Source organism: Miniopterus natalensis, chromosome 12 (assembly GCF_054644295.1).
Source record: "Miniopterus natalensis isolate mMinNat1 chromosome 12, mMinNat1.hap1, whole genome shotgun sequence".
In the NCBI taxonomy this organism is placed as follows: Eukaryota; Metazoa; Chordata; class Mammalia; order Chiroptera; family Miniopteridae; genus Miniopterus; species Miniopterus natalensis.
In genome coordinates, this window is record NC_142092.1 from 19,695,171 (window position 1) to 19,839,349 (window position 144,179).

Genomic DNA, 144,179 nt, shown 5'->3' on the forward strand with positions numbered 1-144,179 from the left:
TATGTTAGGTCTTAATTATGCCCTTTTATTTTTTGCTTTGTGGTGGTTCTCTCTGCTTTTTGTTTTCTTTTTCCCATCTTCTTGTGGGTCATTTCAACATTTTCTAGAATTCCATTTGGACTTCTCTATAGTGTTGTTTTTTAATAGGAAAGGAATCTTTTTTATTTTTACATATATCTTTATTGATTTCAGAGAGAGGAAGGGAGAGGGAGAGAGAGAGAGAAACATCATCAATGATGTGAGAATCATTGATTGGCTGCCTCCCGCACGCCCCTGACTGGGGATTGAGCCTGCAACCCGCATGTGCCCTGACCGGGAATCAAACCCCGATCCCCTGGATCCTAGGTTGATGCTCAACCGCTGAGCCACACCAGCCGGGCTCTCTGTAGTGTTTTTGAGTATATATCTTTGTTCTGCTAGCAGTTGCTGTAGGTATTACATTTTGTATTCATAACCTACCACAATTTACCAGTGTTGTCATTTTACCTATTCAAGCAAAGTATAGAAACCTTAGCTTCTTTTTATCCTTTTGCGCTCTCCCATTTATAATATAATCGTATTAAATATTTTCTCATACTTTTAGGACTACATCAGTGTTATCATTTTTGTTGCAACCACTCAACATTATTTAGAACACTCAAAAGGAAAAGGAAAGTCTGTTGTGTTTACCCGTGTTCTTGCTTACAGTGCTATTTCTTCCTAATGTTCCAGGCGTCATTCTTTCATCACTTTCTGTTTAGAGAGCATCCTTTAGCCATTCTTTTAGAGAAGTTCTGCGGGCAACAAGCTCTTTTCATTTTCTTTCATCTGAGAACGTGTAGCTTTCCCCTCATCCATGAAGAATATTTTTGAGGGGTAAAGGATTCTGACAGGGGTTTTTTTCTTTCAGCACTTGAAAAAACAGTATGCCACTTCTTTCTAGCCTCCATGGTTTCTGATGAGAAATCCGCTGTCATTCAAATTGTTTTCTCCGATAAGTAAAGGTTGTTTTTGTCTGGCTGCTTTTAACATGAATATTAGGTCTTTTTTTAGTTCCCAATTCCCTTAGTCCCTGTTTGTTTTTCAAAAATATTTTTTCTCCATTGTTCAGATTAGGTAACTTCTATTGTTATATCTTCCATTTCACTGAGTCTTTCATCTACCCTCTCCATTCTGATTTTGAGTCCATCCACCGAGCTTTTTATTTTGGTTATTATACTTTTCAGTTCTAAATTTCTATTTAGCTCTTCTTTAGAGCTTGTATTACTTTGCTGAGACTTTCCATTTCTTTGCTAAGTCTTTTTTTTTTTTTTTTTTAGTTTCAAGTGAAATATTAATTGCTCATTGAAACCTTTTTATCATAGTTGCTTTAAAATTATTGCCAGATAATGTTAACATTTCCATCATCTCCATGTTTGCATCTATTTCTGTTCTTCATTCAGTTTGAGATCTTTCTCATTCTTGGTATGATGAGTGATTTTCTATCAAAACCTTGGCATCTTAGTATTAGGTTATACAACTCAGGATCTTATTTAAACCTTCTGTTTTAGCTGCCTTTCTCTGATACTGCTTTGGGGGGGCGGGGGGAATACTGCCTTATTTCTGCCAGGTGGAGATAGATGTCCATGTTGCCAAATTGACACCTAAGAGGAGACTCCTCTTTATTGATGATGGGAGTGGAAGTCCAGGCTCTCCCTGTTGTCTCCACTGACAACTGAGGTGGGGGGAGTCTCATTACTGGCAGCAGGGATGAAACTTCAACTCCCTGCTTGGCTTTCTGTGACACCACCTGGCAGGATTATTGGGAAATATCATTACAACCTCATAAGGGTGAAGTCTAGGTTTACATTCAACCTTTGCCTGTGTGGTTGGGCTGTGGGTTTTTCCCTGTTTGTTTTCCTGTGGTGTTTAGCTAGAGTAAAATGTATTATCTTAAATTTCTGTTTTGCTAAGCTGACCCTTTGCTGGTCCTCTGACTAGAAAAAGCAGGCTATCGTTGAGGATTTTTTGGTCTATGCTGTTGGCACTTGGAGTTGCTGGCTTCTTCAGCTCCAAGTCTTGGATGTATGAGGCAAAAAAGAAAACCCAGGGAACTCAACACCATGCCATTTTTCATGGTGAGTCTCTAGCCAGCCTGCCTTCTTTCCGCATTTCAGATGCCTGTTTTATATAAAACGTCCGGGGATTTTAGTTCTACTTAGGAGGAGGAGGGAAAGTATGCTTATTCCATATTCCTGGTAGCAGAATTCTATGGGAGCAGACTTTTATAACAAGCTAGTGGTCTCCCCAACGCCAAGGTCCAGCTGAGTGGCTGAGGGGGGTGCAGAGAGAAAGAGAAGAGCAGCAAGGACTGAGCCCCGGGGGACGCGCACGTCTGGAGGGGAGACGAGAGGAACTAGCCAGGAGGCTAGGACGGCACCACCTGTGAGGCGGGGGAAGAACGAGGGGGCAAGATGACTACTGTTAATTACCTTCCTAAAAGGATAGTTTAAGTGGGGACGTAATCCTGACTGGAGCAGGTTTAAGAAAGAATGGGAACAAAGTGAAAGAAGCAAGTTACCAATGTCACATACTGTGCGATTCCATTATATGAAATACCCAGAACAGGGCAACCTGTCGCGAAGCAGCAGGTCTGTGGTTGCCCAGGGCTCGGATGGCGTGGCAGTTTGGGGGACTGGGGATGGGAAATGGCTCCTAATGGGTGTGAGGTTTCTCTGTGAGGTGATGCAGGTCTTCTTTCGTTAGATTGTGGTGATTGTTGCACAACTCTGAGATTTTTTTTTTAATCCTCAACAGAGGATATGTGTATTGATTTTAGAGAGATAGGGAGGGAGAGAGAGAGAGAGAGAGAGAGAAACATTGATGTGAGAGACAAACATCAATCAGTTGCCTCCCCTACCCGCCCCAACTGGGGATCGAACCTGCAACCTAGGTATATGCCCTGACTGGGAATTGAACCCACAACCTTTTTGGTGTACAGGACGATGTTCCAGCTAACTGAGCCACCAGCCAGGGCACAACTCTGGGATTTTTAAAAAATTGAATTGTACACTTTAAATGGATAGATTTTATAGTATATGAATTATATTTTAATAAAGATGTTTAGGAAGGAAGGAAAAGAAAATGACATGCTGGCAAAATAGTGTGGAACTTTTATGCAGGACTCATTTCCTTTATTTAGATAGCGTTGACAACTCAACAACAACAAACATGGTAAAAAGTAAAACAGAAAAAAATATAAAAAGGTGCTTAATCCACAGTACTGGAGCTGTAAATATAACATTTATTTCACCTATCAGGCTGACAAAAATCCCAAAATTTGATAACATTTGGCAAGACTTAGGGAGACACGTACTCTCATACATTGCTAGTAGGAGACCAAATTGGAACCACTCCCCATGGAGAGCAATTTAGCAATACTTAGGGATCAAAATTACAAATGTCCCTTAGACCCGGCATTCCTACTCCCACATGGGACAGAAAGAAGATTGCCTTGAAATCGTGACTTGATCTGATTTAAAAAAACAAACAGGTTTATTCTTGCATTTTTCCTGTCATCTCCTTTCCTTCCTGCCCACCACCAATTATTTCATAAAATATATGCCAGAGCTTATTTTCCACAACTCTGCAGAAACATCCCTCAGTCCCTGACCTATGGGGTAAGAAATCCATTGTAATTCTTGCTCCTGAATAGTTACAGAAAAAATGCCAAGAAATTTTCCTAGCTTCATGTGTTTTTTTTAATTTAACTTCCTTTCCAAAACATAGTGTGGCATATTTTTAAATCATTTTTTTCCTACAAGTAGAAATTGCCCTTGAAATTTAGTTTTATGTGTGTCTAAAATGATCTTTTTTTTCCTTGTTTCCTTGACTTCGGCCAAGTATGAAGCAGCTTACTAAAAATGCACAAACACATTTCCTCCCTTGCTACTTCTCTTTCTGTCTGTATTTATACCTCCCTTTGCAAAATACCCCTTTTCTCAAATTTGAAAAACTCACCAGTGAGGGAAATTTTTACTTTTACTGATTGCTTCTGGGATTACTTTAACTTAATGTTATTGAACACAAAAATGTGCTCTGTTTAGTCAGGGTCCACGTGGTTGAGAGACTCTGCCTTAGCGTCCTGTTATGGGATGAATTGTTCCCCACCCCACCCCAATTCTTACATTAAAGTCCTAACCCCCAGTACTTCAGAATGTGACTGTATTTGGAGATGGGGCCTTTAAAATGAGGTTGTTAGGATGGGCCTTAATCCAATGTGACTGATGTCCTTATAAGAAGAGATTAGGACACAGAGATGCAGAGAAGAATGGCCAGGTGGAGACACAGAGAAGGTCTCCATCTGTAAGCCAAGAAGAGACCTCAGAAGAAACTGACCCTGCCGACATCTTGGTCTCAGACTTCTAGCTCCAAAATTGCGAGAAAATAAGTTTCTGCTATTTAGCTACCCAGTTTGAGGCATTTTGGTATGGGAGCCCTAGCAAATGAAAACAGGCCCCCACTCAAAGCCCCATTTTTTACCATGTCACATAACCTCCAAACCTGTGTACCCAACAGCCTATTGGATGTCTCCACTTGTATATCCCACAGACGCTTCACACTCAGTGTGTCAAAAACATCTCCCCATTTCCCCCACTCCCCGCTCCCGGCGACCACTATTCTAATCTGTTTCTATGAGTTCGGTTTTGTTTGTTTCTGAGACTCCACCTATAAGCAAGATCATACAGTTTGTTTGGCTTATTTCACTTAGCACGATGCCCTCAAGGTCTATCCATGTTGTGGCAAATGGCACAGTTTCTTCTTTTTTCTGGTTGAGTCATGTCCCATTGCTGTGTACACACTTTCTTTAGCCACTCCTCTGCTGATTGCACAAGTAGGTCGTTTCCATGTCCTGGCTACTGTGAGTAACGCCGCAGTGCACAGGAGGGGGCACATGTTTCTTCAAGGCCCTGTTAGTTCCCATGCTGATGGGATTACCTCCAGAATCACAGTCTTGTTGGGCTGGAGACAGTAATGAGACTGCTGCTGGGTCTACAGTGGGGCCCACGGTTGGTGGGCTTGTTATCAGGAGCTCGGGCCTCCTGGATGCTGTCTGGTCCCTGGTAGATGGAACTGCCTCCAGTACCTTGTTCAATAGGGCGGTGCCGGGACAAGAGTTTGCTTCAGGTTTCACAGCAGGGGCCTCCGACAGCGAGCCTCTTACCAGGTGCGTGGATGTAGGTAGTTCCCACCAGGTCGCTGGGAGGACTGGTAATTGGATGGGTCCCTGAGTGGGCAGGACTGGATCCGGACAATGGCTAAGGGCTGAAACCAAGGCCCAGGCCTGCTTTGGGTTTCACAGCTAACACTGAGGTCTGCAGATCTGGCTCTGGAGGCATGGATTCGAGTGTCTCCTGCGAGGTTCCGGGGCAGCCTGGACTGTTCCATATTATGGCTGGAGGGGCCTGTGCCACATATAGGGCCCTTTCAAGGTCTCTGGAGTGCAGACGGGAGTGTTTCCTGCTGAGTCCTTCTGTCAGCAGGATTGTTTGCAGACTGCACCTAGGATGGGCTGGAGCCCAGTCACATGGCAATTTCAAATTCTATAGTTTCACCAAGTTTGGCAGGCTTCCAGGGTACCTGGATCACAGCTGAGTGGCTGGAGCTGGTTCCTGGGCCACTCCAGGATCCACAGCCAGGACTGAGCTCTGTATGCCTATTACCCAATGCACAGGTGGGTGTGACTCCTGGATCCCCTAGCATATGGCACTGGTGACAGAACCAAAGCCAAATGGGGCTGTAGCAAGCCCTCAGGGGTATGGAGTTCTTTCTGAGTCTGTAGCCTCGAGCATGGTCGGTGAGTCAGCTTGAGTGCAGGGCTGCCTTGTCAAAACGGCTGTACTTGGTGTTGGACTGCAAAGGGGTTTCACAATCTACCTGGATCCCAAGTTCCCACGAGGGTACTTTCGTCCCTGGATGGATGCCAAGTTGTTGGGGGGGGGGGGGGGGCGGTAGATATGAGCAAGGGACATCTTAACCCGGCCATCTCGCTGACGTTACTACTTTGAGTATTCCTGTTACACAGTTTTGATCTCTATATAAATGTTGTATTTTTTAAAATTAGTTAAAAGGATTAAAAAGAAAGTACAACATTTTTACTATATAGTTGGCCCTCTGTGTTTGTGAGTTCTGCATTCATGAATTCAACTAACTGCAGATCAGAAATCTTTGGGAGACTGTTATGTTGTTGCTGACGTGCACTATTGTAGTTAGACCTACGACGGTTGCACCTGTACTGAACATGTACAGACTTTTTTTCTTCTCATTATTTCCTAAAAAATACAGTATAGCAACTATTTCCATAGCATTTACATTGCATTAGGTATTGTAAGAAATCTAGAGATGATTTAAAGTACAGGCACATATTGAGGCTGTTGTGGTTTTGGTTCCAGACCTCCACTCCACAATAAGGTGAACATCACTATAAAGTAAGTCACATGAAGTTTTGGGGTTCCCGGTGCGTATAAAAGTTATGTTTCCACTATCCCATAGTCTAATTGAGTGTGCAATAGTGTTATGTCTAAAAACACAACCTGTGTACCGTAAATTAAAAATATTTTATTGCTAAAAAATGCCAACCATTACTTGAGCCTTCGGCAAGCCCTAATCTCTTTGCTGATGGAGGTCTTGCCTCGATGTTGACGGCTGCTGGCTGATCAGGGCGGTGGTCGCTGAAGGCTGGGGCGGCTGTGGCAGTTCCTTAAAATGAGACAATAATGAAGTGTGCTGCACGGATGCACTCTTCTTTTCATGAACGATTTCTCTGTAGCATGTGATGCCGTTCGATAGCATTTTACCCACAGAACTTCTTTCAAAATCGGAGTCAGTGCTCTCAAACCCTGCCGCTGCTTTATCAACTAAGTTTATCAGTTCCAGCATCTTCACGGCATCTTCACCAGGAGTAGATCCCATCCCAAGAAACCACTTTCTTTGTTCACCCATAAGAAATAACTCCTCATTGTTAAAGTCTTACCATGAGATTGCAGGAACTCAGTCCCATATGCAGGCTCCACTTCTAACTCTAGTTCTCTTGCTATTTCCACCCCATCTGCACTTACTTCCTCCACTGAAGCTTGAACTCCTGAAAGGCATCAGTGAGGGCTGGAATCAGCTTCTCCTCAACTCCTGTTAGTGTTGATATTTGACCTCTTCCCGTGAGTCACAAGTGTTCTTAATGGCGCCTAGAAAGGTGAATCCTTTCCAGAAGGTTTTCCGCTTACTTTGCACAGATAACATCAGGGGAATCGCAACCTATGGGAACTATAGCCTTACAAAGTGTATTTCTTAAGTAATAAGACTTGAAAATTCAAATTACTCCTTCATCCATAGGGTGCATAACGGGTGCTGTGTTAGCAGGCGTGAAAAGGCAGATTTGTCCACATTGAAAATCTATTGTTGAGTGCAGCCACCTTCATTAGTTATCTTAGCTGGACCTTCGGGGTAGCTTGCTGCAGCTTCTCCATCAGCACCTGCTGCTTCACCAGCACTTCTATGTTTTGGAGACTCCTACTTTCCTTACACCTCATGAACCAACCTCTGCTGGCTTCAAACTTTTCTTCTGCAGCTTCCTCACCTCTCTAAGCCTTCAGAGAATTGAAGAGTATTAGGGCCTTGCTCTGGATTAGACTTTGTCTTAAGGGAATGCTGTGGCTGGTTTAATCTTCTATCCAGAACACCTTTCCTTATCAGCAATAAGGCTGTTTCACTATCTTATCATTTTTGTGTTCACTGGAGTAGCACTTTTAATTTCCTGAAAAACTTTTCCTTTGCAGTCACAGCTTGGCTGACTGGCTCTCAGCCTGTCTCAGCTTTGGACATCCCTTCCTTACTAAATCATTTCTAGCTTTTGATTTCAAGTGAGAGACATGCAACTCTTCCTCTCACTTGAACACTTAAAGACCATTGTAGGATTAGTAATTGGCCTAATTTCAATATTGTTGTGTCTCAGGGAATAGGGTGGCTCACATAGAGGGAGAGAAATGGGGGAAGGCTGGTCAGTGGAGCAGTCAGAACACACCCAACACTTATCAGTTAACTTTGCCATCTTATGTGGCCCAGTTTGTGGCATCCCAACATAATTGCAATAGTAACATCAGAGATCGTTGATCACAGATCATCATAACAAATATAATATGAAAAAGTTTGAAATATTGTAAGAATTATCAAAATGTAACGGAGCCACAAAGTGAGCAAATACTGTTAGGAAAAAAAGGCACCCATAGACTTACTGGATGCAGGGTTGCTACAAACCTTCAATTTGTAAAAAACAAAAAAAAGTCTATGAAGTGCAATGAAATAAGGTATGGCTGTATATGGAAGGATGCACATAGGTTATATGCAAATACCACTCCATTTTCTATAAGTGACTTGAGCATCTGCAGATTTCAGTTATCTGATGTGGATTCTGGAACCAAACCCTCATGGATACCAAGCAACAACTGTAAACAGAAGCAAATTAACCTAGCCGTATATATCAAATTGAAATATAATCAGATAAAAATTAATTTCAAGAAACTTTTTGATTCAGAATTCTGACTGCACATTCCTGGTGGGGGATATGGTCTAAGGTCTGCACAGAGATCTTAAAGTTTACCTACTATGTTTGCTAATTATAGTTCTATTAGTCTCATAATCCTGAAACTATTTTTATATATTGTAAGATATAGAGCAAATAAATCCATTGATGTCTTGGGAAGCATGAAAATGTGGGAAAAAATAAAAAAGAATCTTGTGGAGTTAAATTAGAATTGTAATATCAGTATGTACTCACTTAAAATATATATTTATTTATATTAGCTTGTCCAATATTAGAGCCTAATAGCAATGACACCCTAGAAACAATGAGCACATCTAACACCCACGTCTTTGTTTCCAAATACCATGCCCCACTCAATGGAAATAGAGTTCTTGAGAGAACTGGTTGATTCAGAATCTGGGGCGATATAAGAATAAAGTGAATCTAGAATATTTGTGTCAGAAAGAAACAAATGTCTCAGAGACCAATGGGTTTATGTCAAAATGACAAAGAGGTAACTTAAAGGTATCTTGAATCTAAATGTGAGGAAACCATCAGACAAATCCAGAATGTGGGCTATTCTACAAGACAGCTGACTTGGAATCTTAAAATCAGTGTCATAAGAAGTAAAGAAAACAAGGGTGGTAGTGCTGGGGGCAATTGCTCTCAATTAATAGAATCTAAAGAGACTTAACAGACAGTCCCTCAGTGATGCTCGCGTCCTGCCTCCCGGGTGGGAGAGCGTGAACGAGCTGTACGTTGATGACCTGGTCAAGGACAGAGGGGGCAAAATCAACGTGAGCCTGAACACCAGTTTACCCAATGTGCACTGTGAATTGGTCGGGCTCGACGTCCAGGGTGAGATGGGCAGGCATGAAGTGGGTCACATCGACAGCTCCATGAAGATCCTGTTGAACAAAGGGGCCGGCTGCCGCCTTGAGGGCCAGTTCAGCATCAACAAGGTCCTCGGCAACTTCCACGTGTCCACACACAGTGCCACAGCCCAGCCACAGAACCCCAACCCATGTCATCCACAGGCTCTCCTTTGGGGACACACTGCAGGTCCAGAACGTCCACGGAGCCTTCGATGCTCTCGAGGGAGCAGCAAGACTCACGTCCAACTGCTCGCCTCCCACAACTACATCCTAAAGATCATGCCCATGGTTTACGAAGACAAGAGTGGCAAGCAGCGGTACATGGTGGCCAGCAAGGAGTACATCGCCTACAGCCACACGGGCCGCATCATCCCTGCCATCTGCTTGCGATACGACCTCAGGCCCATCACCGTCGAGTACACTGAGAGATCGCAGCCTGTGTACAGGTTCATCGCCGCGATCTGGGCTGTCATCGGCGGGACCTTCACCATTGTCAGCATTCTGGATTCAAGCATCTTCACAGCCCCGGAGGCCTGGAAGAAGATTCAGTTGGGCAAGATGCACTGATGACCTGCCTGGTCCCCCACCCCCGGCGAAGGACTCAGGGAGACCCCTAACCCCCTCCTCCAGCGCCCTGGCTCCTCCTGCCCTCTGCCTGGCCCAGGATGTGGTTGCATCCTGAAGTTGGGGAGGGGGGGCTGGGGGCTGGGGGCAGCTTCCCATTTTGCAGCTACCTCTTTTCCCCATGTTTCATTTTAGACAAATTGCGCTGCCTGAAGGTGTGGTGCCCCTTCCCCTGGGGAGCCCCAAGACCAGAGTCAGACAAGGGGTACTAGGGGATGTTGGGGACCACTACTGGGAGGGCTAGAGTCCCTTCCCTCTTGCGGGACCAGCCCAGAATCCAGGCTTTGACAGTCTCTCAGCTGGGAAGCCATCCTCTGAGAACCAGACACGGTTTGTGCACTTTTGTCCAGACGGGGCGCATCTTTCTCAGCAACCCTAAAATAATCATGTCTCGGCCTCTTCCAGCTGGCCACCAGCAGTCCCAAGGTCTTAGGTGGGGGAGCAAAACAGACCCACCCTTCCCCGACCTGGATGTCCACCCTTCAGGCCCCCGAGGGTGCACAGCACAGGGTCCTCTCTGCAGCCCAGTCTTGGCTCCTTGCCACAGAGCTCCCTGTGGGCTGGCCACACACCAGCACATTCCTGGTCCCTGGGGCGGCCCCACTGTCCCCCCACTTGCTCCTAGGTGGGTCCCTACCTCTCTTCTCCCCCTCATCCTTCTACTTTAGTCCTGAAAGGGAGGGGCAATGGTCCAGGCCCGCTTCCACTCAGGGAATTTCAGGTATGCCCTGGTGTCCCAGGGAGGTAGCCACCTGCCTGTTTTCCATTTATATCAAGATTGTTGGCATACTTTTGTAATTAAGGGGCGTGCCCAGAGGAAGGAGTTTTAACCTATCTATATAGATAGCTCAAGTCCTGCCATTTGTAATGTTTGGCTCTGGATTCGAAGTAGAACAGCTTCCCCGCTTGCATATGAGTTGACTGGTGTGTGTAACTGCATTTGGTTATTTCTGGTGTCTATGGCCACCTAGATGTATTTTTTTTTTTACGTTCTGTCCCCCAGTTACAGAAAGGAGTCCCTTTAGAAAGGTGGGTGGGTAGGGTGGGGAAATGTGTGGGATGCACAGGCCTTGAAATTCCACTTTTATGCATTAAAAAAACCTCGAGGACATAGGGGTTGTCAGTTCCCTATAGAAGACACACCTCCGACCCATTATTCTTATAAACAAAATCTCAAGGGGAAAAATGTTTTAGTTCTTTCCCCACTTATTGAGTTCAAATAGATTAAAGGGCTGATAAAATAAATTTAAAAAAAAAAAAAATATATATATATATAATGAAGAGCTTAATAGTTAAATTCAATGCATGAACTTTTATTAGCTCCTGGATGGTGTGAGGACAGGGAAGGGAAAGCTAAAGAAGATATTAGGGAGTGATTGGTAAAATTTATATATGGTACCTAAATAAAATTAAGTTTCAGGTGTGATTATGATATTGAGGGTATGTGGCAGAATACCTTATCTTAGGAGATGCATGCTGAAGTGTTAAGAGGTGACATATCATGGTGTTTATAATTTACTTTCACACGGCTCAGAAAAAAATGTGTGTGTGTGATAAATAGAACTTTTTAACTAGTAGGAATTGCTGAGTCAGAAATGACACCTAGATTTCTATCTTGTCACAAGAGATGGGGAACTCTGAAGGAAGAGCAGGCATACAGAGAGTAATGAGAGACCAAATAGAAAATGGAGCCGAAATGCTAGCTCTTGTTTCTGTTTCTCAAAACTTTCCAGTGATTCTAAAACTTACCACCAAGATTACATACACAGGATACCTACTTTCAACATGGCTAGTTGATATTTTACCGGAAGGCTTAGCCAGAGCAGTTAGGCAAGAAAAATGAATAAAAGGTATTCAGATTGGAAAGGAAGTAAAACAACCTCTATTCACAGATGGCATGATTGCATATATGGAAAATCCCACAGAATCCATAAGAAAGCTATCAGAGCTAACAGCTACATTCAGCAATGTTTTGGAGAATAAGATGAACACACGAAAATCAGTTGTGTTTCTTTATACCAGCAGTGACTAAAAGTGAATTAAGAAAACAATCCAAAGAATAAAATACCTAAGGGAAAAATTAATCAAGGAGGTAAAACACTTGCACATTGAAAACCATAAAACATTGCTGAAATAAATTCAGACCTAAATAAATGGAATGATATCCCAATATCCCATGTTTATGAATTGGAAGACTTAACATTGTAAAGATGGCAGTGCTCTCCAAATTGACCTACAGATTAAATGTAATCCCTATAAAAATTCCAAGAGCATAATTTGCATAAATGGGCATAAAATTCAAATGGAATTACAAGGGATCTTAAGAGCTAAAACAATCTTGAAAAAGTAAAGAATAAAGTCAAGGCCTCACACTTACTCATTTTGAATTTATTACAAAGTTACAAATCAAAACTGGCATAAGGATAGAAACACAGACCATTGGAATAGAATTAAAAGTAAGTAAACTCATCCATCTATGGCCAATTTTCAACAAGGGTGCCAAAAATCAATCTATGAGGGAAGAATAGTCTCTTCAGCGGATAGTGGTGGGACAACTGGATATCTACCTGCAAAAGAATGGAATTGGACTCCCTACCTCACACCGTGTTAACAGATTAACTCACAATGGATCAACCACCATTTTGAACTGAAACCATAAAATTCTTGGAAGAAAACAGAGGGGTAAATAAGTCATCATAACTTTGAATTTGGCAATGCATTTGTCTCAGCTATGACACCAAAAGCATGATCAGCTGAAGAAAAAAATAGAGAAACTGACTTCATCAAAATTTAAAGCTATTGTTCATCAAAGGACATTATCAAGAAAGTAAAAAGACAGCTACAGAGTGGGAGAAAATATTTGCACATCATCTACCTAATAAGGGTATAGTATTCAGAATATATAAAGAACTCTTAAAACTCAACAACAAGACAAGCCAATTCAAAAATGGGTAAAGAGTCCTTGTGCACTGTGTTGGGATTATCAAATGGTGCAACTGCTATGGAAAAGTATGGAGGTTTCTAAAAAAATTAAAAATAGAACTACCATATGATCCAGCAATCCTGCTCCTGGGTATATATCCAAAAGAATTGAAAGCAGGGTCTTGAAGAGATATATGCATACCTATGTTTATAGCAGCAGCATTCACAATAGCTAAGAGTTGGAAGCATCCTAACTGTTCATCAGCAGATGAACAAACAAAATGTGGTATACAGATACAATGGTATATTATTCAGCCTGTCCAAGGACAAAAATCCTGTCACATGCTACAACATGGATGAACCCTGAGAACATTACACTAAGTGAAATAAGCCAATTACAAAAAGACAACTACTGTATGATTCCACTTATAGGAAGTATCTAAAGTAGTCACATTCATAGAAAGAGAAAGCAGAATGGTGGTTACCAGGGACTGGGAGAAGAGGGAAAAGGGAGTTGTTTAATGGGTACAGAGGTCTAGTTTTGCAAGATAAAAGAAGTTCTGGAGATCTGTTTCACAGCAGTGTGAATACGCTTAACATCACTGAACTATATACTTTAAAAATGGTTAAAATGACAAGTATGCATTAAAAAAGAAAAATAATAAAGAAACCAGAGCAAGAGTACTGGACTTTACTGTTTGCCTCACATTAACTCACCACCACTACTACTTCAATAAAAATAAACAGAGCTAAAAAAAAATGGGCAAAGGACTTGAATAGACATTTCTCCAGAGAAGACAAATGGCCAACAAGTACTTAAAAGGATGCTCAACATCATTAGGGAAATGCAAATCAAACCACAATGAGCCCAGCTGGCATGGCTCAGTGGTTGAGCATCACCCTATGAAACAGGAGGTCACAGATGGATTCCAGGTCAGGCCACATGCCCGGGTTTCGGGCTTGGGGCTTGATCCCCAGTAGGAGGCATTCAGGAGGCAGCCGATCAATGACTTTCTTTCTCTCCCTCCCTCTCTGAAATCAATGAAATAAAATAAAAACCACAATGAAGTACTACTTCACAATCAATAAGATGGCTATAATTTTTTTAAAAAGAAAGAGAATAAACTAACAAGTGTTGGCCAGGATGTGGAGAAATTTGAACACTCATACATTGCTGGTAGGAATGTAATATATTTCAGCTACTGTGAAAATAGTTAAGCAGTTCCTCCAGAAGTTAAACACAGAATTACCATAAGACTCAGCAATTCCACTCCTAGGTATATAACCCCAAAGAATTGAAAACAGGTACTCAAACATAACACTATTCACAATAGCCAAAATAGTTCAAGAGTCCGTCAATGGATAAATGGATAAAAAAAATTGTGGTCCAGAGCCCTAGCCGGTTTGGCTTTGGTTAGGGCATCGACCCACAGACTGAAGGGTCCCAGGTTTGACTCCGGCCAAGGGCACATACCTTGGTTGCAGGCTCAATCCCTTGGTTGGGGGCTCATGCAGGAGGCAACCAATTGATGTGTCTCTCTCACACTGATGTTTCTCTCTCCCTTCTACTCTCTCTGAAAAGCAATGGAAAAGTATCCTCAGGTGCGGATTTAGGAAACCAAAAAAATCGTGGTCCGTATACAGTGGATTTTACTCAGTCATAAAAAATAGTATTGATACATGCTACAACGTGGATGAACTTCAAAAACATTAGAAGCCAGACCTAAAGGTCACATGTTGAGTAATTCCACTTACATGAAATATACAGAATAAGTAAATCATAGAGACAGAACACAGATTGTGGTTGCCAGTGGCTGATGAAAGAGGGGAATGGGAAGCAGTTGCTTAACGGGTACAGGGTTTCCTTTGGGGATGAAAATGTTTTGGAACTAGACGGAAGGGGTGGTTGCACAACACTGTGAATATAATAAATGTCACTGAATTGTTCACTTTAAAGTAATTTTTATGTCAGTTTCACCTCAACAAAAAAAGTATATACACAGGTTTTCAACGCATCATTTACCAACATTCTTTATATTAACATCAGGTGATCTAACAGGATTTAGTAGAATCAACTTTGAATGTGACATTGGACTAAACACAAAACTTTGTGATATTTCAGTGGAAGATGGGATGTAATAATCTTAGAAAGTAAAAATTATTTTCATTAACTTGAAATGCAGGAGCTTTTTTCTTGAAGAAAATATGTAGTAGACAATCAAAGTTCCTTCCTTTCGGGAACAGATTCAGGGTGTGGGCTTCAGAGTTAGGTCACCTGGGCTCTCATTCTCGTTCTTCCAGCACCTTCAGGAGCACTATCAAATAAAACTGTCTTTCCCACATCTTTCTGCACTATTAAGAATTGCACCATTGCTGACTCAAGAGTTACTATAATACATTCACTTATTCTCCCCCTGATGGCTGGCTCCGTGCTATACCACTCTCAGACTAATACATATCAGAGCTAGGGTTATACTCGTTTAAAAATATTTACTGAGCCCTGGTCGGGTAGTTCAGTTGGTTAGAGCGTCATCCTGATAGGCCAAGGTTGAGGGTTTGATTCCCGGTCAGGGCACATACAAGAAGCAACCAATAAATGCATAAGTAAGTGGAACAACAAATTGATGTTTTTCTCTCTCAAATCAATTTTAAAAATTAAAAAAAAAAAAAATTTACTGAGCGCTTCTTATGTGCCATGCACTTTGCTGTGTCCTGGTATACAGACCGTGGTAAGCTTAGGACGTGAGCCGTGGCTTAATTTTTCATCTAGTAGAGGGGACAGACCACGACTCATTTATGTCTCATGATTAGGTCCTGTAAAGGACAGTGCTATACTAGAGAATGAGCGGGATAGTATTTGAGACAATGCGGTCAGGAAACGCTTCTCTTAGGAGGGACACCGAATCTGAAAGGCCTGCAGAGCATTAACCAAAGGCAATAGGTGAGTTTGGGACTGTGGAAAGCTTGTAATGCCAGGATGATAAGGAGTCTGAAAAGTATTTTTCTGTGAAAAACAAATGGTGTATTTCCAGCAAAGGAGTGATATAATTTGCTTTAAAAAGATCGCAGAGGCAGGACAGAAAGCAAGGGGACTCCTTGGGCACCGATGGCGGCCTGGACTTGGGGTAACTGTGATTAATGGCTAGCGCGACAGGGTCGCTAACAGTGTTCTGTGATAGAACCACCACGATTACAGAACTGCTGGCGGCCAAGCAGATGATCGAGTATTTAAGGGAAAAACAAATCGGGGCGGTCAGGGTGTCTCGCTGTGAACCGCCGGATTCTAGCGACGGAGTCCGCGGTACAGGAGAGCCCGAGGGCTGGACTCTGGCCCCCCTTCCTTTGGTAGCGTCAGGGGCAGGGCCCGAGACAGAGCCGGGGCCCCACCCTAGTCAAGGGTAACCGAGGAAGAGCAGGTTGGGGAGAGTCTGACCTTCAGGACTGAACTGGCCGCTACGCTAAAACTCCGCCACAGGTCCCGCTAGGCCCGGAGCGTGCACCGACAGACTGCTGCTTAGTCCCACCCCCGGAAGTGCCAACTAACCAGGGTCGCTTCCGCCATCCCTGTCTTTTGCACATCTCGCGAGAACTGGAAGCGACTATGTGATCTGGCCTAAGCGGAAGTCGGGCCTCTTTTTCGTGGCGCCTCGGAGGCGGTCGGCTGCTTCAGGATGAAGGTAGAGGAGGTGGCGGGGGTTGAGTTGGGCTTGGGGAGCGTGCATCGGGCCCCAGAACACGGCGTTGCCGCAGTCGTAGTTCTCCAAAACCCTGGTTCTAGGTAGAAAAGGGACTGAGGCAGGAGACCGCTCTCTCTCATGGGGCTGGAGCTCCTTGGGAGAGCGGATGGGGAACGATTGCCGCTGGAGCTGCGTCGGGCCGGGAGCGCCATAGTGGCGGCGTCCCCGGGCCTAGCCGGGACGGATATGGCCCTGCTGTAGGTTGGGCTCCTTTCTCCAGAGGGTGAACGGCTGCGGAGCACGCTTCGCCCTCGGAGTCGTTCCGCAGGGCCTGATAAACGATGCCCTATTTTTAGCGCGGCGCTTGTTACGCGCTATGCACACACGTGCTTTGTAGTTAAAGTCAAATCAAGTTTTCTGCTGGGGGGGGCGGGGAGGTTTTGATATGGAAGGCATTTTGCAGTGGAATACTTTCGTAGGTGGTTCTGCAGTTTTCATAAAGCTCTCCCCCCTCGTTTAATCCTTAGCTGAACATCTCTTTCCCAGCCACTGGCTGCCAGAAACTCATTGAAGTGGACGATGAACGCAAACTTCGTACCTTTTATGAGAAGCGTATGGCCACAGAAGTTGCTGCTGACGCTTTGGGTGAAGAATGGAAGGTAAGAGTTGACTGTCAAATTGTTGCTGCTCCTTGGGAGGCGGTAAACGCTGCTGGTAATCCGTATGTGTAATGGGTTTCAAACTCCGGGTCTTCCCGCTGACCTTGGGTTAGTTACTCCCAAACGTCATCCCATAAGGTGGAGCTATCACCTGGCAGGGTTTTGTAGCGCAAATGAGAAAATCTAAATACTAATTGCCCTGCAAGCTAATGGTCTCCAAAGGGTATTTTTAAAAGTGTCGAGAGGGGGTGTCTCTAGTTTATCTGTTGTTTGGTTTCTTAACGTAGTCTTCCCCTAGAACTGTTATTTCTGGTAAATCATAGGTTAGAAATATGGCTTGATTGAATTTGCTAATTGAACTTGGCCAATTGGAAATGTAGACATACCCGAGGAGTAAAGTTTAAGAAATTTCAAATTGTACTTAATGACCTGTACTTATACTAGAATTGAGAATGTGCTTGAGAGAGGCCACAGTCCTTTATAATGTATCATTGTGTTCTGCAGGGTTATGTGGTTCGAATCAGTGGTGGGAACGACAAACAAGGTTTCCCCATGAAGCAGGGTGTCTTGACCCATGGTCGTGTCCGCCTACTGCTGAGTAAGGGGCATTCCTGTTACAGACCAAGGAGGACTGGAGAGAGAAAGCGCAAATCTGTTCGGGGTTGCATTGTGGATGCCAACCTCAGTGTTCTCAACTTGGTCATTGTAAAAAAAGGTGAGGCTTATGTTCTTGAGTTCAGTTACTGTTGACACTGATTTCAAGTTGATTGTCCACATGTTTTCTCATTTGCCATATCCAGTTGGACCAGTGGGGTGGTTTTGTTTTTACCAATGTATGAGAAGTAACTTAGGGTTCTTTGTAAGGAAGTTGAATTAAAATGTCTTTGTTCACGTCTCTTAGGGGAAAAAGATATTCCTGGTCTCACTGATACTACTGTGCCTCGTCGCCTGGGGCCCAAAAGAGCTAGCAGAATCCGCAAACTTTTCAATCTCTCTAAAGAAGATGATGTCCGCCAATATGTTGTGAGAAAGCCCCTAAACAAAGAAGGTAGGGGAGATTATGCTATTTAATTTAGGGCTTGCTTAATTGCAGTAATCTGTCACTAGTGTTTTGAGTGTTCATTAGAAGAAAAAATCTGTGCCTGCAACTTGCCTGTCTGTAGTTTTTAGGAAAAGATTGAAGACGGTCAAGATTTGTAGTTGGTATTGATCCTTGTTACATCCACTGCCCTCTATTAGGGCGTTAAAATTTTTCTTAGAAATTTTCCTGGTAGTCATTGATGTATAAGCTTATCCAAAGATAACTTACCAGACATTAAGTTCATTGCTTTTGGGTTAAGAGTTGGAAGAATGCTGCTCCTTTCACATCAGAGGTTCTAATTTTTTGTTTACAAAAGAAATGCATGCTTTCATCAGCTGAACTTGCTTTAACTTCTGACCCTCATTTTCACCTGTGAGATATTAGGGAATGGGTGTTTGGGATTGGGGAGTTTTATATTTTAAGGTAAATTGTTAAGCAACATAACCCGTGACTAGTGTGGCCTGTGGCTGCAATGCTCTGTAACAGTAATATTTCTGTAGTGAGGTGTATGAACATTTACAGTAAATGGAATAAATATTTATGTGCCGGGTACTATTTTAAAAGTTGAGGATGTAGTATTAGTCTCCTGAAACTTAAACTTTAAAAAGTAATTGGCAAATACACAGGAGTTCCCCATAATCACACCTCAGTGTAGTGAGTGTGCTAGCTTGCAGGTGTTTTTAAGGTGGTCCTTGTGTCTTTATAGTAAGGGATCATTTATCTCACTTTGTCAACAGGAAATCAAAGTGATAGAAAAAAGTTTGGAATATGACTTCATTGTTAAGGGAATTAACCTAAATTTACATATGATTTTGAGCTTCACATCCAAATTAGGCATGACTTAATGTGCTGTCTAGTGAGGAACAAATGTGTTCATTAGGAAAACACTGGCAGCTAGAAGGTAAAGTTAGCCTGGTCACTTTTTAGAGGGACTTCAGTTTTCCTTATATTAAGTGTTCATAGCTACTACTAACTAAAGTTTGTTTCTGAAGTTTTTTAAATGTAGATGTGTATTGAGAAGTGGTTAAGTCATTGTCTAAATTTTTAGGTAAGAAACCTAGGACTAAAGCACCCAAGATTCAGCGTCTGGTTACTCCACGTGTCCTGCAACACAAACGTCGGCGTATTGCTCTGAAGAAACAGCGGACTAAGAAAAATAAGGAAGAGGCTGCAGAATACGCTAAACTTTTGGCCAAGAGAATGAAGGTCAGTCTAAAATGGTTAGGGTGGAGGGGTGAGGGATCAGGCCTCACTTTGGGTTTGCATTTTTAACACAGACAGGCTTTGGCTTTGACTGATGTTTTGTTTTGTTTAGGAGGCCAAAGAAAAACGCCAGGAACAGATTGCCAAGAGACGTAGGCTGTCCTCTCTGAGAGCTTCTACCTCTAAGTCTGAGTCCAGTCAAAAATGAGATTTTGTAAGAGTAACAAATAAATGAGCACAGACTTCAAATCTCCTCTACTGACTTTTCATTGATAAAGTTTAGATAAATGAGGGGACTGAAACTCGGGTCATAAGGGAGTACTGTGTACAGTAATCTAATGATAGAGAAAACCTGGAAGTGACATCCTTCAAATTCAGGGACATACTGTGATACAGTGGAAGAGATGTGCAAGGCAGGGCTTCTCTTGGAATCTGGATGGTCCAGGAAAAGATTCTCTTAGCATAAGGCATTTTCAGCAAGCATAGAACAATTCCAGGAAAATAAATGACCAGAACTAATCATTTATACACTTTTATTTTGAAGAATACCGTTTTTCTTAAACATCTATGCACAATACATGAAAAGTGCCCTTGTGAAGATGGACATTTGTCATATGTGATAAAAAAGGTAACTTGTTAAAAGCATAGTTAATGGATACCATTTTGCAAAAGTTCACAAAGCTTTTAAAACCAGTGCAAATTTACTACATTAACAGAAAGCTTTCAACTTCAGTGAATTGTTATTCATGCTTTTATTCTATTCCACACTCTGAAAAGGAGTTTACTATGTCTGTTTAAGATTAAGCACTTGCACCAATAAAGGATGCACAAAGAGAAAATAGTATACTTTTTCTAATGTGCCATATCTAAGCTCTGGTAATTAGTTAAAACCACCCTTTACACAGTAGAAGGGTCTTAAAAAGAAGGCACACTAGGCTTTAAGGGTAAAGGAAAGGGGTTCTGTACTTGCAGATAAGTTCCCAAGTGTGGCCAATAATGCCTGGACCATACTGTGAGAAGCAAGACAACCGTAAGAGATCCCCATTGCTCTTAATAACATAGTATTAGTTACATAATGTGAAAAGTTTTAATTGGCAATTGACAATGTATAAATTAAAAGTTGAATTTAAAAAGCAAAAGGGGAAATGCAGCATTTTTTAAAGATACCCAAAACAAAAAGGACATACTTGAGTCATCAGGGGTAACTTAAGGCCAAAAGGCAAGTCTGATGTGTAGCCCAAAATTCTGTCTTTACCAGTACATATGTGGTTGACCCTAATACACAAACCATGAACCATACTGCTTTCTGACTTTTAAAAGGATGTTAGGGAATATTTTAAGAGATAGTAAGATCACAAACGTGTTCTATCTTGTATTACTATTATGTATCAAAAATGAAGTAAAAGGGCAACAACTGGACATCCCAAAGTTGATGGGACACATGCTCATTAACCATGCAGGATGCAATTATCAATTTACAAAATGGAGCTAAAGTTAGACTATCAAAACCAAAAATAGTACAAGGTTTTAGGGTAAACAATCTGGACTAATTTGAAAGACTGCTTTCAGAAGTTACCAGGATGTTTCATACAGTGCTTCAACTCATTCTAGACATCACGTCCTAGAGATTATTCAAATGATCTGAGATGTTTTTGGTATAAGTTTTAGTGGTACCCTTTTTGTGGTAGGTGCTAGAAAAGGCCTTTAATTTTTAACAAATCAGTTTCTATTTCTGACTGCAGCAGGCTCAGATTTCCAATATGTAATAGCTGTACTTAGAGTGTTACAAAAAGTTACTAGAAAATTTATAATTAGGTATAATACAGCCAAAAATTCTTCATTGTGTAAGGAGATCATTACAGGTTCGTGGGGGTTTCTAGTGGGAAGTAATTTAGTTTAAGGCTACAGAGAAGAAATGGAAAAAAACAATACTGGAATTCTAAAGAACACAAAGGTTCTAATTGCATACATTTCAGGAAGCTTAAAAATGTAACAAACACAGCAAACAAGACTCCTTTCATTCAACTGCCATCTTTTTAAGTAATTACAAACTCTCTGTTGGGGCAGTAAGTGTAATATTAAAACTAGTACCAAGTCTTAAGTTGCAAAAATATATACTCTGAGATAGTGCAAAAGATCCATTTTTAAGGTAATGAGAACAGTACATAATTTCTGAAGTTCTTTCATTTAGCACTTTCACAATAAATTGAAACTAGAATTCTGCATAGGTCAGATTAACCCTGAAATGATGAAAGACTGGTACAGCAACAATATGTAAAAGATAACACCAGGTGGAAGGGAGATTTGTGCTGTTAACTACCAGTAAATTTTTTGTATCCACTGATTCAGTCATGTAGAATTACTATAAAACACAACTACTGGCATTTTACACCATGCAGAGAGTTAAGGCAATCTTACTGTTCCTAAGGGTTGTTTCTAAGAAGGCATGATAGTTGTCAGGCATGTGAGGTCATGATTTTCTTAAATCTACTGGCAACAAGCTCAATAGCTTTAAAGTATTAAGACAATTGATTCATCCAAAAAAAACAGTATTTACAAATGCACAAATAAGCATACAAATCTATATATTACACAAAACTGCAGTGCAAGTTTATCCCACAGGTTTTAAAAAAGTGACCAATAGCAACCATTTAATGTGCCTGAACAATTTCAGGTCCAAAGACAATATATACAAGCATTTTAAGCATGTTCCAATTTTGTGATTTATGAAGCCAATTTAATTTTATTTAAACAGACTGGCTCATTCCGATTTTAAAGCTGCTGCATATTAGCATGGTATTGGGAAGTAGATGGAAGAAAGTAACTGGATATTCAAGATACAATCCATTAAAGATGATAATACAAAATTTGAAGGGTGAAGATATATATTAAATTTAAAGTCGGAGGCAAGGCAGTTGTCATACTTTAAGATGATTTTGAGATTAATGACTACAGGTGAGTTTTGTAGTAGTCATTTACCCCTTTCAGAAAACAATATGCAATCTACAAATTTTAATAAATATAATATGGCTGTATATACACATACAGCCACACATATATACACACATACACAAAGAGTTGCTCTTATAATTGAAATATTTCATTTGTATTGGGGTTAGGCAAGTTTACACTAAATTGTCATTCTCCAAACCCAATTAGCTTCAAATATAAACAAAATGCCAAGGATGAATATGGTTTCTCATTATCAAACTACTACAAATATTGAGAAATCCTAACAGTTCTAAGCAGAGGCAGATACACCATTCAGAAGTTGGAAATTTTCAACATCAATAAACCCTGGGGCATTTTAATGGCTTGTTTCATTGCAAGATGATTCAGTATGAATTTACACTTCATTCTATATTGTCCCAAGAGTTACGTCATTTCAGTTTTCACCAATTCTTAGCATTTGGAACAAACCTTAAGTTTCCAGACTGAAACTATTCCCCCAGCACTGTGTGTCAGAAATGCAGTTTAAATGAGAGGCGTTCCAAAACACTTCCTGCACCATTCCACACTGACACTTGGTGGAGCATCAATTTTCTGCAACTTTTCAAGGATTTCTGAAGATAGACTATTATATGCAAGTCCATATTCATTATCAAAAGCCTCTGAAAAACAATTTTAAAAATGCAGTTGGGATTTGTTAAAGAAAATAAAACTTGTGCATTTAAAAATGGTAGTCAAATCGTGTGTGTGTGTGTATACACACTGCATATTCAAAAGTAGAAATCTTTCTAAAGGCAAGTAGAGTATTTACACGCATCAGTTACAATTTTTAAAATTACTTAAGGAAATAAAAGTACATTAGAAAATAAAATGTAAGAAAACAGAAAATAATTCCCTAATTAACCAACTTACCAATATCAATATTCTCTCTTCCAAGAGACACTAATGATAAGAAGAGGATTTCTCTGTATAAACTCCTATAAAACAAATATTTTTTAAGTTAATAGGCAACGAGTATAAAAATAAACATGTGAAGGTATTTTTAAATGGGTTAAAAAAAAAGAATTAAGTTCTGTGGTCTAATTAAGAGGAATGTACCTGTGTCGAGGTCCTGATTTTGATATGTACTACAGTTAGATGTCACCTTTGGGGGAAGCTGGGGAAAGGGTGCACTGAACTCTACTATTTTCGCAACTACTTCCAGTGACTATTTAAAGTTAAAAAGTTAAAAGTTAATGGGCATAAAGCTTCACACCAAAAACAAAAATGGTTTACGTTAACTTTCTTATAATTTTTTTAACAATGTCACTGTTCTAATTCCTAATTAAAATTTACAAAAGCAGGGTCTTTCTTATCTTTTGCCACTTGACAAAGTAACAGATTAATTTCTAAGTTAGGAATCTAAAAACCCTGGAAAGGTGGTATGGTCTCTTTACTATCTAATCCAACAATAAAAGAAGTCACCTTTATTTGGTTAGTGGATATAAAAATGTCACAAATGAAAACTTAAAAATAAGCTTCATGGCTCAGTTGTTAAAAATAACAGCATGGCTCAGTGGCTGAGCATCGACCTAGGATCCAGGAGATTGGGGTTCGATTCCTGGTCAGGGCACATGCCCGGGTTTCGGGCTCGATCTCCAGTGGGGGGGCGCACAGGAGGCAGCAGGTGGTCAATGACTCTCATCATTGATGTTTCTCTCTCTCTTTCTCTCTCTCTCCCCCCCGCCTTCCTCGCTCTGAAATGAATAAACATATATTTTTAAAAATTAAATTAATAAATAAAAATAAACAACTTAAGCCCTGACTGGTGTTGCTTAGTGGCTAGTGTTGGCCTGACACCTAAGGGTCGCAGGTTTGATTCCCAGTCCAGGGCATGTACCTGGGTTGCGGGTTCCCACCCTGCCTGGGTCGAGGTGCCCGTGGGAGGAAACCAGTGGATGTGTCTCACATGGATGTTTCTCTTCCCCAGCCCCCCGTCCCTCTGCACTCTCTCTGAAAAGCAATGGGAAAAATATCCTCAGGTGCGGACTAAAAAATAATTAAAAAATAAACAAGAAATAAGCTGGTTTGAATATTTACATAGAACAAAAAATTAGAGAGTGATGCTGATTCTGATGATGCTCCATGTAGCTTTTCTTTAGAAGCTTCAGAAGCCCTAACAGATAATTCCTAATATTTCTTCCCTGCCCTTACACTACAAATGCTTGAAACCAGACGCTCTTTAGACTGTGAAAGGGGTATCTCCACCTCAACAAGAGGATCCATCCATTTTCATTATCGATCCTTGTACTAAGCTTTTCTGAAACTTCCACTGCAGAAGTCACTTATGCTGACACCGGGTTGAGTTCTGATCCAAGCATGTTACCAAACAATAGTAAGGATCAGGAGAGCTCCATACCCTTTGTAATTCACTTCCATCACTCTCCTAAATTGTTTCTCCTCTGAAACCCCTTTTTCTTTAGGTCCCTCAAGTAAAGATAAGAAGTGTGGGTATGACAGGGCCTGAACAAGAACATGTAACATCAATGTTAACAAACAGAGGGTTTCTAGTGAATAGCATTAGTTTCCCGAAACATTCATGTTTTAACATGAGTGAATTACCTCCTAAAATTTAATCTGTTCTCCCCAGATATTTATTTTATTTGTGCTCAAGTATGAATGTATACATTTTGGGAGCACTTTTTAAAATAATCAGATGTTCTACATAGAGTATGTGTTTCTTTTACAACTGGAGTTATTTTAAAATGATTTTTAAAAACATGACATTATTTTGAGTGGCAAATGCTGAGTTATACCTTTGTCTTGTCTTGTCCGGCTTTATTTGCTGTGAAAGCAGGCTGATGGGTTTGAGAACATCATTACGCTGAATACTCTGCCTGATGGTTTCTACTAAAGTGCTGGTTGCTTGTTGTTCCTCTGACAGGAGAGGCGATTTCTTTTCAGAATCTAATAATAAAAACACAGTAATTAAGAATATAGTTACCCACTCTAGTTATTAAAGAAGTTTTTCTCCAGAGTTGTAGCATTTTTACTTTTCTATTCAACATCGCCGTCCCCCTTACTAGTAAAGTTATGTGGCAATGTGACTGGCTAAAAAATATTTTTGGTGCTTTCTGCACAGAGGAGAGACCTGTCCCTTTGGGCTTTCCCTGAACTTAGGGCTTCCTGTTTGAGGCTGGAGCTTGTACTCCAGCAGCCATCCTGTGACCATGAAGCAATCTTTACTGAAAAGCAGGCAACAGAAAGAGCCTGAGTCCCTGATGACAGAGCAGGTGCCCATCAGTCCTGGAGTGTCTACTTCTTAATTTCTTTATGTGAGAGAATCATCTTTAAGTGTAACAGACATTTATACAGACTTCATAGTTTACCAAAGTGCTTCAGTGGTATACTGAAATTGAATCATACTAATATGAAAAATATACAAAATCAACAGTGTGGCTGGCCCACAAAAAGGGAAAACTTGAATACTGCAAGTCATTCCAGAAGCCATACAATTTTATTTTCACACAATTAGTTGAGATGGGAATATGTACCCAATAACTCCCCAGTCTAGACTCATTCTAAGTGCCTGTCATAAACTAAGCTGTTGTATTTTTCATACAACACAACCCCTTAATAAAGACAACTAGTAATATTTCATTTGTGTTCAACCAAATAAATAGCAAAATTCTCTGTTACAATACAAGAGGAATTACTGGCTGCTGTCGGTTTTGATCCTAGGTCTTCTACCTGCTAAATGTTTCCTTGGAATAGATTTGGTTTTCATGCTGGGCTGTAATTTTAGAGCCTAACCCAAATATAATACGTAACTTCACTGTTTCTCCTTTAATTCAATTTTTAAAAGAACACCTTTACTGAAATATAATTCCCAAACCATTCAATTCACCCATTTAAACTGTACAAAACTGTTTTTTAATATATTCTGGTAGTTGAACCACCATCACAATCAACTTTAAAACATTTTTGTTACCACCAAAAGAAACCTCCTACCTATTAGTCACTCCTCTATCTTCCCAACCCCTCAGCCCTAGGTAACCATTACTTTTTGTCTCTACAGATTTGCCTATTCTAGATATTTCATATAAATGGTATCATACTTTCTGTTCTCTTTTGTGACTGGCTTCTTCTCTAATGTTTTTAAATTCATCCATGCTGTAGCATGTGTCAGTATTCAGCCAAATACTTCATTGTATGGATATACCAAACTTTATCCATTCATCGGCTGATAAGACATTTAGGTTGTTTCCATTGTTTGGCTATTAAGAAAAATGTTGGTAAGAACAGTGTATAAGTCTCTATGTGGACGTATGTTTTCACTTGGGTATATACTAAGAACAACTGCTGTGTCATATGGTAACTTTACTATTTTGAGGAACTGAAACTGTTTTCCAGAGCAGCTGCACAATTTTTTATTCTAATCAGCAGTGTGTGAGGGTTTAATTTCTTTCTATGCTCACCAACACTTGCATCTGTCCTTTTGATTACAGCCAATATGATGAGTGTAAAGTGGTACCTCTTTGTGGTTCTGATTCGCATGTCCTTGACATCTAGAGATATTGAACATCTTTTCATTTGCTTTTGGCCATCTTCTTTGGAGAGCTGCCAGATCCTGCTATGGTCTGAATGTGTCTCCCCAAAAGTGTATGTTGAAAACCTAATGCCCAATGTGATGGTATTAGGAGGTGAAGGCTTTGGGAAGAAATAAAGTCATGAGGGCCGTCTTCACGAATGGATTAGTGCCCCTTGTAAAAAAGCATTAAAGAGACCCCTTACCCCTTCTGTCACGTGAGGCTATAATGAGAGTCTGCAATCCAGAAGAGGGCCCTTAACTGACCATGCTAACACCCTCCTCACCTTGGACTTTCAGACTCCAAAACTGAGAAACAAACTTCAGTTTTTCATAAGCTACCCAGTCTGTGGTATTTTGTTACGACAGCCCAAATGGACTAAGACAGATCCTCTGCCCATTTTTTAAATGTTATTTGTCTTTTATTATTGAGTTGTAGGAGTTCTTTATATATTCTCTTAAAATATATTACTTGCAAATATCTTCCCTATTCTATTCTCTGGATTGACACTGCACTTTTTTGATGGTTTACTTTTCAGCAGTTTTTGACTCTAATGAAGTCCAATTTATCTATTTTTTCTTTTGTTTCTTTTGCTTTTGGTGGTGTATCTAAGAAGACCTTGCCCTACACAAGGCCATGAAGACTTACTCCTATGTTTTCTTCTAAGGGTGTTACAATTTTAGCTTTACATTTAGGTCTAGGATCCATTTTGAGTTCATTTTTATGTATGATTTGAGGAAGCAATCCAACCTTTTTTTTTTTTTTTTTTTGCATCTTGCTCCAGTTGTCCCAGTACCATTTGTCCCAGTTCTGTGGTCTTGGAATTCATGTTGGAAGGCAACTGACTCTACATGTAAGGGTTTATTTCTGGAAATTCAATTCTATTCCATTGACCTATACTGTCTATTCCTATGCAGTATTCTACTTCCTTGATTACTGTAGCTTTGTATTAAATTTTCAAATTGAGAAGTATGAGTCCTACAACTTTGTTCTTCATTTTCAAGATTGTTTGGCTCTTCTAGGTCCCCTGAATATCCATGTGATTTTTAGGATAGGCTTGTCAATTTCTGTAAAAAAGCCACCTGGAATTTTGATAGGGGTTTTGCTGAATCTGTAGAACTTGGAAGTAGTGCCATCTTAATATTAACTCTCCCGAGTATGGTATTTCTTCCCATTTACTTAGGTCTTCTTTAATTTCTTTCAACAATTATTTTAGTTTTTAGAATGTAAGTTTTCTACTTCTTTCAACAAGTTTATTCCTATGAATTTTATTTTTTTAATTGAACTTACTGAGGTGACACTGGTTAATAAAATTGTATAGGTTTCAGGTGTACAACTCTGTAATACATCATCTCTATAATGTACTGTGTGTTCACCACCCCAAGTCCAGTCTCCTTCCATCACCATTTATCCCCCCCTATACCCTCCTTCTACCTCTCCCCACCCCCCTTCCCCTCTGGTAATCACCATACTGTTGTGTCTATGAGTTGTTTTTCCTTAATCCCTTCACCTTTTTTACCCAGCCCCCTGAATTTTATTCTTTTTAATGCTACTATAGATGGAATTATTTTCCTAATTTCATTTTTTGATTATTTATTGAAAGTGTATAGAAATACAGATGATTTTTGTATACTTATATATCCTGCAACTCTGCTGAACTTATTACCATGTTTTGTGTTTGTGTGTGTATATTCCTTGGGATTTTCTATGTTAGGATCACATAATCTGCAAACAGAGATAGTTCTTCTTCTTCCTTTCCTTTTTGGATGACTTTTATTTTCTTGTCTAATTGCTCTAGCAAGAACCTCCAGTACAATGTTGAAAGAAATGATAAAAATAAGACAGCTTTGTCTTGTTCCTGTACTTAGGGGAAAGTATTGTCTTTCACCATTAAGAAAACTGGGTTTTCACAGATACTCACAATCAAATTGAGTAAGTTCCTCTCTATTTCTAGCTTAAGTGTTTTTAACAAAGGGTGATGGATTTCATCAAATGCTTTAGCTATGCCTATTAAGATGATCATGTAGGTTTTGTCCTTTATTATATTGATATGGTGTATTACTTAACTGGTTTTCAAATGTTAAACCAACATGGCATGCCTGGTATAAACTGTACCTGGTCAAGGCTGTACAATCCTTTTTCTATATTGTTGGATGTGGCTTGCTAGCATTTTGTTGAGAATTTTTATGTCCATATTCATAAGTAATACAGATTTTTAGTTTTCTTTTTTTATGGATGTTTTTGGTTTTTGTATCAGGGTAATACTGACCTTCTCACCTAAATCTCCGCTGTTTTCAAGAGTGTTCTCAGGCTTGAAATTCCCCATACTCTGTTCTAAATAGTCATTTCCTTTGCAGGGAATTTCAGAGCTCTCTGTTCTTATGACCTGCCTCTCCTCCTGAGCAAAATTTCTGGGCCACTGCTCTGAAGCTGAGGCTCAGAACAGTGGCCCTTCTCTTGAAATGACACTCCTGCTTTGTGAACAGGGTGTTGAGTAGGAGCAGTAGCCTGTGCCTTTTCAGCTTACCTCTCCTGGCATACAACTTCTGCCCTATAAGCAAGATGCAGTAAGAATAATTGGGACCCCCAGCCCTCTTGGCTTGCCAAAACCGAGACAGAATGGCTTGGCTACCCAATGAATGGAGGCTGGGTGGAGGAAATGAGCCTCTCTTCCCCCTGTAACTTCACCTCTGTGATAACAGAGCTGAGAGTAACAGGTAGCAGCTTCTTTCCCAGGGAGATGCTGAAGCCCTGACTGAGAGCTGGAGGGAAGCAGCAAGTTCAACTCAAGTGCCACAGAAACACACTGATTTTACTGAAATTTAGTATATTTTCTTGAATGAATGTTTGTTCATTTGCTCTACAGCCTTAGACTTTTTTCCCTTTAATTTCACCAATTATGCCCGGCCGGGCGTGGCTCAGTGGTTGAGCGTCGACCTAGGATCCAGGCGATCGGGGTTGGATTCCTGGTCAGGGCACATGCCTGGGTTGTGGGCTTGATCAATGACTCTCATCATTGATGTTTCTATCTCTCTCTCTCCCTCTCCTTTCCTCTCTCTGAAATCAATAAAGATATATTTAAAAAGAAAAACATAATAATAATTTCACCAATTATGGTTGTTTTGCTGAGGAGTGGGTGTCGGAGTTCCTCATACTACCATTCCAGAAGTCATCTCTCAGTTAATTCTTATATCTTTTAATCTTATTTATATGCCAATTCTTCATATAATACAGCCAGTTAGGTACAGAAACAAGGCCATTCTTGAGAGTTCTAACTTTCATCCCACCAAAAATTAGAGAACATTTTGAATCACTTGTCTATTTCAGGTTGTGAGGATAAACCTGAATTCATCTTAAAAAGCTGACTCCATTCTAAAACTAATCTGCCTGAACCCCTGTGCCCCTCCCCCAACCCCAGACTCTGGAATGTGCACAAAGGCTTGGGTTAATCACAACTATCATTAATCCTTCCTCCACCGTTTAGCCCTTCTTCCAGGGTAAGGTGTCCTCAGCATTTACCTATCTTTTAACTCCCCATGGCACCAGAGCCCCAGTATGCCGTTCCTTTTGTTTCCCTCAATCACCCGTACCATTCCTTTTGGAGTAAGTAGGTCCATGTCTTAGGGGAATATAAAACTGGTGGTCAAAGGATGAACGGTACAGGTATCCCTTTTCTGTCCTGCTGCAGCCCAGGACTGCTTTCTGTAAGTGAATTCCCTATTAAACCAAAAAGCTGGACCTGGCTGCATCATTTCTTGGCCACTTGGCTCCTTCAGCATTTGGGGGCCACTTTGCATAACAAGAGATCCAGGAAAACAAAGAAGTGACATCTCTAATTCTATTATTTTCTAGCATAAATTTCAAAGTTACTCTGCTACTGCCTAAAAACCATTCAAATATCAAAACTGGAACAACAAAAAGACAAGACAAACATATTTAGCCATAATTTTGTGACTGGCATTTTTCAAGGGAAAACACTGGATTTTTTTCTTCCAGTTTTAAGTTTAAAAAATTGCAAAGTAGTGACAGATTGTTGAAAAGTAAAAAATAGTAAACTTTTCCCTTTTTCTGCTGAGTAGCTTCTGTTAACAGTTTGGGATGTATAGTTTTATACCTTTTTCTATGTATATATTAAAAACACATACATATAATTTTTCAATTTTTTTTTCTACAGAAAGGAGAGAAGATCAAATACTGTTCCACAACCTGCCTTTTTTCATTGAATAGATAATGGGCACACATCCTTTCACACACACATATACAAATGACTCTCATTCTTTTTCTTGGCTGCCAACATTTTATAGTGTGGATTTTTCACAGTTCTCCCGTTAGGTATTTACTTAAAGTTTTTCATTACTATAAACAATTCTGCAGTAAGCTTCATTGTACAAACAGCTTTGAACACAGTATTTCTATAGAAGACAGTTGTCTTACAGTGATTACTGAGTTAAGGATATCCACAGGTTAAATCAAGATAATGTTTGCTACACTGTTCTCCAGAACTGTTTCATTTTACACTTCTAACAGTACATGAAAGCATTCTTTTCCTCCATATCCTCAATACTGGATGTTACTGTTAAATTTTTTTTGCCATCCTAATGTATCTAAGCTTTTTTCTAAATGTATTTTCTTTTTTTAAAAAAGGTGTATTACACTAAATAATGAGATTGAGCATTTTTTCGTATTTGTTATGGACTGAATTATGCTCCCCCCCATTCATATGTTGAAGCTCTAACCCCCCAATGTGACTATATGTGGAGACAGGGTCTTTAAGGAGGTAATTAAAGTTAAATGAGGTCATAAGCGTGGGGCCCTAATCCAATGTAACTGGTGTCCTTATAAGAAAAGAATACCAGGGAGATGCATGAGTGCACAGGGAAAAGGCCATCTGTAAGCAGGAAGAGGCCTCAGGAGAAACCCAAACCGCCAACACCCTGATCTTGGACTTCCAGTCTCCAGAACTGTAATTTCTGTTGTTTAAGCCACCCAGTCTGTGGTATTCTGTTAAGGTAGCCCTAGCAAACTAACATAGTTCATATAAGCCATTTAATGTTTCTTCCATGATCTGCCTGTTGGTATCATTTGCTCACGTATCTATTTGGTTGTTTTTGGTTTCTTATTGACTCACAGAGCTTCTGAACTGGATGATAACCTTTTAAACCCCTTGTAAAAATACATTCTAAATATAAAAAGACTAAAACTGAGCTAGAATCTTTGAGACTAGTATCCATATAACTGAAATTATGATCCTACACCAACACATCCAAATTACTTTTCCAGTATAATTTAGTCTCCAAACATCTAACCAAACTGGTACTGACAGAAAAATCACAAATCAATACTCGTCAACTCATGTGGAGACCTGACATAGTTAAACGGGTCAATAAAACATCAAATCAATTTGAATTAAAATAGAACCTTGAAGAGATACTAAAAACGAATAAAAATTTTTAAAACAACGCAAAAGAACCTGTCTCTCTCTTCACATTAATTCTAGTCCCCCCACTCCCAGTAAGCCATTCTTCTTTACTGCTAAATAGTCCTCTACTGTATGGATAGCGTGTTCCACAATTTGCTTATTCATTCATCTGTAGGTAGATAGATATTTGGGTTGTTTCCAGTTTGAGTCTTTTATGTCTTTAATTCTATTTTACTTACTAAAATTCCTCCATGAGACATACAGAGGTTCTCCTGGCTCCTGATGAAGGTTGATATTATCCCATAACAGCTGAATGTACACAAGTTTGCTATCCTGGGACAGAGATGATAGAGGAAGCTAAAAAAGATCAATAGAAAGTATTAGTGCCTCATCCATAATGAGGACTCAGCAAAGCTTGGTTATATAAAACAGATGAGTCCTTTCAAAACTCTGAACCTAAAATACTATGCAACAATTTTTATTTAGATCTGAAGATTTATACTCATTTTCTGAAGTGCAGGTTTCTCATTCTAAATTTCAAGGACTGGAATTACAATGTGGTAACTAGCACAGTGGCTACATGAAAGGTTAACTGCCATTAACTGCCAAGATTAACAAATTTTAAGGTAAGAGTAAGCGCAATAGTTCTTACTATCTTGTGGTACTACTACTTAAAATAAATGGGTCAAAATAGAGTTTGTGATACTTTAAAATTGTGTTGTGCCCCTAGTGTATGTTTGGGGTGTGGGTGCCTCTCAATATTCAATATCAAAATGAAAGAACTCTAGGAGCTCACACTTCCAGTGGGATTGGGATTCCCAGCACAAGTGAGTAGGAGCATTAGAGTCAGACACAGCCAGAGAGGGATCTTGGCTCCCCATCACGTATTAGGTATGTGACCTTGCAAAAATTACTTCTCTAACTTTTAGTTATATCATCTGAAAAATATGGGTATTTTTTTCTTCTTTCAATTGTATTTTGAATTCGTTTCAGATGTACAGAATACGAGTCTTTTAAAATAAGGTTGCTGTGAGAATTTCAGTTGGGAATATGATAGTTCAGAATAAAAGCTACCTTGTCTAGCCACTCTTGCAAGTAGAAATGACCATATAACTAAGATCACAGGACAAATGAATAAATATGGAAATATTATATGCAACTCCAGGAACTGGCCCTGAAGCGGAAAGACACACTCTTTTCCACCCATTTTTCTCCTGTTAACTGGAATGTGGATGTGACAGTTTAGAAGCAGAGTCAGCCATTCTGGTGCAGAACTTGGAAATGGAGGTCATATACAGCTGAGCAAAAAACAGGAGCACCTCAGGTCCCTAAGAGTACCAGCCCTAACCCACCTATCCAAACTTCTACGTGAGAGAAATTATCCGGTAACAGAGAAATAACCTGCACCTTGTTAAGCCACTATCGTTGTATACTTTGTTACTTTAAGTTAAGCCTCAACCTAACCACCACTACTGTAACACAAGTATAGAAGCTGATACCCTACCTGTATGCCTCCATTACAATGTTCAGATGTGAGGATAAGTCCTGGCAAGTTACTAGGAAGGTCCAAACGTCTGAAATACCAGACTAGGTTCCAGAAAATGATCGGGTGTTGATTGATGAAAGAGGACGTGTGGATGACGTGATCACCTTCATTCTCTAGCAAAGACTCAAGTTCTTTCCGAAGCACTAGAGGACTCAGGTAGGGCACAGAAAGAGGGGGAGGGTTGGGTCTTTTTCCTAAAGGATCCTTAAAAAAATAAAAATACAGAAAGATGTGGATATTACCTATTTAAGCATGGATGTTTAAGAGTACTTCTCAATGAGATTATGCTTCTCTACCTATCCTTTCAAAATCAGTTATTCCCGGGCCATTGCTACATGCAGTAGAACATCCTAATGAAAACCTATAAAAAAATACTTAATCATAATTATTTTTCAGTTAAATAAGATAAAACTGATAATCCATATAATAGACCCTATTTTAAACATGATGGAATTTTTCTGTCAAGCTGATAAGAGCAATGGCCTGTGTATGAACGATTTTTCCTTGGCAATTTTTAAAAATTAAGAAATGTTTACATTTCAGGTGTTTTATAATGGTGATACAAAAAATATGTGTGACTTTATCTTCCTCCTACAACTCTAAAGAGACAGGGCAATTTTTTTGTGTTAATATATTTTTTTCTTTTATTACTATATCTTTATTGATTTGAGAGAAAAGAAGGGAGAGGGGGAGAGAGACAGAAACATCAATGATGAGAGAGTCACTGATCAGCTTGCCTCCTGCACGCCCCATACTAGGGATCAAGCCCACAACCCAGGCACGTGCCCTGACCAGGAACTGAACCTTGATCTCCTGGATCACAGGCTGATGTTCAACCGCTGAGCCACGCCAGCTGGGCTATGCTAATAGTCTTTGACTCCTTTTAAAATTATATCTAAATCATTTTTACATTTGATTGCGACAAAACGAGCCATTTTATAAATCAAACAAAATAATGAGTGGGGGAAAAAAACCCACCTAGATTTTATAAGTTGTACATAATATAATCAGAATAAAATGTTTATGACCAACTCAGTAATAAGTACCCCTATAGTACCTATTCTGAGGTATCCAAATACCATTTCCCTCTAAAAGGAACCAGTGTTTCTTAGAGAAATGGCTGATTCTAGGTATGGAAAGCAAAATATATAACATGAGCATGAAACATCTTATCATATAAGAAAGCAAGAAAACATTTTTTAAAAATACTTTAAAAGACTGCCCTAGTTGGTTTGGCTCAGTGGTTAGAGCGTCAGCCCAAGGACTGAAGGGTCCCGAGTTTGATTCCAGCTAAGGGTACATACCTCAGTTGCTGGCTCAGTCCCTGGCCCCAGTCAGCACAGGAGTGGAAGGCAACTAATCAATGTCTCTCTCTCACACTGATATTTCTCTCTCTCTTTCTCTCTCTGGAAAAGCAATAGAAAAAATATCCTGAGGTGAGGGTTAAAAAAAAAATTTTTTTAAAGGCTACTAGAGTTGTGTCACAAGTAATAAGGTACCAACATGTACGGAGTTCTAGCTGAGCAAAGATGGGGTAATGTAATTAACATCAATAAGGATAATGACAGCAATGGATGCAAACATAGATGTTAAAAATCAATTCCCCCAAATCAAATGATCGTGTTAGAGAATGCTAGGAACCCAACTTGTTATTCTGAAAACTGGTTAATAAGGGTGGGGGGGGGAGAATCAAACATTTTTCCTGCCTTTCCAACATAAATTGCATCTTTAGAAAACCAAACAGAAGACCTGGGGGAAGTTCCTCTTCATAGATGTATTCCATATAATAAAGATAACAGAATTGGACTGTCATCAGATCAACCAATTGCAATGCATGGGTCTTCTTTAATCCTGATTCCTCAAACTACAAAACAGACATACTTGACATTTTTGAGACAATTAGAAATTTAAACAAAAACTGGCTAATTTGATATTATTTATTATTTTTAGTCTGATATTGGCATTGTGTTTTAAAAGAGTCCTTGTCTTTTAGAGATACATACTGAGATATTTACAAATGGAAGATATGATGTTTGAAATTTCCTTCAAAATAATCTGTAATGGAGGGTATACATGAAAGAAGGGGGCCTAACCTAAAGTTACTGAATCTTGACGATGGGTCAAAGGGACTCATTCACGTTACTCTTCTGTTTATTTTTGTACACATTTGAAATTTTAAAACATTCTCTGTTTATGAAAAATTCTTATCACTTTTCATGTTACTTAAATAAATCTTCTACAGAAGAATTATGTGCTGTTCTAATACATACTTACATGAATATACAGTATAATTATAATGCTGTTACGTACCACAACTTCCTGCAGACTGTTTGGAAGACTAACCGTTGAAATGCCATGAAATGGTCGCTGTGAAAAGTCAATATTTTGCAATGGACCTCCAACACTATGACTTCGAGTCAAAGATACATTCCGCTTTGATAAACTATTAGGCATAGGTGAAATTTCCACAGTTTGAACATCTCCACTGGCATTCTTCATTTCATCACTTAAAAAAAAATGGAGAAACACTTGTTCTATAAAATAATCTAAATCTATATAGCTAGAGTATTTTCTACAATGAATTTTGAGTCTACTGAATATATCTGAGAGGAGTCAGTACTGCCTTATAAGAATAAAACTTTTTTGCTCTGGCCAGTGTGGCTCAGTGGTTGAGCGTGGTCCCATGCACCAAGAGGCTGCCGGTTCGATTCCCAGTCAGGGAATATGCCCGGTTGTGGGCTCAGTCCCCAGTAGGGAGTGCGCAGGAGGCAGCTGATACTGTTTCTCTCTCTCTCTCTTCCTTTCCCCCCTCTGAAATCAATTTAAAAAATATTTTAAAACATAAAATTTTCTTCAGGCATTTTTGTAAAACTGGTGGGAAGAACAGGGTAGAGTGAAAGGCTCTGGTAAAGGGTGGGAAGAGGACATGTGGTAGGTAACAGGCTTCATTTAAAAAAAGAGTAAGTTCTTACTCAGTTGCTTTATTCAAACATTACTTCATCTTTATTACACAAAATTGACTAGAACTATGTTGCATGCAAATAAGTCATGGAGATTCATTAGCAAGTATTTAATCTCTACCATGCTATGATCCACCTATGAATAGAGACCAGAACTGCTTTTTTATTTTTAGTGTTTGGCTTAATGCTTAGCATACAATAGTCTCAATAAACACTTGATTCAATAAATACTTATGCCTACATGAGTCAGGCTATCGTTAAAGGTGGATTTTTTACAAGGATACCCAATTTATTATGAGGAGTTCTCTATACCCTACAGTACCTTGATTCAACTGCAGAACTTGTTTCTTCAGTTATAGTCTGGTTATGTTTTGGGGAATCTATTAAGTTGATCAAGTCAGGTTCTGCTGAACTGGATACAGGTTTGTGCTCCAAAGGTTCACTTGCCAATGGAATGCTGCCACTTTGTAAACTGTCACCAGAGGTACTTGGTTTCAGGAGAAAGCTAAAAAATATGGCAGTCCAAATACAAAAATCTTTAAAAATGCTAAAGTCCTCTAAATTTCATATTTAGAATCACTTTATGGTAAAAATCATTAATGAATTATATAACCCATAGAAATACTGCCTATTTCAAACACACACACACACACACACACACACACTCTCTCTCTCTCTCTCTCTCTCTCTACTTTCATTCTTTCCCTCCTGTCCTAAACTATTCAAATAAAAGGTCTACAGGAGGTCATTATAGTTCAATATAAGATCCCTTCTGTTTTTGAAAACCATTCAAGAAAGTTATGAAGGACCTGGCCAGGCACGGCTCAACAGTTGAGCATTGACCTAGGATCCAGGAGATCGCGGTTCGATTCCCGGTCAGGGAACATGCCCGGGTTGTGGGCTAGATCTCTAGTGGGGCCCTGCAGGAGGCAGCCGACCAATGACTCTCTCATCGTTGATGTTTCTATCTCTCTCTCTCCCTCTCCCTTCCTCTCTCTGAAATCAATAAAGACATATTAAAAAAAATTGCTTATTAAAAAAAGGGGGGCAAGGGATAAAAGCAATTCATAGAAAATGCTGGAATAACAAGTATAAGAAGAGATACTCAAACTCTCTAGTATTCAGAGAAATTCAAACAAAAATGAGATAGCACTAATACAATCCAAAAATCAGAAAAGTGGTAATACCAAATGCTGGTAAGGAGGTACAGAAATGAAAATTCTTAGACACTACTACTGGCAGTGTAGCCACCTGGGAAGCAATCTTTCAGTGTTTATTGAAATCATGTATAAACGACCCAATGGTCTCACTCCTAAGACGTACTCTGGGAGAAACTACTTCACAAATCCAGAAGTAAACATGTATTTTACATTGCACTGTTATCACTGCAGTGATATTTATAGCAACAAAGAACTAGAAGCAACTAAAGTATCCAACACTAGGATAATGGGTAAGTGAGGTATTAACTTCCTGCAGGAGAAATCAACTAGGTTTACATACAGCAACTCCGATGGATTTTAAACTTAGTGATTAAAAAAAAAGATTTTCAGCATTATTCTAATTACTTAAGTTAAAAATACATAATCCTGAAAAACAAGGTATTTTATAAGGCTATATATTCAAGGATATAGCACAAAACAGGACAACGTCTTTGTTGGATAAAGTAATGAGAATGAAAATGGGCGGGGGGGGGCGATAATAAAAGAGAGCCCTTGCACAAACTGTTGATACTACATTAGCAATTAGGGTTTGATTTCACTCAGCTCCACACTTGAAGCTAAAAGGAAAAATAGAGAGGAAGCCTCTATACAATTGGATATTTTTAAAAAGCAACTAAAAGTAGACAATATAAAGTTCATTTGCTCCATAAAATCAATAGAATATTAAGTATAATTACTTAGGTCAGCATAGTTACCAAAAACTCTCAATTACTTAATGTCTGATTACAGATCAGCTCGCCTCCTTCTCATTGCTTAGAATTTGGTCATTTCACTGTAGAAGACTACCAGTTAAGCATTCAAGCCCCCTCCCCCTCTGCCTTTTTACTTCTACATGACATAACTAAGGTCACAGAGACAGAAAGTTTATATTAATGACAAACAGTGGAGTTTTCAATTATCTATAAAGTTTAGCTGCAAGCATTAACTGCTGATAATTATATGTTAAATAAAATGGAAAACTAGTTCCCTACATTACTATTATTTTCTACTCAAATAGTGAAAGTGATGGAGAGAAAGGGACACCTGGAACATACCATGAATATTTTACTTTTCCCCCAGGAGTCATGCCACTGGGCACTTACCTCTTAAGGGAGCTTTTACAATACTAACCTTCCAGAGCCTCTGAAGTCTTTAAACTCTATATTGAGAAGAGGCAAGAAGTTGCTTTTACAGAATGGGCAAGTTGTATTCAAATTTGAATCATCTGCCGTCCACCCGGCCATAATTTCTTCATCATAAACTAAGGCTCCACAAGCTCTGCACTGCGAACAACTTGACATCAGAACCTAGGAGCAGAAATGTGCACATACTGAAAGGCTCCACAGTAACACCCTTTTGAGACACATAATTTTATTTCTTTTGTTGATCAAATTTGAAATTAACGGTTCAATTACTTTACAGGTAAAACTACCAGTTTATCTCCCTAGCAGGTTTTGCTCAGTGGTTAGAGCATCAGCTCGTGGACTGGAGAGTCCTGGGTTTGATTTTGGTCAAGGGCACGTACCTCGGCTGCAGGCTCCACCCTCAGCCCTGGCCCTGTCAGGGCACATGCGGGAGGCAACTAATGGATGTGTCTCCCTCACACGGATGTCTGTCTCTCTCCCTCCCTCCTACTCTCTCTGAAAAGCAATGGAAAAAACATCCTCAAGTGAGGATTAAAAACAACCAACCAACCAACCACCCGGGCAGCATGGCTCAGCGGTTGAGCATCAACCTATGTGATCCAGGAGATCAAGGTTCTATTCCCAATCAGGGCCATGCCCAGGTTGCGGGCTCGATCTGCAGCAGGGGGCGTGCAGGAGGCAGCCAATCAATGACTCTCTCATCGCTGATGTTTCTCTCTCTCTCCCTCTCCTTTCCTCTCTCTGAAATCAATAAAAACAAACAAAAACTATCAGTTTATTGCCTTGTTTACATAAAACATCAAACAAATTCAACAGAATGGCTTTTCTTATTCTGTTGACAAGAGTATCACAGGATTCTGTTAAACGTCATTCTGAAATTAAAAAAAATATGTTCACAGCCACTTTATCATGAGCAGAAACAGAACTTTTACCTCCATTGCACAATTCTGATAGATGCTAGACATGCTGGTGTTTTGAGAAGAACCATGATCTGATTTTTCAAAGTCCTGCCCTTTTATGCCTCTTGGAAATGGAAGTTCACCTAGAGAGAAGTAACCATCATAACCCATTATGTATGAGCATGTCCTTACTCTTTGGAAATGCATACTTAAGCATTTAGGGGGAAGTATATGAAGTCTGCTATTTATTTTCAAATGGCTCAGTATAAAAACATGTGTGTATGTGTGTGTGTATCAGGGTAACCTGGGGAATTTCCTTAAAAATGTATACAGATGTCCAAGCCCTAAAATTTTTGAGACACAGTCTGTGGGATCGGGCCTTAGAAATGTGTTTTTAACCAGCTCTCTCGGTGAATACCAGAGTCTGAAAGTCCCTGAGCTGTAACACTGAAATGTCTTAGTTCTGTTATTTTTTTAAATTATAATTCTACTTTACCCAGCTCTGTATTATGAAAAATTTCAAACGTCCTTGGGAAGTTGAATCATATAGTGAACAATCATATATTGTTCATACACACTGAAGTTCAAGAACAAATGATATAATCCACAAATACACACAACTAAAAATAAAATCATTAAGTAACTATAGTACCTGTAGATCATATAAAATAATAGTAATAGTACGGTGTGGCTATATTAAAAATCTATCATCTCATCTCAACAAATGAGGCTTATTGTATGTGTGGTGAGAGAGGGGAAAGTAAGGGCCTATAAATTAGGAGAGAGGACAGTCCTTCCCCATACCTGTTGGGTAATGTGATTTTCCTATATCTCCACTGCTGCTGCTACTGCCAAGGCTTGTGGTACTCTGGGTAAGTTCACTGGGGACCAACCCTGAGATACTTGTGTTAGGTGACACATTCTCCTCCAAAATATGGTCTTCAAGGCCAGCTGGGAAACTGTAATCTCTATTAGTTTCCTCCTTTAATTGAAAAAATAAAACCACACACACATAAATAATACCTTCATAAATAATGAGAATATATTTACTCCACCTTTTTCAAAATTAAACTCCTCTATAATCCTTAAATAAATCATAACCCACATATTTTTCAAAACGATGAACTTCTATTATTTGGAATTTCCCTTCCAAACTCTAATAACACATTCAAGCAATGACCTATATAATGTAGATTTTGTGGACCCCCGGTGTATGTGTTGGGGTATGGGTGCCTCTCAATATTCAATATCGAAATGAAGGAACTCTAGGAGCTCACATTTCCAATGGGATTGGGATTCCCAGCACAAGTGAGTAGGAGCATTAGAATCAGACACAGCCAGAGTGGGATCTTGGCTCCCCATCACGGACTAGGTATGTGACCGTGCAAAAATTACTTCTTTACCTTTTAATTATATCATCTGAAAAATATGGACAATATGAGTCCTTTAAAATAAGGTTGCTGTGATACTTTTAGCTGGAAATATGACTGTTCAGAATAACAACCATCAATAGTAGAGACATAAAGAATGAATAAAGTTCTGAACACTGTAGTTCTTGACCACTGTGATTGTTGATGCTTTAGTTTAAATAAAAAACATTTCAATAAGCAGTTCCCTTTTTAATTTTTGCTTTAAAAAATACTTGTGTCTTCTGTGTTATAAAACCACATCAAACAATAAAAAATTTCAAGTACAGATATACAAAACAGGAAATAAAAACACTTAAAATATCAACACCCAGAGTACAATCAAAATTTGATATATATCCTTCTAATCATTTTTAAATATGCATAATACATTTTTACAAAACAGGAAATGTTTTTAAACCTATTCTTCTCATGTAATTTATTTAAATAATGTAGAAGATTTAATGACATTATTTAAACCCCTCCAACCTAGTCCAATTTACTGATGTACTTAATAGGTATTTAGTAAATTCTCTATTGTTTAGTCACTCAGAATGCTTTCCATTTTATATAAGTTACACTGATGAATTCCCATAAAGTATTTTTACACATATCCCTAATTTTTCCCTAAATTAAATTCTGGTTAATAATTATAAACATTTTATAGACTTTTTATTCATTTCTTCCTTTGAAAATATTTATTAGATATATCTTATTTGCTTTTGCCAGGCACTGTATCAGAGATATAGCAATGAAAAGAAAGATTAAGGTCTGCTACCACTTGGAATTTACTATCATATATTCCAAGTCCAAATTACTCTGTATAAAGCTTTTTTTGAAGACTGTTAGATAAAATTTCAAATATAAAATGGCTCACTTTTCTTCTTTTTTAAATAATGCCAGGTTAAGATACTTTTGAAGCTAGCTTATTTTGTCTTTCTTTAACTGACCCTGTAAGCTCCTTAAATACAAAATACAATCTGTGTTATAATACTTAATATACTTGAAAGTTTGCCTATAAAATTTTCCTTCAAACAGTATACAAAGTCTTATTTGTCCAGTTTAATTTCCTGTCTCTACTTCCTCCTTAGAACTTTAGCATCCTGAAATTGATTATATTACCTTGAAAATGAATGACGCTTTAAGCCTCCATACTTTTCCCATTATTCTCTCAGATACACATACTGTCCTCTTAACACTCTGACTAACCCAAAACTTTCAGTTTCACTATCAAAAACCAATTTAGATATCATCTGCTTTGCTCTCTTTGGACAATCCCACAGGAACCTTTTCTAAGATACTGCTCCCCTCTTTGCTACTATAGTGGTTAAGAGCACGGACTCTAGAGCCAATCTCCCAGACTTCAAATTCTAGTTCTGACACTCACTAGGTTGTGTGACCTATGGATGTTAATTAACCTCTCTGAATCTCAGATACCTCTTCTATAAAATGTGGATAATGGTAGTACCAACCCATGGGATTGCTACAAAAATTAAATAAACATATATGTGTGTGTATATATATATACACACACATATATTCATGTATAAATATAGACACATAGCTTATGACAATACCTAGAACACAGTGCTATAGTAAAATAGTAAACATTTACAGATGTCTGTTTTTCTACTAAAGAACTATAATTCTTTAAACACAATAGTGAACTTTTAAAGTTTCCCTATAAAACAAGCAAAATTTCCCCACTTCTACTTTCATAAGATCTAAAGATATATTAAAAAGATAACAAAGGTAAAGGTTATTTAAAAAGTGAAGTGCTAGGGGAGCAGGGTGGAGGGGGTCAATGGAGAAAAACGGGGGGACATCTAATTCTTGCAACAATAAAAATAAGTTAAAAAATTTAAAATTGAAAAGTAAAAGGTGAAGTGCTATGCAAATATAACATGGCACCCTTATTAAATTAATGCATTAATCATTAGTGCTTTCAAAGAAATAAACTTAACGTGTTAGTTTAGACGGATCTGTCGAATTATAAAGTAGTCTTGATAGTCTATTTCTTCATTATTAATTTCCTTACGTGTAGTATGTTCGTCATTTCAAGAAATAGGATATGCATAAAGTTTTAAAATATAAAAACCAGTAACTAAAAATCTCTAAATAATAATTTATATACAAAAAATACTACAAACATTCCAGTAGCAGATAGACTACACACACAAAACATTCTTACCTCATCATCTGAGTAGCTGTAGGCAGACGCTACAGCTACCCACATCTTACTGGCTACTGTCGCTGCTTGTTTCATACCAGACTTTAGGACATCTATCTTGGGCCCCGAGAGTATATTATCCAGCTTTAGCCCTGACAGTGAATTTACCACAGAACCCAAGGAGCCATGTGGTGAAGAACGCACCAGTGCTGATAAAGAAGCTGAACGTTCTTTATGACCTCGGGAGGGAGTTTGCTGCTTGAAACGCCCAGTAAACGTTTTAGACCTAGACACTGCAGGGGAGCTCTTTTCACTTTCAGGATTTTCCTGCACTGGTGGATCATGATCTAAAGGTAGGCTTGATCTCCTCTCTAAAGAGTGAATAAAAGCAACGGTAGTTCCAGACTCTCTGTTTCCCTCACCGTGTAATTCCATACTAGAAGACTTGCTACCTAGGGGACTCTTTAGGTTCATATAGTTTTCGATTTCATCAGCCAGATTACGTGCAATAACTGGAGAAAATTTATCTTCAGGATCAGTTTTTTCTCCTATAAATTCAGTGGCTAACAGAGACAAAGGATCTAGTCCAGTTTCAACATCTTCCCTCTCAACGGCTTTAGCAACACCATATAAACTACTTCTTTTATTTATTAGGTCTTTGGATCCTGCTTTCAAGTCTCTGGACTGATTACTGTTACTATCATTTTGTAGGCAGTCATGTGTATCCTTTGTCATAGTAGTTGTAGCTACACTGTCATCAATCACAGGTTCCAGGAACTCTTGGCTTTCCTCAAGCATCTCTAACACTGAAGATCTATGCTCAGAATCCCAAGTGCTTTCAGGAAAACGCGTCCTAGTATCAGGTAGATGACAGCCAACACCCTCAAAGCTATGGGTTTTTGCAATATGAAGCGGAGAAGTCTTAGGACACGTTAATGCTGCTGTGAGAATCTTGGCATCTGCTCCCATCATGATAGCCACTTCACTTGAATTCAAATCCAAACTGCTCTTCTTTAGCAACATTCCTGCTCGACTTTCAGAACTAAAACTACAGCTCCTCTCTGGAAAATGCTTTTGTCTCTTTTCTCCTCTATCACCATTCTTGAGATTACTAACTTCACCAAAGACTGCATCTTCAACTGGATCTGGAGCAGAAAACAGCACATTTGATGTACTACCTGAAAGAGAAAGCACAATGTTAAAAATGAACGTTTTCTAAAGTGACTTTTATTAAAAAGTTTACTTTCTGATTTTTTTGAAAGGGACACATACTCTGTAAAAGATTCAAAAAGTTTAGAAGGGAGGAGGGAAGATGGCGGCACTGTGAGAAGCAGTAGAGTGGCCCTGCTCCCAGCCACGGACTTGATTTACTCCTAAAATACTACATAGCCAGCTTGGAGAAACCAGAGAAACATACCTGAGTGGACATATTGCAAGTAGGGAGCACTGGGGAAGCATCATCATAGTCTGGGGGGGGGGGGGAGGCGGAGAAAGGGGGAGCCCCCCTGAAGCCTGTGCTGGGCTCCAAGCCCTGAGGCTTGGAGGCTACAAAGCTCCCTCCCCTCGGGAGTGCGGACCAGCCTCCAAAAGTGGGGATCCCACACCCAGAGCGGACAAGAGAGGAAGGAGTGCCCCGCACGGAGGGCAGAGAGACCCAGGGGAGTGGGGTGCCCACGATGGGGCGGCGCCTTCCTAGGGAAACAAAACTTCTAATGGTGGCCACGCCCCGCGTGTTACACTCAGAGTGCTGACCACAGGAGAGGCAGTCCCTTTTATCTCCCAGTAGCTTCTCTATTTTTACATTTTAGTTTAGCTTATTATCTTCTAAATTTTCATGACTATTAACAACAATATACTTATCTCTTTTTTTTTAACTTTTATTTGCTTTAGAATTTGTGTTCTCCCTTCACTCTCCCAGTTCTATTTTCACTTGGGTTGTTTTCATTGTGATTGTCAAGATATTTTATAAGATACCCCTTGTTTCATGGAAGTTTAGTTGTGTATTGTCCTGCCTTGCCAGCACCCATACAACTTACACGATGTGGTTGGGGCTGAGATACACAGTTAGCCAACCTGAGAGGAGAGTCCTCCCAAGGACTGGTCAACAACAATCTAGACCCAATCACAACAGGAGAGACCAAACAACCCGCAAAAGGGAAACCCACAAAAGGGACATGCCCAGAGCTCATAAGTATAAGGAAAACACACCTCTGGGCTCCACTGAACTCACACTACAAAAATCCCTCCCCATAAGACTGGGAGACAGCAAATATATCTAATATATAGATACAAACACTAAGAGCCAACAAAATGGGGAGACAAAGAAACAACCCCAAACAGAAGAAAAGGAAAAATCGCCAGAAAAAGACTTCAATGAAATGTAGTTAAGCAAGTTATCAGAAATAGAGTTCAGAGTAATGGTTATGAGGATGCTCAAGGAAATTAATGAGAACAACAAGGCACTTAATGGTAAGGTCGAGGAACTTAGTGAAAACATGAAAAAAGAGATAGATATCATAAATGAGAATCAGGCAGAAATAAAGAATACTGTATCTGATATCAAGAATACACTGAAAGGAATTAAAAGCAGGCTCAATGAAGCAGAGGATAGAATAAGTTACTTAGAAGACAAAGTAGAAAAAAATCAATCAGAGCAACAAAAAGAAAAAAACACTTAAAAGCATGAGGACAGTCTAAGGGAGCTTTGGGAGAGCATGAAATGAAACAACATTTGCATTATAGGAAATCCGGGGGGGGGGGGGGGGAGCAAGGGATAGAGAGCTTGGTGGAGGAAATAATGACAGAAAACTCCTCTATGCTGGCAAGGGAGAAAGCCACACAAGTTAAGGAAGCACAGGGGGTTCCAAACAAGAGGGACCCAAAGAGACCCACTCCAAGATACACCATAATTAAAATGGCAAATGTCAAGGACAAAGAGAGAATATTAAGGGCTGCAAGAGAAAGACAAGCAGTGACCTACAAGGGAACCCCCATAAGGCTGACATCAGATCTCTCAACAGAAACTCTTCAGGCCAGAAGGGAGTGGCATGAAGTTCTCAAAGTAATGAAAAGCAAGAGCATGCAACCAAGATTGCTTTATCTGGCAAGGCTATCATTTAAAATTGAAGGTGAATTAAGAGCTTCCCAGACAAAAAAAGGCTAAAGAAGTTCAGTACCATGAGCATTGCAAGAAATGCTAAAAGGACTGCTCTAAGAAAAAGAAGGAATAGTGAAAGGTACATCAGCATAAAGGAGAAAAATGGCATGAAATAAGTATATATCAATAGTAACCTTAAATGTAAATGGAATAAATGGTCCAATCAAAAGACACAGAGTAGCTGAATGGATAAGAAAACAGGACCCGAATATATGTTGTCTACCAGAGACCCACCAGAGAGCAAAAAACTCACACAGGCTAAAAGTGAATGGATGGAATAAAATATTCCATGTAAATGGAAAGGAAAAAAAAGCTGGAGTAGCAATTCTTATTTCTGACAAAACAGCTTCAAAATAAAGACCATAACAAGAGACAAAGATGGTCACTACATAATACTAAAGGGATCAATCCAACAAGAGGAAATAACCCTTATAAACATATATGCACCCAATACAGGAGCACTTAAATATATAAAAAACTTCTTGGTGGACTTTAAGGGGGAGACTGAAAGCAACACAATCATAGTGGGGGACTTTAACACCCCACTGTCAGCACTGGACAGATCATCAAGACAAAAAATCAACAGGGCAACACAGACCTTAAATGACTCACTAGATTTAATGGATTTAATTGACAGTTACAGAACATTTCATCCCAAAGCAGCAGAATACACATTCTTTTCAAGTGCACATGGAACATTCTCAAAAACAGACCACATGTTGGGGCACAAGGCAAGTCTCTACAAATATAAGAAGACTGAAATCATATCAAGCATCTTCTCGGATCACAATGCCATGAAACTAGAAATCAACCACTATAAAAAAACTCAAAAATATTCAAACACATGGAGGCTAAACAGCATGTTATTAAACAATGAATGGGTTACCAATGAGGTCAAGGAAGAAATCAAACACTTCTTGGAAAAAACGAAAATGAACGGACAACAACCCAAAATCTATGGGACACGGTGAAAGTAGTCTTGAGAGAAAAGTTCACAGCATTACAGGCCTATCTCGAGAAACAAGAAAAAGCTCTAATGAACTATCTAACACAACAACTAAAAGAACTAGAATCAGAACAGCAAGAAAGGCCCCGAGGAAGTAAAAAGAAGGCAATAATAAAGATCAGAGCAGAAATTAATGACATAGAAATTAAAAAACAATACAAAAAATCAATGAAACCAAGAGCTGGTTATTTGAGAAGATAAATAAGTTGATGCACCTTTAGCCAGACTCACTAAGAAACAAAGAGAGAGGACCCAAATAAATAAAATCAGAAATGAAAGAGGTGATATAACAACCAACCCAACAGAATACAAAAGATTGTAAGAAAATACTACAAGCAACTATATGCCAACAAACTGGACAACATGGGTGAAATGGACAAATTCCTAGAAGCATACAACCTTCCAAAGCTGAATCAAGAAGAGGCAAAAAACCTGAATAGGCCAATAACAACTAATGAAATTGAAGCAGTAATCAAAAAACTCCCAGCAAACAAAAGTCCTGGGCCAGATGGATTTACAGGCGACTTTTACCAAACACTCAAAGAAGAATTAACACCTATTCTACTCAGACTATTCCAGAAAATTCAAGGGGACGGAAAACTCCCAAACTCTTTTTATGAGGCCAGCATCATCCTAGTCCCAAAAACAGATAAAGATACTACAAAGAAAGAAAATCACAGGCCAATATCCCTGATGAACATAGATGCTAAAATCCTCAACAAAATACTAGCAAACTGGATCCAGCAATAAATTAAAAAGATCATACACCACGACCAAGTGGGATCTACTCCAGGGATGCAAGGCTGGTATAACATCCATAGTCAATAAATGTGATATATCACATAAACAAAATGAAGGACAGAAACCATATGATCATATGAATAGATGCAGAAAAAGCATTTGACAAAATCGAGCACCCATTTCTGATAAAAACTCTTAGCAGAGTGGGAACAGAGGGATCATACCTCAACATTAATAAAGGCTATTTATGACAAATCTACCAGCCAACATCATACTAAACGGTAAAAAACTAAAACCATTTCCCTTAAAAAGAGGAACAAGACAGGGATGTCCACTTTCACCATCCTATTCAACATGGTACTGGAAGTCCTTGCCACAGCCATCAGGCAGGAAGAAAACATAAAAGGTATCCAAAACGGCAAGGAGGAAGTAAAACTGTCATCATTTGCACATGACATGATATAATACATAAAAAACCCTAACGACTCCATCAAAGTACTACTAGATTTGATAAACAAATTTGGCAAGGTAGCTGGATACACAATCAACATTCAGAAATCAATGGCATTCTTATACACGAACAGTGCACTTTCAGAGAGAGAAACTAAAAAAAAATACCGTTTACCATTGCAGCTAAAAAAAATAAGATACCTAGGTATAAACTTAACCAAGGATGTAAAAGACCTGTACTCGGAAAACTACGGGACACTGAAAAAAGAAATAGAAAAAGATAAAACAAGTGGAAGAATATACCATGCTCATGGATTGGAAGAATTAATATCATTAAAATGTCCATACTACCCAAAGCAATTTATAGATTCAATGCAATTCTTATTAAAATACCAACAGTATATTTCACAAATCTAGAATAAGCATTTCAAAAATTTATATGGAACCAAAAAAGACCCTGAATAGCTGCAGCCATCTTGAGAAAAAAGAATAAAGTGGGAGGGATCACTTTACCAGATATCAAACTGTACTACAAAGCCATTGTAACGAAAACAGGTTGGTACTCGTACAACAACAGACATATAGACCAATGGAAGAGAACAGAGACCCCAGAAATAGACCTAAGCCATTGTGATCAGTTAATATTTGACAAAGGAGGCAAGAACATACAATGGAGTAAAGACAGTCTCTGCAATAAGTGGTGCTAGGACAACTGAACAGTTACATGTAAAAAAATGAAACTAGACCACCAACTTTCTCCTTATATAAAAATAAACTCAAAATGTATAAAAGACTTAAATGTAAGTCATGAAACCATAAAAATCCTGGAAAAAAACATAGGCAGTAAAGTCACAGACATCCCACACAGTGTAATTTTCACTGATACGTCTCCTAGGGCAAAGAGAAACAAAAGAAAAAATAAACATATGGGACTACATCAAACTAAAAAGTTTCTGCAGAGCAAAAGAAAACAGCCTCAAAATACAAAGAACCCCCCGTCCCCCAGTCTGGAAAACATATTTACCAAGAATGTATCTAATAAGGGGCTAATTTCCAAAGTGTACAAAGAACTCATAGTACTCAGCAAGAGGAAGACAAACAACCCAATTAAGAAATGGGCAAAGGACCCAAACAGACACCTCTCCAAAGAGGACATACGGATGGCCAAGAGACACATGAGAAAATGCTCAACGTCGCTAATCATCAGAGAGATGCAAATTAAAACCACAATGAGGTATCACTTCACACCTGTAAGAATGGCTACCATCAACAAATCAACAAACAACATGTGCTGGCGAGGGTGTGGAGAAAGGGGAACCCTAGTGCACTGCTGGTGGGAATGCAGACTGGTGCAGCCACTATGGAAAATAGTAGGGAGGCTCCTCAAAAAATTAGAAACGGAGCTGCCTTTTGACCCAGTGATTCCACTTCTAGGAATATATCCTAAGAATCCTGAAACACGCATCAGAAAGAATATGCACCCCATGTTCATAGCAGCATAATTTACAATAGCTAAGATCTGGAAACAGCCCAAGTGCCGATCAGTAGATGAGTGGATAAAAAAGCTGTGGGACACTTACACCATGGAATGCTACGCAGCTGTAAAGAGGAAGGATCTCGTACCCTTTGTGACAGTACGGATGGACCTGGAGAATATTATGCTAAGTGAAATAAGCCAGGCAGAGAAAGACAAACATCACATAACCCTGCTTGTATGTGGAATCTAAAGAACTTAATAAACTGATGAACAGAAATGATTCAATGACATGGAAGCATGGATCAGACTGACCAATCTCAGAGGGATGGAGGAGGGCAGGTGGGTAGAAGGGGAAGAGATTAACCAAAGACCTTATATGCACATATGCACAACCCAAGGACACAGACAATGGTATGGAGAGCGACTGGGGAGGGGGGAAGGATGGGGTGGAATGGGTCACTGGGGAGAAAAGGGACATCTGTAATATTTTGAACAAGAAAAACAAACCAAAAAAAAAAAAAGCATAAAAAAAAAAAAGTTTAGAAGGTAAAAAGGAAGTATATAGAAAAAAAGTACAAACAAAACCAATTCAACCCTGCCTCCCAGAGATAACATTTTAATGTATAATCTGCCTTTCATCTTCTATGCATACACACATACACACTTTATTTATTTATTTTGTTAATCCTCACTCCAGGATATTTTTTCCATTGCTTTTCAGAGAGAATGGATAGGAGAAAGAGAGAAACACCAATGTGAGAGAGATACATCAATTGGTTGCCTCCCTCAAGCGCCCGGACCAGGGCTGGGGACTGGTAGGGGATTGAGCATTCAACTGAGGTATGTGCCCTTGGCAAGAACCAAACCCGGGACCCTTCAGTCCACGGGCTGACGCTCTAACCACTGAGCCAAACTGGCCACAGCAAGGATATTTTTTCCATTGATTTTTTTTTTTTAGAGAGAGGGAGGGAGGGAAGGGGAGAGAAAGAGAGAAGCTGTAAGAGAGACACATTGATTGGGTGCCTGCCAGACTGGGGCAGAGTTCCTGCAACCCAGGTACGTGCCCTTGACCGGTAACTGAATCCACAACCCCTTGGTCCACGGGCTGATGCTCTAACCACTTAGCCAAACAGGCCAGGGCTATAAACATACACTTTTAAAAAGATCATGTAATATATGCTGTATATACCTATACTGTTCACTAAAATATATCACATTTATCAATATATATACCTTATGCTATCTATAGATCTATGCTGTATACACCTATATTGTTCGCTGAAATATATCACATTTATCAATATAGATCTATACCTTACATTTTAAAGATTTTACATTTAATTTAATAAATACATTCTGCATCAAGTAACAGATCTAAAAAGAAAGAATCTCTTCTAGCTTAGCTTTCATGTATCTCATTCAACAAATATTTGCCTGGTCTACTCTGCACAAAGCAAATTCATAATCATGAAGGAATTATATATTTGCTATAGCTAAACTCTTCCTGTTTCAAAGTAAAATAACTACCCCCAAAATAAAGAATCTAGAAGAGAGTGCTTAGAATTGGCCAACTCCAAGAAGGATAATAAAATCTGAGTAGCTAAAAATTGTTCAGATATATTCATTCCTTCAGCAAATATCTGAATGTCTACTAGCATCCACTATGTGAGGTGCTAACAAGTAACACACACATGATCCCAGCCAGACCTCACAGATCAGTCTTGTCTCATCAGGTAGCACAAAATTATGTAGGGATATCCCTGCCCCCAAACTTTGGGGAAAGCAAGTAGTCTTTTACTCTTTGCTACCATGCAAATTTTTCTACTCCAAAACCGAAAGCTATTTCCTATTTGAATCATTACTCAAATTCAAGTCTATCCATTCATATTTAGGACTCTCATTTGTTTTTTAAAAAGCATAATGACCTGTGAGATTTGAAGGGAAAGTATTTGATAAGGTTTTCTTTCATCTTCCAAATTGATTTCAAGCTTCTTTTTAATCTTTCAAATTGGTACCAACTAATAATCAAAATCATACCAATTAAACTAATAATAAGTATTTAGATTTTTTTTTTTAAGCTTTTAGGGGAATCATATTAGCCTATTTTACAAATTTGTACCTGCTTTGAACACTTTTATCAATATTTGTGAAACACACCTTTGCAAATTTACTAGTTTTCATAGTATTTCCAGAAATTTAGTGACACATTTTATTCAATTTTAAAATGAATTTGACTGTTTGATGTATTGGCAAAAGCCCCATTACCAACCACCTCCTTTCTTAATAACATAAATCTTCCTAGATCAAGATATAAGATGGAAATATGATGAGTAAAAAAGGAAGAAAACACACCAGTCTCCAGACCACGTCCATTTCAGTATTTTAGTATCTGAGAAGATTCTAACCCTTTGATGAAGCAAACTCTGCCCTCCTTTTTAAAAAATCTACTATCAACAGGTTGGGAAAATGGGATATAGAACATATATCAATTATTAGTTCAAAAACCTTTAGCTTCACCTCTTGTGCAGTACCTCCCCCCCATAAAAAATGAACTGACTTGGTGTCACAGTAAATACAAAAAAAAAAAAGACTTTAAGAATAAGAAATATTTCTACATTGACTTAAAAAGCTGTGCAAATTAAGTTCTATAAAGTCATACAATAGATACACTTACAGACAAAATAAAGAAGTGGCTCAGGGGCTTAGAACAACTGGGCCAATATTAAAGGCCCACTGGCATTTTGCGTACAGAGGAAGTGATGTCAATCATTTTTTCCATTTTCCTTCAGTGACAGAAATTACCCTGTCACACATAAGCCCTTTGGAATTCGATCACATCACTCATCTCTGTTCTTGATGAGCATAAGAGGCCCTACAGGCACTTCTCATTATCTACTATGAGAAAGTGGGACCAAATTGAGAACAGGTAATAGAACAAGAAAAGGTATTCCAAATAACTACTAAACACTCTAAATACCCCTCCTTTTAAAAACTGAATGTAGCCCAGCCGGACGTGGCTCAGCGGTTGAGCGTTGGCCTAGGATTCAGGCGATCAGGGCTCGATTCCCAGTCAGGGCACATGCCAGGAGTTGCGGGCTCGATCCCCAACAGGGGGAGTGCAGGAGGCAGCTGATCAATGACATCATCATTGATGTTTCTATCTCTCTCTCCCTCTTCCTTCCTCTCTCTGAAATCAATGAAGATACATTAAAAAAAAAAAAATTTTAATTAAATGTATTTAAATACCTATTTTAACCTCTTCTTTAGCTCGTTTATAGGATTTAAACTTACTACTCCCTCTTCAGCATGTTCATTATAATTAAGTCAATAATTAAATGTCATTAAAGATACATATATATTTGTAGGAGTATATTTTAACTATTTAATAACCAACACGTAAAGACTCACCACTGCTACTTTTCCTGCCGTTGACATCAAATATACCAGATGCAACTTTCACAATACTGCCGCCCCACACAGGAGGCTCAGTTGGACTCTGTGACTCTCCACTAGCTTCTGAATGTTTTGCGACCACAGCAGAGACATCACACACCTCTGGGGAAAAAACATTAGAATGTTATCATTCCTACCTTTGCCAGTATTGAACAGAAACCATGTATTGATTTTAATACATACTATGTCGTTTTCCCCCTAAGTGGGGATGAATACATGACTATTTTATTACTGACTTATTATGTCTGATTTACTTTATGCCATAAATGTTGCCAGTATTGACTGAAATAAAAGCTTTATTTTAGCATTCAATAATCCTATCTTGAGCATTCATGAGTGAATAAATTAAAGCTTTGGCCTTCAGTTATATTCCTCATCACCTGTCAAGTAGGAGATGGCCTTGCTTCTGCATAACTGGAGCATAAAATAGGTGGCATCATTGAAGAAAGTATACTTTTTTTAAAAAAATTGATTCCAGAGAGAGGAATAAGGGGTAGGGGGTGGGGGGTGGGGGGAAAGAAACATCAATCTGTTACCTCCCAAGCACACCCTCATCAGGAATAGAACCCCACCACCTTTTAGTGTACGGAAGGATGCTCCAACTGAGCCACACTGGCCAGGGTAAAGAAAGTATACTTTTGTGTAAAAAAGATAGGACAAACATCTTGTTATCATAAAGTCAAAATATTCCTCCATATTTCCATAAAATGATTACTACAAATCATTTCTACCTCAGTGAGTCCCATTAAAAAAACCCAGGAAACTAAAAAGACTATATTTAAACCACCAATGAAAATTACCCACTTATTTGAAGGATTTACAGTGACAGAACATTTTAAAATAAAGGCGAGTTTTGCTCAGTGGTTAGAGCATCAGCCCAAGGACTGAAGGGTCCTGGGTTTGATTCCCACCAAGGGCACATACCTTGGTTGCAGGCTCGGTCCCAGGCCCTAGTTGGGGCATGTGCAGAAGGCAACCAGTTGATGTCTCTCTCTCACACTGATGTCTGTCTGTCTTTCTCTCCCTCCCTCCCTCCCTTCCAGTTTCTGAAAAGCAATGAAAAAAATATCCTCAGGTGAGGATTAAAAAATAAAAATAAAAAAATAAAGGGGACAATAGGATACAAGTTTGATGACTCAAAAGTTTAGTCTTGGTTCTGTCACAAAGTAGCTATATAATTTTGGCAAATAAATACTTTAATGGGTCACAGTTTCCTACAGAATTGAGGGCTGACCTACAGTATCTAAAGATCTCTTAAATTCTGAAATTCAGAGATTACCAAAATCTACCATATATAATGGTACACAGTATCTTATAAGCTCAGACCTTACATTTCTAAAAATTATCACCAAAATTATCAAATAACACTTTTAGTTAACAGGTATTTTTCTAAATAAAGCTAGAAAATATTAGTACTTAACCTTCTGTTTGCACTTTCATTTTAGTTATCAACTCTCCTGCCACCTGTTCTTCAGGCACATGGGTTTCTGCATCATCCTTTAGAAGCTCATCCTTAGACCCATAGCCTTGGTCGGACTGACCACCTGTGAAAAACAATGCAGGCTTACAGAGAAAAGTTTTCATATATTTACAGTCCAGCTACAAATTTTCAAAAGAAAATTCCAGTGATCTACAGAATTAAACTTAGAGAAAAGGAAGACAAGAAAGCTTACAAAGCACACAGAACATTTTAAAACAATAAGCAGCAAAGAACAGTAGGAACAGGAACATCAAAGGCTAAAAACCATTACACATTTGAAAGCACTGAATCTTAATTTCCTGATCTGTAAATTAATAGATTTGGACAAGATGTCTTGAAAAGTTTCTTTTGGAGTATGTCTACAGATTGCTACTTTTTGTGTAAGAGGGGGAAATAAGACAAACATGTATCTGCTTACTTTTGCAAGAAGAAATGAAGGACAATAAACCAGAAAACAAAACTGGTTACCTACAAGGTGTGGGCAAAATAGGGTGGAAGAGATAGAGAGGAAACTTCTCTAAATATGGCTTGTTACATTGTTTTTAGTTTTGGAAATGCATTAACTTCTACAAAGTCAAAAAATTAAATCAATAAAATGGGGTGAGGAGTCACTAAACTTGAGTGAAAGCAGAAACAATGAATCCAAGTGTACTTCACATGAATAACATAACCACAGTGATGGGGGGCTCACTCAAGTGACTTCGGAACACATATTCTGAGGATGCATTCTAGGCCTGGGGATGGGCAACAGCCAAACCCCGAACTCCTAACGGGGTTTGTTTTTTGCAGGGGAGAGGGTGTAGTGATTCTGAAATTATTTCCGGTGTACTGTAGGACTTAGACTTAGCAAATGAGTAAATGTGATGATGTTTTTGGGAGCCATGATTCTTAGTGTGGAAGAGAGATTTAAAAAAAAACACACAAAAAACAGAATGAAGGAAGGCAAAGAAAAACCTGTGGGGTTGATTGGAATTATAAGTATTTCTACTATATATACATATTTTCTAGCTCTGCTGAAAAAGTCTAGAAGCAGTAACACCTTGGTAGTGGTAAACACACTTAGAGCTCAGATCTTGGTTTCTAAAATCTATTGCCCATTAAGAGGAACCTAGGATCCTTGAAGAAGTGGCTGATTCCAGAGCTCAGGCAGGGCAAGTACAAAAATAAGTCAGGAACATTTTACTGTGCAAGAAAGGAGGTGCTTAAAAACCTGATGGAGGCATGCCTAAAGGACATACAATAGAATACCATCTTACAAATGTGGAGGGAGGGTAAAGTTGGCAAAACCACCACTTTATAACCATCACAGTGAAGACTGGTTCAGGCAAGAATCAGCAGCAGATGCTAAATTTAAAAGAGAAAGTGTGATAAGAAAGGGTATTATTGCATAGTCTCACAGCGTCTCCTCACATATAGCTTATTATCTGCAAGGGGGAGAATAGAAACTAAGAGAAACAAAACACTGAGACCAGTGATCAAAATTAACATCACCAATGAGGGGCAGACAGACACTGTGTGCCTCTGGAACAGTGTGCCTCTGCCATGCGAAAATCTGAGGAGGATACAATATCACTTTTGTAACATAGCCGTGGGTGCATAACCTAATCTAATCACACGGAATACCAGGCAGGCTCAAACTGAGGAGCATTCCACAAAACAACTGGACTGAATTCTCCAAAAGGTTCAAGGTCATGAAAGGCAAAGAAAGAGTGAAGAACTGTGCCAGGTTAAAGATGACTAAAGAGGGGGAGTTAAAGTACCACAAAGGACATCACAATAATTGACAAAATTGGAACACAGACTCTATAGATTAAAGCAGTTTATCAATGTTTTGCTGAATTTGGTAACTATACTGTGGTTATGTAAAAGAAGGCACCTCTGAAGAATTAAGAGGTAACAGGGCAAGATATATGCGACCTGCTCTCATATGATTTAAAAAAATAATAATAATAATATGTATATGTGTATAGAAAAAAAATAAAGCAAATGTGGCAAACTAAAAGTGAGTAAATCTAAATAAGAGTCATTCAAAAGTTCTCTATTCTTGCAACATTTCTACAAGTTTGAAACTATTTCAAAATGAATTTTTTTTTAAAGTCTATTTTGGCTTTAAATTTAAATCATTTAAAATCAAACTAAGACCAGTTACTAGATAATCCTTTTATAAAGGACATCAATGAAAAATACATAAAATAGAAAATACAGTGTCTTATACTTTCTACTACCATTTGTTACACTGCCACTCGAATGCTGGGTTTGCCATATATACAGTAAAACAAAAGAACTAAACTTCTTTAAATGCTGCTATTAGAATGACTAACTTCAGTCATGTTTTTATTGCCCCCCTCAGGAAGGTAGGTAAGGCATTGTGGTGCAATGAAAGGACACTAGACTGGAAACTGAGTAAACTGATCAATCCCAGATATGTTCCCCAACATGCTAAGTGACTCAGTGTCAGGTACCAAGTGGAAAGATTCTACAAGATAATCCTTAATAAAAAGAGTAACTTAAGCATCTGTGCTACAAGTCTCCAAAAGTATCAAATGACATCACCAGAAACTCTACAGAGATATATAATCACTGTAAATTCAGCACCAGGGCTTCAGCCATTTGAAATTCAGTTAAAAAGAAATATATGGAAAAGGGAAATTTCTTCCCTAACTACTAGAATCTTTATGCCAATTATCCAGGATTTCTAGACCATTTTTTCTATTAAAGGAGACAAGTTTAAAAATCTAGAGTGATAAGGAGAGTATTTATTATTACTATTATTTTTATTCGTGGTGAAATGATTTCATACCATGAAATGATTTTCTTGGTATTTCATAAGTAAAATCCATTTCATTTATAAGTATTAGAAAAAAATACAGGAGGTAATAAAATAAAGTGGCTTTAAAATGAAAGTCTCCTAACAATTCCTACTTGATAAAGTTAATTTACAAACAGGATTCTAACTTAGCCTTATGTTAAGTTTCAATAATTTATACATGCTTCTGTAGTTATGGGGTAGTTTTAACATAAGAATTCAGATCAGTTTTAGCAAACAAAAACCATCTCAATAGCTGGAACACTGAAATCTTTAACGCCTATAAAACTATTGGACACAATAATGCTATAAACCAACCTCAAAATAAGAATTATAGTGAGGCATAGTATATTTTCAAATAAGATAACATATATGCTTGCAAACTGATTATCAAATGTTAGTTGAATATTTTCAGTAGTATATATGATTATATTTATTTGAAGGAGAAAAAGCCAAGAAAATGAAAACTGTTTTCCACTGGTAACAAGATTTAAGATACAACAAAAGGTCTCTCCCTCACCCTTGCATGCCAGCAAAATTTAACCTAATAAATGGGAAATTACCTGAAGTGGTTAACACTCAAGGGTAGAATTAACGCACACATGTATCCATAGCGTCATGTCATACAAGTTTGTCTGCACCCCCACACCATGACAGCCAAAGACAAATGCAGCACCAAGAAACAAAACAGAGCAAAAAACAGAGCAACAGAGAGCAGAGAAAAGGAAACTTCAGTCATTGAGATGAGATCATCAGATGAAGCACAGGAACCAGCCTTAGAATTCTTTTTAAAGAAAAGTCTGAGATATCAACAACAAAGAAAAACAAGCAAGAAGGGCGTGCAACACACACATATCTGCTCAATGTGCTCCTTTAATTACGCTGAATTCTACTTTCAGGGGACAGAAGTTATGCCCAGAGCTTTGAATGTAAAAGCAGCTTTAGTAGTTTCTCAGATTTTTTAAAGTGTCATTTAAGGTAATGAGTATGCAAGAGAATACTTTTTCTCATGGTGTGAACTTATTTTCTTCCCTCTTTAATATTCATAATCTCAAATTTTTACAATTTCCCACTTAATGAAAAAAAAGATTTGCAAGTTTTGTCAGTAATATTCAAGCTCCTCATCGCACATCCCCTAACAATTATATCGTATACTTTCGCAAATCAATGATGAACAAATACAAAGAAGTTCCATGCTAGAGCCTTCTGCACAGCACTCCAAAGTTAACTACAGGAAATAAAGAGAAGTGAGCGGCAATCAAAGGTGTAATTTCTTCCTTTATTTATATTCAGTATTTTTAAAGTACTCATATTGCACAAACTCAAGAGGGGTATAAAAGCTTCTTAAAAAAGGAAGACTTAATATAAGAGTAAGTGAAGGGTTAGTAAAATTCAGATTTAGTACCTGTGCTAGAGTGATTATCAATGGAATCAAGACTGATTAAATCTCTGACGAAGACTGTGTGCTCCCCATTGTTAGCATCATTAGAACTATCCACGCTACCGTGGCTCACCGTGTCCCCATCACTTCCACCTGTGGCATTCTGAGGAGCTAAAGATAAGGACAATAGCAGTTCAATAATTCATGCACTGACAATCTCTGAAACTAAACATCCATGACCCATAGTTCATTTAAAGTTGCAGAACACTTTCTAAATATGTGGTGGGGGGAAAAGGGATTTTGGATTAAGGTAATATCTGTCTTTAGTTGTATATAAAATACCACCCGGAATTTGATTTAAGTTCTCTACGTCATATAATTAAAATTCATATACCTATAAAGCTTATGGTTCAGCAAGAAAGTATCTTCCCAATCACATGTATTACCTGATATTGAGGAGACCTGTGACTTTTGCACAGTCTTTTTAAGCGGCTGCCTAAATTGTGCCAAGCCATGTACCACATTCCGTACCTTCGTCCATAAGAAGATACCACTGCGGGTACTGCTAGGCCACGGGCTCTCCAAAACTACCTAAAGGTAAAACAAAGGTAAAACTAATGATTATTAGAAATATTTGATTTTTTAAAATATACACACATATATAATACATATATAAAAATTATACCCCAAAACATCTAAAAGAAGGTATAAAAAATTATTAGTCTTAATAAGCAGCATATATTGCCCAATGTGAATCCTACTTACCTTATTATAATAACCGTAAGTAATAGCATTTGGCTTTATGTTAGCAGTTTTCATTTCAAATAAGACTCTCACTGCTAAAACAGGATGACCCCAAAGTCCACAAAGCTGCATTACTACTCGATAGCACACCTAACAAAAATAACATCAAAGCATTAGTAGTTAGCACACAGTCCATCTGTGACTTGTAGAGATTTTTAAACGATCTACCCAATTCTTCTTCTCAAAGTTATTAAGCACTATTTTCTCCTTTGTTGTGGTTTGAGAGTCTCGGTAAATTGTTTGTAAAACCTATTCATTAATGGAAGTACCAGCATTACTAACTGTTGAATGTAAGACCTAAGGGCATGTGTTCCATTTGTTTCAGAAACTAAGTTTACACAAAGAGAATGACTATTATTCTCCATCATTTGAGAAGAAATTCATTTTTCAAATCAAGTATGAGTAAAATAGCTCTCCTAAGTCATGTTTTATATTCTATGTCAAGGAATTAAAGACAGCATTCTCCAGGATGCCGAAAAGAATTCTGTAAAACCATGTCTCTAAAAAGTATGGGGAAAAAGTAAAACACCCTGTAATACAATTAGCAAAGGCTTTTCTGAGGATATGTGTTCACCAAGATTTGATCAGAAGAGAACAAGTCAATTGGGTACTGCCACACGTTAGAATCTCACCTACTAGAAGATGATGGTAGAAAGCACAAAGAATGAAACAGGAATCAAGTGACTAAGAGATGAGCCAGTTTATAGAAACAGTGGCAGGGCAGCCACAGACTTATTTATAATAAATAAATAGTTTATTCTGAGAATAAAGCATGCTCGGTTCAGCAGCACAAATACTAAAATTAAAAGGATCCTGTGAAGACTAGCATGGCCCTGTGCAAGGATGACACGCAAGTTCATGGAGAGAATAAAGAAACATATAGGTAGAAGATACTCTTCCTGAGATTCCTAAAATGTTTGTGACCCAGCTGCTTAACAACTGAGTATCATAAAGCCAAATTGCTCTTTCTACTAATGGGAACAATAAAAAGATCTGAAGAAGGAAATTATATTCAAGAGAACAGCAGAAATGAAATGTGAAGAGATGTGAAGAGGCAGAGGATCATAAAGATGAGTACTCTGAAGCTCTAAGTGCAGAGTGTAACTCAGGAGCAGAAGGGGGTCAGAAGCTGTTGGAGGAACTGTATAAATGACCAGGTTAAAGATGTTTTATGAAACTCCACAAATTAGGAACAACTGAAGGAACTGGGTAAGATGTATGGAAGAAAGAAGAATGAGACACAAGAGGGTACTTCAAATATCTGGAGCTGTCACATAAAAGAGGGAATAAACAGTGTGTGCAATTCCAAAAAGCCACAGGGAGGTGGAACTGAGCTCATATAAAACACACCCTTTATAACATTAGGGCCAATTCAAACATAGGCAAGATTCCATATGTTACAAACTTTCTAGAGCATCTCAGTTTTAAGTTATACTAAAATATCTTAAAGTCCTATTCATCTCTAAGAAAATTGCTTTCTACATCAAATTGGGATTAACCTGAATTTTCTAAAATGATTCTACATGATGAATTTATTCTGAAGTCTGCTGAGTGTTCCCCCAACCTTCCAGGTTTACTTGTATAAGAGAGAGGCACCAAACTAAATAAATAGTAACACCACCAGATATAATTTGCCCAATGCAGTATTTTGTTGTCTGGAACATGGCATCTTTTGGATGTCTGTGGCAGATAAAAGACGCTACTCCTCTCACAGAAAGGTCTATGTCCCTCTCCTTGAAGTGAGAAAGGCTCCATTCTGCTGCATGACCAACAGAATTTGGCTGAAGTGACACTATACCAGTTTCCAGGCTTAAGACTTAAGAAACTGCCAGTTTCTACTTCCTCTCTCTTGAAACAAATGGTCTTGGAGCTCTAAGCTATCATGAAAAACGCCCAAATACCACATGGAGAGGTCCTGAGAGTACTTGGAGGGAGAGGGTCACACCTGAGCCCAGCCTTCCACTCAAACTTGCCAAGGTACCTGGCCTGCCTTTGAGTTGAACTGTCTGGGACACTCCAAACTAGACCAGCCAGCCATTGGTTATAACCAAGTGATTCCAGTTAATGCAACGTGGAGCAGACCAATCACACAGAATCCTTCCTAGATTCTCAACAAATAAAATTATAAGACTTAATAAAATAGCTGTTTTAAGCCACTAAGTTCTGGGGTGATTCGTTACTCAACAGTATCTGTTAGACTGATGATACAATATAGAAATAAGCATGACACAACTATTTTATTGTCATTAAAAATTCAGTAAATAGTATTAAAAAGCAAAACACATTATGCATTTTAATTTAGACTAGATGGCATATGCTATTTCTGGGTCTTCTCAAGCTTTATTTTAAAATCTAGGTTATTACAACTTATGCAAACATAAAATGGAGAACACAAAGCTGTCAAATTAAAACACTAAGCATACAAATGAAACAGTGGGTTCTAATGATATATGAACTTGAACATGAAAACCACTTACTTGCTGGGTAGCCTATGTGTGTGGCAATTCATCTAAGTTTCAAATTTCTTTCTTTTTATTTATTTATTTTTAAAATATATCTTTATTGATTTCAGAGAGAGGAAGGGAGAGGGAGAGAGAGAGATAGAAACATCAATGATGAGAGAGTCACTGATCGGCTGCAGCCCGCAACCCGGGCATGTGCCCTGACCAGGAATAGAACCCCGATTGCCTGGATCCTAAGTCGACGCTCAACCACTGAGCCACGCCCGGCCGGGCAAATTTCTTTCTTTTTAAAATGTAACTTATATATAAACTGCCTCGCAGAATTGCTGGGAATACCAAAGGAAGTAGTGCACATGAAAATACTGTAAAAACTTTAATGTGCTATTCTATGTGTAATCAATAAACAGATAAAATGCATCAAAATATGTCTAGCAAATATGCACTTTTTTTTTTAATATACCTTTACTGATTTCAGAGAGAGGAAGGGAGAGAGAGGGATAGAAGCATCAATGATGAGAGAGTCGTCACTGATCGACTGCCTTCTGCACATCCCCTTCCTGGGGATCGAGCTCAAAACGCAGGCATGTGCCCTGACCTGGAATCGAACCTCAATGTCCTGGATCCCAGGTCCATGCTCAACTGCTGAGCCACACCCGGCCGTGGGAGCAAATTTGCATTCTTAAATATTAAATAAACATTTCTTCCAGTAGTAAAGATGCAATTATGTCAGCACACTACAAATCTCTTGATATAACTTGTTAGAAGCAGAAATAGAAGAAATTAACCTTGAAATTTTAAACCTCCTATCATGGTGTTTACTGTAGAAATAGAAAAAATTTCTTAGCTTACTAGTTCTACTTGCTGCATGTAAGAAAACAAGAGAATGTAATTATTTGTACCAGAGACTACCACAGAACTTTAATACCTCTGGAGGAAAGTACTTTTCAGGCAATTTGTGATATGTCTCATGAACTTAAAACTTACCAAAGAAATAATCAAGTGCTGTCCTTTCAATTTAGAGTATAGTAACACGATCAAAATTTGCTCTCATACAGCATACTTTAAAACATTTTAAAAATGTTCTATACTTTTCAACAAAGTTAAAACATCTTGAAATGCATCTTAGATATAAAAATTATCAGAATAATTTCTTAAAATACTAAAATGTATGAAGTACAAAGCACTGATTCTGATCAAGAACTTTTTTAAAAAAATTTTTTAATTGATTTTAAAGGGAAGAGGAAGGGGGAGAGGGAGAAAGACAGAGAGAAACATTAGCTTACTGTTCCATTTATTTATGCATTCATTGGTTGCTTCTTGTATGTGCCCTGACCAGGGATTGAACCTGAAACCTTGGCATACCGGGATGACACTAACCAACTGAGCTACGCAGCTAGGGCTATGATTAAGCACTTTTAATTTCCAGTTTTATAAACATTAGATGAGAGAAAGCGTAATCAAATATGAGAATGGATATTAGTACTTGTTTTATATTTTTTTATTTTAAAAGCTTTTAAAAAACATACAGATAATACTTAGAGAAAAATGAGTTTCAGTGTGCCCACAGCATTATGAAATCTTAATATTGTAAATGCTGTACTACTTTCAGATTTTGTAAATTTTAAACAAAAAATTAGTTATTGCTGAAGCTATAATGTGCTCTCTTTAATCCCATTTCTCTTCTATCCCTGTGCTCTCTCCTTCCCCCCAGACATCCACTACTCTGAATTTTTATTTCATTTTAAATTCTCATCTGGTTCTATATATCACTTATAATTATTTTAACACTAAAAATAGTTTTAAAGAGAAAAATAGCAAAGAGAAAGACTAAATAAGTGACTCAGTTTCTTCAACCACATTACCCTCTCTTAGGATGGTTCTAAGGCTTAAGAGAGACATTATAGCCTGGCCAGGTGTGGCTCAGCAGTTGAGCACTGACCTAGGATCCAGGAGACCAAGGTTCGATTCCTGGTCAGGGCACATGCCTGGGTTGCAGGCTCGACCGCCAGTCGGGGCGGGGGGGGGGGGGGGTGTGTGTGTGCAGGAGGCAGCCTATCAATGACTCTCTCATCATTGATGTTTCTTTCTCCTCCTCTCCCTTCCTCTCTCTGAAATCAATAAAAAAAAATGTTTTTAAAAAAAGAGAGACATTGTATGTAAAACATTTAACACATCATTCACTCAGTGCTTACTATGAGCCAGGTACTATTCTAGGCACATTATGTACATTAACTGATTTAACCCTCAAGTTAAACTAATGAGGAAGGTACTGTTATTATCTTCACCAATGGGACAATTTTGTCCTGCAGGGGGCATTTAGCAATGTCTGGAGCCATTTTTGTTTTTTTTTGTTTTTTAAATATATCTTTATTGACTTCAGGGAGAGGAAAGGAGAGGAAGAGAGAGAGATAGAAACATCAATGATGAGAGTCATTGATCGGCTGCAGCCCGCAACCCGGGCACATGCCCTGATGGGGAATAGAACCCTGATCACCTGGATACTAGGTCGAAGCTCAACCGCTGAGCCACGCCGGCTGGGCTGGAGCCATTTTTTATTGCCATGGCAGGTGGGGGTTGCTATTGACATCTAGTGGGTAGAGGTCAAGGATGCTGCTAAACATCCAACAATGTGCAAGACAGGCCCAGAGAGGCCTGCACAATAAATAATTATTTGGGCCAAAATGTCAGTAGTGCCCTGGCCAGGTAGCTCAGTCAGTTAGTGTCATCCTGATACATCAAGGTTTTGGGTTCGATCCCCAATCAGGGCACATACAAGAATCAATCAACGAATGCATAAATAAGTGGAACAACAAATTGATGATTCTCTCCCCCCCCCTTCCTCTCTCTAAAATCAATAAATAAAAATTTTTTTAAAGTAGAGAAACTCAGATCTACATTTCAGATGCATAATCTGAAACAGATTGGTTTTATAACTCACCCTAGGACATAGGTCCTAAGTGGAAAGCCACTTAGCCTATTCCCTATTTGCTTCCTAACAAAGTTATACCAAGAATAAAATGAAATCAATATTATTTTCTATTTATCAAGAGCAAACAATCTGGTCTCAGTAAGAAGTCTCAGCTTCATTTCAAAGCAGTAATTTTTTAAATAAATATATTTAAAAATCAGCCCAGCCGGGCGTGGCTCAGCGGTTGAGCGTTGACCTGGGATCCAGGCGATCGGGGTTCGATTCCCGGTCAGGGCACATGCCCAGGTTGTGGGCTCGATCAATGACTCTCTCATCATTGATGTTTCTATCTCTCTCTCTCTCTCCCTCTCCTTTCCTCTCTCTGAAATCAATAAAGATATATTTAAAATAAATAAAAAATTAAAAATCATTAAAAATCAACAATAAGTACTAGCTCTTTGAAAAAGAGTAAATGTTTTACCTTTCCTGCTTATAATGAAAGTATGTGAGGACACTTTAAAGCAACTGAGACATAAATTTTCTTTAAAAATACAAAAATAAAATTTATCTTAGTAACATTCTCAATTTGTTATACTTGCCTCATCTAGTGGATCCACATCTGTTTTCCTCATCTTAATAAGTATTTCATATGCATGCTGAAGTGCTCTGACCTTAGGATGAGAAACTCTAACATAGGCTGGGAGACAAATAAACCATAAACTATAACAATGACTGAAGAGACACTTGGCCCATTGTGGTGGATTTGTATAACATCTCTTCGCCAACTTATGAGCTGTTTTTATCTCCTAGAAAGAGAATAAATAAAACATTATGGTATTTACTAAAATTCATTAGGATGAGGAAAGTGAAAAGGGGAAAAAAGAATGTAAAATTTGACTCTAAAATCAAGCATTTCAGTTTTACTTTTGTGAGTGGCTTCCCACTTAGTGCCACATGGTTCTTTCAAAAGTCACCTACAGAGAAGCACTTTATTTTGTGCTGTAACTATCTGTTGGCAAGTACAAATTCCTAATAGCCTAAAAATTCCTTAAAAGCAGAGATCATTCACATTTTTATAATATAATGATCAATTAGGTGCCCCTCACAGAGAAGGCACTCATATGTTTGATGGATGGAAAGGATTTAACCATTTAGAGCTTACAAATTCTTCAACGTCATTCTTGAAAAGTGAGTCTTTTCACTCTTCTCCCCGCTAAAAAGATGCCCTAGGCTATTTCCTGCCGAGACTTCCACTTTACCCTCTCTCAGGACAGTCTGTGATAACTCCTTCACTGACTGATTACATAAAAGCCCTACTCCTTTGAAGGCAACACAGTCTGAGAAAGATCATAGACTTTCCTACCTAATAGTTCGAAAGTCATGTTTTTCACTTTTGATTTTTATTCTGATATCAGTGGAAAAAAGAACAGGCATCAAAATCACCTGCCGAGCTTTATCAAACTATACATACTCGAGAAGCTAGAGGCTTCCGGACACCTCAAAGTGCTACTGTGCGCCCTGCACTGAAGATCCCTCTACTGGGATGTGTTCTAAATAAAAATATCCTGGTGTATCAATTTTTCTTATGATCTCTATTTCTATAAGACTTGAAGATATATTTGAAAATATAGTTTTTTCTTTTCCAGCTAGCATGGAAAAAAAAAGATTGTGAAAATGAGATTTAAAGACTTTGTAACAAAATTTTCCCATTTTAGAAACTTGCCTTCAGTACATTGGTATGGGTAAAAAAATATGTTTTCCCTTCAGACAACACTGAGAGAAAGCTGTACTATATGAAATTAAGGTACACCTCAGGTTACCTCTCGGATTTGGGGAACTGTACATGAATTGGTAAAACCTGAACTAAGAATTTCACTCTGAAATTTTCCATGTCTTGTAGACCCCCAAAATGTCAGTATATGTATAAAAGATGTTTAATTTTAACTAACACCTGACTATAGCTTAACTCTTTACACCTAAATCAGATACGATATTAAAACAAGATGTCTAGGTTGTTCTAACTTAACTCACTTGCACTCCCTTTAGAATGTAGTATTCAGTATAAAGTACATTTACATTAACCATGAGGGAAATGCAAATCAAAATCATGAAATACCTACCACTTCACACTCACCAGGATGCTATAATCAAAAGGACAGATAATAACAAGAACTAACAAGGATGTAGTGAAATTGGAACTCTCATACACTGCTGGAGGGAAATGTAAAATGGTGTAGCCACTTTGGAAACCAGTCTAACAGTTCCTCAAAAGGTTAAATGGAGTTGCCATATGACACAGCAATTCTACTTCTAGGCATATACCCAAGAGAAATAAAAACATACATATACACAAACACTTGTATATAAATGTTCACAGCAGTACTATGCATAATACCCAAAAAGTAGGAACCACTCACATGTCCATGAATGGATAAACAAAATATGGTATATATCCACACAATGGAATATTATTCTGCAATAAAAATGAAGCACTGATACACATTGCAACATGCATGAACCTTAAAAACATTATTATAAGTGAAAGAAGCCAGTCACAAAAGGCTACATGTTATACAATTCCATTTATATGAAATGCCCAGCACAGACACAACTATAGACACAGAAAATACATTAGGGGGTGCCTAGAGCTGTGGGGGGCAGGGGGCACTGGAAGTTAACAGCTAAGGGGTGAGAGATTTCTTTTAGGGGTGACAAAAATGTTCTAAAATTGATTGTGGCAGTGGTTGCACAACACTGAATATACTAAAAGCCACTGAGTATACTTTAAATGGGTGAATTGTATTGTATGTGAATTATATCTCAATAAACTTATTTTAAAAGTATATTTGGTTCCCAAAGATTCTCGTAAAGCATAAACATAAGCATTCAAAAACTTCAGCCTCAATATCATAAGTAGGGTTGCAAGAAATCTAGTTTAGTTCATTATCAACCACAGTGGGTCTTCAAATTGCTGCTGTGGGTGATAATTCTAAACTATGAGCTGCATATCACATATACATATTTTACATTTTTAATTAACATGTATTAGATAAAGAATATCTGACCTGTTTACTTCTCTTAGCCATGAGAGCTGGACTGTTTGTAATGCTAGTCCCAGTAGGGTGTCTACTAAAACAAAGTTTCAATTCCTGTGGTCTGTCAAAAAGTTTAAGGTCCAGTCTTGGGAAGTATTTGTAACTAAAATAAAAAGCAAAAGTAGAATTGTTGATTTAAAATACATTAACTCTTCATATTATTCCAGAATTTTAGGTGAATATTTCTGAAACTCAAATAGTAGCCAACATTATTCTCCCAAATCCTTATACAGAAAAAAATTCCTTCAAAAATGTAAGATTATGTAGTTATAAAATACATAGGCCACCTACACAGAAACTTTGGTTCCTCTCTACCCTATCTGTTATTTTCACCCAATCCCTGGAAAACAGAAAACCCTGATACCTTACTTGACAGAGGAATTAACCCTTGCAGTAGAACCCATGTGTTCAATGATAATTTATATTTAAAAATAAAATTTAGTATAACTTGTAATTTTGTTTTACTGGTATCTAAAAGAAAAAAATTCTTAATATTTTTATTTTAGGGATATACAATAATTTAACCAATACTTTACTGTTGGACATTTTTAGATTATTTCTAAATTTTTGCATTTAAATATCTTTGTGAATACTTTTGCTTAATTTCTTAGGATAATGTCCAATAACAGGTTTGCTATGGTAATATTTATCAAGAGAATCAAAATTATTATAATGCCTACCAAATTATTTCCAGAAAGGCTATATTTACATGCACTCTAACTAGTAACATAGTCTACCCTCAATATGATAGATTAAAAATGCTTCTACTCATCATTTTGGTTTGCATTTCTTTCGAGTGCTAGAAAAGCTTAATATATTTTCCTATTATTGACTATTGGGGTTTCTTCTCAGAAATTGCCTACTTAGTTCCTTTAGCCAATTTTCTACTAGGAGGTATTGCTTTCCCCAATTTAATTTATCTTATTTGTCAATACCTAGAGTACAATGTATAGTGATTAAGCCAAAATTTTAAAAATTCTAGTTAATATGCAATCAAAATGGTACTTAATTAAGCCACTCAATCCCTATGGTATATATTCTTCACCCTTATGCAGTCCCTTCTGAGATTATATATTTAATTCCATATTTCCGTATTTTTCTGAAGACACTTATTTTATATTTTCTTTGCTCTAGATATTCTTTTAAGAATATAGCCTAGCCCGGCCAGGCATGGCTCACTGGTTGAGCGTCCACCTAGAATCTAGGTGATCGGGGTTCGATTCCTGGTCAGGGCACATGCCCAGGTTGCAGGCTCGATCCCCAGTTGGGGGCGTGCAGGAGGCAGCCGATCAACGACTCATCATTGATGTTTCTCTCTCTCTCTCCCTCTCCTTTCCTCTCTCTGAAATCAATAAAGATATATTTTTAAAAAAAGAAAAAATATGGCCTAAAAAAATAAGTGTATATACACAAAGATATAGATAGCAAAGAACTACAAACAAATCCACAGAAGACTACTGAAACAAATCACTATAAATACATGCAATGTGGTCATTCAAAATAATATGGCACAAAAATATTTTTTGCCATGGAAATATGTTCAGACCATTAAAGGCAAGCACAGGTTACAAAGAACATGTACAGGATGAACTCACATTTGTTTTAAGTATAGTAAGTGCAAATTTATGCACAAAAAGACAAGAAAGAGTTGCTAAAATGATGTGCTAGTTTTCTTTCTTGTTTGATTTTCTAAGTTTACTAAATTGTGTATTATCACAATTATAACATCAAATGCATTTTAATTTCTCAAAAGATTCCCATCCAAATCCTAGTCTTTACATTTATTTTAATAAAGAATGATTCCTGACCCTCTACTTCTAAGTTTGACATCTTACAAATGCATAAGAATTTCGTAGTCTTTACGTTGACAACAAAACCCTCCAAACGGAGGGGGAACCTCACAAAAGTAAATACATTTTTTAAAGATTAAAATAGAGTTAAATGTTTAGGTGAACAGTGATCAACATCTGGCTTATCTTCCAACAAGGGGGCCCGTGTCTTAATTTACATTACCCCAGTGAGATTAGAAAATATTCATCTCCATTAGTTCACTGAATAAATTTTGAAAATGACCTTCACAAATGATTAATATATGTATCTACTAATAGCTGGAAACAATAAAAATAAATCATTAAAGCTGTGCCCAAAGAGCTCTTTAAAAGAATTCCTGCTACCTGTACTTTGGTGACAGGTCCTTTCCATCATCAGGAGGTGGCTCTGGTGGCATTACGAACACAGTGTGCTCACTTTTTTGTGAATCATCTAGCTCTATCAATTTGGTATCATCTGTTGAATCAAAATCAACCTGAAAATAATTATTTTTTTCCAATTAATTTGTATATAAGCAAGACCTAGTTCTGAAATTTCAAAACTTAAGTTTAAGACAAAAATACCTTATCTGTTTTCTCTGTGCCTTTATCAGGAAACAACTAGAAAAGAACAAAAGAATTCTTAGTGAAAATATCTACTGTGAATTTAATAGAGATTATCTTAAATTCTTATTTAAAAAACTATCCTTTTTTAATACTGGGAAAATACAAAACACTTCACAATATATTTTTGGAACCCTATACTATATCAGGCTAAACTGTAATACTTCTCTTATGGCTATGAAAATAGAAAATAATTTATTTTGATTAGTTTTTTCATAAGTTCTTCACAAGCCAAAGATGTCCAATCACAAAAGGAATCTGGCTTCTCGAATAAAAATTCATTTTTATCTAAACTCCAGCATTAGTGACAAATATTATCTAACTGGATGATCCTGGACTATCAATTTTATAATTAAACTAAAATGTTAAATAATTTTAATTGTATTCCTGAAGTTTTATATCGCACTGACACAATGGGAGAAAATTAATAAAGTTTTCTAAGGCATATGAATCATTAGGAGTTCATAAAAAATACAATGTCCTAATATTCTACATTTATTAGCTATAATCTCAAACTTTATATAATATATAGTTTGCATAATCAACCCAAGAGCCACACAGTAAAAATAAGAATTCTATTAAAAATGAAAAAAATCTAAGTAAGTCATTAATCAATTGTCAAGAATCAACTTAAATTTCCTTAAGATGAGTGAATAAAGCTTTAAAATTTAACATATTTCCAAATAACCTCCATTAGGACAAAAGAAATATATTAGCAAAAGTATCTGGAAAAGACATTAAAACAAAAGAACACAGGATTCCATTAGCCATAAAGATAAACTTTTTAAATGAACTACTAAATCTTATCTTATTCATATAAATTAAAATTATAAGGTTTGAGATGGTCAGTGAAATTTTCTTAGTACTTAATAGTTACAAAAACAAAGTAAGATTCAAAGAGAAAAATTAGCTACGTATGGTAGAAACTAGACACCACAAGGAAAATGACTTTTATTAGGCCTAGGATCAGACACTTGTACGCACGTGTGAGTGCAAGCACACATCCACAGAGAGACAGGCATACACACACCCCTATGTTGTCTTTTTCAGATCATTTGGCCTAATAATGATGATGATTATAAATACAGGTAGTCAAACTGTTCAAGTTTTTCCTTAACACTGCTATATAGGGCAAACTTTTACCTTTTCTATGCAGTCATCAAAAAATGCCAATCCAGTATCTTTATCACTTACAAAACTACATTCTTCAATGAAACGAATAAAAATCTGTGTTTTGGATAAAAGGGTGTAGAATTTTGTATAGGCACGATCTCGACTTTTTAAAAATCCTGAAGAAAACAAAATTATAATTCAAATTTTAAAGTGGAACTGGATGTTATATTAAACATTATTTTAAACTTGCACATATTTATGTTATAGTCTCTTCATATATATATTTTTATAGGAGCTTCTAGTAACCATAGGTCCTTCTGCCTGATTCAACCACAAAAATTCTTAACTTATACCATTAACCTTTTCACTGAAATTTGAATATCTAATAAGAAACCTCTAGCCCTACAGCTCTCAAGTAGAAATTTCTGATATTCTGCATATTCTCAAGCAAGAAATGTCAATGTCCTTCCTCTGGCGACTACAAATTTTTAAATTATGTATGTGGCTCACGTTATATTTCTATTGGATGACAGAAGAAATGTGAAACAACACCATGGGTATACAATCAGCCAAAAACTCAGGTAAGTCCAGAAAATTCTAACTAACATAACTTATAGGTGAAACGATATCCTATTTGGAATTTGGAAAGAGAAAGATAGAGTGAAACCACTGAAAATAGATGAACCAAAAATAGCAGAATGTTGATTGCTACTACTGCTTCAGTTGGGAGATGGCTATACGATTTGATATGTTTATGAAAGTATTCCCTAAGAAAAATTTATCCCAAAACTGATAGTTAATTTTTTATTCATTTTTTAGGCCCAAGCTTAATTGTTACTTCTTCAGGGAACCTTTCCCTGACCTAGCACTCACTGTAACCAATACTTTCCTTCACAACACACTCAGCAAAATGTAAACAGTATGTTATTTTGTCTAATGTCTGTATCCCTCATTAGACCAAATGCCATCCTGTTAACAACAAAATCCTTAGGCCTCATACACTAACTAAATATCTACATTTCTAAATTCCGTTAGCAATGCCACTCTCCTACAGAGAGAGAAAGGGAAGATGAATTCATGACTCACTATTGCTGATGAGAAAAACTCCATATTCTTAGTCTGGCATTTAGGACTACCCTTAACACTACCCACATAATCAGAGCTCTGATCTTATTTTCAGCCTTATCTTCCACAACACCTATAAAACTTTTCACTTTGGTCAAATTGGACCATTAACTCTTTTTTCCCAAACATGCTATCATGAGCTGAATCGTAGTGTCCCCGCCAAAATTCTTCTGTTCAAGTTTTAACCCCTTTTAGTTCAGAAAGTAACTGAATTTGCAGATAAGGTCTTTAACAAAATCATTAAGTCAAAATGAGGACTTAAAGTGGACTCCAATCAAATATGACTGGTGTCCTTACAAGAAGAGGCAATCTGGACACAGAGGAAGGAGACCATGAGAAGAAACAGAGAGAAGACAACCATCTACAAGCCAAGCAGAGAGGCCTCAGAGGAAATCAATCCTGCCAACACAATGATCTTGACCTTCTAGCTAGCTTCTACAATTGTGAGAAAAGAAATTCCTGTTGTTTAAGCAACCCGATCTATGGTACTTTGTTATGGCAGATCTGGCAAACTAAAAACACCTGTCTTGTGCTTTTGTTATTGAGGATTCTTCCATGTCATTATTACAATAATAATAGCTATTATCACCCTGCCGGGCGTGGCTCAGCGGTTGAGCGTTGACCTAGGATCCAGGTGATCGGGGTTCGATTCCCAGTCAGGGCAGATGCCCGGGTTGCGGGCTCGATCCCCAGTTGGGGTCGTGCAGGAGGCAGCTGATCAATGACTCTCTCATCATTCATGTTTCTATCTCTCTCTCTCCCTCTCCTTTCCTCTCTCTGAAATCAATAAAGATATATTTTAAAAAAATAGCTATTATCCTAAGTGCTGAATATTGCAAAGTGCTTTTACTAGGTGCTCCACATTTAACCTTCGCAACCATGCATGCACTAGGTATCATCCCCATTTTATTAATGAGAAGACAGAACTCCAGAAAAGCTTCAAATAGCAAAGAAGAAATTCAAACTCAGATTTAATTTTTAATGCCTATTGTTTTTAGAAAGCCTTTCCTGCTCATCTCCATTTATCTCAGTTCTTCAAAGTCATGCTCTTCTTTAAAAAAATCTTCCAAATCTGAAAGAATGTTTCTTTTTTTCTGAATTTTTAGAACTGCTCACTGAATTGTGTACAATCTTTCTTCTTGAGTATTTGCTCTATTTTTAAAAAAAAACATTTTCTATTATTTTCTATTTAGTATCCCATAGAGCTGGATTTAATACTTCTTTATATCCCTACATAATAACTAGTTGGACTCGGTAAGTAATGGATAAATATTTGAGAGATAAATTATTCTGAAGCAGAAGTGATAAAAGACAAAAGGATTACTAGGAAAATACTGATTATTTTTAAAGTAACTGCTAGGTAAAAGTCCAGAAATGTAATATAATTTTTATATAAATATTAATGAATATGTAAGGTTGCTACTACATATCTGTTACAAGAGTAGCTGAATAATAGCAAAAAGCTTTGTAACTCCCTAAAATAACAAATACTAAAAAAGATGAGTATAGTGTTTTCCCCTGGAAAAAGGCTATATTTTTTGAAAAAATTTAAAAACTGGTAGCTTTATTCCAGTAACTAATTGTTAGAAAACATTGTAAAGCCAAGACTCTATAAATCCAAAAATTACGCAAAATTGAAGAAACACCTAAAGCAAATCACATTCTACTAAGATAACTGACTACATAGTATTGTAAATACAAGCAATATCTTTGACTTTTCATAATTAAAGTCTTCCAGCTTCAGATTTCTCAGGGAAAAAAATGGGGTATAAAAAATAAAAGAAATTCTATTCACAGAGCCAAATCACAAATACACAGAAGTTCATTAAATTTTAATATAAATTTCTAGAAATTTAGATAGTGAATATTTCTTGGTAGCAATACCAAATACCAAGTATTTTTCATTTCTATAAAAAGTAATTGTATTTTCAATGCCACTCACCCTGTCGGTCAAACAATGAATCAACAGCTGTGGCTTTCTTTGAAGGAGCCTCTGTGATTGGTTTGAGGTATGTTCTATATCCTTTTAAAATGGATGCCATAAAGCGCAAAAATGCCTCTTGAATTTCCATCTCTAGTTGAGTCATCTTTTTTTGCCAGGAGAAGTCTGCTTCAATTGGAGTCATCTCAATTGCCAAACCTTCTTGAGTCTTTCGGTGAACTGACAAATAAAATAAGAAGAGAAATTGACATTAATATATAACGTTACATATATAATTATTGAACAATTAAGGAAACTGTCAAAATAAAGCCTGTGATTTCCTGCAATTCCTTTCTCCATTAATGTAATGGGACCATTGGCAGGGGTTAACAGAGATGCTCAAGCAGACAGAGCACAGACAACATGCTTAAAAAATCATGAACCATAATATTAATTTCTTGTTATTGGAATTTAGTTTTGTAATGAAATTCCTTTTTCTAAGAAAAGCAAGCAAGAATTTATTGGCTGCAGCAAAAATATACTTGGGACAGTGAAACAGGAAGGTGCACAGAAGAAGTAACATGAGAGCCTAGGCCAGGCTGCTCTGGCTCACTGGGAAGTCAGAGAGTGAGTGAACCTCCTTTTAAGCAGAACAAAACTGTGTTTACATTTAAGAAGAATTTTCATAAAAATATTCCTTTTTCCTCACATTTACCTGAAGCTAACTGGGGATACAATTTCTTCAAGGTGCTAAGCAGATTTTTGCATGGCTTTTTGGGAAGCTGCTTCCAGTTCATGTTCTTCTTTTCATCAGATCTATTTAAATAAAAACATAACTAATAAAATCTCTCATAATCTGTTTTTACTTAAACAAAATTCTTATGTCAAACTAAAAATAAATATGGAAAGGGTATTTTTACTGATGTTACAACAACTGATTGTAGACAATCTGAATAAGTGGTTTTCAAGGAACCTCTCTTTCCATTTCCATTATCTTGAATGATATTTGGTCGTCTCATACTAACCCAACATAGGTTTTCAATACTGGAGTTATGAATACAACACTAAAGTGTTGCTTCAAAGTATTTTAGAATTACAATATTTTAAGTGTCACACTTAATTGACTTGAGATTTCAAATTACCTGTTAGAAGCAAATCTCAACAAATATCAGGGCATCAGTGACATACAGAGCATGTTCTCACCGTAATTCAACTGAGTTAGCATTTAAGAAAAAAAAACTTTGGAAGTTCAAAATAACACTTTTAAATAATGCATGAGTCAAATAAAATATTTTAATAAAATAAGAAACATTTAAAACTTTACAAAGATGAAAGCATTATGTACCAACCATGGGCTGCACCTATACATCAGACTAATATTTATGATCATCAATGCAAGCATCTTAAATTCTTAGAAAAGTTAATCCACTAGTATATAAAAAAACAAAAACAAGATGTTTATTTCAGGAATGTAAAGATTGTTTACAACTACATGATTCTATATTGTAACATACTATACAGAGATTAAAGGACAAAAACTTATTGCTCATCTCAATAGTTGTACAAAAGTATTATAAAATTCAACACCTATTTATGATTTCTTTAAAAATTCTTAATCTAGAAGTAAAGGGAAAGTTCCTTAATTTATTATTAAGTAATCAAAACCTTAGAACTGAGCTGGGAAACTTTTGGGTCAGATAGTAAATATTTCTTGCTTTGAGGAACATAGCACCTATGTCATACTACTCAAATGTGCCACTATAGCATGAAAGCAGCCTTGGACCGTAAACAAATGAGCGTGGCTATGTTCCAATAGAACTTTATTTATAAATACAGGTCTTGGGCTGAATGTTAATTCTTGCTTTAAAGCAATAATCATACTTAATGATGAACTAATCAAAGCATTCCCTTTGAAATTAGGAACAAGACAAGATACTAGCTATGACTACTTCCATTCAACATTACACTAGGGTCTTAGCCAGGGAATTAAGACAAGAAATTTAAAAATAAGAATTGGCCCGGCCGGGCATGGCTCAGGGGTTGAGCGTCGACCCAGGATCCAGGCAATCGGGGTTCAATTCCCAGTCAGGGCACATGCCCGGGTTGCGGGCTCAATCCCCAGTGGGGGGCGTGCAAGAGGCAGCCGATCAATGACTCTCATCATTGATGTTTCTCTCTCTCTATCCCTCTCCTTTCCTCTCTCTGAAATCAATAAAGATATATATATATTTTTAAAATTGTAATTAATCTGATTGCTTATAGCCAGAAAATTGAAGAGAATCTACAGACAAATTAAAAGAAGTCAACCAGCCCGCCTGGCATGGCTCAGTGGTTGAGCATCTACCTACGATGCAGGAGATCAGGGTTCGACTCCCGGTCAGGGCACATGCCCAGGTTTTGGGCTCAATCCCCAGCAGGGGGCATGCAGGAGGCAGCCAATCAATGACTCTCATCATTGACGTTACTATCTCTTCCTCTCCCTTCCTCTCTCTGAAATCAATAAAAAAATATAGGGAGGGAGTGAGGGAGAGGGAGGATTCAACTAAGTTGCTGGGTAGCAGACCACTACATAAAAATCAGTAACACTTCTATACCCCAGCAACTGACAAGTAAAACATGTAATGAAAAATAACATTTATTGTAGCAATAAAAACTATAAGGTACTTAGAATAACAAGTCTAACAAAAGATGTGCATGGTCTTTATCAAGAAAACTGCATTTAAAAAGATTTATGAAGTAAAATACCACATTCATGGGTAGAGAGACTATGTCAAAAATACGCCATTTGTTCCCAAATTAATCTATAAATTCAACAGGATTCTAACCAAAATCACAACATAATTTTGTATGGAACTTAAGCTGATATTAAAATTTATATAGAAAAGAAAGGAGCAAATATATCAAAACAATTTTAAAGGACAGGGTAAAGGGACTTGCTGGTATCACATCACAACTTTTTTAAGCAATGTTATTAAGATGTAATTCACATATCATACAATTCACCTACCTGAAATGTACAATTTGATGGGTTTTCATATATTCAGAGTTGTGTAACCACCACATCAATTTTAGAATATTTGCATCACCTCAAAAAGAAACTCTGTATTCCCTTAGTCATTAACCTCCAATTCCCCCATCCTCCCATCTCAACCAACCTATTTTCTATGCCCATAGATTTGCCCTGGATAGTTCATATAAATGGGATCATATAAGGTCTTTTAGTATGATGTTTTCAAGGTTCATCCATGTCTGTATACAACTTAATTTTAAAGTCATTAAGATAGTGTTATATTGGCAAGAGACTAAAACAAAACAAAGGAACAGAATTAATAAGCATGAATAGATATCCACGCTAATGTGGAAACTGATATGTAATAGTGTTGACGCTGAAGACCAGTGGGGAAGAGAAGAACTCACTATTCAACAAACAGTGCTATGTGACCACTATTTATCCACATGAAAAAAATAAATAACATGGTATCACTACCTCACATCATACACTAATATCAAGTTTAGCTGAATTAAAGACCTACATGAGAAAGGCAGACCCTTACCACTTTAAGAATATCCAAGATAGTATTTCATGACCTCAAGCAGAGGATTTCCTGTACAAGAACCAAAAATAGCAATCCATAAAAGAAACTGATAAATTTGATCTATTAAAATAACCTGTTCATCAAAAGACACAATAGAATGAAAAGTCAGTATGGGGGAAGCTACTTACAACACATATAACAAACAAACCAAGAATTAACTCCGGATTATATAACAAATTTACACAAATCAAAAGAAAAAGACAAACAACCAAACGGGAAAATTTACCAAAAAGGAGGAAAATCCAATTAACAGGAGAGGACAACCAAAGGGCAATAAGAAATTTAAATGCCCTATTTGCAACTAATTAGGGAAATGTGCATTAAAGCCACAGTGAGATCCCATTACCATCAAATGGGCAGAAATTTTAAATTCTGACCATAACAAGTATTGGGGCAAAAATATGAAACAAACAGAACTCTCATCGCTGCTGAAAAGGAGTAAACTTGGAAGAGTGCTATGACATCAGCAAAGCCTACCAACAAACATTGGCTCTTCAAGGCACATGCTTCAGAGGAATTCTTTCCCATGAACTCAAGAGAAATGTGCACAATAATGATCAGAGCAGCCTTGTTCATAATTGCAAAAATCTAGGTATAAACTAAACATCCATCAACACAGATAAACACTGAAATTGAAGTACAGCTACATGTATCAGCATGGATAAACCTCATAAAGAATGCTAAGTATAATAAACACCAAATCCAAGATGATGCAAGATATGTCCCAGAGGACTACCCAGGGGTTTCATATTTATTGGTAATATTCTATTTTTTAATCTGCATAGTAGATACATGGGAGTTATTTACATTATCCTCTATAATTCTTGGGTATCTAGAATACTTCATAATTCTTGAAGCACAACTGAGTAAAGAATTCAAAGTTTTTTTTGTTTTTTTATTTTTAATCCTCACCAAAGGATATTTTTTCCTTTACTTTTTCAGAAAGTGGAAGGAAGAGAGAGAGAGAAAAAAAAACACTGATGTGAGAGAGAGACATTGACTAGTTGCCTCCTGCACATGCCCCAACCTGGGCTAGGGATCAAACCTGCAACCAAGGTATCTAACCTGAGACCCTTCAGTCTGTGGGCCGACGCTCTAACCACTGAGCCAAACCAGCTAGGGCTCAAAGCTATTTTTAAAAATCATGGGGTTTTTTTGTTTGTTTTGTTTTTTTAAAATACATCTTTATTGATTTCAGAGAGAGAAAAGGAGAGGGAGAGAGAGATAGAAACATCAATGATGAGAGAGTCATCGATCGGCTGCCTCCTGCACGCCCCTGACTGGGGGGATCAAGCCCGCACCCCGGGCATGTGCCCTGACCAGGAATCGAACCCCGATTGCCTGGATCCTAAGTCAATGCTCAATCGCTGAGCCATGCCCGGCCGAGCTAAAAACAATGTTTTAATCAATAAAAATTTTATAGAAGTTATTTAAAACTGGCCAAATTAAAAATCTCCATAATATTTTATTCAGAATAGTAAATAAAATAAGGTAAACATCTGAATTACAACTTCATAAATAATCATTTCCAAAAGCACCACAATGTATACAACCCTGAAATAATTGTTTTCCAGGCGCAGCAGCTAAAAATCAACAAAATGTTGCTGTAAGAAATACTTAGCCCAGCCAATGTGGCTCAGTGGCTGACTGTCGACCTATGAACCAGGAGATCACTGTTCAATTCCTGGTCAGGGTGCATGCCCGGGGTTTCGGGCTCCATCCCTAGTAGGGTATGCCCGATCAATGACTCTCTCATCATTGATGTTTTTATCTCTTTCTCCCTCTTCCTTCCTCTGACATCAATAAAAAAATGTTTAAAAATATATATATTTAGTACATACAAGTGGTTTATTATTTCTAGGCTCCAAGTAAATCTACATATACCTAGTAAAGAGCTACTACAATTATAATTTCAAAATACAATAGAGGATCCATTTCAAAATTATTTTTAAAGTTATAGCAAATGCTCTCTTCCTTCCTTAAGTTATTCCTTTGGTTCACTTTGGAATATTTTCCCAACCAATTCTATTGCTGTGACCATTGAAGTCTCACCCAAAGTTCTTACTCTTCACTTTCTGCTAATCTCAAACAGTGTAGAGTAAGTACTCCAAGACCTGGAAGTTGGCACCAACAGGAGAAAATTTTCAACACTTACAATCCTCTTACATTTGGGGGTTGAGGGAATATGGAGTGGTTTGCTTATAAGCATTCATCAGAGTTGTCTCCTTTATTAATGTGGTACACTACTCTCTGGATCCCTAGTTATACCACTGTTGTACGTACTTGTTACCTTCAGTAAACACAAACTATGACTAATTTTTTAAAATCTTCATCCGAGAATATGGGGGGTTTTTATTGATTTTGGGGCGGGGAGACAGAAACATCGACTGGTTGCTTCCCATACATGCCCCAACCCGGGATGGAACCCGCAACCTATGTATGTGTCCTAAGAATCAAACCCACAACCTTTTGGTTTATGGGACAATGCTCCAATCAACTGGGTCACCCAGCCAGGGCAAACTATGACGGATTTTTAATATCAATTTCTTTGCAATAAAATACATCCTTATAAAATTTAAATCTTGACAACAAATGAAATGACATAGTATACCCTACATTGTGACTAAACTCAAACAAGTAAACCCATTTTTTAAAAGCTTACACATGGATTTTGAAACCTAGAAAATATATCAATTCTTGAGTTCTGAAAGCAGTGTTTAACCTTTTCTGAAAAATCCATATTCTCTTTTAATAAACATAAATATCTATTCCTCCCATTAACATTAGTATCCAAATATAAACTAGTATAATGTAGATGATGTTCTTTTCCAAACCACACAACTTTCCAGGATTCTGATACTTTGCTCTGGTTGAGATTCACTGATGAAGACTAATTAACAACTTTTAAAAATAGTATATTTCTAGACGCTTTCAATGAGCTGTAACTACATACGAGGAAAAATATAAATGGCAGGTAATATAAAAAGAATCAACTTACACATATAACATGTTTGTATCCAAGTCAATGCAAACAACATCTTGTGGTGGGTCATGAAGATCAAAATACCTTGAGTCAACTCCAACTATAAATGGTAAAGGTGCACTAAGCACTGCCGCCAGTGAGAGAGGACAGAGGGGAATATATGGGCATTGCCACTGAAATGGAAAGATCATCTGGGGAAAAAGTTTTTAAAAATTAGCCAAATTTGAAATTTGCAATAAAATTGTGTAATTAAGTAATATTACTAAAAGGGACCATTAAAAAGCAGTTAAGTCTAGTTTCTTTTACCTTAAACATTCATTCCAAAAACTGACTACAAAACATTATTAAGCAACACTATGAGCCAATGTAATTAAAACCTTTAAGCATGACAATGATCACAAGCACAATAAAAATGCTAACAGCTCTTTGCCTGTTAATTCTTCTAATGTCTATACAAAACTCACATTCGGTTCCATGGAAAAAGTGAAAGTAGAAAATTGTCTAAAAAATTATCAAACAAACTCATGGTATTTAAATCTCATGCATTTCATCCATCTATTAAGTCTCAAAATAACCCCTGACTAAAATCCAACTAAGAGCACCAAGGAATCAAAAATATTAAAATGATTCCCTTGAGAATGGTAATAGTTGATTAAAAATTTCAATTAAAAAAATTCCTAATCACTCATGTAAACATAAAATGACCCAACTCCAGTGAAGCTTGACATCTTAAAAATGAGGATGAAAAGATTAGCTGAAGAACATATATACATAGACCACGGGCACAGACAACTGTGTGGTGATGGCCAGAGGGGGAGGTGGGGTAGGGCCTGGGTAAGGTGGGTAAAGGGGGGAGGAGGGGGGACATGTGTAATAGTGTCAACAATAAATAAAAAATAAAACATACCTTAAGAATCTTTACCAGGTTTCCTTTACGAAGCTCTACCTTAATTGTATCACATATTCTTGTGTGTGTTTTTAAAGATATTTTTAACTAAGCCTCCAGATGAAAATTTTGATAATCAGCTAATATTAAATTTTTAATCACTGATGATAAAATTTTTCTTCTACTATAGAAATTCTTGCTGTCTTTCAAGGTCTAGTTCAATTCTTATCTTATCCATCATCCCCTACCCCAAAGAAATGCCTATAGCATTTACTACCTCTGCCAGTTATTCCACATGGTTCTTCAGAATGGGATTTTATCTTCATTTATTTTTACTCATCAAATATCTGAGCACTTAATATGCCCCAAGCACTGTTCTAGATCATGGAGCACAACAATGAATAAAACAAAATCCCTGCCCTCATGAGGTATATGGTCTAGCATAAGGGTCAGCAAACTTCTTCTATAAAAGACAGGAAATGTTGTAGGACTTGTGAGCCATATTGTTAGTCACAAATACTTAACTCTGTCTTCATGCACGAAAGCAGTCATGGGTAATACATAAATAAATGGCGTATGTTCCAGTGAAACTTTACAAAAACAGGTGGCAGGCAGGATTTGACTCATGGGTCATAGCTTGCCAACACCTTGTCTAGCAGGAAGAGCCAGTAAATAAACAGAAGACATCATAAATGAAATATAGGCCATGTCAGGAACTGCTAAGTGCTATAGGAAAATGAAAAAGTAGACCCAAGTGAAGAGGATTAGAGCTCAGAAGATAAGGAAAGTAAGTTGTATTATTAAATAGGCCAAACACGGTAGGTCTCCTTAAGAAAGTGACAACTGAACAAAAACCTAAAGGTGGTGAAGGAGAGGTTGAGCCAAGGAGATTCTGGAAGAGTGCTTAAAAGAGAAGGAACAGCTAGAGCAAAGGCTTTAAGGTACAGGGCCTGCCGACTCTGCTTCAGGAGAAGCAAGGAATCCAGTGTGGCTGGAGAAGAGTGATCAAGGGGGAGGGAGGTAGAAAATGAGGTCAGATAACAGAGGCACAGAGCCACTAGCACAGGAAACTTGCAAGGATTTCAAATTTCCTTCAGTGCAAACTATCTTCTGTTCAACATTACACCTGCAACTACAGAAGAAATTTTGGTACAAAACTATCTGACAGCAAAATATGACACCCTTGTCTTCACCTTGGACTTAGTGTAACCATAAATAGGGTCATTGTTACAAAAATACTCATTTGTTTCATTAATTCTGCTACAGGCTCCATTAATTCTTTTACATTCTTTGGTGTTCAAATCATTCTCCTTTTGAAGAATTTGTCCTCTCACCATTCTTTTCAATTTCCTCTTCTTCAAACTGCTTAATTGCCAAGTGCTCATTTACCAGGTACTGCATGCAATACCGGGAGCTCTCCAACACCACTGACATAAATTCCAGGCAATCTTGCGTTTTTCATAAAATTCCCAACTTCATGTTGCAACTTTTCCACCTGTTCTTGAACTATATTGCTGAAATCAATCAAGCGACTGGGCCCCAAAGATTCTGACAAAAGGGCAGGGATGAACGCTAATGTTTTTATAGGAAGGAATATATGAGTGGGAACTTTCTAAAACTGGTCAGTTCATTAACAAATATTTTCATGTTATAATGCCTTCTTTCACATGCAACTGTGGAGGCTTGAAAAATTAGTATGTATATAACAAAGTTCCTTGCTTCCCATAAACCATCTCACATGTTATCACGGTTTTCAGTCCTTGCAGCATTTCTCAGACCAGATTAAGACCTCGGAGACATATCCCACTTGTTGATCTAACAAGTATTAATTCGGTGCTTACTCCATGCTACTGAACATTTGTACATTATCCTACTTCAAAATCACTTAGAATTTCCTATATGTTATTGGCCTTACAAAGATTAAAAGTTAAAATTGGGAGAGAGTAACTGTGTAATTTATTTCCATTAATATTAGGGCAACTGAAATTGGCCAGAGCCTCTCATTTAATACATTCATTCACAAGTTTTATTATTATGTAACCATATAGATTCTCTGACTGACTCTAAAATATGAAAAATTAGAATTTGAAAGTTTCTCTCAAATAGAGAAAGTTTCTCTTTGCCACCCTGTTTTTATGTTAAATTTATACTGGTAATTCCAAAATTGCTTTCATTGAAGGAAATTTACCTTTAGAGTAAAAATTCTGTCAGTAATTCTGTGCTAAAAGGAAAAATTCTATACTTACAGCTACAACAGCTTCAGCTACTCCAGTCAACACAGCTGGCCTCAGAGAATGTAGCAGAATCTTACTCTCAAGTAAAACAAAGAGCAGCAGTGTTGCACAATTCTCAGGACCCAGATTCATTAACAAGGTGCTAAAGTTGGCTCCACTAGAAAAAGAGAAAAAAGAGATGATTATGAACTGTTTTGCTAAAACATGTTAAGCTTTGCTTATTTCCTAGACATTAACAGAGCGAGAATCTAGTGTTGATTTCAAGTTCTGGTTTAGTTATCACTAAAAAATAGCAAATCTAATGACACGGTCTAACAGGATGATTCAAACTCATCCCTTGGTAACAAAGGTGTGTTCATCAGGAAAGATACTCCTGAAGATGAACCTTATGGGTAGAGCTCAAAAGAATGGAGGCAGGGGCTTGGGAGTTGGGAGAGAAGAACATATACAAAGGATTGTCAGATTCAAGAAACTGAAATAAACCTATTGTGACTAAAGCATAGTAAGACAAGGGGTGAAAATAGCAAGAGATTGTGCCGAAATAAAAGTGAAACCATTATGTTTGCATTCTCAAAAGAACACACTGGCTGCAGTATGAATAAAGAACTAAAGGAAGAAAAGAGCCAAAGAGTATCAATTAAGAGGTACTTAAGTAGTCCAGGAGAGAGATCCTGCTGGCCTGGACTAGTGATGCAGATGCTAAGAGGCTTAAGACATTTTAGGTTTAAATCAGTTCCCCTTGAATGTTCAGTTATAAACTGAATATGGGGAGGGGAGATGAGAAGAAAAGGAAGATATTCCTTACATCTAATCTTGCAACTCTCTTAAGTATGCTATTCTTAAAAAGGGCCCACCATGCATCCAGATATCAAAGTTAGAAACATTAACGCTATCCTTACATAGTTTGAAAAATAGCACTTTTTTAACCTAAACGCTGCAATGTTTTAAAGCATTCTGCTCCAAATGAATAAATATGACATTTTAGATGGCATTATTTACCTTAGTGGTAAAGGTGTGGAAACTGGCTGTGATAATATTAGCGCATCATGGACTGATAGCTTAAAAAAAAAGAAGATAAATTAACCAAGCTAATTTTGAAACCTAAACATTTAGATCAAGGATAAAATAAAAAATGTTTTTCTATGCAGACTAACACAACAGTTTTGGAAACATGTACTAAGATATAAAACAACAACTGCATTTACTCAGAAGTACTGTATTAGTTTTTAACTGAACTATTATTAACTCAACTGAATTTTGATTCAGTTATTTGGTTAAAATGTAGTCATTTAAAAATTATGAAATAACTGCTTTTTAAAAGCCTCAAATTTGCCCAGCCAGGCATGGCTCAGAGGTTGAGCGTCGACCTAGGATCCAGGCGATCGGGGTTCAATTCCCAGTCAGGGCACATGCCCCAGTTGTGGGCTGCAGCCAATCAATGACTCTCTCATCACTGATGTTTCTATTTTTCTCTCCCTCTCCCTTCCTGTCTCTGAAATCCATAAAGATATTATTTTTAATAAATAAATAAATAAATAAATGCCTCAAATTTATTTACTCTACATGCTGGTAACCAGTTGTAAGTTACTTAATACATACTAATACTTGCTGAACTGAAGTACATTCAAGATTAATATTTGACTTAATGCTACCATAACACATATAATGCTGACAACATCTTAGAAAAAAATTTAAAATTATTTTCCTCTATTGATAAGTGCTACTCAAAGTGCCAATCTACAACTGTTATGGTTCCAGGAAGAGACAGTATATAAATGGAGAGCAAGCCATTAAGAAACTTTTATGGCAATTTGTCACTGCCCGCTCATCCAGCGTGATCAGTGAACTCATGGCTTTGGACGGGGTATAGATCTGTTCACTTCTACACAGATCTCACACAGTAAGTTCCATATGTCACAATTTGTATACTTACGTAGGTCTGCCACTGATTGGAAATAAAAAGAAACTAGTCCTTTAACACAAGTAGTTTGAGAAGCACTATTACAGACTATTTCACTTTCACCCTCCAACCATAACTCATTTCATATTTAATATTAGTCACCCCTATATTAAAAGCATGCTCATAACATAATTCTGGGTTTTAAGTTATGAAAATCAGCTACATAAAATCTATACATGGGCCAATGTTGATAGTGTCATGAACCAAGAATTATACTTATTCCAATTCTGTACACCCAAAATTCAAAAAAACCACTACAAAGGAAGTTCAGTAAAGACATAAAATACAGGAAATTCAAGGACTTTATGAATGCATAAAGAACCACAGAACCCCCACTCTGCAATGACTATAATGAACATATGCAAGACTCCTCTCAAATATATGCTTTTTAAATTACCTGTACAAGGATTCTTGGTCTTTGTGGAGAAGGAAAAGGGATGTTTTGCATGAAATGTGAAATGTGCCTAGAAAAAATTTGGAAATAAAGATAATTACTTTTCTAAAATGCTTTATAGATTTTTAAAAATCTTAAATATCATTCTATATCATCCCAAATATGACAAAGCCACTTTTACCTAAAGCTTATCCTAAATAAATTTAGTTAATGTAAGTAAATGTAGTCATTCTACTAAACTTCTGAAATGCATGTTATTTCCTGATTTAAAGTCCATATTATACCCTATTATTGCCAGGAAATAAGAGCAACATGAATATGATTTTCATGAAAGCAGCAAATTTTTATTGCCTTGGTTATCAGTGCCAATATGGGGACCAACTAACTCTGATATAATAAATTAAAATGAATATAGAATTTAATCCTAATAATTATCTATTAATTAAATATAAATTTAATATAATTCTTTTACTATAACTTTGGGCAAACCACTTACCCTCTCTGTTTTTCCACCTATAAATAATGCTTCGTAACTTTCTCCAAAGTTTTGAGATCTTAGAGGCCACTAAAATGCAAAGTATTACTTCAACTGAGAAAAAATATTGATCAATACACTGATTTTATTTTCAAATACTTTTAGAAACTTAAGTTTTTCAAAAAGTTGCTAGCTTGTCACTCACATTTTAATTCATACAATTTTAAGTTAATCTGACAGCTGAAAGTTAAATCTAGAATTATGAACCATTAGATTGGCATTCCAGTACAGTCAGAAAGTTGAAACCATATTTCTATACCAAGTTGTGATAAGTTTATGTACAGTACCTTACTATTTTTTAAATGTGATTTTGAACAGCATTATTTTAAAACCTACAAATAATTGCCCCCAACTTATCCACTAAACTAGTATGTTTTGCTGGTACTCTATCTGCTACACATTTCCATCAAGCTCTTGACATCTCTTGGTTTATTAGTAGGATACATAGATTATTTCCTATAACACACAAAAGTCAATGTGCCACTAGAAGTCAGAAAAGATGTGATTTTGAAAAGACAGAGACTCCACATATATTTTTCTTGCTTACAGAAAATTTCCAAGACAAAGGGAATTATAAATCAAAGGGAAAACATGTAGAATTCTGTCAATGTTAAAACCAAAACCTCACTTTTAACATCAATAAATTTCTAGAGAAGTTTAGAGATGTTTTGTAGTTAGATTCTGGAATGGCCACTTGTATGGTTAGGTGTGAATATATGTATCAACTGCTATTTTTCTCTTGGTTATTATAGAATGAATAGGAAGCACACACAACACAACACACACAAGTTCCTTCCTCAGCTGAGTTCTCAAAAGGTTATTTGGTCACCCGCATCCACCTCGCCTCAGCTTCAGATTCACAGCCAACGGTTCCAGTGAAAAGAAAGCAAGTAAAAAGCAGGGCAACTGTGACTCTCCTTCCGACTTGGCTGCTTCAAGTCAGGTAAAGAACGAAATAAATACACATCCACGCACGCGCGCATGCACACAGTCTCCCAGCAGGCACCTCCTCAATCATTATACATACTTTTCAATGGGGAGAGGATGTGGTCCAGACACAGAGAGTTTGTAGATAAACATGAGAAATTTTCTAAAAGCTTCAAAAAAAGGCCAGTGTGAGAGTAAACAAATGCATTTGTTTGAATTGATGGATTTGGAGACCCTTTTTCTCTCCACAGGCGTCAGCAGGCCCAGCTGCATAAGCTGTTTCTCTGTTAGAAGTTCCCAAGCATAAGGCTCATAAAACTGGATGGCAGCTCCATACACCTACAGAGCAAAAGAATTCCATTATAAGATTTGAGGGTGTTTTCTTAGTAATTTCTCTTTTTCTCTTATTACACAGAAATATCTGCTTAGAATTCATGACAGATAAGTGAAAAGAAAAATCTCAACATTGCTGATGGGCATATAAAATGGTGTGGCTGCCATGGAAAACAGTCTGACAGCTCCAAACGTTAAATAATTACCGGTGACACAGGAAGTCCACTCCTGGGTATACAAGTATTCCCTGTTTTTGAAAGTTCACATTATGCCACTTCGCTTTTACAAAAGGCCTACATTAGCACCTGTTTACCCTAACAGAAATAAATGCAAAAGGTATTTTCACTTTTACAAAAAAAGACGAAAGGGAAAATAGCATTCAGCATTTGTTTGGCAGCCAGCATTATAGAGGCAGTATGCATCCCAGCAGCGAGAGTGGTATCACCAAGCTCCTTTCCAGGGAACCACACTCAGCATCTCCACATCAAGACCCCGTACTTTAAAAACCATGTCGGTGAACATCTATGCTCTATCTCAATTCATTTTGTGCTTCTGTTAGCAATATGTGTCCTAAGATATCAGAAAAGCCTGAGAGAGATCATAAGGGTGTTATGCTTAACATAAAGTGACGTAATTAAGCGTTTTGATCATGAACTACTGAATACTGAAGACACCCTACATGTGTTGAGCTCGCCTAGTCCACTGTTTGTACTATTTACACGAAGAGAGAATTTTTTTTTTAAATATATATTTACTGATTTCAGAGAGAGGAAGGGAGAGGGAGAGAGAAACATCAATGATGAGAGTCGCTGATCGGCTGCCTCCCACAGGCCCCACACGGGATCAAGCCCACAACCCAGGTATGTGCCCTGACCAGGAATTGAACCACGATCTCCTGGATCCTAGGTCAATGCTCAACCACTGAGCCATGCCTGGCCTGGCAGAAAGAATCTTGAAAGCTGCCAAAATTACTATTGGTTCTGTTAGTAACAAAGTGGTCTCCTTTAGTTGGAATCCAGTAATGGATAAAATGGCAAGTCAAGTGCTTGAGTAGACTGATGGGTGTACAAAACCTGGTGTGTATTTATCATATGATTCCTGCTTTTACTATACGTTAGTGTTATTTTAGGTTTTATGTGATATTTGGTATGGTTTGGTAGGTTATTTTGGAGATTTGGGAATGCTCAAAATTTTTTCCATATAAATTAATTATAACTGTTTCTTCACTTTACACCATTTTGTCTTGCAAAAGATTTGGAGTAGGGGAAACCTGTATACCCAAAAGAATTCAAAACAGGGACTCAAAAAGACATGTATACACCGATGTTCATAACAGCAATATTCACAATACCCAAAGGGAACAACCCAAATGTCCATCAACAGATGAATGGATAAACAAAATACAGTATGATGGAATGTTATTCATCCTTAAAAATAAATAAAATTCTGATAGATACAGCAACATGGAAAACATTATGATAAATGAAATGAGACCGACACAAACGGACAAATAATATATTATTCTATTTATATGAGCTACCTAGAATAGGCAAATTCATAGAGACAAAAAGTAGAATAGAGGTTACCAGGGACTCGGGGTGGGGTAAAGGGAGCTTCTGTTTAGGGTGATAAAAAAGTTCTCAAACCAGATAGTAGTACTTATACAAATCTTATAACTATTTAGTAATATATATCACATTAACCCTTGTCTTTACAGATACAACACTCCCAGATAAATTATTTCAAAGTGATCTCAGAGGTTTTTTAACAAGCATCTCTATGGGGAATTGTTGTTCTCTAGTAATCAAATCTGGTAACTCAAGTTTTCGAAGATCTTAAAATTTTCATTTATATTTATTGTTTTCAAATAAGAGAATTGGTTAAATGATTATTAAGCTAAAGAGTTAGCTTAGTTGTAAGCAATCCAGTTAATATAGTTAGCCTTCATTCAGTGAGTTTTTTACTATGTTCCAGATACTGTGCTGGATCTTAACTTTCATTATCTTTAATACAGTGGTTGTAAACTTGTAGCCTGTAGAATAAGGCCACCAATGTATTTTGTTTGAGCCACAAGAGTCAGCTCTGGTTAGTTATAATTTTCAATAAAATTGCATATTTTATCAAACTTCTTAAGAAAATTTTCAATTTTAAATTTCTACTATATCTGTAGTTTTATTTATTTTTTAATTTCTAATAGTATTTATTTCTGATATCCTTTTATTTTAAATTATCAGTCCATGTCATTATTACTGCTTTATACATGTTTTCAATTTTTGACTATTACAAATAAAGTGTATACATGTTTTTGGAAGATATATACATTCATACTTCCTGGGATATGCTTAGGCATATAATCACTGGGGACAGGGTTGCTTCTTTTCCTTGATAATAATGTAGAAGTTCTCTATCTATTTTCGATGAGACCGATCTTGAATACATGACCACATTATTTTCTCTCAGCTTGGGCCTGCCTTTTCACTTTCTTAATGATGTCTTTGAATAAACAGATGTTCTTAACTCCAAAGAAGTGTACTATTTACCTTTTCTTTTATGGCTAGTGCTTTCTGCATGCTGTCTGAACTATTTTTACTTACTCCATATTAATATATTATTTTTCTTAGGACCTTCGTTGTTGTTGAGAAATTAGCCAATCTAATAGTTGTCCCTATGAAAGTAAATGTCTCTTCTTTCTACTGATTTTTGTCTTGGTGCTTCCTATATAAAAAGAGGTGGTTTTATATTTTTACTTTTTTCCTACTGAAGGTTCAGAGTATACCTTCAATCTACAGATTCAATTCTTCATCAACCCTGGAAAACTCTCAACTAACCAATTAGCTCATTATATATGCTGCCTCCACCTTCTCCGGTATCTCCTTCTGGACTTCATTAAACACCTACTGGTCCTTCTGATTCTACCCTGTACATATTTAAACTCCTTTTATGCTTTATGTTTTCTGTGCTGCATTTGAAGTGACTCATCTTCCACTTTATTAATTCTCCTTTCATGTATGTCTTCTCTGCTACTTAAACCATTCACTGAATTCAATTTTAAAAACATATTTTTCATTCCTAGACATTTAATTCTTTTCTAATCTGTTTATTCATTTTTCAAAATATCCTACTCTTTCCTTGATGCTTTGAGCCCCTCTTTTAGGTCTTGAATCATTTCAATTATATATTCAATTTATAATATCCTTCATATTGTTATTCTTTCACTTCAATATCTTCAAGGTCTAATCCAGCTTAGTATTACAAGTCTCGTTGATTCTTCCTATGGTAACTATGTCTTCTAACTTTTACTATAGTTTCATTTTAAAGCCTGAGTTTTGGGGGTGTCCAGAAAGACTTTTATATTTGCTTCTGTAGAGGCTCCAGGGGTATCAACATCCTGATACCAATTTTCAGGTTGACCTTTCATCTTGGGCATTACAGTACAAATTTAAACCAAAATAATTCTGGTATTCTGTCCAAATAATCCTAACATTCAAATAAAACTTAAGTCATATTAACCATTTTACAGAATTAAAACATAAACAAAATAGGTTAAATACAAGAGAAAATATATGTACCTTTTCAGCAGAAGAACCTGTCAGGACAAAAGTTGAAAAAACTGGAAGTGGATATTTGGTTTGGGGATCCCAACATTCAATAGTAGCTCCCATAGGAAGGCAGAAGAGAGGTACAGATTCTGAAAGTGGAAATGACTCATAATCATCTTCCGGATATCTAAAAATTAAACCTTTTGGAGAGAGGAGACAATGATAAATTTTTCTAAATAGTTACTTTTCCATAAAGTATATGTGATACATTATTATATCTTAATAGCAAATTTCATCGAAATATTTATGCGTGAAATTTCAAAATCAATTTTTCTCTTGCCATATCAGAAATTAAAATAAATTAACAAAATATACTGTTTATTTTTTTGACCTATGGACTTTTAGTTCATAAAATGTATTAAATATACTACTTAAAACTCTACTCAACAGGATCACAAATCTTAATGTATTTTCTTCTACATACAACCAACATTTTATAGGAATGGTAAAAAGCACAGGAAAATTTACGAACTATTTCAGTTAGTCTTCTATAAAAAATTCAGGGAAGGGACAAATATTATAAAGTAACTCCAAGGAAACAGAAATTATCACAGCCTCTAAGCTCATCTTGAGAAGCAGTGTAAAAGGCATGCAACATGAAAAGTAAATGAGACAGAAAATCCTTTGTGACTGAGTACAGAGTATGTGAGACCAAGGAAGGGGGGGGGGGTACTCTGAGAAGCATAACATAGCTCCTTCATAATAAAGTAACTACATGTCATTAGTTCATTAGCCTCTAACAGACCACATCCAAGATAAACAAGTGAAAATCAGTAGCAGATTTTTAAGTCCAAATTCAGTCTTCAAAACTCTGTATTCCAAATATGTTTTATATAAAATACCTGAATACTTTCACAAAGCTTGTTTCTGTAAGGCTTTTTGTAAAGTGGCACTCTCTCCCCACCAAAAAAAAATGTATTTTAGGAAAATCACATACAATCAACACATTACAGCAAAGTGAACAGTATCACATTTTAAAATGATACTGAATTTGTAATTTTTATATTATAAATTAAATGGTTTAATTCATTAGTATGAATGTCTTTATGAGGACAATCAACATTTTTCAGATATAAATTTGCCTAAGTTCTTTGAAGTGAAACTTGATTACAAAAACTGCATGATCAAAAAGTATTTGACACAGTTTGTTTTCACAAAAAAGTATTCCAGTATTTCTCTTCTATTTACAACTGGAGCATACCTGTATTTTCAGTTTTTATCCCACCATACCAGCGGGATGAAGAGGTCACACTTAAATCTTTACAGCCCTTGACACTTTACTGTGCAGTAAGAATGGCGATAGATTTCTCAAACACTTCATGGCAGAAAAGTTTCTCAGGCCCTCCTCTCCTCCATATAGCTGATTCTTTGCAACAAGGGAGAAAGGAAGCAAGTCCACCTTTCATGGCAAGTAACATGTGGTTTCAAATCAGACACACAGAGATAAGAGAAGGAAATATAAGAAGTAAAGATGCAGTTTGACAGCTTTCTGATTGCCAAAATATAAAAGATCAGAGAGTAAGTAGGGTTCTACTTAATTGTTAAATCTAGTAGTGTAGACTAAAAGCCTGCATGTTTATTCCACAAATGCTTGCTTGGGATGAAAGTTTCTATTTAATTAACACTTTTGGGGGTGGGGGAGACAATATTAACATTTCCTGTAATGTGTAATGTACTTAAGAAAACTTATGCCTTTACATGCTAAAATTATAGATAATTCTGTTTATTAATAGATCAATTCCACAAACTACATAAGGGAGCACACACTGCCTCTCCTAACCAAATGTTAATGCGCAACAGTAACTACAGTAATATAGGCAATTTTTTTAAATTTACTTACCAGCTTTATATGCTATTGAATTAGAAGCAGGTACAGACTTCTTATAACACAGAAACACACTGGAGCCCCACTGTAAAATATAAATTAGGTTTAAAAAAAGACAAAAGAGAAAAAATTTTCATTTTGTTTTATGTCTTCTAAAGATTCTGATTATTTATTCAGGGAGTCTATTTAAAACACATGTTTAGCAAAACAGACTATAAAGTATAAAATATAGCAAAACATGAAGTTGAGAACACTAGAAAAAAAGTAAAATAACATCGCCACAAATATCAAACTGACTTGAAGACAGTTTCAAAAAGTTCAGAATTCTGTAGTTATCCAGAAATGTCTATATTTGAAAGAGACAGAACAAAAGTGGAGTGGGTACCAGAGTCTGAACAAGGAAAGACTGGGGTCACTGGGGTGCTCTAAAGTCATTACCTCCAGAGGCAAACCTGTCCTGACTAATAGCCATGGGTGCATTAGACATCTCTGCCTATACCACCTTTAAGCTAATATTAGTTTGATGTAAACATATTTTTCAAAATAAATCTGACCCAATAGTAAACTTTAGTCTCATAAAACTATAAATCAAATGTATATGTTCAATTTTCTTCTTCATGAGAGCCCTTTTAAAAAATAAGTCTATAAATATTTCAAATAAATACATATAAGGGAGTCCCCACCCAGTCTCCCTGCAGTTGTCCTTAAAACCCTCTCCAAAAAAACACTGAAACCCAGAAGTTAATAAAACCTCTATATTAGCGTAACAAAAGCAGTATTAGCATGTACCTCCTACCCCCCCCCAAAATAATTCCTGACTTTAAGTATCTATTTGCTGGGTGAAATTATTCTAAAGCATCAGATAGCTAAGGGTTTTCAAAATTATTATGAATCATAAAAATTAGAGCTAAAAATAATAAAAATCATGAAAATATACAGTAAATTATATGTCCAATAATCAACAGGAATCCAAAAATTATCCTTTTTATAAAGTATCAAACTAATAATGAAACTTCATTCTTACCATTCCACAATTTAAGTTTTTGTCAACTTTGCAGAAAGTATGAGGAGGGGTTTCACCTTTACTGGTTACAATAACACATATATCAGTTACAGCCAAGGAATTCTGGGGTCGAACTGGAGAATCCCTTCGATAAGTGATAAAGATTCTTTGTGAAGTAGTTGAACTATTGTTGACATTGGCACAGCGACCATAGGGTGTGGCTTGGATCACTTCACATCCTGCAATAAGCCTCTCTTTCCCTTCATATAGAACTCTGCATGGCAGGGAGGGAAGAAATAGATAAGTAAATAAATTTCAGGTTAATGTCGGTTCTTTTCTTGGGGGGAAAAAAAAAAAATTGGTCTCTATCTATTGTTTCCCAAATCTTAATTGCTAACCAAAAACAAAACTATTATTTTGGGAATTATACGTCTCTTTACTATTATTTCAACAGCTAGAAGATACTTTTAAGAAGTGTAAATAGGATCAAAGAACTTGAGTTTTCATTGGTTATTACAAGAAACATATGAAACAAGGAAAGGGCAGCACTACAAACATGCTCAGGTCAATTCCTAGAGAACAAGTATTCAGATATTTTCACAAAATTTTCCTTCATAATTCCTGTCAAAATTTTACCATCAGCCCAGCCGGCATGGCTCAGCAGTTGAGCATCGACCTATGATCCAGAAGATCAAGGTTCGATTCCTGGTCAGGGCACATGCCCAGGTTGCAGACTCAATCCCCAGTCGGGGGGGGGGGGGGGGTGCAGGAGGCAGCCGATCAATGACTCTCTCATCATTGATGTTTCCATCTCTCTCTCTCTCTCTCTCTCCCTTCCTCTCTCTGAAATCAATAAAGATGTATATATTTTTTAAAAGTGCTGGAGAAAACTACTCATTTGAAGGTCAATGAATCTGATCAATGGAGGAAGGTAAGAACTTTGGATAGTAGTCTGATTCTTTATCTTAATATATCTGACATACAAAAATATATTACCCTGTTAAATTATACTTTATAGCATATTTAACATTATGAGGGAATACCAGATCTTACTTATTGTAAAAACATACTTTCCAGAAAAGAACTATTATTTCTGTAAATACCTTATCTCATTTTACAAATCAGTCAAAAAGGTCAAAAGTTGGACAACTGTGTTTCATATTTAAATGAGGTATGTGCTCATCTTATAGTGGCTAATAGGTTTTCCAAACCTCACCAATATGCTTAAGGGTGGGGGGGAGTGGGAGAGACAGGTCAGAACATTTAAGTCACCAGATATTAACAATTATTTGATCTGGAAAGAAATATTTACCATCATGATTAGTTAAAAGAAAACCATACACTCTAGCAAACCTGGATCAGTAAAATATTTAAAAGAAATTGGACGCCTTAGGGAACTGCAATATGTATACAAAAGAGCTACTTGCAACCTGAAAACATCTAAGTATAATTATCTAAGTCATTATTTTATTTTTAAGTTGTGCCACTGAACCACAAGCAACAACAATCCTTCAGAGATTCACATCCTTTCAATTATGACTGTATGGCGGGGGTGGAGAGGAGGCTGTGAAAAGACGGCCTTTAAAGGATGGCTAAAGAGGGAACGGTAAGGGCCGCACCTAAGTCCCTGGCTGGTTTCCCTTCAACTGACATGGATATTATCAAAACTTTATCCTGCAGCTGTCCTTCTATGGATATTACCTATCTTAAGACAAGCACAGAGACAATGTTTAAACCTGAGGGTAAACCCATCACCTGTCCTGAACCACTCCGCCCTAACCAGCAACTGGCGTTCGCCCATCTTAGCCTCCTCTCCCCTTCTCAAAGGAAAGCTCCTCCCACTAAAGGCTAGTCCAACCACATACGCTGTTGATAGTATCCCTTTAGTCTGTTTCATAATTTTGTTCTATCAAATATCTCCTCTTACTCCTATATATCAGCTCTTCCTTCTCCATTGGTTTCTTTCTTTCAATATAAAGATGTTCAAAGTTATTTATCCCCTGAGCCTTTGACCCAGCCTCCCCTCACCCCAAGCGTCCTAAAGCGCTGCTTCTGAGAATTTTGCTAAAATGCAGATTCTGATGCAGTAAATCTGGGTAGTGCTTTAGATTCTGAATATCTAACATGCTCCCAAGCCCTATGGACAATATGGGTCCATGGGCCACACCTTGAATAGCAAGGCCCATAACTATCTTCTCTTTTTCTTAAAGTCAAGCTTTCAAAAAGAAACCTCTATTACTCCGAGTGCCAATCATTTCTCAACCCTTTCTAACCTGGCTCCTGTAACCAATGATCCTACAAAGTTGTATGACCACCATCCTAATTGCATTGACTTGAAGGAAATTGATGGAAGCTAAACAGGGTGGGTGATACTAAAGGACTTAAACGGGTGCTGCTTAAAGGTTAAGTAAGATAAGGACAAATCATCCTTTGGCACTAGAAATTCAAATATAATGAGGGCCTTAGTATACTTTCACCAGAGCTCTACTGCAACACTGGAGGAGGCGATGAGCAGAACAAGTGGCAGTAAAAGGCAGCAGCTTGTTACCTTCCTTAGTAGCACCTGAACAGCTATCAACAGAATAACCGGCAACCAACTGCTTAAAAATAACTCATGGAGCCCTGCCGGGTGTGGCTCAGCGGTTGAGAGTCGACCTAGGATCCAGAAGATCAAGGTTTGGTTCCCGGTCAGGGTACATGCCCAGGTTGTGAGCTCGATCCCCAGTGGGGGGCGTGCAGGAGGCAGCGGATCAATAACTCTCTCATCATTGATGTTTCCATCTCTCTCTCTCCCCCCCTCTCCTTTCCTCTCTCTGAAATCAATAAAGATATATTTTTAAAATAATAATAAAATTATTAAAAAAAATTCATGGAACCATCGGGGAAATCTTTATCTGATGATGCTAAGAAATTAATCATTGTTTTGAGATGTGGTATTATGGTTACATAAAAAGACATTCAGAGAGAGATAAGAAAATCAATTGATGTAATACATCACATTAACAGAATGAAGAAAAAATCCACATGATTGTCTCAATCAACAAAGAAAAGGCATTTAGCAAAATCCAACACATTTTCACGATAAAACTCTCTCATAAAAACAAGAATAAAGGGAACCTTCCTTAACATGATAAATGGCATTTATGAAGAGCCCACAGCTAACACCATATTCAACAGTGAAAGACTGAAAGCTTTCCCATAAGATCAGGAGGAAGACAAGAATGCCTGCTTTCAGCACTGCTATTCAACATCGTGCTCTATCTAAGTTCTAGCCAGAGCAATAAAACAAGAGGGGCAAATAAAGCACACTGCAAAGGGAGAAATAAAACTATCTCTATTTGCAGAGGACATGATCCTATTATTTTTAAAATGCACATGAAAGTGATTAGAGCTAATATATTCAGCAAACATGCAGAGTACAAGATTAACATATAAAGTTAAAATTCAGCTGTGTTTCTATATACCAGGAATGAACAATCCAAAAAAGACATTAAGAAAACAGTCCCATTTAGAGCAGAATCAAAAACAATAAAATACTTAGGAATAAAATTAATCAAGGAGGTGAAAGGCTAAAAGCCGCAAAACATTGTGAAAGAAATTAAAAAACACCTAAATAAATAGAAAGACCAATCATGTTCAGAGGCTGGAAAACAGTATTGCTATGATGGCAATACTCCCCAAATAGATCTACAGACTAAATCCAAACACCATCAAAATTCCAACAGGATGTTTTGTATAAATGGGCAAGCTGACCTCAAATACTTTCCAAGATACTCTCAAGTACCTATAGTATGTTTTTACTAACTGATGGTAATTGTAATAAACAGAATAGCATAATACATGACAGTATATATGGAAAAATACTGTAACTATTCTCATTTGGAAAAAATGCTTTTACAAAGAATGTTCATTAGCTGCGGATCAGACAGTAAATATCTCGTAACAACTACACTCCTTCTAAACTGTAAATACGCTCCTCGTGGCACTAAAAAAAATCACACAGCACAACTATATTTTTAAAAACAGGAATACTCCTTTGTTAAATTAAGTTTAGGGCTTTGAAAAAACCCATCACATAACCCAAGTAGCTCCTTTTAAAAATACTGTCTTTTATTGTAGCTTCTTGTTCTTTTATGTTTAATTAATAAGCTTATCTGATCAGTACAACAGAAAGGGAATCACATTTCAGGCTCTATGCCTTCATTTCAATATTCTTTTGAAAGAAACTGATCTAATGATTTAAATACAATGCAAAGAAATTCAGTAAGGGTGGATAGAGCTATGTAATATCTTACAATACTTGAACCTGAAGTAACAAATAATAGAACTATTAAGGATTTCAAATTCCTATTCCCATGCACCTTAAATAAATTTTTTCCCCTACACTAGAGCAAAAGAAAATAAGTCACGGTACCCAATGTCAATAAGGGGTGGCTTGTCTCTCCCTCTTTTATAACAGAGGAAAAGTTCTGGGCTTTTCAGACTTCCATAGTTCAAGTTTGCTTGGAGAGCTGATGGAGTGGCTTCAACACAGGTGTAACCTTCAGGTACTGTTTCCCCAGCTGATTTATTAATAACTGCAATGTCTGTAATTGGAGCTTTAGGTCCAGTTGACTTAGTATCTAAACGATTTATTTCTTGATCCAACAGAGTAGATGTATCAGTGAGACCTGCCACAACAAAGTAGTCCGTCACTCTTGGTCCTTTGTCTTCTATCATGGCTGCTATTATATTTCCTAGAAGAGGGGGAAAAAAATCGATTAAATAAAATACTTTATCCTGACTCTCTAAAATTAAAACACTCCTGAGTTAACAGTGAGCAACTAACCCACTCCCCAGTTGGATTTATAATCAAATCGTCATTCTGTAGAAGCCTGTTAGTATCATCTTGTGAGCTTTTACCTCCTAAAAAGTATAAATTTGCAGCACAAATTAATTTGTAAGGCTACTATGATCCTTTCACACGCCTAAGGCTCTGTTAAGAATATGTGGCTCAGTGGTTTGAGCATCACCCTGCACACTAAAGTGTCTCCAGATCGATTTCCGGTCAAAGGCACGTACCTGGGTTGCAGATTCGACCCCCAACCCCAGATGGAGCGCATGTGGGAGGCAATCAATCCATGTGCCTCTCACATTAATGTTTCTGTCTCTCTCTCCCTAGCTCTCTCCAGCCCCCTCCCTCCGTCCCTTGCACTCCCTACATATCAATAAAAAAAAATTCCTTAGGTAAGGGTTAACAACAAAATAAATATATATACTGTCAAGAGATGGGCTATGGTGCTTTCCTTTGAGCAAAATGCACTTAACAATAGTTAGACCATTTTAAAAATCATTCTCTTTAAGTTACAAAATTCCTATAACTAAGTTTTACATTTAAACAGAGTTCATCATGAATTAGTCAAGGTCTAACACAAAAAAAGAAAAATAATGGTAATAAATATAATTAAACCAGTCTCTTAATCCAGTTAGGAGTCTGTCCCTTATAGTTAAGAAACTTTATGTAGACACCATATAAACTATGTTTAGGAATCATTAAATATTTCATATATAAATACCAGATAGAACATAAAAAACTGTAACCAGAGAAGACAAAATTACATAAAATACACATTAAGAGACTTGGGTACTGCATGGTAAAAACCTAAAGAATGTGAACTTTGAGTCAAATTTTCTATTAGCTTTAAACTCAGTACCTCTAAAAATAAATTAAGCTTCTGAGGTTTTAGATATTTTCATGCTTTTCAAAAACAACTTTCCTGAGGTATAATTTACATATAATAATACACATATTTAAAGTGCAAATTTGGTAAGTTTTCATAAATACACTTGTGAAACCAGTAAACATATCCATCAACACCCCATATTTTCCTGTACCCCTTCATTTTCCCTCCCCCCCACCAAGAGGATGAGTGATCTGCTTTCTGTCACTACAGGCTGGTTTCTAGAATTGACATACATGGAATCATTATAGTATGTATTCATTTTTGGTCTGGTTTCTTTTACTCATCGTAATTATTTTTAGATTCACCCATCCTGTTGTATATATCAATAGTTCATTCCTTTTTATTGCTGATAGTCCACTGCTGAATATGCCATAATATGTTTACCATTTGAGTTATTTTCAGTTTGGGGCTATTAAAGTTGTCACAAACACCCATGCGCAAGCCTTCTGGACATATGCTTTCATTTATTGTTGGTAAATTCTAAGGTGAAATGGCTGGATCACCTGGAAGGTGTATGTAATTCTAAAAAACTGCCGTCCGGCCAGGTGTAGCTCAGTGGTTGAGCATCTACCTAGGATCCAGGCCATCGGGGTTCGATTCCCAGTCAGAGCACATGCCCGGGTTGTGGGCTCAATCCCCAGTGAGGGGCATGCAGGAGGCAGCCAATCAATGACTCTCTCATTACTGATGTTTCTCTCTCTCTATCCCTCTCCTTTCCTATGAAATCAATAAAGACATATTAAAAAAAAAACAAAAAAACCTGCCAAATAGTTTTCCAGAGTGCATGTAGCACTACACATTCCTACCATCAGTATATGAGAGTTCCAGTTGTGCCACATCCATTCCAACACTCTAAAAAGGTCAGTCATACATTTAGGCATTCTAATACATCTATAGTGATACTTCACCATAGTTTTAATTTTCATGTTTCTAACTAGTGATGTGGGCTATCGTTTTATGTGTTTATTTTCCACTCATATATTTTCTTCAGTGAAGTTTCTGTTCAAATCTTTTGCCTATGTTTTATTTGGGTTATTTGTTTACTACTACTGAGTTTTGAAGATCTTTATATATTCTAGAGACAAGTCATTTATCAGGTATATGCTTTGCAAAAATTTTCTCCTAACCTGCGACTTGTCTTTTTGTATTAATAATGCCTTTTGAAAAGAAGTTTTTCTTTTTGATGAGGTCCAATATGTCAATCTGTCCTTTTATGAATCATGCTTGTGGTGTCCTATTTAAGAAGTCACTGTCTAATCCAAGGTCACAGAAGTTTTCTCCCATGTTTTCTTTTAAAAGTTTTATAAATTTAGGTTTTACATTTAGGTCTATGATCTATTTTGAGTAAATGTTTGTATATAGTGTGAGGTATAAATCAAGATTCATTTTTTACATATAGACATCCAATTTTTTAGCACCACTGGTTGAAAAGACCATCTTTTCTCCACTGTATTACCTGTTTTCAAAAATTAATTTCCAATATGTGTGTTTATTTCTTGATTTGCTATTCTGTTCCACTGATCTATTTGTCTATATGTCAGCACCACATGGTTTTGATTAATGTAGCTTTATAATAAATCTGGAAAACAGGCAGTATTAGTCTTCAATTCTGTTCCTTTTCAAAATTGTTTTTATTTTAGAATCAGCTTGTCATTTTCTCAAAAAAAAAAAAAAAAAAAAAAAAGGCCTAGTAAGATTTTACTTGAGATTGTGTTGAATCTGTAGGTCAATTTAACGAGGAATGACAATACTGAGTCTTCTAACCCATGAACAAAGTTTAGCTCTGCATTTATTTAGATTTTAAAAAATTTCTCTGATCAATTTTATAGTTTACAACTTAGAAGTCTCTCACATCTTTTGTAAGATTTACCCATAAGTACTTAATATTTTAGATGCTACTGTAAATGACAGTTTCTTTTAACTCAATTCCAATTGTTCATTGCTACTACAGAAATACAACTGATTTTTATCTATTGACCTTATGTAACGCAATCATGCAAAGTTGCTTAGAAGTTGTAGAGCTTTTTTGTAAGTTCCATCAAATTTTCTACACAGATAATATGTCTGTGAATAAAGACTAACTTCTTTCTGTCCCATGTAGTTGCCTTTTATTTCTTTTTCTCACCTCACTGTGCTGGCTACATGCAGTACAATGTTTAAGAGAATGGTGAGCAAAGAAGATATACAAATGACCAATAAGCACATGAATAAATGTTCAACATCATCCATCATACCAGCAGTACTCACAATAGGCAAAGGGTAGAAATAACCTAAGTATCCATCAACAGATGGTTAAATAAAATGCAGTATATCCATACAATGGAATATTATTCAGCCATAAGAAGGAATTCAATTTGATCAATGCCAGAACATGGATGGACTTTGAAAACATCACGCTAAGTGAAATAAGCCAGGCAGAGAAGGGAAAATATTGTATGATTCCACTCAATAAAATAGAGATTACCAAGGGCTAGAATAGGGGAGAATGAAGAATTATTATTTAATGGGTAGAGAGTTTATATTGAGGATGATGAAGTTTTGCATATAGACAGTGACAATGGTCACACAATACTGACAATGTATTTAATGCCACTGTATTGTACACTTGCAGATTGTTAAAATGACACATATTACATATGTATATTTTACCACAATAAAAAAAGAGAATGCATCAATAATCATTTCTCCATATTAAACTTCTGGGCTTCTGTTAAGTTATAGAGTAAATGCCTGGAGTCAGCTTCCTAATTTAGAGTATAAAAACGCCTGTGTAACTACTGTTGTGTGTTACTTTCTTGCCTTTTGAAAAAAATATACCAATTTACCATGACAACAATAATGTTATCTACTGTCCACTGTCATTATATTTATGTTTATAGCCTTAACAGTACAGCTGTTGCAGAAAGGTTGTTTAAATACACACTTCTTTGATCAAAAAAGGGGGAGGGAGATATTGAGTGGACATCTTTGTTTCATTCCTAATCCTAGGGAAAGCATTATTTCTTTTACCACTAAATATAATGTTACTTGTAGGTTACATGCTCTTTTTCAAGTTAAGGAAGTTCCTTTCTATTCCTGAGACTTTTATCAGGAATAGATGTTGGATTTTATCATACACTCTCTCTGCATCTACTGAAATTACACGGTTTTTCCTTTTCCAGTTTTTAATATGGTGAATTACATTAATTTCCAAGTTATTAACCAACCATGCATTCCTGAGATAAGTCCTACCTGATCATGATTTATTATCCTTTTTCTAGCTTCTGGATTCTATCTGCTAAAATTTCATTTGAAATTTTATATGTTAATGAGGAATATTGGTCTGTGGTTTTCTTTTCTTTTCTTGTAATGTCTTTACCTGGTTTTGGTAGCAAAGTAATATTAGTCTCACACAATGAGTTGGGAAGATTTCCTCCTCTTCAATTCCCTGGAAGAGTTTGTATCAAATTGGTATTATTTCTTCCTTAAATGTGTGATAGAATTCACCTGTGAAATCATCTGGGTTTGGAGTTTTCTTTGTGGGTAGGATTTTTAACTATAAATTCAATTCCTTTACTCAGTTTCTTCTTGAGTAAATTTTCATACTTTGTGTCTTAGTCCATTCAGGCTGCTATTCCAGAATATCATAGATTGGGTGGCTTATAAACAATAGAAATTTATTCCTCACAGTTCTGGAAGCTGGGAAGTCCAAGATCAAGGCACTGGCAGATTCAGTGTCTGGTGAGGGCTCGCTTCCTAGTTCACGGAACACCTTTTTTGCTGTAACTTCACATGCAAAAAGGAGCCAGGGATCTCTCTGGGTCTCTTTTAGAAAGGCACTAATCTCGCTTATGAGGGTTTCACCCTCATGACCAAAGCACCTTCCAAAGACCCACCTCCAAATACCATGTCATTTGGGTTTAGGTCTCAAAATAAGAATTTTAAGTGGGGGAAGGTTTAGGTCTCAAGATAATCTGAGAAGGGGAAGACAAAAACATTCAGTCTATAGCAGTGTCTTTCCAACAACTTGTTCATTTCTCCCAAGTTATCAAATTTACTGGCAGAAAGTTATTTATAATATTCCTTTATTATCCTTTTAACATCAGTAGAGTAGCCCAGCCAGCATGGCTCAGCAGTTGAGCATTGACCTATGATCCAGGAGATCATGGTTCTGTGCCCCAGTTGCAGGCTCGATCCCCAGTCAGGGGCATGCAGGAGGCAGCTGATCAATGACACTCTCATCATTGATGTTTCTATCTCTCTCCCCCTCTACCTTCCTCTCTCTGAAATCAATAAAGACATAAAGAAGAAGAAAAAAATATATCAGAGTATATTGAGATCTCATTCCTGATATTAGTAATTTGTGTCTTCTTTTTTTCCTGATCAGTCTGGCTAGAAATTTATCAATTTTATTAATCTTCTCTAAGAACCAGTTTTTCGTTTCACTGATTTTTCTCTATTGCTTTTCCGTACTACATTCCATTAATTTCTACTTTAATCTTTGTTATTTCCTTTCCTCTATTTATGTAAAATTTAATTTGCTCTTCTTTTTCCGGTTTCTTAAGCTGGAAGCTGAGGTCATTAATTTGAGATCTTTCTTCTTTTCTAATGTAGGTATTTAGTGCTATGAATCCCTCCCCAAGCAATGTTTTAGTGGCATCCCACAAATTCGGGTATGTTATGTTCTCTTTTTCTTGGTTAAAAATATCTTAATTTCCTTTTCTTAAAATACTTTTTCTTTGACCAATGGGCTGTTTAAAAGTATGTTTTTCCAATACTCTAACGAGGTAGGCATCATGTCCACATTTCACAGGTGAAAGCTTGAGCTTACATACTTTGCTTTAAGTCTCTTAGAGGTGGTGCCAGAATTCAAACCTGGCTCTCCTGACTCTTCTATTCCAAACTATCTGAGCACTTATATGTTTTTTCTGTTTTATTTTCTATGCAATGATGTGAGCACATAATTGTTATCTCTTCTTTTTAATGGCTACTCTCATCTCCATCTGAAAAAATATGTTTTTCAGCCCTGGCCGGGTAGCTCAGTTGGTTAGAGCATCATTTGGTACATCAAGGTTGTGGGTTGGATCAAGTCAGGGAACATACAAGAATCAACCAATGAATGCATAAATAAGTGGAACAACAAATCAATGTTTCTGTTTCTTTCTCCACCCCACCCCCCCACTTCCTTCAGATCAATAAAAAAATAAACTTTTTGAAGAGCCCTGGACAAGTGGCTCCGTTGGCTGGAGCGGTGTCCCATACACCAAAGGACTGCAGGTTCGATTCCCTATCAGGATACGCACAGAAGGCAACCAACCAGTGTTTCTCACTTACATCGATTTCTCCATGTCTGTGTTTCTCCCTCCCCCCAAAACATAACCTCAGGTGAGAATTTAAAAATAGACAAATACATATGTACATACATACATACAAATAAATAAATGTTTTTTTCAGGTTCCAAATTTTATACTTGGGGATTTTCCAAGAATCTTCAGTTATTGATTTTTAACTTAATTACATTGTGATCAGAGAATACACTGTGTATGACTTGAATTCTCTTATACTTAGAGACATTTTATGGCTAAGAATATGGTCTACCTTGTATAAATACACCCTGTAGCCTTCAGCAGAATGTGTGTTCTGTTGCTGGACAGAGAACTCTACAAATATCAATCGGGTCAAGCAGGTTAATGGTGTTGTTTAAGTCTACTATATCCTTGCTGATTTTCTCTCCTCTTCTTCCATCAATTATTAAGAGTGGTATTGAAATCTGACTACAATTGTAAATTTGTCTACTTCTCCTTTCAACTCTATCAGATTTTGCTTCGTGTATTTTGAAGCTCTATTATTAAGGGTATAAACATTTAGAATTGTTATGTCTTTTTTGATTAACTGGCCCCTTTATCATTATGAAATTATCTTCTTTATCTCTGGTAAATATTATTCTGTATTAACAAAAGCTTTTGAAAAGAATTAAAATACTTGTAAAAACTTAAATTTATAGTTTAATAATTAAATTACTTTTTCCAATTACAGCTAAGATAACCTTTAGGAGTCAATTTCATTTCACCTTACTGTTTAGAATACCATACATTTTAATAAATAAATACTGTTTGGCATCAATAAAATGTTATTAACTTCAATTTACAAGGCTAAATATAGTTTACACAATTCCTCTCACTGTAACCAAAAGACATTTTTTAAGCTTCAAAAATATCTCTGTGTTCCTTGGTGTTCTAAACCATGCAGAATGAATGATGAACTTTGTTTAAACAACAAAGAAATACAGTTTTATCAAAGTTATTTGCTACATTTAAGCAATTTAAAATAGGTCCTTGGTGATTCCATTTAGAAAGCATTATCAACATCAGTTAAGCTGGCTGGGTCATGAAACTACAAAACTGAAAAAGTCAGTCATTCCAGATAAAATCAGTTCCTTTTTCAGAACGCAAAGCAGTCCAATTGCACCTGCCACTGAGAGTTTTGTAAAGAAGGGTTGTAAAGGAGGGTTGCAAACACAAATGCCTAAAGGGGTCAGGCAGGATATGAGTCGTGGGAACTAGAAAACCATCCAACTGTTGCCAAATGGACTTAGCAAAGCCAAACTTCCTTTTTGCCTTTTTAAAAGCAGCCAGAAATCAGGATTTCTATGAAAACCTCCAAGTTTTAAAATACCTGTATTGGCAACTAATTCAAAATTCTTAAACACTAGTAAGACCAAACAAAACACATAAGCAGGGTATATCACTCTAAAGGTTAAGTCTACAAAAGAATAATTTCTAAATTCCATTAAAAAATTAACCTGATTAAATACCTAACTTCACCATTAAAGAGATGTGAGCCAATGAACCAAACTGTATATCAAATTGATAATATAACCATATAAAAGGGAATGAAAGAAGAAGTAACTTTTGAACAATTTACTTTAACATGAAGAACTGAAAAGAAATCTTGAGCTTTACTTAAAAGGCTTGCTTTTTATAGTGGTATGATTGTAGCAATTCTAAAATTATTCTGTATGTATTCTGTGATGGAACAATTGTTGGAAACCAGAGATCTTGTTGTGAGAAAAGGGAGATATAAATACAGAATGGGAGAAGGCAAGTAAAAATCCACATATTAAAATGGAATTACAGGTATCAATATGAACTCATAGTTTTAAAATACATATATACTAAATGCAATGTGGTACCCTGAATTGGATCAAAGAAAAAGCATATTTATGGTAAAACTAGTGAAATTAAAGTAAAATATGATTTTAATTAATAGCAATGTAATGATATTGATGTTCTAGTTTTGACAAATATACTATGGTAACATAAAACATTAACCACAGAGGAATAAAAAACTGCAGTATCTTTTCAACATTTCTGTAAACCTAAAATAATTCAAACATATTTTAATCCTCACCAGAGGATATGTTTTTATTTTGGAGAGGGGGGAGGGGGGAGGGGGAGGGGGAGGGGGAGGGGGAGGGGTCGATGGGTTGCAACCTGTACGCACTCTGACCTGGGATAGAACCTGAAACCTGGGTATGTGCCCTGACTGGAAATCGAACCTGAGGCCTTTCAGTGCAGAGGACGACACTCTAACCAACTGAGCCACACTGACCAGAGCAAAAAAATAAAATAAAAATATTTTAAATATGTGTATCAACATTATTGATAATATACAAAAAATGGAAATAGCCCAAATGACCATCAACTGATGAAGAGATAAATAAGATGAATTACATCCATACCATAGACTATCACTCAGCAATAAAAAGAAATGAAGTACTGTTACATGCTACAAGATGGATGAAGCCTGAAAACATTATATAAGTGGAAGAAGTCACAAAAGACCACACATATGGTTCCATTTATATGAAATGTTCAAAATAGACAAATCTATAGAAAGAGAAAGTAGATTGGTGGCTGCCTAAAGTTAGGGGGTATGGGGAAGTGGGGAGTAACTACTAATGGATATAGGATTTCTTTTGGGGGTGATGAACATGTTCTAGAATTGATCATGGTTATGGTTGAACAATGTGTGACTATGCTAAAAACCAATGAACCATATACTTTAAATCAGTGAATTGTGTGGTATATGAATTATAGCTCAATAAAGCTGTTAAAAAGGTATGAATGTGTATCTCCTCTCTGCTAAACATAAAATGCTGTAGTAGTGTCACCCCATAAGCAATAAACATATGCAGCACCTTAATTTTTGTTTCTTAAAACTATCCCCCTCCAAAGAATACCAGAGCTCCTTGGAGAAACAGCCAATACCAAGACTGGGCAAGAAGAGTACAAGATACACCTGGAATATCTCATGCAAAGGAGAAAACAAAACAAAACCATTGCTCAAAGACTAATGGGGGCCCTATCAAAAGGACACAGGACCTAGCTTGAAGAGTCTCCCATTTCATCATCAAAATGAATGATAGTAATGGAGTATATATATAGCACATTGATTTTTTTAAGACTTTTATCCATATTGGTATTATAAAATAAGTGAAAGAAGGGGAGGGACGAAAAGGAATGCTCTTCACAACAGAATGCCAACTCATAAACATAAAAGGAATGATCAAAAATCATATTAACTAGGTGTCTGACAATTCAGTTTGGCACCAACCACCTGGAATAGCACAGTCTCCATGAATTCAGGGCTCAGTCTTCCCCAAGAATGCCCTCACTTAAAAAAAAAAAAATCATATTACACCCTGGGCCAAGTAGCTCAGTTGATTAGAGTGTCATCCTTATAGGCCAAGGTTGTGGGTTCAATCCCCACCCCCAAGGCACATAAAAAAAAAAAATCAACCAATGAATGCATTAAGTGGAACAGCAAATCGATATTCCTCTCTGTCTGTGTCTGTGTCTCTGTTTCTCTCTCCCTTCCTCTCTTTCTCTAAAATAAATAATAAATTTTTTAAGATTAAAAAAAAAAGAAATAAAGGAAACTGTCCCTATTCACGGACAGAACTGTCTACGTAGAAATTCCAAGTAATCTACCAAATAAATGACAACTAAATATAATCACTGATACTAGAATGGGTCAGAAAACAAAAAAACAAAAAAATGCTGTACAGTATAGTGCTAGAAAAATTTTAATGTAGACTATATGTCAGATAATCTTGCAACAAAACTAATTTTCCTAATATGATTATTTTATTGTGTACGAGAATGTTCTTGTTCTTCGGAAATACATGCTGAACTTATTTTCAAATGCTTTAATCAAAAAAAAAATAGCATGCATAGAGAAAGTTAATGTGTCAAAATGTTCGTCTAAATCAAAGTGAAGGTTATATTAGGATCACATTACAATATTCTTACAACTTTTCTGAAAGTTTGTTTTTTTTTCTAAATAAAGTTTTGGGGTTTTGTTGTTGTTTTTTTAAAAAGTTTCTGTCCTTTGAGATGTCAACAACAGTATAGGGGAAAATAAAGGTTGAGAAAGGTGAGAAAATATAGAGAGAAATAACACTGGTTTCACCTTAAGAAGCAGGAAGGAAAGCATAATTAATTGCTAATCTGAATATTCCCAACTGATTGGGGTAAAATAACCTCACAAGTTTCTGAAACTCAGCTATCTGGCAACCTCACCAATTCATACAAAGCAAAGAGCCAGCCATGAAGAGCTACAATAGACATCACAAAGCAGGAAAACATACATCCTGTATGGATTTCAGTCTCTCATTCATAACCTACTTAGTGTTAGTTCACAAGAAATTCTATTAAATTTATTTGAGTACTAAATACATAGTAAAAAATGAAAAGGAAGAGAGGTAAACATACTGTCAGCCTAAAAAAAATTAAGCTGTCAAAGAATAAAGGACATATTTTATAAAACAGAAGGTGACCTAAGGGCACAGTTAACTAGATCCCCACTTATAAGAGTAAAGAGCCCCACACACCTCAAATACACCTAATGGACATCACAGCTTTACAAATGCTGTACAAAATAAGCATTTCATCTACTTACGTCATGTCATCTACTAATCATATGTCATCTACTTATGATAGAACGGTTAACTTATTGAATAAGCCTTTTCTCACCTTTATCATACATTAAAAGTCTATATAATCCTATAATATCTAACCTTTATTTTGTTTCATTAGCCAATTTCCAAGCTAGTACCACCGCCACAGTTAATTATAATAGTTCTCTGGTTTTTGATCTACTAGATAAACTCCCTCTTCACCCTTTTTTAAGACTTTCCAGGCTTATTCATTCAAGCTCATCAAGTTTCAGAGGGGAAAATAAAGTTAAGATCTTTGTTTGGAACTGCTCTAAAACACAGATTACCTAAGGAGAATGGGCCTCTTTACAACATTAAGTTCTCCAGTCAGGAGCAGGTATGGCTCTCCATTTTATTTAGGTCTTCATTTTAAAAAAAGAGAGAAAGAAAAAAAGCCTTTAAGTTTCATCATGATTTTCTCCACCCAGATCCTGCATATTGTCTGTTTGGGTTATTCGTAAGTATTTTACAGTTTTGTGGCTAATAGGAAGGAGCTCTGACATGTGCTAAACAATCATTGTTGGTATATCAATAATCTATTACTGGGCCTCATTGTTCCAAATGCTGGTAGTTAAAGCAAAGAAAATAACAAATGCCCTGTTTTTATGGAGCTTACTTTATAGCTGGGAAATAATCAGTAAACAAATACAGACTTATAAATATGAGGTTAAGAAAGCATGAGTGCTAGGAAGAAAAAATAAAGTAAAATACAGGGTAAGTGATAACAGAAGGGCTTATTTTTATGGGGCAATCAGGGAAGGCCTCTTGCAGGCAGTAAGAAGGCAGTAAGATCTGAGCAGAGGTTTAAGTGATAAGAAAGAGTAAACCACATGATGATAAAGACATTCCAAGCAGGAAGAAAATAAAAAATAAGAGCCTTAAGGCAAGTAAATAAGTTGATCTTTGAGGAACAGAAAGAAGGCCATGGCTCTGGAGCTTAGTGGAGTATTGAAAGAAGTCAGTGAAAGGGGATATCATATAGGACAGTTTAGGCTAAGATAAGGTCTTTGGGTTTTATTCTAAGTGTGATGGGAAGCTACCAGTGGCCTCTAGATGAGAGTGATATATTATTATTCATGTCTTTTTTTAAAAATCACACACTGCTATAAACAGACTAGAGGGAGAAAAGATCAGAAGCAGGAACAGCAGTTTGAAGGCAACTGCGATATTAGTCCAGAAGAGAGATAATAATGGCTTATCTTAGGGCAAAGGAGTAGAGCAATAAGATATAGCAAGATTTGGGATAAAGTTTAAAGGTAAAATTGCTGCTGATGGATTGGAGTTATGAGGAGAAAAATAGAAAGAAAAAATGGTGTCCAGTTTGTGGCCTCACCAAGTGGGTGAATGGAGCTACCATACAGTGAGATGGTAATGCCTGAGGAAGGGGTAGGTTCAAAAAAAAGAACCCAAAAATTCTGTTTTGGACAAGTTAAATACCTACTAAAACATTCAAGTGGAGAAGTCAGTCCAAGAGAGTGTGCAGTTTGATAAAAACATCAAGACTGGAATCAATAGTAAATTAATGATACGTATAACCATGGAATTAGATAAGACACCCTAAAAAGTGACAAATACTAATTGATACTGTTGTAATAACCTTGTTATTAATTAACTGAAAAGGAGCAAAGGGAAGGCCAAATATTATGGGCATGCCATTTGTGCAGCTTTGCCAGGAAACTGCAATTTAACACTCCCCAGGGCAACACCAGTGTGTCCCCCAGTGGGGGTTGGGATTGGACAGAGGAAGAATAGATGCATGCCCAGTAAAGTCTGAGTGACATAGGGGAGGAACCTGTCAGTTACACCTGGGAAGAGGTCACTGGCCAGAGTAGGCATGGCCACTGCAAGAGCGAGAAGATTTGAAATATTTTAACTCCTAAACAAAGGAGTTTGCTCCCTTGCTCTCTTGGTTTGCACAGGACTCTTGTTGCAGGGGGTGTGCTCTCTTGGCTCCCCTGCATTTGCCCACATGGCCCACAGCCATGTGGACCCCATACACAATGGAGTAATGGACTGCAACTAGCCTAATGCTAAACCGGACCCAGTTCCACCTTGGAATAGAAACTTTAGACATAGGTTTTGCTTCTAGCTCTGCTGAATCCCCAGCTGCACCTCTTCCACGACTGGATTAAGGGAACTGGGACTCTGCAATCCCAGGGATGTAATTCCATGCCAATAAAGCTTTCTACCACCTCTCATCCTCCTGTGGGGGCCTCTGGAAATGCTTATTCCAGCAGCATCCCAAGAACCCTACTCCCACTAACAGCAGAGAAAGACCATCCTCGCATTTCTCCGATAACACTAATAGAGAAAAGGGGTAAGGCCTAAGCCTCAGGCACTCTACCTATAGAAGGTAAGAGAATCTGGAAAACAAGACTGAGATGCAAATGTCATACATCAGAAAAAACAAATCAGGACGGTATAGCGTCTAGAAAACTAACGAAGTTTTTAAAATAATAGGGACTAATCAATCAACTGTGTCGAATGGTGATGAGAGGTAGAGTAACTTTAAGACTGAGAATAATGACAAGAGTGGTTTTTTTAGTTGGCGGGGTTAGAGAGGAACCACCCTGAAATGAGTTGAAGAAAAAATGCAAAGAAAGAAAGTAGAAAAAATGAGTATGAGCAATTCCTTTTGACATTTTTTGCTATAAATGAGAAAGGTGGGTGTGTATGTGTGCGTATGAGAGAGAGAGAAAAAACAGAGATGTTACAGCATGTACACATGATTACAAAAATGATTCAGCAGGAAAGAAAAGATGATGCAGGGTAGAAAAAGGTAACTCCAGAAGCAAAATCCTTAAATAGGCAAGAGGCCACAGCACAGATGGAGGGGCCATATATATATATATATATATATATATATATATATATATATATATATATATGGCAAAGAGTAAGAAGGGAAAATATTAAATAGACTTCTTACTAATGAAAGTGGACGAGAAAAATGACTGGGTAATGCTGAGGGTACACATTTATATTTGTGGCCATAAATTCAAAGTGAGACCAGTCAGTATTGCTATTTGCTTTCTCCCGTCACATTCAGCTGCTCAGGTTCAAGGAAGCAGAGAAATGGCAAAGAATTGGGTTTAATTAGGTCTGGAGTTTTGCCCTGATTACAGTGAAGGAAGAGAGGAAAAAAAGAGTTGATAACTTGACCCCACAAAATAGTACAGAGCACTAACAGGCATTAAAATTCTCATTCAGTGAATCGATGTAATTGGGTAAGGAAAGAATTACTGTATAAGAGGATGAACAGAGAATAAGTGGTTTGGCTAATGGCCTGGAGATCTCGATAGAATACCAAAAATGTCAAAACAGGGTACTAGGATATATGAGCTGACAAAATTAGATGCTTATAATATTTTAAGTTATACAATGAGTAATAAGGTCTAGGGCAATGGTTCTCCACTCTGACTATACATTAGAGCCAGCTGGAACACTTTAAAAATATATCACACTAATAAAATAATTTCTGAGGGTGGCACACAACTACAGTTCACTGTAATATACAGTCAGATTAAGAACCAATAGTCCTGGCTGTGATCATGACCGTGGATAGCTGAGGCAGGTTGGAAAAGAAACTTGCAATCTGCAGATTCAAAAACTTCTAATCAAGTTTTCATCTATTATTCCCAATATAAATAAAATCATAAGCTATGTTAAAAATATTTTACATGGCCTGGCCAAGCATGGCTCAGCAGTTGAGCGTCGACCTAGGATCCAGGCGATCAGGGTTCGACTCCCAGTCAGGGCACGTGCCCCGGTTGTGGGCTTGATCAATGACTCTCATCATTGATGTTTCTCTCTCTCTCCCGCTCCTTTCCTCTCTCTGAAATCAATAAAGATACATTTTTTTTAAAAAAAGTGTTTTACATGCATTAACTCATTTTATATTCATAACAGCTCAATATTTTAATGATGTGGAAGAATGGAACAGAACACAGAATACTTAATTAAGAGTACTGGGTTATACATGAAGTAGTACAGTACTATTTAAACATGAATTATAATAACTTAAATATTATAAACCCTTAGGAAACAACTTAAAAAAAGATGTATAGCTAATAACCAATGTGGAGATAAATGGAATACTAAAATATACTCAATCCAGAAAGGAACAAAGAACTGATAGGAGAAATTAAAAACAAATAGCAAGGTAATAGATTCAAACCAAACCATACTGATAATTTCACTGAATTTAAGTGGCCTACCATGACAAATGAAAATATATGTCCATATAAAAACTACTATACAAATATTCATAGGAGCACGCCTCATAATATCCAAAACATAGAAACAACACAATATCCATCAAGTCATAAATCGATAAACAAAATGTGGTATATTTCCAGGCAATGGAAATTAGCTGGCCACAAAAAGGAAAGAAGTACTGCTGATACAAGTTATAACATGGATAAACCTAGAAAGCATTGTGCTAAGTGAAAGAAGTCAGACACAAAGGTCATGTATTGTATGATTCCTTTTGTAGGAAATATCCAGAATAAGCAAATACATAGAAAAAACAAGCAGACTAGTGGTTGCCTGGGGCTGAGAAGGGGAAATGAAGAGTATCTGCTTAAAGGGAAAGGGGTTTCCCTTGGGGACAATAAAAACATTCTGGAACTAGCTGATGGTGATAGTCACTGTGAATGTACTAAATGCCACTGAATTGTATATTTTTAAGTTGTTAAAGTGAAAAATTTTATGTTATATAAATTTTGCCACAATTTTTTAAAAAAGGAATGAAGTAATGGACTGATACATCATACAACATGAATAACTTCAAAAACATTATTATAAAGAAGCCAGTCAGAAAAAAGAACATACATATTGTATAATTTCATTTATATGAAATGTCCAGAATAGGGAAATCTATAGAGACAGAAAATAGATTAGTAGTTGCCTAGGGCTTGGGTGAGAGAGAGGGGGATTGGATAGAGACTGCTAATGGACACAAGGTTTCTTTCTAAAGTTATGAAATGCTCTAAATTAAGTCACATTAATGATTATAAAACGAAATATACTAAGAACCACTAAATTGCATCCTTTAAATGGGTACATTTTATGGTGTATAAATTATCTCTCTATAAAGCTGATTTAAAAAAAAGAAAATTTTAAGTGGTCTGAACATTCCTATTAAAAAACAAATTATTAGACTGAATAAAAAATAAGACAACTCTAAGCTATCTACAGGATACATGTTTTAACTGTAAAGACACAAATGCATTAAAAGTAAAAGGATGACTGACCTTTAAAAAAGGAGCAAAGACAATTCAGTGGAGATAGGGTAGTCTTTCAACGTAAGTAATGGAAAAATTAAATGTCCATATGCAAAAAAAATGCATTTTGACTGTGACCTTATACCTTCTACAAAAAGTAATTCAAAATGGATCATAGACCAAAATATAAAATACAATACTATAAAAGTTCTAGAAGAAAATATAGCAGAAAAATCTATGTGAACTTGGGTTTGGCGATGAGTTTTTAGATACACCACCAAAAGCTCAATCCATAAAGAAAAAATTGATAAGGTAGACTTCACTAAAAAGTTCTGTTCTGTGAAAAACAATGTAATGTTATGAGAATGAAAAGTCACACAAGCTACAAAGTGTGAAAAAAATATCTGCAAAACATATTTGATAAAGGACTGGTATCCAAAATATACAAAAAACTCTTAGAACTCAACAATCAGAAAACAACCTAATTAAGAAATGAACACAAGATCTGAACATATACGTCACCAAAGAAGATATACATATGACAAACACACATGTGAAAAAATACTCAACATAAGTAATGGAAAAATTAAATGTCCATATACAAAAAAAATGCATTTTGACTGTGCATTAGTCATTAGAAGAATGCAAACTAATGACTAATGCATTAGTCATTAGAAGAATGCAAACTAAAATAATGAGATATCAATACACCCTATTAGAATAGCCAAAAAATTTTTTAAAACTGCTAATACCAAATGCTGATGAGGAACTAGAACAGGAACTTTCATTCACTGCATATGGGAATGCAAAAGGGAACAGCCACTTGGGAAGACAGTTTGACAGTTCCTTACAAAGCTAAACATGAGCTTACTATATCATCAGCAATCACATTCCCAGGTATTTACCCAACTGATTTAAAAACAGGTCCATGAGGTGATTATCAGAGAGAAAGGGGGTTGGGGGGAGAAAGAGGAGGATAAAAAGGGGATAAATGGTGATGGAATGAGACCTGACTTGGGGTGATGAACACAACACAATATACAGATGATGTATTATAAAACTGTACACCTAAAACCTATATAATTTTATTAACCAGTCACCCCAATAAATTCAATAAAAAAGACAAGATATATTTATAATTCAGAAAAGTTAAAAAAAATTAAAATTAAAACATATCCATGCAAGACCTACACACAATGATGTTTATATAGCAGCTTGATTCATAATTACCAATAACTGGAAGCAAGAAAGACATTCTTCAATAGGTGAATGAATAAACTTGATATATCCAAACATTAGATGATTCGGTCGTAAAAAGGAATGAGCTATCAAGCCACAAAAAAATATGCAGCAACTTTAAATGCGCATTGCAAAGTGAAAAAAGCCAGTATGAAAAAGGCATCAGTGGTTTCCAGTGGTTTGTGGTGAGGCAGACAATGTCAGAGTTCAAACACAGGAGACTTTTTAGAGGTAAAACTATTCTGCGTGATACTGTAATGGTGGACATGCATTTGTCAAAATTCATAAAACTTTACAGCACAGAGTGAACTTTACAGCAGAGAGAGTGATTTTTAATGCATGTGAAATTTAAAAAAAACAAAACAAAGAAATGTGGAGTAGGTTAAAAGACTGTAACTGTATTACAAATGTATGAAACAACCTAACTAAAGATGGTGGGAGGGAAAAGATGCCAAAGTAACTTTAGAAATGAGTGGAGTCTGTAAAACTAAAGTCAAAAGGAACTGTAAACAGGCACTCTTAAATTGACAAAATTGTTTCCCACAGGGGTTTGATACTGCTATGTATGTATACTGGAATTGAACAGTTACATAAATGGATGTTGAATGGTGGGAGCCAGGTTTCTCACTGTCAGAGTAGGAATTTAGAGATAAGAGGCGATGGCAAGGATGATCCGTGTAGCAATGGACTAAAGTTGGAAACTCAACTTGAATTCATATTTAGCTTAATATATACAGATGTTACAAGCAGAAGGATTTATAGACATTATATAATAGATTAATATACACAAGTATACTTCCTTGTTCAATGAGCTGAGAAAGCCTAGAAGCAATGACACCCCAGTAGAGAGGCAATCAGCACACCTAGCACACAAATCATGGTTTCTAACACCATTCTCCAATAAAAAGAACCAAGGCTTCTTGAAGAAATGGCTGATTACAGGACTGGGACAGGAAATATACAAAATGAGTGCGGAGCATTTTTTAGTGCCAGAAAGTAAGTGCTCAAAAAATAAGCAAATAATCCCACAGTGATGGGTATCTGTTAAAGCAGCACAGGAGCCAACTGAAAGAGCTCTCAATGGCCAAAGCTAGAAAAATTTGAGTAAATAAAGTATTACTGGATTATAGCCCAAAGTATGAAATAAATATCCAAAAGTCCCTATTGATATAAATTAATTATATGAATAAATGAAGGAAAAGAGATATATTTCCTGTGCAAAATAATTCCAGATAACTTACACAGATACTTTGCCTTCAAAAAATGAGTATAAATTCTCTACTGCTTAAGTGTGAGATGAGCTTCCTTCCAAAGTGTACAGAAGGGAAAGGAGGAAGAGGGGGATAATTTTACAGTAGAGAAACATGACAAACACCACCTCAGCCAGGTAATTAAGATCACCATCAAAGTCATAAATCACGTTGATAGTATGTACCCTGGATATGATGAAAATGGCACTTTACCTCCGCGATTCACCTCACAGAAACCCATAACTCCAGTCTAATCCTAAAAAAAATGTAAGAAAAATACTCAGAGGAAGAGGCATCCTACAAAATGCCTGACCAGTTATTCCTCAAAATTGTCATGGTGGTCAAAAACGAGGAGAGAGAAACTGTCACACCCAATGGTAGCCTAAGGAGACACGACAACCAAGTATAATGTGGTATCTGGATGGGATTCTGGAACAGAAAGAAGACATTAAGTGAAAACCAAAGAAATCTGAACAAACTATAGACTTTAGTTAATAATAATGTATCAATACTGGTTCATATTAATTAGTATGATAACAAATATACCATACTAATGTAAGATGTTAATAACAGGAGAAACTAGGTTTGGTGTATAGGGAACTCTTTGTAAAATCTTCTCAATTTTTCTGTATATCTAAAACTGTTCTAAAACATATAGCCTATTTTCAAAAAGGTACAAGACTTGAAAAAGATATAACATGTAAATTTTAATCATAATCATAAGAAAGCTAGATTGGCCATATTAGTAATAAGCAAAGGAAGACTTCAGAGCAGGGATAAAGAGAAACATTTCATAATAGTAAAATTATTAATTCACGAAGGTATAACAATACTAAACATGTATACATCTAACAATAAAGTGTCAAAGTCTAAGAAGCAAAAACTAACAAAAATAAAAGGAGAAATAAATAGACCTACAATTAAAGAGAGTTCAGCCCTGGCTGGGGGGGCTCAGATGGTTACAGCATCATCCTGATATGCCAACTCTGCAGGTTCAATCCCCGGCATGGACACATAAAAGAATCAACCAATGAATAAAAAATAAAATAAAATAAAAGTCAACTTTATAAAAATATAAAGAGAAGTCAACACTCCTCACTCAGTAATTCACAGAACAACTATACAGAAAATCAGTTAGGATACATAAAATTTGAAGAACACTATCAACTAACTTGACATACTGAAACTTACAGAACACTCCACGCAACAACAGCAAAATAGAAACTCTTTTAAAGTGCACATAGAAAATTCACCAAGATATACCATATGCTGGCCCAAAAAGCAAGCCTGGATAAATTTAACAGAATTTAAATCATACAGAACACGTTCTCCGATCACAATGGAATTAAATTTGGAATCAATAACAGAAAGATAGCTTGTAAAATCTCCAAGTATTTAGAAATTAAATAACACTTCTAAATAACCCATGGATCAAAGAAGAAATCACAAGAGAAATCAGAAAATATTTTGTCTTAATGAAAACAACAGAAATCAATTTGTGAGATGTAGCTAAAACAGTGTTTAAAAGAAAATTTATAGCTTTAAGCACTTACAAGAAAGTTTTTCATCAATGATCTAAGTGACCACCTTAAGATGCTAGAAAAAGAAATACATATTAAACTAAGAGTTAGAGGGGAAAAAATTAAAAGCAAATATTAAATTGAAAATGGACAAGAAATAGCAATAAAAATCAGTATCTCTAAGTCAAAAAAAAACAGCAAGAGGGAATTACTAATGAAAGAAGGTGTGTCGTTACAGATCCTTTAGACACTGAAAATATAACATGGGAGTATTACAAACACTTAGGGATAAATTAAATATGTATAGAACCTATAAAATGAAAATACTGCGCCCTAGCCAATCTGGCTCAGTGGTTAGAGCATCGACCCCATGGACTGAAGGGTCCCAGGTTCAACTCCAGCCAAGGGCATGTACCTCCGTTGCAAGCTCGATCCCTGGCCCTGTTCAGGGTGCTTGCAGTAGGCAACCAATCGATGTCTCTCACATGGATGTTTCTTTTCTCTCTCTCTCTCCCTCTCCTCCCCCTTCCACTCTCTCTGAAAAGCAATGGGAAAAAAATATCCTCAGGTGAGGATTAAAAAAATAATGAAAATACTGCAGAAAAAAAAAACCCAAATAAATGGAGAGATATGCCATGTTCAAGTATTGGAAGACTCAATATTATTAAGATGTCATTCTCCCCATAGGCTTTTTGTAGAAAATGACAATCTTACTTGACAATTTACATGAAAATGCCACAGATCTAAAATAATCAAAACAATTTTGAAAAGAAGACAGTGTTGAAGTACAAACCGTCCTAATTCTAAGACTTGCTATAAAGTAACAGTAATAAAGACAAGATAATATTGGTATAAGGGTAAACATGTAAACTAATGGAACAGAAAAAGACACCAGAATAAACCCACACTGAGAAAAAATATAAAAAGGAATCAGATTGCATAATGCTTCCAAACTAGTAAGGGGAGAAAGGAAGAAAAGCAGGAAGGGGCAAGTTTTACAGAATAAAATAAAAAGGTGCTATGATAATAACTGATCTCCCTAGGCAAATAGTGTGACTAGGAGAAACCGCTCAGAAAAAGTCACATCTAAGTGGAATAGTGTATGCAAGGGCTCTAAGGGAAAGAACCTGAAAGTGGCTGGTGTAACAGATGCACAATAAGCAAGTAGAAGGTAAGGTTAGAGAGGCAGGGTTTTCAAGCCGGATAAAAATGTTTGTAATATATAATAGTGCTCAATTTCACCCTTTTTTTTGGCCCATCCCTACCACTGCTGTTCTCAATTCTCACCTAGATGCCTTCAAGTTGCTCTCTCAATCCATCCTTCACAATAGTGCCAAAGATATTTAACAGCTTAAATCATTATTCAATGGCTCCCTGTTCCTCATACTGTAGTCATAATTTCTTATCTGACTCTTGAGACCCTTGATGACATAGCTTATTCCCCACTTCCTCCAAAGCTACCTGTGCCCAAACACTAAATCATTTGCATTTAAATAAAACCCACTATTCTTTCATTACTTTGTGCCTTTTCACATCATTCTTTGAGTTTTAAATGAAATGTCTCCTGTGTAAACCACCTCTAATCCACACAATTAGGTATTTTCCTCTTCTCATAGCATCCTTTGTTCTATTCTAGATTTGTTGTGTTGTAGTTATGGTGCTTATTTATAAGACTGTTCATCATACTAGACTTTAATATTCAGACTGCATGTTATTCATCTTTTTATCCCTAGCAGATAGCATAGTACCTATTTAATATTTTTCTCATAATTAAAGATACTCATAACTCTTATGCTTTTAGTATTTAACCATCCCTAAGTTAAGATATCAATGAAGTGCACATACACAATAAAAAAATTAGATTCAGCCCCAGCCAGTGTAGCTCCGCTGGTTGGAGCATCATCCCCTAAGCGAAAGGTCACAGGTTCGATTCCCAAACAAGGCGCATATCCAGGTTGCTGGTTCAATCCCTGGTGGGCAACTGATCAATGTTTCTTTCTAAGATCGATGTTTCTCTCTCTCTCTTCCTCTCTCTCTAAAAAGTCCATAAAAACATATCCTTAGGCAAGGATTAAAAAAAAGTTAGATTCAAGGAAACCTTTAAAATATTTCAGATTTTTTTTTTTAATCCTCACCCGAGGATATTTTTTCCACTGGTTTTTAGAGACAGCAGAAGGGGGGAGTGGGGAGAAGAGAGAGAGAGAGACATCCATGTGAGAGAGACACATCAATTGGTTGCCTCCCACACGCACCTGACTGGGGCTAGGGATTGGACTCTGCAATCCAGGTACATGCCTTTGACCAGGAATCAAAACCCGAGACCCTTCAGTGGCTAGGGCCAAAGCTCTAACCACTGAGCTAAATCAGCCAGGGCAAAATATTTGAGATTTTTTAAAATCCTATAAAATTACTTTTCTGTAAGTCAAAAGATTATAAACTAGATTTGTAAATATAAGGTTTGGTTGAAATAAAGTACACTTAGAAACACATGCCCCACAACACTACTGTAAGAATTTAGAAATTTTATATGAATATTACTTATTATATTGTAAAAGTATAATTAATAGACACAGAAACTTGTAGCAAGTCAGTAACAGGGAGAATTATGAATTTATACTTTGATTCCTACTCAATGAATTCAAGTCCCAATATGCACACCTACAGTTTTTTCACCTTGCTTTAATTCAGTTCTCAATTAAATACTGTATTATAGGAGCCCCACTGATCTACTACTGAAAGGAAGTAGTTCAAAAAATGTTTACTTTTTCAAAGGTAAGAGATTAGAAGTACAAATTGGTAGTTACAAAATAGTCACGGGGATGTAGTGACTATAGTCACGGGGATGTAGTCATGGGGATTTATAGTCACAGGGATGTAGGGAATATAGTCAATAATGTTGTAATAAATACGTATGGTGCCAGGTGGGTCCTGGAGATATCAGGTGGAACATACTGTAATGTAAATATATGATTGTCTAACCACTATACTGTACACCTGAAATTAATACAAAATAATGCTGAATGTAAACTGTAATTGAAAAAATTTTTAAAGAATATTACAGCAAAAAAATCTTTATTTTTTCAAAGATGTGAAAAGAAATTTGGCTTGGACCATCATGTTAGCAAAGTGATTTCATGATAGTATTATTTTAATAGTAAAAAAGTGGAATTACTAAAATGTCAAAGATAGGAAAGGGTTAAATAAACTGTGGCAGTAAAACTACTACAAAACCATAAGATAATAGTAATATGCAGCACCAGGGAAAACATGTTTAAAAAAACAATTAACAGAATTATAAACAAGTATGAAATGAACATTAACAGAATTATAAACAAGTATAGATAGAACTACTAATATCACACCAATTAATATATAATGCAAGTGTACTAGCCACTATGTTGCACTCCTGAAACTAATACAAAATATTGAAAAAAAAGAAAAACATCATCCCTACACACCAAGGTTTTGGGCTTGATCCCTGGTCAGGGCACATACAAGAATCAACCAATGAATGCATATAAATAAGTGGAACAACAAATCAATGTCGGTCTGTCTGTCTCTGTCTCTCTCCCTCCCTTCCTCTCTCTCTAAAATCAATACATTTTTAAAAACTTAAAACATATATATTATGCAACATAATAGAATTAAGTGCAGAAAAATGTAAAGATAAATTTCTTTTGAATTTCCTTTAATCATGTTATATTCTTTTCTAATAAAAAGATTTGCAAATACCACATTTGGCTCTATTACTCTTACTTATATAAGTACTATGTACTACTACAAGTAGAAAAAATTAAAGTTTACAAACCAACTTCACCCCACAAAAATACTGTTTCAATTTTTTTAACTAATTTTCATGTTTATTTTTTATTGTTGACAGTATTACAGATGTCCCCCATTCCCCTCCCCCACCTTCCCCCTCCACCCAGCCCCCACCCCACCCCAGGCCTTCACCACATTAGTGATTTCAAATAATAATGCCAAAGACCTACTGTTTCACACCAGCTGTACTATATACAACTCTTTCTCCAAGTTTTAACTTATAAAGGGATCTCCAGCTCCAACAAGGCACCCCATTATTACAAGTCTGTCAAACTGACAATCTGAAAGAGGTACAAACTGTGGCACCAGCATAGAGAAGATAAAAATTTTGCAAATCAGAAAGACCAAATGAGACAACCTTTCTCTCTGACTCAGCAGCTTTCTTTTTTACTTTACAACCTGTACTTAAGTTGCAAGGATAAAACTGAAACCTAACTTTCAAACTGAGCAGCAAAGCCAATGCAAAATCAGTATCTATCTTGGCAAGAAACTCCAATGAAAAGGCAAAATGTTTTGGTCTTTAACTGGCAGATATATAAAGAGCAAAGATACCTTGCTGGGTTAGTATTCATCATGCAAAATCCCTCATGCATAGCTACAAATGAGCTTTTATTACAGACACTTAACATGTTTCTTTATAGAGAACACTTCAAACCAGTAACTTCCAAGTCTGGTTTCATGAATTGTTATACCTACACCCCACTGCAGTTCCTTGTAATTTAAAACATTTGCGTTTTAAGAACAATCCTCACACACCAACCCTACTGCCAATTTCTTCCGCTGAAAGCTCGTGTTTACACTACAAAATACTGTATTTACTCTCAACAACGGAATGCACTAATTTACAAATTATTCAAGAGTAAAGTACTCCAAAATACAACTTCAGCATTTCTAACATCATAGATTTTCTATTATCCAAATTAACAAGTCTAAACAGTAGTACACCGGTGAGACAGTTATCAGTTCACTAAAATCAGTAATACAAAAGACCAGATCCATAATCCGAAATGTCCACAGCAGATACCAATGAGGGGAAAGTGTAGACTGAGTTTGCCATTACCAGAAAAACGAGTCCAAGGAGCCTATATGAGAGGCTTCCTCATGAAACACAAATCAAAGTTCATTTCTGAGTTCCCAGTCCCGCACCAAGAAGGCACTTTACCAACTTTTTAACTGTAATGCCAACAAAATAAAATATAGATGGGTTTTGTTTTTTTTTCATGGTTATCTTGGTCAAGAAAAGGTATTAAGGCTCAGAGATGTTTTCCTTTTGCAACTAATTTTGCTCTTATCACGTGTGCACAGAAAACTGCTCCGCATTTCAGATAGCTGCTTAACACACACGATCATCTCAAATCAAATATCTGAAAACTCAGCGCCTGAGGATTAATATTCTCCTCTGTACTTTTCACCTTCTAAACCGAGAGGCGGAAAGGAAAGACCTGCTTCTACTGTAAACTGGGACCTAGGGAGAACGCCTTAACCTAACGCAGGTTCGCACACAATTAGGCAATTTCCCAGACTACAAGGCTTGACAATCCCTCTGAGGCAAACACACAGACAGAGGAGGGTTCATTACTGGAGAGGACACTTTCCCTCGCGTCTGCACAAGTAACTGCGGGAACTACCCCAAATTTTGCCGCGTGAAACGCACACCTAATGGAGGGGAGGGGTGCTATTTAAAAACTGGGTCATGCCTCGTTTGTTCTGAGGAGGCACGGTCTTAAGGCAGGGGAAAGGTCTACGAAGCAGGAAGAGGGAGGGAAAAACAACAGCATCCTCGGTACAGAAAAGTTACATTACAGCTCTTTCCAGAAACCAGCACCAGGGGCCCATTCGTCAGTCCTGTGTTTGGTCGCTCGGAATTGAATGGAACCTGCCTCTCTAAAAGTTATCCCCAACAAAGAAGTCGCGAAGAACGCCCAAGGCAAGGCAGAGGGAGGAAATGCTCTCAACTCACCTGCGACACCTGCCCGAGCCCCGTTCCCGCCCGCAGAGTCCCGCGACCCGTCGGGTGAATCCCGAGCCCCCCGCCCGCCCCGCCCCCTCCGCGCCCGCCCCGCACCCTGCCCCCACCCGGGCGGCAGGCGCCCCGGCGTCCCCGGGGCCGACTCCTCCGGCTTCCACGCAAGTGCTTCTCAGGAGCCCGGCGGCGGCGCGGGGAGGCCCTTCCTGGCACAGCCTCTGCCCCATCACACCCCGCAGGCTCCCGGGACTCCCCGCCCCCGGAAACCGCGGAGAAACTAGGCCGGGACCGCCAGCCCGGGCCACTCTCGCCCCGGCGGCCACCCCGCGCGGGCCGGCCTGCGGCGCTCCCCACCCCCGAGTGGCTACCTGCCCAGCGCCCTCCCCGCACGGGAGCGCGGGCCCCGAGCGGGCGCGTGCAGGGCTCCCTAGCAGACGGCCCGCCGCCGCAGCCTCACCTGCCGCCGGCTCCTCCTTCAGCGCCGCCCGGACACAGCCCCTTCCTGGGGCGCGAAAACACCGGCTTCGCGGTCTGGGCGCCCTTGGCAGGGCCGGGCGGGGAACTTGCTCTCCCGGCGGCCGCCGCCGCCGCCGCCGCCGCCGCTCTCTCTGCGCCTGCGCCGCCTCTCGGGCCGGGTCTCGGGGGGCGCCGCGTGCAGCGAGGGGTAACGGCCGGGAGCGCAAGCTCGCGGCGGCGCGGCTGCTCCGCGGAGGCCGGCCGTGCGGGCGGCGGGTCGCCTAGGAGCTGCACGCCACACGGCCGTCCAGGCAGCTGACGGCCATGTTTCTGTTCCCTTTTTCTTTTTTTTCCCTCCCCTCCTTCCGCCCCTTTCCACCGAACAGCACTTTCCTATCCTCCTCCCTCTCCTTTTCCTACTGCGGGGGCGGTGGAGCGGGGCGTGGGGGAGGGGTGAGGAGGATGCGGGGGCGGGGCCGCGCTGGAGCCCCGCCCCGGGAGGGCCGCGGCCGCCCGGCCGCCGCTCCTCGCCTCGGCCGGCCGCGACCCCCGCGGGCGCGGGGTGCCTACCAGCCCCGCCAGCCCGCGAGCCCCTCCTCCGGCTCTGGGCTGTGGGTCCCGAGTAGAAACAGCTGAGGAGGAAGGACCAGGGCGCTGCCTTGCACCCCGTCCCGCGGGGCCCAGACTCACCGTTGGCTGTGGGCTTATTGCCTTGGCCTCAGGCAGGTGGCGGCTGCTCCTCGGGTTTTTCGGAGACGGGTACAGTGACGCCGAGTCGCTCAAAGTCCCTGAGGAGAGCGCCGGGAGGGAGGCAGGTCTCCGGACGAGAAGATTCCTTCCCAGGCTGAGAGCTGGAATTTCCACACGTGATCGTGGGCCTCGGAGCCCGGAGAGCGACCGGCCGGCCGGCGGCTCCCGCGTTCCCCGCCCGGCTGCAGCGCCCCGGGCGAGCCCTTGGCCGCGCTCGGCATCGCCGCCTCGGCCGAGATTTCGGAATGGAAACGACGAATGTGGAAATCGCAGATTTAAATAATCAGTGCTCTCCTGCCTCCCGAGCAAGTGTCGCTTCCCGTCTGCGCGGGCGCGAGCAAGGTCGTTTCGCCTTAAATGCAAGCTCTGCGAGATTTTTTTTGACAACGGTTTGACGCTCTTAAAGTAAATGAGAAAGAATAACACCGAGTTATTTGGTAAGAAGCAAATGGTTTGAAACAAATTGGGAGAACTTTTAACCTCCTGATCCCCGCTCCCCCCCCCCACCAAAAAAAAATTTGGCGAGTGACTTCACAAATTCCATGGCAGGTCAAAATTAGAGCTGGTAAGATTTGTGCGTATCTAATGAATATTCACATATAATGACCATTTTCTTGAGAGTTACTCTCTCAATCTGTATTTTTGCCAAAAGCATGATATTAGACCTCTGTCATGAGGGCCCTTGTTGACAATTTACTTCTGAACTTTGTTGCATATGTGGATAATTTGAATTTTGTAGCCAACAGCAGAAACTGTTTTCCTAATCACGTTAGCAGTTAGAATCGATTCAGTAGAAATGCACAGCAATAAAAAATAAGGTTTATTTAGTAATATTTTGGAGTCAGTTTGAGCCCATTGAAAACCAATCTTTGACACTGATAATCTAGACAGAAGTTTAATGCTTAGAAGTTTAGCATGTGGACTTCTTGCTGTTCCTTTTTCAAGGTCAAATTAATAGTTTAAAAACATTTAATATAGATAACAATTTCTAGTGGGTACATTTTGATTTTTTAAAAATATGTTCCTATTGATTTTATAGAGAGAGGAAGGGAGAAGGAGAGAAATAGAAACCTGATGAGAGAATCATGGACTGGCTGCCTCCTGCATGCCTCCACTGGGGATCTGGCCAGCAGCCTGGGCATGTGCCCTGACCGGGATTGGAACTGGCCACCTCTTGGAGCATGGGATGAGGCTCAGCCAACTGAGCCACACCTGTTGAGCTTAATGGGTACATTTCAATAATACCCATAGATTGAGGTTTCCCCCCCCTCTTTTCCTGTTTTTGTGTGTGTGTGTGCCAGATTTCTCTCAATTGGCAATGTAGTATTTAAGAATTTCTTTATTTCACTATTTTAATTATCCTATAGATGTTTCATAAATTTTCATTGTCATTTTCCACCCAGAATGTTATAGAATGAACTTGTATGTTTGGGCCTAATTTTTTATCCGAGGCAGCTGCTCTTAGGTCTAAAAGCCTTTGATTCAGCAACTTCTCAACTGCACTCTTATGTGCCAAGGACTAAAATAAGTTCATTTTAATTTTCAACATATAAATATTTGTCTAAGTGGGAGGGGAGCTGGAGAGCCCAATAACAGCATAATTGTCATAATCGCTGTAGTGTCACAGTTTCAGTTGAGCCTATATAGCTAAAACAAAAGGAATCAGTCCTTAAAGAAGGGAATACAGACATCTGACTGGGCATGATCACTGCAGATTTCTGTGGATCAGCAGTGAAAAAGAATTAAATGGAAATGTTGAAAAAAATTTTTTAATTCATTTTTTTTATTTTTCAATTAAAATATATTTTTGACAGTTATCTTCAATGCTGCAGCATGCCACATTGTTTTCATCTTTCTTGTTCTCTTCAAAAACTTATAAACATTGCTTTTCACAGGAATATTTAAAGACCTTTATACTTTTATACTTTTTTTAAAAAATATGTTTTTATTGATTTCAGAGAGAGAGGGAGAAAGAGAGAAACATCAATGATGAGAGAGCCATTGATCAGCCGCCTCCTGCACGCCCCCTGCTGGAGATTTAGTCCACAGCCTGGGCGTGTGCCCTGACTGGGAATCAAACCGCAGTCTCCTGGATCATAGGTCAATGCTCAACTGCTGAGCTACACCAGCTGGGCTATACTTTTATACTTTTTATCTGTTTTATTCAATCCCATGTTTAACAAAAGTATTCTGAATCTAGCAGTTTAATCTGATTATTGTAATTATTTTTATAATTTCTTAATGCCTAAATTCCATACTAGATTGTAAGCCCTGTGAGAGCAGGGTTGACATATGTCACATATGTGTATTCACATGTCATGTTTCTCTTTCAGATCCTTAATACCTACCAGAATAACCAATATATAACTGACTTTCAGAAAATACTTGATGAATGATTGAAGTAAATCAGTCTGTGTTTCCCCCATTTTCTTCTACTCCATCCTTAGGCAAGTTATTTAATTCTCCTCATCTGTAAAGTGTGTAGAATGATATTAATAAGAATTAAGATCATTTATTAATTTATAATAAGCTATAACTATCAAACAGACTAGTTCAGTAATCAAGTCTTAGCCTGTGATGGACAGCCTCTCGTAGCTTACAACAATCCCTGCCTCCTGTTTGATGCCCTTGTGTAATCTCTTTCCATAGAGTGTGGGGTAGATGTATTGACTGGCTTCTAACATACAGGATACATCAGAAGTGATGAGATTTCTCTAACAAGATGGAGTTATAAAAAAGACTGTGGCTACAGCCTTGGATTCTCTCTCTCATCCTCTTGGATTGCTCATTCTGAGGGAAGCCAGCTACCACGTCATCTGGCAACCCTGTAAGTGAATTCAGAATTAGGTCCTTGCCAAGTTGAGCCTTGAGATAACTACAGCCAACACCTCAGTTGCAGCCTCCTGACAAAAACTCTGAGCCAGAATCCACCAGCTGAGCTGCTCCTGGATTCTTTATTCACAGAAGCTATGAGATAAATGTTTCTTATTTTCAGCTACAAAATTTGGGGGTTATTTGTTACACAACAATAAATAACTAATACAGCACTGTAATACCTGGAAGGTAGCAAGTGCTCATTAAAGGTAGCTCTTCCTTTACTGAATATAACTGGGTTTACCATATGATACTTAATATCCTATAATGCTGAATTTAATGATAGTGTTTACAGTTGGAGTGAGAGAAGGTATCCAGGAAAAGTGGAAAGACTGACTACCTGATCTGTTATTTGTAGACTATCTTTGCTCCAAGAGAATTTATTAAAATGTATTTCTTATGATGTCTAAGATTTGCTTGAAAATAATGCAGTGGGTGTGGAAGGGTAAGTAAGTAGGAGTTTAGGTAAAACACAGCTGGACATATGTTGAAGTAGAGTGATTGGTACTTGAGGGTTTCTTATGTTGTTCCCTACTTTGTATGCCTCTTTGAAATTTTCCATAATAAATAGTTGTTGTTTTTTAAGTATTTCATGGAGTCATAAGTTTGGAACTGAGGGGAATCTTTAGAGATTATCTATTTTAGTTATTTCATTTGATAGATGGGGAATTTAAGACCCAGTGAAATTTACTGACTCACTTAGAGTCTCCCCAGTCTCAGTTTTGGTGATTTCATAGTTGAGTATTGGGGATAAACTACTAAATTCATAGCTCTTTATTTTCCCAAACAGAATCACTTGCTTCAGATTTCCTAGGATAGCTACCACAGCATGAAAATCCAAGCCTGCTCTTCACTTCCACGTGTTGTAAATTGACAAGTTATCTGGTTCCAGCCCTTCACTCATTGGTTTTTGAAAGCAGGGTTTGAAGGCCTGGTGCTTCACACCTGTGGGTACTCTTAGTTATTCTTTGACAAAGCATTTTAAGTAAGAAGGGCATCAACAAACACTAAATCTGCTTTCTTCATATAGTATCGAAAGGACCCAGTGTGTTCTACTCTCCACAGGGAGCATTGGCACATTCTGCATTCTGCTCTTTGTGCTCCACTCCAATACCTTATCTGGCTGGGCTCTCTGTCTCAGCATTATTAGAATGGGCTCATCTGTAGTCTTTTGGAGTTACTCAGCACATCCTTCATCCAGCTTTTTTTTTAAGCCTATAGGCCAAACTTGGCTGAACTAGGAGTAGCAAGGACTGACACAAAGCTCTTGGTTTTGAGTCAGAAGAGAGTAAGTGATCCTGAGAACAATGTCCTAATGATCACAAAGAAGAGTAGGGATTAGCAGAAGGAGAAAAACAGGAAGAAATAATGGGTAGAGAGGTTGAGCAGGAAGATAGTCTATGTGAATATCTGAGACCCAAGACCTGCTACCCATGGCTGGTTTTTATGGGCTCCCCACAGTATTCTAGGTGGAGGGCATAGTCTTCCACCCTCAGTCTTTCTCTGCTATTGGGGATCAGTGTCTGTGCCAACTTGAACACCACTTTAGCACCTAACAACTCTAAATATGGCCATTCTCCTGAACTGGCACATGTCCACATCCACTCATCTAGATATGCTCCTGGTTCTCAACTCAAATGTTGTTATCCTAACTAGAGCTCAACTCTTACCTACTTTCCTCAAACCTGTTTTTGTGGGCCTCAGTGTTGGAATTCCCCACGTCATAAAAAATAATCCTGACCATAGATCAAGAAATATATGCATTCTTTATTCCAAAAATAATTTTAAAAAATATTTTATTATAGAACACACACACAAAAATAAGAAAATAGAAGTATAAACAAAAATAGTAGTATAATGAACTCTTTTGTATCACCCAGCTTCAACCTATAATCCTGTTTCATGTAACCCCATACCTACCCCCCACTCCTCCCCAAGTATTTTGAAGCAAATACTTGACATTTCATCTGTAAATATTTCAGCATGTATCTCTAAAAGATCTTTTTTAAAACCCATAACTGTAAGGCTATTGTCACCATTTAAAAATTACTTAAATTAATATTTTATTAAATGTTTAATGAAAAAGAACCTAGAAATACTGATATTGCATCATCTCTCATCCCTTCCCACTCCTCAAGGATCTGTTTCCTGCCTAGAGGGTTTGAATTTGCCATACACCTCTTTGGTTGGTGAAGTAGAATGTTGCTATCCCAATCCTAACTTTTTTCCAGCTTCTTCCATGCTTCAGGGAATATAGGGTAGAGACTTTTGGAGTTTTTCCCCCCTAAAGATGGTTCAGTGTTCGGATCAAAGATGCCTTATGCATAAGTGTCAGAGACTGCCTTTAAAAATCTCAAAAGTAATATTCAATTTCCAGCTTATATTCAACCTGCATTCAATAGGTTAACTATTGTTTTACATGCCCTGACAAAAAGGGTTGGGATCTGATGCTGATAACCCTTTAATAACTACTCAAAGTTTCTGCTGGTTTTATGGTTCCTGTCACACAGAAAAGGACAATGAACTGAACACTAGAAATTATCTCTCAAAAGGATCGATAAAAAACAGTGATTTCAACCCCTTTTTGCTGCAGGTTTAACCTCGTCTTTATCCTTGAGCGACGTCATCTATTTCAGTGGTGTTCACACTGCCCACGTATGTTGTTAACCTACAGATAGATCTCCGTCTCCAGCCACAAATTTCCTTGAGCCATCGCTTCAACTGTCAGACTACCTCCAGCTGCTGAGTGGCATCTCACGCTTCACACGTTCAAAACACAATTCTTAATTCCCTCCCTGCATTGCATCTCCCACCACACACAATTACTCCTTTATAAGCTGCTTTATTTCTTTGCATGGCACCACTATCTCCCCTCTCTTGCCAAATGATGTTCATTCCGACTGAATGGAGACTCCAACCCGGGCATGTGCCCTGACCAGGAATTAAACTGCCATCTCCTGGATCCTAGGTCAATGGTCAACCCCTGAGCGATGCCCGGCGGCGCCATCGGTGCTTTTTAACTGAAGGTATTAAGCAAAATTTAGCAATCAAGTTGTTTCCATTCTTTAACCTATTGGAATTATGGCAATCAGTATGCAGAGAGGTGATTTGAAATAGTTCAGTGGTTAAAAAGAAAAAAGAAAAGAAAGTAAAACCTTATTGTCTTTTGATATGTTTTTGCTTTTTGTTTTTTAACATAGCATCATCTTTTAAAATACTTTTTTCTAATTGTAGGAAAGTCATGTAAAAGTGCTGTGAATTCTGGAAAGTTTAGGGGGGGAAAAAACAAAACAAAAACAAGCAACCATCTCCAGGATTGTTTCAGGGGCTCTGACTCATGAATACTTACTCTCGTTTCTACTAGATTTATCACTTAGTGTTATTTTGCAAGTCATGGCATCTCCAGAATTTTCAAGCAGAATGCTAACTTGTTTAATATTCGGAGTCAGTACCTTTAGGGTAACTTTTCTGAAGATTCCATTCTGTTTTGGGGGAAAACTCAGAAGCATTTTTAAGTTTACCTGTTTAGGTTCAGTTTAATAACAGTTTATTTTATTTTTAACTTTGGTCTTAATATTCTTTAGCTGTCTCACTTTTTAAACATATAAAAGTTATTTTAAAACTGAACTTCTAGATTGGTTTGCTCAGAAGGCACCTAAAATCAAAACACTATTAGTAATGTCCTGGTGTGCTGAAAATAAGTTTTTTGAGTACGATGTTAGAAAATGATTTTGCTTTTAGAGAAAGGCCCACAATCATTTATATAATTTAGCCAGAAAACATGCGTAAATTACCATTCATATTAAGTAAGGGAAAGGCAAAGGGCCAGTAATTTTTCACTCATTCAATTAAGTACTTATTGAATATCTGCTGTTTGCCTACACTATTTAGGTACTGGGGATAGAACAAGAACAAAACAGACAAAAATTCCTCCCTTTGAGGAGCTTATATTCTAGTGGGAGTAGACAATAAAATAAATAGGAAAAATATATAATATGATAAAAAGAGGCTAATGTAAGAAAAACAATTGTGCTGGAACGTGGAAAGGGGTTTTTGCAGATGGCATGGTTGCAATTCTCAAAAGGAACTATAGTCATCTTTGAACACTCATAATTTATGTAGAATTCTTTGGGACTTACTGACACTTAACTAGAATCTTGAAGAGGGTTCCAAAAAACAGGAATTAGGACTGGTGGTGGCTTGCTCAACTGTCGGATTACTTAAGACCTTATGCATAGCCAGAACATTATTTCATTCCCAGCCTTCCCTGGCTTCTCCCCCTCCACTACCACCTCCTCCTTGCCAGTTGTTTTTTATATGTCTAATTCAAGTAAACAAACAAACAAACCAAAAACTGCCTGGCCAGTGTGGCTCACTTGGTTGAGCGTCGTAGGTTTAACTCCTGGTGGGGCGCATGCCTGGGTTGCTAGCTCCAGTCCCCAGTAGGGAGCATGCAGAAGGCAACCGATTGCCATTTCTCTCTCACAGATGCTTCTATCTCTCTACCTCTCCCTTCTTCCCTCTGAAATCAATTTTTTAAATTAAGGAAAAAAACTATTTTGGCTTCTATTTTAAGCCTTATGCATTTTTAAATATAAATTCTAATGAGTTCTAGAAATGGAAACCATGTAAAAGTCCCCTAGTTTTTGCTATCCCAGATAAACTGATGATTGAATCCACTTTAGAATTTTTTCCCATTTGAAATAATAGCACAGTATCCTGGAAAGAAATGAGTTAAAAGTTTTGGGCTTTTGGTACCAGATATGCCACTGCCTACCTATGCAACCTGAATAGATAGATCACTTACCTTTCTAGGCCTCAAGTCCTCATCTGAGAAACTCTAAAATGTGATGGTACTTATTTTAATCAATTCAAGTCATCAGTTACATAAACATAGGTGAAATAAAGCTTTCCTTTTTTTTTCAGGAAGTGAATACACGTGGCTAAAATTATTAAACTAGGTCTTGTGTGTGAATAAATAGAATGTGGGACTTATGACTGATTTACATGACTCTTTGATCTTCAGGAATGTTTTTCATTAGAAACATCAATTTTTTTTATATATTTATATTTTACATCAAAATGGATTTTAAAATATAGAAAAGATTAAAATAATTTGCATAAGTTAATACCAATTTTGATTAAAATTTGAATGGCTTTAGAAAAATAGAATATATATTTTTTAATTTTTATTCAATTAAAGAAAAAAAGTTTACCCATTTCTCTCCCTCACCCCCCACTCTTGCAACCACCAATCTATTCTATGTACCTTTGAGCTTGTTTCTTTCTTTTTGTTTCCTTTTGTTTTGTTTTTATCCACATATAAGAAAGATCATTGGGTATTTGTCTTTCTCTAATTATTTCACTTAGCATAATGTCTTTGAGGTTGCAAATGGCAAGATTTTATTTTAATTTTTTGTGGCTGAATAATATTACTGTGTGTGTGTGTGTGTGCGTGTGTGTGTGTGTGTGTGTGTGAAACAATTTTGTTATCCATTTGTCCATCATTGGACACTTAGATTATTTCCATATCTTGGTATTGTAAATAATGCCACAATGAACATAAGGGTGCATATATTTTTTCGAATTTTTGTTTTCTTCAGATAAATACCCAGAAGTAGAATTGCTGGATCACATGGTAGTTCTATTTTTAATATTTTGAAGAACCTCCATACTGTTTTCCGTGGTAGTTACATTAATTTCATTCCCACCAACATTGCACAAGGGTTCACTTTTTTCCACATCCATGCCAACACTTTTTATTTCTTGTCTTTTTAATAACAGCTATTCTACCAAATGTGAGATGATTTCTGATTGTAGTTTTGATTTGCATTTCCCTGGTGATTAGTGATGTTGACCATCTTTTCATGTACCTGTTGGCCATCATATGTCTTCTTTGGAGAAATGTGTATTCAGGTTTTCTGCTCATTCTTTTTTCTCTTTATTTCCTCCCCCAATTGCTGCTTTCCCCATTTTTTAATTGGATTTTGTTTTTTTGCTCTTGAACTATATGAGTTCTTTATATACTTTTGATAACCACTTATCAGATACAGGATTTACAATTCTTTTCTCCCATTTAGTAAGTTGCCTTTTCATTTTATTGGTGGTTTTCTTTGCTGTGTAGAAGCTTTTTTTGTTTATTTTTGCTTTTGTTGCTTTTGCTTTTGGTGTCAGATTCAAAAAATCATCACCAAGACCTATGTGAAGGAGCTTACTGCCTGTTTTCTTCTAGGGGTTTTATGGTTTCAGGTCCTATGTTCAGGTCTTTAATCCATTTTGAGTTAATTTTTGTATATGGTGTAAGAAGGTGGTCCAGTCTGTTGTTTTTTTTTTTTTTTTTTTGCATGTGGCTGTCCAGTTTTCCCAACACCAATTATTAAGGAGACTGTCCTTTCCCCATATATTCCTGGTTCCTGTGTCATAAATTAATTGACCATATACGAGTGTGCTTATTTCTTCACTCTCTGTTTTGTCCCATTGATCTATATGTCTGTTTTTATGCCAATACTATACTGTTTTAATTATTATAGTTTTGTAATATAGTTTGAAATCAAGGAGCGTGATGCTTCTAGCTTTGTTCTTCTTTCTCAAGATTACCTTGGCCCTTTGGGGTTTTTTGTGATTCCATACAAATTTTAGGATTTTTTGTTCTATTTCTGTGGAAAATGCCATTGGATATTGAAATATAAATATTAAAATATTTATATTAAGATCAATTTAATTTTTTTAATTCTCACCCGAGGATATGTTTATGATTTTAGAGAGAGGAAGGGAGGGGGAGTGAGTGAGAGAGAGAAAGAGAAGCAGCAGTGTGAGAGAACATCGATTGGTTGCCTCCTGTATGTGCCCCGACTGGGACCAAACCCGAAACCAGGTATGTGCCCTGCCCAGGAATCGAATTCACAACCTTTTGGTGTAAGGAGTGACGCTCCAATCAACTGAGCCACCTGACCAGGGCTATATTAGGATCAATTTAGAGCAACTTTTTTGGGAACATAGTATTGTTTCACTTTATACATGGATAAAAACTTTATAAATAATGATAATTAATTACAATAGCTGCCAGGAGGTTTGATAAATGCATTATGTGTATTAACTTAGATAAGACTTATAAGAACCCCATGAAGTAGGTACTGTTATTTCCTCCACTTTATAGATAAGGGATCTGTATTTCAGAGAGTTTAAATAACTTGCTTAAGTCCACAGAGAACCTGAGACTGAATTGGATCCCAGGTTGATCTGATTCTGGAGCCTTGGCTCATTATCAGTATTGCTCGCCTAAGAACATTTTCTTTTTTTTTTTGCTTTATCTTTATTGTTGAGACCATTACAGATGTCCCCCTTTTAACCCTACTGATCCCCTCCACCCCACATCCATCCCACCCCCAGGCCCTCCCCACACCAATGTCCACATCCGTTGGCCATGCCCATAAACATACAAGTTCCCTGATTAATCTCTCCCCCCCCACATCCCCCTCCCTACCTTCTCTCTGAGATCCCTCAGTTTGTTCCAAGCTTCTATGTCACTGGATCCACTTTGTTCATCAGTTTATTTTGTTTATTATATTCCACATATAAACGAAATCATTTGGTACTTGTCCTTCTCTGACTGGCTCATTTCTCTTAGCATAATACTCTCTAGTTCTCTCCATGCTGTGCCAAAGGCCAAAAGGTCCTTCCTCTTCACAGCCGCATAGTATTCCATGGTGTAAATGTTCCACAGCTTTTTTATCCACTCATCTATTGATGGGCACTTACTTGGGCTGTTTCCAAATCTTAGCTATAGTGAATTGCGCTGCTATGAACATAGGGGTGCATAAGTTCTTTGTGATTGGTGTTTGGGGTTTCTTAGGATATATTCCTAGAAGTGGGATCACTGGGTCAAATGGCAGGTCAATTTTTAATCTTTTGAGGAAACTCCATACTGCTTTCCATAGTGGCTGCACCAGTCTGCATTCCCACCAGCAGTGTACTAGGAAGACCTTTTCTCCACACCCTCGCCAGCACTTGTAGTTCATTGACTTGTTGATGGAGCCATTCTGACAGGTGTGAAGTGATACCTCATTGTGGTTTCAATTTGCATCTCTCTGATTATTAGCAACGTTGAGCATTTTTTCATATGTCTCTTAGCCATTTGTATGTCCTCTTTGGAGGAGTGTCTATTTAGGTCCACTGCCCATTTTTTAATTGGATTGTTTGTCTTCCTTTTGTTAAGTTGTATAAGTTCCTTATATACTTTGGATATTAACGCTTTATCAGATGTGTCATTGGCAAATATGTTCTCCCATACTGTGGGCTCCCTTTTTGTTTTGTTGTTGGTTTCCTTTGCTGGGCAGAAGTTTTTTATTTTGATGCAGTCCCATTTGTTTACTTCCTCCTTCGTTTCTCTTGCCCTAGGAGATGTATCAGGAAACATATTGCTATGAAAGATGTCTGAGATTTTACTGCCTGTTTTCCTCTAGTATTTTTATGGTTTAATGCCTTATGTTTAAGTCTTTTATCCATTTTGAATTTACTTTTGTGTATGGTGTAAGTTGGTGGTCCAGTTTCATTTTTTTGCATATATCTGTCCAAAATTCCCAACACCATTTATTGAAAAGACTGTCTTTACTCCATTGTATGTTGTTGCCTCCTTTGTCAAATATTAATTGACCATAATGGCATGGGTCAATTTCTGAGTTCTCTGTTCTGTTTCACTGATCAATATTTCTGTTCTTGTGCCAGTACCAGGCTGTTTTGATTACAGTGGCTTTATAGTATAACTTGATATCTGGTATTGTGATCCCTCCAACTTTGTTCTTCTTTCTCACGATTGCCATGGCTATTTGGGTTGTTTTTTGGTTCCAGATAAGTTTTCGAAGTATTTTTTCTAGATCTGTGAAATATGCTGTTGGTATTTTTATAGGGATTGCATTGAATTTATAGATTGCTTTGGGTAATATGGACATTTTAATGATGTTAATTCTTCCAATCCACAAACATGGTATATTTTTCCATTTGTTTATATCCTCCTTTATTTCTTTTTTCAGTGTCCTATAGTTTTCTGAGTAAAGGTCTTTTACATCTTTGGTTAAGTTTATTCCTAGGTATCTTATTTTTTTAGTTGCAATGGTAAATGGGATTGCTTTTTTAGTTTCTCTTTCTGAGGGTTCATTATTGGTGTATAAAAATGCCATCAATTTCTGGGTGTTAATTTTATATCCCGCTACCTTGCTGAATTCATTTATTAAATCTAGTGGTTTTCTGGTGGAGTCTTTAGGATTCTCTATGTACAATATCATGTCATCTGCAAATAATAACAGTTTTGTTTCCTCCTTTCCAATTTGGATGCCTTTTGTGTTTTCTTCTTGTCTAATCACTGTGGCAAGGACTTCCAGTACTATATTGAATAAAAGTGGTGAAAGTGGAAACCCCTGTCTTGTTCCTGTTCTTAGGGGAAATGGTTTTAGTTTTTGCCCATTGAGTATGATGTTGGCTGTAGGTTTGTCATATATGGCCTTTATTGTGTTGAGATATGATCCCTCTATTCCCACTTTGCTGAGAGTTTTTATCAAAAATGGATGTTCGATTTTATCAAATGCTTTTTCTGCATCTATTGATAAGATCATGTGATTTTTATCTTTCAATTTGTTTATGTGATGTATCATGTTTATTGATTTGCGAATATTGTACCAGCCTTGAATTCCTGGAATAAATCCCACTTGGTCCTGGTGTATGATCTTTTAAATATATTGCTGGATCCAATTTGCTAATATTTTGTTGAGGATTTTAGTGTCTATGTTCATCAGGTATATTGGCCTGTAATTCTCTTTCTTTGTAGTATCTTTGTCTGATTTTGGAATTAGGCTAATGCTGGCCTCGTAAAAAGAGTTTGGAAGTGTTCCTTTCTCTTAGATTTTTTTGAAATAGTTTGAGGAGGATAGATGTTAATTCTTCTTTGAATGTTTGGTAAAACTTCCCTGTGAAGCCATCCAGGCCAGGGCTTTTGTGTGCTGGGAGCCCTTGGATTACTGCTTCAATTTCATCAGTAGTTATCGGCCTATTTAAACTTTCTGACTCTTCCTGACTGAGTTTTGGAAGGTTGTATTTTTCTAGGAATTCATCCATTTCATACAGGTTGTCCAGCTTGGTGGCATATAGTTGTTCATAGTATTTTCTCACAGTCCTTTGTATTTCTGTTGTGTCCGTTGTTATTTCACCTCTTTTGTCTCTGTTTTTGTTTATTTGGGTCCTCTATCTCTATTTCTTGATGAGTCTGGCTAAAGGTTCATCAATCTTGTTTATCTTTTCAAAGAACCAGCTCTTGGTTTCATTGATCTTTTGTATTGTTTTTTTAGTCTCTATGTCATTTATTTCTGCTCTAATCTTTATTATTTCTTTTCTTCTACTTACTCTGGGCTTTTCTTGTTGTTCCCTTTCTAAGTTTTTGAGTTGTAGGGTTAAAGACTCTATTAGAAGTTTTTCCTGTTTTTTGAGGTAGGCTTATAGTGCTATAAACTTCCCTCTCAGGATTGCTTTCATTGTGTCCCATAGATTTGGAGTTCTTTTGTGCTCATTTTCATTCGTTTCCAGGAAGGTTTTTTCTTTCTTTCTTGATCTCTTTGGTAACCCATTCATTGTTTAAAAACATGCTTTTCAGTCTCTGTGTGTTTAAATGTCTTTTAGTGGTTTTTTTTGTTTTTTTGGTTTTTGTTTTTTTTTTTAAATATATCTTTATTGATTTCAGAGAGGGGAAAGGAGAAAGAGAGATAGAAACATCAATGATGAGAGAGTCATTGTTCAAGCCCGCAACCCGGGCATGTGCCCTGACCGGGAATCGAACCCCGATCGCCTGGATCTTAGGTCGATGCTCAACCACTGAGGCACGCCCGGCCAGGCAGAATGCCTTTTAGTGTTTTTATTGTAGTTGATTTCCAGGTCCATGTCATCGTGATCCAAGAAGATGCTTGATATGATTTCAATCTTCTTGAACTTATAGAGACTTGTTTTGTGGTCTATCTAACATGTGGTCTATCTTTGAGAATGTCCCGTGTGCACTTGAGAAGAATGTAGATTCTGCAGCTTTAGGGTAGAATGTTCTGCAAATGTCGATTAAATCTGTCTGATCTAGTGTGTCATTTAGGGTTGCTGTTTCCTTGTTGATTTTTTGTCTGGAAGACCTATCCAGTGAAGTCAGTGGGGTGTTAAAGTCCCCAAGTATGACTGTATTGCTGTCGATCTTTCCCTTAAAGTCCTCTAGAAGTTTTTTTTATAAATTTAGGTGCTCCTATATTGGGTGCATATATGTTTATCAGGGTTATATCCTCTTGCTGGATTGACCCCTTTAGTATTATGTAATGACCTTTCTTGTCTCTCGTTATGGTCTTCATTTTGAAGTCTATTTGGTCTGATATGGGTATCGCTACCCCAGCTTTTTTTCATTTCCATTTGCATGGAAAAAATTTTTTCCATCCCTTTGCTCTCATCCTGTATGAGTCTTTTCTTCTGAGGTGGGTCTCTTGTAGACAGCATATAGTTGGGTCATGTTTTCTTATCCATTCAGCCACCCTATATCTCTTTATTGGGGCATTTAATCCATTTACATTTAAGGTTATTATTGAAAGATACTTATCTACTACGACATTTTGTTCCTTTATAGCTGTTTCTCATTCTCTTTACTTCTACAACTAATTATAGCAGTCCCTTTAACATTTCCTGTAATGCTGGTTTTGTAGTGATAAAGTCTTTTAATCTTTTTTTGTCTTGCAAGCTCTTTATTTCACCATCCAGCTTGATTGATAATCTTGCTGGATAGAGTAGTCTTGGTTTCAGATCCTTCTTTTGCATTACATTGAATACTTCATGCCATTCCCTTCTGGCCTGTAGAGTTTCCAATGAGAAGTCAGATGACAGCCTTATGGGAGCTCCTTTGTAGGTAACAGTTTGCTTTTCTCTAGCTTCCTTTAAGATTCTCTCTTTGTCTTGGATTTTTGACGTTTTAATTATGATATGTCTGGCCATGGGCCTCTTTGGATTCTTCTTGCTTGGGACTCTCTGTGCTCCAGAACCTGTGTGCCTTTTTCCTTGACCAAATTAGGGATGTTTTCTGCCATTTTTCTATCAAATAGGTTCTCTAATCCCTGCTTACTTTCAACCTCCTCTGGCATTCCTATAATACGACTGTTGTTATGTTTTATGCTGTCCCACAGCTCCCTTAGACTGTCCTCCTGTTTTTTAATTGTTTTTTTGTTTTTGGGTCTCTGATTGAGTGATTTTTTTCTACCCTGCTTTCCAATTCACTGATCCAATCCTCAACTTCTTCTAATCTGCTGTTTATTCCTTCTAATGTAGTCTTTATTTCTACTATGTCATTCTTTATTTCTGACTGGTCATTTTTCATAGTTTCCAAATCTTTTTTCATGCTGTTGAGCATCCTTACAGTCAGTATTCTAAACCCTATATCTGAGAGGTTGCTTATCTCTCTTTCATTTGGCTCTTTTTCTGGAGACTTCTGTTGTTCTTTCATTTGGGGCTTGTTTTTTGATCTCCCCATTTTGGCTAAATGTTAGGTAGATCTGCTAGGATTCTCAGTCTTTTTGGCAGGTCTCTGGTACAGGCCAATGTCAGACGCAGTTTGTGACTGTACCCTGTTTGGGGCTATCAACAACCCCAGACTTGAGGTCTCCACTGCTGGGGCTGGATGCGTTTGGACAGGACCAAGATGCACACCAAAGTCTGCTTTTCTAAGGCCCAGGTCCCAAAACAGATCAGGCAAAAACTCAAAGCACCCTGAGGTTTGCCTCAGTCTGCAGACTTGTTAATCTGATCCTCTTTATGAGCCTCAGGCTGTAGAAGCTCCCCAGGGTGGGGTGGCTGGTTGTTATCAGTCTCTTAACAAGCCTCAGGCTGTAGAAACTCCTCTGGGCAGGACGAGAGGCTCTCCAGCAGGGTGGGGCAGTTGCTTCCCCCCTCAGGCAAAAGTTCACCTCCCAAGAAAGATGTCCCCCACAGTCTGGGGGAATGACTCTCCCCACACAGCTCCAGTCCACTCCACTCCCCCTCTGCGGGAGCCCAAAGTGAGTGGCTGCACACGAAATGTTTTGCAATGGCTCTTTAAGGGGGTGCCTGCAGTTCCAGCTGTCTCTCCCTGGCAGACAGAAACCCGGCTGCTTTTCACAGCCAGATGTTATGTGGGCACCTTTCTCAGTTCTGGTGCTCTGGACTGGGAAGCCCAGCCTGGGGGTTAGGCCCCAGAGTCCTCAGTGGGAACCCCCCACAGCTGCTGCCTGTGGGAGCCCAGCCAGCCCTCCCACGCACACACTTCCTACCAGTCTCCTTGCAGTCTCCACTTTTCCTCCTTGGTTAGGAGGGTGCTCTCCAGCTCATCTTCAGTTGGATTTCAGGATGTTTTTTCTGTGTTTTAGTTGTAAATCCAGATTAGTCCCGGGAGAGTGTCAGTGTAGCTTCCACCCGGT

At 37.4% G+C, this 144,179-nt stretch overlaps 2 protein-coding genes, 1 non-coding gene and 2 pseudogenes across 4 annotated transcripts; 4 read left to right on the forward strand and 1 right to left on the reverse strand.

Annotated features, from left to right (window-relative positions):
- Positions 1-9,020: 9,020 nt before the first annotated feature.
- LOC107531426 (endoplasmic reticulum-Golgi intermediate compartment protein 1 pseudogene) lies at positions 9,021-10,065 on the forward strand (annotated as a pseudogene).
- A 6,460-nt stretch (positions 10,066-16,525) lies between these two features.
- Positions 16,526-19,823, forward strand: RPS6 (ribosomal protein S6). The gene is made up of 6 exons (XM_016205490.2): positions 16,526-16,631; positions 17,159-17,290; positions 17,795-18,005; positions 18,192-18,338; positions 19,420-19,577; positions 19,687-19,823. The coding sequence occupies exons 1-6, from the start codon at positions 16,626-16,628 to the stop codon at positions 19,780-19,782; spliced, it is 750 nt and encodes a 249-aa protein (XP_016060976.1). The 5' UTR covers positions 16,526-16,625; the 3' UTR covers positions 19,783-19,823.
- Positions 19,693-100,804, reverse strand: DENND4C (DENN domain containing 4C). Of its 2 annotated transcripts, XM_016205487.2 has the most exons (32): positions 100,336-100,804; positions 95,943-96,195; positions 94,934-95,003; positions 93,064-93,233; positions 89,262-89,500; positions 87,703-87,769; positions 86,345-86,403; positions 85,358-85,502; positions 82,241-82,416; positions 76,362-76,462; positions 75,668-75,886; positions 72,631-72,776; positions 71,449-71,484; positions 71,230-71,360; positions 69,026-69,158; positions 66,560-66,766; positions 60,552-60,680; positions 60,233-60,377; positions 59,811-59,957; positions 55,541-55,663; positions 54,075-54,221; positions 43,857-45,013; positions 41,064-41,241; positions 40,293-40,402; positions 39,347-39,522; positions 37,339-37,521; positions 36,367-36,562; positions 34,015-34,260; positions 32,750-32,867; positions 25,319-25,469; positions 23,436-23,500; positions 19,693-23,185 (listed from the first exon to the last, which is right to left on the reverse strand). In XM_016205487.2, exons 1-32 carry the CDS (start codon positions 100,638-100,640, stop codon positions 23,049-23,051), a joined length of 5,865 nt encoding a protein of 1,954 aa, XP_016060973.2. In that variant the 5' UTR covers positions 100,641-100,804; the 3' UTR covers positions 19,693-23,048. The 2 variants fall into 2 exon arrangements, with proteins under 2 accessions (XP_016060973.2, XP_016060974.2); XM_016205488.2 differs by lacking the exon at positions 59,811-59,957 and having other exon boundaries at positions 100,336-100,801.
- Positions 61,363-61,471, forward strand: LOC148091788 (U6 spliceosomal RNA). Its single transcript, XR_015715480.1, has one exon. It is a non-coding gene; the product is annotated as a U6 spliceosomal RNA (small nuclear RNA).
- Positions 100,805-134,118: 33,314 nt separating the features above from the next.
- LOC107531425 (importin subunit alpha-1 pseudogene) overlaps positions 134,119-144,179 on the forward strand; it is a 14,149-nt pseudogene continuing 4,088 nt past the window's right edge.

Excerpts from the sequence above, each read along its gene's own strand:
- DENND4C (XM_016205487.2), bottom strand. The coding sequence starts at position 100,640 with ATGATAGAAGACAAAGGACCAAGAGTGACGGACTACTTTGTTGTGGCA. Across the intron at positions 45,014-54,074 it reads CGGCAGGAAAAGTAGCAGTG|GTAGTACATCAAATGTGCTG; the intron begins GTGAGTCTTTAC and ends TTTCTCTTTCAG. Across the intron at positions 39,523-40,292 it reads ATCAGAATTGTGCAATGGAG|GTTCTGATGTCAAGTTGTTC; the intron begins GTAAAAGTTCTG and ends TTCTGCTCCTAG.
- RPS6 (XM_016205490.2), top strand. Across the intron at positions 17,291-17,794 it reads CTTTGGGTGAAGAATGGAAG|GGTTATGTGGTTCGAATCAG; the intron begins GTAAGAGTTGAC and ends TGTGTTCTGCAG. Across the intron at positions 18,339-19,419 it reads AAAGCCCCTAAACAAAGAAG|GTAAGAAACCTAGGACTAAA; the intron begins GTAGGGGAGATT and ends CTAAATTTTTAG.